General features: G+C 39.9%; 13 protein-coding genes across 23 annotated transcripts in view; 6 read left to right on the top strand and 7 right to left on the bottom strand.

The window, feature by feature from the left end:
* Positions 1-13,664, top strand: part of gphnb (gephyrin b) — a gene marked incomplete at its 5' end in the record, with an annotated part of 111,825 nt that extends 98,161 nt beyond the window's left edge. For all 6 annotated transcript variants that reach the window (XM_083934294.1, XM_083934299.1, XM_083934297.1 and 3 more), the window contains 12 exons: positions 3,057-3,149; positions 5,579-5,634; positions 6,327-6,446; positions 6,758-6,816; positions 7,182-7,335; positions 10,013-10,134; positions 10,288-10,375; positions 10,567-10,640; positions 10,760-10,824; positions 10,948-11,051; positions 12,372-12,468; positions 13,367-13,664. In XM_083934294.1, coding sequence (XP_083790420.1) covers positions 3,057-3,149; positions 5,579-5,634; positions 6,327-6,446; positions 6,758-6,816; positions 7,182-7,335; positions 10,013-10,134; positions 10,288-10,375; positions 10,567-10,640; positions 10,760-10,824; positions 10,948-11,051; positions 12,372-12,468; positions 13,367-13,500 — 1,166 coding nt within the window. In that variant the 3' untranslated portion in view covers positions 13,501-13,664. The remainder of the gene's footprint in view (positions 1-3,056; positions 3,150-5,578; positions 5,635-6,326; positions 6,447-6,757; positions 6,817-7,181; positions 7,336-10,012; positions 10,135-10,287; positions 10,376-10,566; positions 10,641-10,759; positions 10,825-10,947; positions 11,052-12,371; positions 12,469-13,366) is intronic.
* A 6,816-nt stretch (positions 13,665-20,480) lies between these two features.
* pals1b (protein associated with LIN7 1, MAGUK p55 family member b) lies at positions 20,481-33,307 on the top strand (the record flags this gene model as incomplete). The annotated part of the gene is made up of 13 exons (XM_083933867.1): positions 20,481-20,808; positions 22,106-22,314; positions 24,661-24,738; positions 27,783-27,902; positions 28,466-28,627; positions 29,248-29,325; positions 29,417-29,600; positions 30,749-30,817; positions 30,997-31,068; positions 31,663-31,824; positions 32,086-32,288; positions 32,548-32,658; positions 33,131-33,307. 13 exons carry the CDS (start codon positions 20,481-20,483, stop codon positions 33,305-33,307), a joined length of 1,953 nt encoding a protein of 650 aa, XP_083789993.1.
* A 1,595-nt stretch (positions 33,308-34,902) lies between these two features.
* atp6v1d (ATPase H+ transporting V1 subunit D) lies at positions 34,903-37,859 on the bottom strand. Its single transcript, XM_083933586.1, has 9 exons — positions 37,649-37,859; positions 36,695-36,812; positions 36,511-36,590; positions 36,357-36,424; positions 36,238-36,282; positions 36,057-36,160; positions 35,843-35,909; positions 35,675-35,753; positions 34,903-35,580 (listed from the first exon to the last, which is right to left on the bottom strand). Exons 1-9 carry the CDS (start codon positions 37,687-37,689, stop codon positions 35,436-35,438), a joined length of 747 nt encoding a protein of 248 aa, XP_083789712.1. The 5' UTR covers positions 37,690-37,859; the 3' UTR covers positions 34,903-35,435.
* An 88-nt stretch (positions 37,860-37,947) lies between these two features.
* Positions 37,948-44,294, top strand: eif2s1b (eukaryotic translation initiation factor 2, subunit 1 alpha b). Its single transcript, XM_083934507.1, has 8 exons — positions 37,948-38,094; positions 39,432-39,674; positions 41,277-41,356; positions 41,578-41,729; positions 42,412-42,518; positions 42,628-42,725; positions 42,882-43,025; positions 43,623-44,294. Exons 2-8 carry the CDS (start codon positions 39,434-39,436, stop codon positions 43,746-43,748), a joined length of 948 nt encoding a protein of 315 aa, XP_083790633.1. The 5' UTR covers positions 37,948-38,094; positions 39,432-39,433; the 3' UTR covers positions 43,749-44,294.
* A 1,100-nt stretch (positions 44,295-45,394) lies between these two features.
* Positions 45,395-56,863, bottom strand: rbm25b (RNA binding motif protein 25b). 2 transcript variants are annotated; one of them, XM_083934180.1, is made up of 17 exons: positions 56,727-56,863; positions 55,627-55,724; positions 55,179-55,390; positions 54,814-54,871; positions 54,442-54,602; positions 54,070-54,255; positions 53,894-53,977; positions 51,060-51,343; positions 50,735-50,852; positions 50,374-50,463; positions 50,002-50,075; positions 49,495-49,645; positions 48,873-49,284; positions 48,170-48,465; positions 47,172-47,270; positions 47,029-47,076; positions 45,395-46,319 (listed from the first exon to the last, which is right to left on the bottom strand). In XM_083934180.1, the coding sequence occupies exons 2-17, from the start codon at positions 55,700-55,702 to the stop codon at positions 46,227-46,229; spliced, it is 2,442 nt and encodes an 813-aa protein (XP_083790306.1). In that variant the 5' UTR covers positions 55,703-55,724; positions 56,727-56,863; the 3' UTR covers positions 45,395-46,226. The 2 variants fall into 2 exon arrangements, with proteins under 2 accessions (XP_083790306.1, XP_083790307.1); XM_083934181.1 differs by having other exon boundaries at positions 56,731-56,850.
* A 2,785-nt stretch (positions 56,864-59,648) lies between these two features.
* Positions 59,649-66,134, top strand: hsp90ab1 (heat shock protein 90, alpha (cytosolic), class B member 1). Its single transcript, XM_083934705.1, has 12 exons — positions 59,649-59,779; positions 60,949-61,092; positions 61,254-61,460; positions 61,836-61,995; positions 62,363-62,496; positions 62,580-62,885; positions 62,981-63,146; positions 63,269-63,459; positions 63,989-64,136; positions 64,302-64,570; positions 65,165-65,498; positions 65,575-66,134. The coding sequence occupies exons 2-12, from the start codon at positions 60,949-60,951 to the stop codon at positions 65,691-65,693; spliced, it is 2,178 nt and encodes a 725-aa protein (XP_083790831.1). The 5' UTR covers positions 59,649-59,779; the 3' UTR covers positions 65,694-66,134.
* A 4,843-nt stretch (positions 66,135-70,977) lies between these two features.
* slc35b2 (solute carrier family 35 member B2) lies at positions 70,978-78,281 on the bottom strand. Its single transcript, XM_083934627.1, has 4 exons — positions 78,083-78,281; positions 74,843-75,030; positions 74,546-74,706; positions 70,978-73,000 (listed from the first exon to the last, which is right to left on the bottom strand). Exons 1-4 carry the CDS (start codon positions 78,100-78,102, stop codon positions 72,068-72,070), a joined length of 1,302 nt encoding a protein of 433 aa, XP_083790753.1. The 5' UTR covers positions 78,103-78,281; the 3' UTR covers positions 70,978-72,067.
* Positions 78,282-81,958: 3,677 nt separating this feature from the next.
* Positions 81,959-91,970, bottom strand: nfkbie (nuclear factor of kappa light polypeptide gene enhancer in B-cells inhibitor, epsilon). The gene is made up of 6 exons (XM_083934344.1): positions 91,268-91,970; positions 87,340-87,442; positions 85,418-85,628; positions 84,861-84,949; positions 83,675-83,923; positions 81,959-82,865 (listed from the first exon to the last, which is right to left on the bottom strand). Exons 1-6 carry the CDS (start codon positions 91,582-91,584, stop codon positions 82,797-82,799), a joined length of 1,038 nt encoding a protein of 345 aa, XP_083790470.1. The 5' UTR covers positions 91,585-91,970; the 3' UTR covers positions 81,959-82,796.
* Positions 91,971-95,319: 3,349 nt separating this feature from the next.
* On the top strand, positions 95,320-99,871 carry tmem151ba (transmembrane protein 151Ba; the record flags this gene model as incomplete). Its single annotated transcript, XM_083934423.1, has 2 exons — positions 95,320-95,403; positions 98,432-99,871. The coding sequence occupies 2 exons, from the start codon at positions 95,320-95,322 to the stop codon at positions 99,869-99,871; spliced, it is 1,524 nt and encodes a 507-aa protein (XP_083790549.1).
* A 5,845-nt stretch (positions 99,872-105,716) lies between these two features.
* drc5 (dynein regulatory complex subunit 5) lies at positions 105,717-109,136 on the bottom strand (the record flags this gene model as incomplete). The annotated part of the gene is made up of 4 exons (XM_083934595.1): positions 109,024-109,136; positions 108,368-108,936; positions 107,008-107,457; positions 105,717-105,887 (listed from the first exon to the last, which is right to left on the bottom strand). Exons 1-4 carry the CDS (start codon positions 109,118-109,120, stop codon positions 105,717-105,719), a joined length of 1,287 nt encoding a protein of 428 aa, XP_083790721.1. The 5' UTR covers positions 109,121-109,136.
* A 5,970-nt stretch (positions 109,137-115,106) lies between these two features.
* Positions 115,107-121,839, bottom strand: rnf8 (ring finger protein 8, E3 ubiquitin protein ligase). Its single transcript, XM_083933642.1, is given in 14 exon segments — positions 115,107-115,510; positions 117,633-117,837; positions 118,062-118,169; positions 118,262-118,342; positions 118,449-118,511; positions 119,131-119,262; positions 119,264-119,314; positions 119,316-119,340; positions 119,480-119,616; positions 119,618-119,839; positions 119,841-119,930; positions 120,829-120,921; positions 120,923-120,958; positions 121,631-121,839. Coding segments are annotated over 14 exon segments (1,557 nt in total). The 5' UTR covers positions 121,754-121,839; the 3' UTR covers positions 115,107-115,319.
* Positions 121,840-124,058: 2,219 nt separating this feature from the next.
* On the top strand, positions 124,059-132,087 carry aida (axin interactor, dorsalization associated). 2 transcript variants are annotated; one of them, XM_083934624.1, is made up of 10 exons: positions 124,059-124,343; positions 125,764-125,830; positions 125,910-125,963; positions 126,987-127,041; positions 127,118-127,181; positions 127,259-127,329; positions 127,720-127,842; positions 127,980-128,102; positions 129,895-130,012; positions 130,096-132,087. In XM_083934624.1, the coding sequence occupies exons 1-10, from the start codon at positions 124,237-124,239 to the stop codon at positions 130,193-130,195; spliced, it is 882 nt and encodes a 293-aa protein (XP_083790750.1). In that variant the 5' UTR covers positions 124,059-124,236; the 3' UTR covers positions 130,196-132,087. The 2 variants fall into 2 exon arrangements, with proteins under 2 accessions (XP_083790750.1, XP_083790749.1); XM_083934623.1 differs by having other exon boundaries at positions 127,259-127,362.
* A 1,031-nt stretch (positions 132,088-133,118) lies between these two features.
* Positions 133,119-141,360, bottom strand: part of mia3 (MIA SH3 domain ER export factor 3) — a 15,977-nt gene continuing 7,735 nt past the window's right edge. The window contains exons 7-28 of one of the 4 annotated variants that reach the window (XM_083934223.1): positions 139,807-139,938; positions 139,446-139,467; positions 139,270-139,358; positions 139,075-139,152; positions 138,782-138,892; positions 138,624-138,695; positions 138,428-138,532; positions 138,149-138,271; positions 137,956-138,043; positions 137,743-137,807; positions 137,534-137,624; positions 137,295-137,433; positions 136,992-137,154; positions 136,869-136,904; positions 136,663-136,730; positions 136,317-136,402; positions 135,966-136,079; positions 135,232-135,294; positions 135,104-135,150; positions 134,918-134,986; positions 134,019-134,436; positions 133,119-133,882 (exon numbers count right to left, since the gene is read on the bottom strand). In XM_083934223.1, the coding sequence (XP_083790349.1) occupies positions 133,620-133,882; positions 134,019-134,436; positions 134,918-134,986; positions 135,104-135,150; positions 135,232-135,294; positions 135,966-136,079; positions 136,317-136,402; positions 136,663-136,730; positions 136,869-136,904; positions 136,992-137,154; positions 137,295-137,433; positions 137,534-137,624; positions 137,743-137,807; positions 137,956-138,043; positions 138,149-138,271; positions 138,428-138,532; positions 138,624-138,695; positions 138,782-138,892; positions 139,075-139,152; positions 139,270-139,358; positions 139,446-139,467; positions 139,807-139,938 (2,442 nt within the window). In that variant the 3' untranslated portion in view covers positions 133,119-133,619. The remainder of the gene's footprint in view (positions 133,883-134,018; positions 134,437-134,917; positions 134,987-135,103; positions 135,151-135,231; positions 135,295-135,965; positions 136,080-136,316; positions 136,403-136,662; positions 136,731-136,868; positions 136,905-136,991; positions 137,155-137,294; positions 137,434-137,533; positions 137,625-137,742; positions 137,808-137,955; positions 138,044-138,148; positions 138,272-138,427; positions 138,533-138,623; positions 138,696-138,781; positions 138,893-139,074; positions 139,153-139,269; positions 139,359-139,445; positions 139,468-139,806; positions 139,939-141,360) is intronic. The other 3 variants (XM_083934224.1, XM_083934225.1, XM_083934226.1) reach the window with 3 other exon arrangements.

Raw genomic sequence — 141,360 nt, 5'->3', positions numbered from 1 at the left:
TTCACATGACAGCATTTAAGCACTCTCTGTCCACAACTGGACGCCCCGCTGAATCAGCAGTCTGGTTCTGCATGCCACAGTGTCACTCACACAGACACACATACGCACACACACACACACACACACACACACACACACACACACACACACACACATACGCACACACAAAAGTACTTTACTACAAGGGCAAATAACAAACAAACCTTTCCTAATGACCTCTGTGTCATTTACTGCTACCTAAAATAGATTATTTTCAATCCAACACTGGGTCTTTTTCATGTATCTTCTTTGTGTTTTTATGTTGACAAACATTTACGGAACAGAGTGGATGTCACTTCAAAACTGCTTTAATCAACATTTATATAAATTCTTATATATAGATAAACCTCGGTGTGAAAGGTTTCGCACTTAGAAAAGAATTAACACCTGACTGCAGCTTCTTTCAGATCTAAGGAGCATTTTAGTGTCATTGTTTTGGTTTTATGGCCCACCACTGTACTGTTTTGTTCAGTGTCATCAGGTTTAAAAAGTGAAATAGAAATTCACATTTGTTTTTGTTCTTTGTTTTCACATGGTTGCGTTGCAGGTTCCATTTTTTCACAAGGTTACAAGTTCACTTATTTGTCGTTTTACAGCACAGGACTGCACAATAAAATGTGCATTGTAGCCTCTTCACATCACATATATAGGACATGTATACAAATATTGAAATGAAATAGAATAACATTTCTAAACTTAAAAAAGAGGGGCATCCAAAGAGCACTGACCTCTGACAAGGCTAAATGCATTGTTCACCAAAGAGAGAAAAGTTTGTATATCCACCCCATAATTCAGATCTGCACCCTCTAACCAACTTTTGTGAAAATTCATAAGTTCTTCCGTAAGCATGCTGACAAACAAACAAACAAACCAAACTAAAAAATAATTACTTACTTGATGGAGGTTACGATAAACAGTTACTTACAGACAAATTCAGCTTAATATAATTAGATATACTTAATGTTTTAATGCATCTCCATGGTTGAATATTTTTGAACAGACATACAAACACAAACAATACACAGAGAAGTTACTTTAGCACCAGAGGGTGTAGTCAGCCTTCTGGCAGAGTGGCCTGAGTGCCAGCGAAGGGTGACACAGAGCCAGGCTGAGGGCCAGAGGGTAAAACACACACTTTAATTCATCTCTAAGGACGGATAAGGATTGGGGGGCAATAACACCCTGCGGCGCACTTGACGTCTAGATGAATGATGGCAGAAGGAACACTCTTTCTTTTTCCAGGTGTAAAGTGATGTTTCATGTTCTCGGAGAAGGGAGGGATTTGAAGGATTTGCGGAAGCACAGCTGGAAGGAGGACAGTAGGGTAAAGAGGAGAGGAAGATGGGATGTGAGAGATGAAATATTTAGAGAGACAACAGCTGGTGCAGCTCCCCTGCTGGATTTAGAGGTGTGTGTGTGTGTGTGTGTGTGTGTGTGTGTGTGTGTGTGTGTGTGTGTGTGTGTGTGTGTGTGTGTGTGTGTGTGTGTGTGTGTGTGTGTGTGTGTGTGTGTGTGTGTGTGTGTGTGTGTGTGTGTGCGTGTGTGCGTGTGTGTGTGTGTGTGTGTCACTAATGTTTTGATAGGTAAGATATTAAAAAAAATATTAAGCTGTTGACAGTGTAGTGCAAAAAATCATAAAGGTCCCATATTATGATAATTTTTACATGCTCAAGGTTCGAAATCACATTATTTCTCTCATACTGTCTGAATATTATATGTTGTTGCTTTTTGTTTTAAAACATTTTTAAAAAGCTCAGTCTGCTCTGATTGGTCAGCATTCCCAGGTACAGTATATGCATATTTCCCAAAATAATCCCAATTTCCCATCTACCTAGATGCAAGAATATGTACACAGGTACTGTATGTTTAGCAGGAATGTGCAGGACACTTGTACTGGCTGCTAAAATTTCAGATTGTTTCTAGTTGCATATTATTTGGAAAAGTGACCCCCCCCCCCCCCCCCCCCCATGCCCCTTGATTTAATCTAAATTATGTAAGTCTTTTAAAAACCTGGACCTACTGTAAGTGATGTTTCACAAAGCATCAGATGAAACAAATGTTTCAGCTTTCGGCAACAACCTCCATTCTATTTTTATTCGTCTTGAACACATGGTTTTATCAAGCTGTTTGAATAGCTGCTTGGAAGGAGTGGCGGTTGTGAAAATACACCAGAAGATCTCAAGTAAAATGTTGTCGCCTTTAGAAAAGGACACATTGTTCGGACACATCCATTAGTGAAGCATTTCTTCTTCTCTTTCTACGACTGAGATGCATTATTTACAGCAGCTCGTTATAACTGTCTTCTAGTAAGCTGATGTGTGTATGCATGTGTGTGGGTGTGTGTACAAACATGCATATTTTCCCCCTTCAGCTGATATCAAAGCTTAGATCTTCATATTAACACCCACATAATCATAGCATAAAGGCTCTGAGAAATGCTATATATAGCCACACAGCAGCTTAAGGTATTTATAGTGCCAGGATTTTTCTCCTCCACCCACTGCCTCTGTATTTCTATGTCTTTCCTTCCTTCCCTCACTCTCTCTGAGCTGTTGTCTGTGTGCAAAGTCTCTGTTCTTCCTACACAAATGAGTGTTTTTAAGTTGTCTGGCTGGTGGAAGTGGTTAAGAAATGTGGATAGCGACACTTGTAAGCCTCCACTTGTTGTATGTGAAACAGTGAAGCTGAAATAGAAAAGGAGAGTGCGACCGTGTGAATGTGCATGTACGTGTGAATGTGCATGTACGTGAGCGTGTGTGTGCGCTGGTCAGGTTGTGAGTCATGCAGAGAGATCCTGATGCACGGTGTCACACTCTGTCTCTCTTTAAAACACACACATATATTGGCTATACACCTCTGGCGCATATGCCTCTCTGCATCTTCATCTGAATCAGGCGCACTGTCTCTCGCACCCTCCATCTCTCTTTCTCTCTCCAGCTGTCGCTCTCTCCCTCCGGCAACCTTCGCCCAGCTTCTCCTCCTCTCCTCATACCCATGTTCTTCCTCTTCTCCCACAGATGGGATGGGTCGAGTCCTGGCTCAGGACGTTTATGCCAAAGACAACCTGCCACCCTTCCCTGCCTCTGTCAAGGATGGTTATGCTGTGAGAGGTGAGTACCGTACAATTATGGCAGGTACTTTTAAATATGTTCTAGGCATTGGAGACAATAATGTAGATAAGATACACAGTGTAGATGTAAAACCTGCGAAACCGCAGTTGAAATGTTCAAACTAATATTCAGGCCTCAAAAACAAGTCACTGTGAAAGAAATGAGCAGGCTGGTCCAGGTTAACCAGAGAATCTGCCAGGGATGTCCAATTTCACTTTAGTAAATAACACCATAAACACTTTTTATTTACACACATACACAATAATAGGTAGAGCCTGTGTTCTTCTCATTAGATACAATGATTGTTCCCTAAAACTTAATTATGAAAAAACAATATTTTTTTATTGTATTTATTTATGGAAGACATTTGCACCAGCTGTTTGTAAGTTCAAATTTAGCCCTTTTATAAAGTAAGGCTTTACAAAGTGGAGACGTACACATCACTAAAATGGGCTCCAACACCACATAAACTACATCTAACGTAGAGATTAGTTTTCTACTAACTGGCAGAATTAATGTTAGTTTATATGAATTGTTTGGGGGTGTATCTATGTTCCAGGGTCCTTAGTTCTCCAGCTGACTATCCTCTTGATATGACACATTAAGGAGACATTTCAAACCGTTTTATGTTCTCATCAGTGTTTTGTTCCCAGGTGAAATGTTCAATGTATGTTTCCATAGGTCAATATGTTGAAATCATCCCCCTACTTCTTATAGCCTACTGATATTATACTCCTCAATACGCCCATACATTTGCAAGGAAGACTGTTATCCCTAAACCTATGATTTATGAATCACTTGTGCAACACACTATTCATTTTATGAGGAATTGCCGAAGATGGATAAAACTGAAGAACTAACCAGACCAGTGTGTCTTTCCTCCTGTACAAATGACCTGATTGTCCTAGTTAAAGATGAAGAGGACACCGGGGCAGTGAAGGAATGCCTCAGGAGCCATGTTAGGGTTTCTTCTGCCAAACGTGAACTAAGGAAAGATTAAGGCTTTGTATTGTAGGACATGGAGTGGGCTCTCCTCCATAGTGGCAAGAAATTTAGGGTTTTCCTTTTCTTAGAGAGATGGGCTTCATTCATATGGCTACACTCCCTTAGAGCAGCTTTCTAGGTGAAATTCCAGGCAAAGTTGAGTTGTCTTGTTTTGGTCAAGAGTGGCTGGGCATCGTGGAAAACAAAGAGGGCCCTGTTAACCTGGAGAGAAGGGTGGCAGCTTGCTGGCTCCAGGCAGTCCAAAAACTCTTGCATGTAACATCTGCTGTTGGCTGTTGCTGATGGAGTAGGAGGAGCAGAACACCACAGGTCTCTCTGGATTTTATGCATCTGTCCTGAAGGCCTGGCGTCTGCTGAGCCATACATGTGCAGATTTGAGAGATTTTAGTGCCGAGACTGTGGGTGTGGAAGGAGCCAATAACCATAGTGCTTTCTCAAGAGCACGGTGTATTTTTAAAAAAAATTTTTGCTCCTTTACCCAACTGCTGCCCCACAAGACTGGATGAATTTGTCTTGATTGCTAAATGGGTTCAGGGAAGTGCTGAGTTTATAGCAGTAGGCCTGATGGTGCCAAAGAGTGCATAGGTCACAAGTTCCCTTTACTGACAGCATCACTTGAATTGAAGGAATATCATAAGAAGAGAGGACTGTTGTGCTCTGAGCATGGTGCAGTTTGGACCATAAAGTGATGGAACAGGCTTTTCCTAAGAGGTCAGGGAAAGATAGAGTATGGGGACCTGGTGACAAACTGCTTTAGTGCTGACTGGATCTGGGGTTTGAAAATGATGAAAACCTCACATTTTCATTGTGTCAGTTTGTAGAAAAACTACCAGAAAAAATGTTTTCAACTCAACAACAGGTGTTTGTTATCATCCAGTGGGGAAATTTCAAATGTTTCTCAAGGAAATTAGTGTTTTTCATAACCAGGGCAGAATCATTTGATCCTTTAGTTAAGATTACATGTGAAAGCTGGAACTTTAAGTCATAAAGTTTTCCACTCACCAAGGACATTTTTGCAATGTCAAGTATGAAAGTACTGTAAGTGTGAAAAGTGTTTCGAGTGTCTTGTGATGAGCTTCATTCTTGGTCCTGTGTGTTTGGTCTGTGAAAGAGCAGAACAATAAAGGTGTATTATCGGTTTTCAGGCTCAAGTCGGCTGTTTGGCTGTAGCTCAGGGAGGAGGGCATGCTTTTAAATGTAGAAGAAGCCCTGCTAACATTGGAAATACTTTTTTTTATTTTAGATTTCATTTGTAGATGTTTAACTAAAGAACATGAAATGTCAATGTCTCTCTCCTTCCCTTCCTGTTCGTTCATTCTGTAGCCCACTGAAATAAAATGACTCAGCTAAATGACACACTCCTACACGCACACATTTTCAGCTGCACACATGTGTAATGCCATTAAATCTTTCTTTTATTTTAGCGGCCGACGGCCCTGGCGACCGCTTCATCATTGGAGAGTCCCAAGCTGGAGAGCAGGTCTGCGCCCACGTTGACACTTTAGACACAAATGCTTTTTCTAGCTCACAAAAAGACCCTCACACACACACACACACACACACACACACACACACACACACACACACACTCATGCACATACACAAACACAGTCACTGCCACGCGAAACACCCACACAACCTGTATATGAAAATAAAGTACTTCACTTTTGTCCTTCACCTCACGCCTTGTCCAGCTATAATTGCTCACCAGCGTGTCCCCATAGCAGGTGATGAAAAGCCCTTCGCCCCAAAACAGGGCTACAACGTCAAAGTGCTGCCAAACTATAAAACAGATTAGCCCGCTGAGACAAGTGTAGGCTACAGAGATTTATTGACTGCCTCGCCCTCTCATCTTGAACAAAATCAGCACAAATGCAAACGCATACCCTTTTGTCTGCTAGGCCTACACATTTTTTTTACCTGCAGTTTTGTTGTGTTTTCGCTTTAATTCAATCTTTGTTTGGCTCAAAGTTGTGTTTAGATTGTGAGATGTTTTTTGAGAAAGTTATATATCATTTCAAATGACTCTATTTCACTTTAGGACCCAGGTTGAAATTTAGCCACCTGATTGTATAAAAACTTAGCGCAAATGGTTTAAATTTTGATAGGTTAAAATATATGACTGAAGTTAAAGGATGAACCACGACACCATGTTGTTGTGTCTCTGTGCAGCCCACCCACACAGTGATGCCTGGCCAGGTGATGAGGGTGACGACGGGTGCCCCTATCCCATGCGGGGCTGACGCTGTAGTCCAGGTGGAAGACACTGAACTGCTCCGCGAGTCTGAAGACGTAAGTCTGACTTCTGGTCTTTTACCTGATGAAGAGGCAGGGAGATGTCAAAATCAGGGATGTGGTCAACTCAACCCAACCAGAATTTACCCTGTGAAGGGCATCAGTAACTTACAGCAACCTATACAGGTATTACTGAGTCTATACCAACACCATAGCAACTGAAAATTGATTCTGGTTGTTTTTAAATGTCACTGAGAGTAAGTTTAGCCCAGAGATGAGCAGAATACACAATGCATTTTGGTCTAGTACAGTCCAAGGAAAACTGTATCTGTTCACTGGATGGATGTGACGGCTGGTTTGTCTTTCAGGGCACAGAGGAGCTGGAGGTACGAATCCTAGTACAGGCTCGCCCCGGGCAGGACATCAGGTTAGTGTGTTATTGTGTCGGTTGCTATTAAAAAGCCAAAATCAGAATCAGAATTTTGTTTATTAATTACTGAAGATTTGGTAGACAGTTTGAATCACCCACACGCTAGAAGTATCAAGCTGATATAAGTGACAGTGTGAATAGGGTCCTTTTACATGAAAAGGATTATTCAAAGCACATTTGGTTTACACTTCTTAAAATGCATTAAATGTCTCAACCAGAATGATTATCTATGCTACATTCAGGGTCTTTGTTTGGTCTCTGTTGTAACGTTGTACCTTGACAGTAATTACACGGTGCATGTAGTTCAGCATTTTCCTCTCTTCCTTTCCCTCTGGACCATCGTCTTTGCTGTCCTGCCATAGGCCCATCGGTCATGACATTAAGCGTGGGGAGTGTGTTCTTGCAAAGGGCACCCACATGGGCCCGTCAGAGATCGGCCTCCTGGCCACTGTGGGAGTCACAGAGGTGGAAGTCCAGAAATTCCCTGTGGTGGCCGTCATGTCCACAGGAAACGAGGTAAGGGTTTATGAAAAACGTGCATGTTTTTCGTAAAAGAGTTTTGTTTTAATTTGGGAAATGATACTCCCTGTGCACTCAACCCACACTGTATCTGTATTTGCCAAAAAGGTTCGGCCTCAGCTGCTACAGGTAACAACAACGTGCCATCTTCTCTGACAGCATACCTTGTTCATATTTATGCACAATCAACATTGTTTGCTTTGACTGCGGACACCAGAACAATATTCAGAGCTGACTGCGCACTCAGCCGTTTCATGTGTGCTTTCAGTTGTGAAGAATGTGTTTATCTGTGACCAGGTGGTTTCTTTTAAACACTGGGATCATATTTGTGCATTTTCTGTGTGACTGATGTGCAGTTTAAATTTCATGGGGTGTGTAACCTTCACGGAGATCCTTAGCAGACACTAGATATCCATAACACCTTGTTCTTGGCGCTGTGCAGCTATGTCTGAATTGTGTAAATCAGTCACACACTCCATGGCCACATTCCAAACCTATGAAGTGGTAGATTGTCCTCATCTCCCCTCCTTTGAGCAAGTCTAATGAAATGGAGGATTTGTCTTCTCATTTTCACACACACCTGCAGCAATGTTAATTTGACCATTTAGATTTTGAGTACATTCTCTGTACTAATGCTGCAGATAAAGAACTGAAATATCTGGGCAGAGCTGGCGTTTACAACTGAAAGTATGCAGTATGTCTGCCCACAAACCCACTTTGAACCTGCTGAATTAGATGCATGTTCATTTGTGGTGTTGCTTTCCTTTAATACTTTTAGTAATTAGCAGTGCTTGCTGAGGTTTCCTCATCCTGAGGTCATCAAAGAAAAAGAAAGTTCACATTTGTAGTTCTATTATGAAAAGTAGGAAAGGTGTTTTTTGAAAATTGAAAAGCCAGAACCAGAGGGAGAATGGCATTTTTGCTTGATAAATAATTTGAACAATTAATTGTCAACATTTATAGCAACTAATTTTCTGTTAATCGACTAAAGCCTCTTTTACACATAGTTCCTGGTAAAATACTGGGATAACCTTCCAGGCACCGCTATGATTCTCACTATTCACAAATGCAGCTACATTCAGTGCGTTTACATGCACATCAGTAACCCGAAAATGGCCTTACCCCGGTTAAGGGAATAATCAGGTTATAAGTTCCCCTCGTATACATGAGCAGGGGTTGAATGGGAAAATGAAGGCCTCCGGTACAGTAGGTGGTGTTCCGCCAATATACAGCTGGACTGACTACTTCCGGTTCCCCTTCGTAAAAATCACAAACGGCCGACTTTTGGACAGAATAATGACCAAAACGGGTCTCCTCGGAAGTAATGTTACTTGCCGTTGCGAAGTCCTCCCTCAGTTTAATGGTAACTTTCTATTTTTTTTTTTCACATTGTTTTCGGCGTCGTTGCTTCGTGGTTTATTCTATTTCCGGGTCAAAAGCCACCGCCACGGAGTGGGAGCGTGCGCAGTCGAGAAATTTGATAATAACCCGAGAGCACTGTTTACATGCATTAATAATCAGGGAACTGAAGGAGTTCTCTAGGTTCAATTCAATTCAATTCAATTTTATTTATAGTGCCAAATCATAACAAAAGTTATCTCAGGACACTTTACAGAGTAGTTATAGACCACACTCTATGACTTATTTATGATAAACATAGACCCAACAATTCCCCCGTAGAGTACCGTGGCAACGAAAACCTTCCCTATAACAGACAGGAACGTCAGACAGACCCAGCTCTGTGGAGGACGGACATCTGTCTGCACCGGTTGGGGAGGAAGAAAAGGAGATAGAAAGAGAGAAAAGACGGACAGGTGGACAGAGAGAGACAAAGACAGACACAAAGACAGAGACAGACACACTTCCAGTAACTATAATAATATCTATCTAGGTCTGTTAACCGGGGTATGAAAACCCAGATTTTACCCGGGGTATGGTGATTACATGGTGTTTGAGAAACCGGGGTATGCCCTTAACCCGATTATAATCAGATTTTTAAATTGCATGTAGACGCACTGATTAAGAAACATCTCTGCCTTGCGCCTTTTCACACTTGCCATGGCACTGCTGTAAAAGATGGGGGAAGGGACAGTCCAACAGTGCTTACCCCTGCAATGTTCCTGCTTGCATTCACAACACAGCCGTACCGGCATTTTCCCTGGAATGTTACTAGGTTTTGAGGTGGAAAAATTGGCGGTACAGATTTCCCTGAATATCGATCCATGCTCCCATTCACACATGACCCCATGTAGGAAATGTCCCTGCACATTTCAGGGAAAGACTGCATGTGTGAAAGGGGCTTTAATCGATTAACCATTGTACGAAATGATCACTTGAAACTACAGTATCTTCTTTACCTTCACCCTAAAATGTTGTACGTTTTTTAAAGTGAGTAAGATAGTATTATCCTATTTTTTTGGTACCAAGAGCAGGCTAAATATAGTGATGATATGGTATTAATCAAAGGATGTTTGCCAACAGGGGTCTTGTCTTCCAGCTGAATAATTTCTTCTACACCCACCAGACTTGCTTCCACCCAAAGAGATGCTAGGAATATTTCATTGATAACTTTTAAGCCAGATCTGATTTCTCCTTACGCCGACTTAAGAAAAGTATGGCTATTATTAAGTATTAGGAGGGATGTTTAATTTTTTCCCCCCATTTGTCGTGGTAGCTGCTGAACCCAGAAGATGACCTCCATCCTGGCAAGATCAGGGACAGCAATCGCTCCACCTTGCTGGCCACTATCCAGGAGCACGGCTACCCCACCATCAATCTGGGCATCGTGGGAGACAAGTACGCCTTAACGTTTATGCTACACTTGTTACACCTTCAATATAATGTTCATCATCTTTCTCTCCTCCAACGCTAGCTGTTTTCCTTTTCCCCGTCATTATTTCTTTTCCTGTGAGTTGTGGTACAGTTTGTGCGTTTCTCTGTGGCCCACAGCCCCGATGACCTTCTCAACGCTCTGAATGAAGGCATCAGCCGTGCTGATGTCATCATCACCTCAGGAGGAGTGTCCATGGGAGAGAAGGTATGATGGCAGAACACACACAATCATGGCGTTGTCTTTCACTGACACCTTGTGGTGGAGGGGGGAAACAACAGCCTTTATTTTAGAGTAAATGATGATTAAAAACATCACCATGGGTGGTCTGGGTTAACTTATTTATGAGATGTTATAGTAGAAATGCTTTGTGTTTGTTTAATGTTTGTCTTTTTTAGGACTACCTTAAACAGGTGCTGGATATCGATCTTCATGCTCAGATCCATTTTGGTCGTGTTTTCATGAAACCAGGGTGAGAAAATGAATCAACTCTATTCTCGTGCAACTTTTCACAGTGAGGTGAAAAAAAGGAGTGTAGCAGTGTTTACATAAAACAGGCAAATATACTAAAATTATGTTTTTCTTTTTCAGTCTCCCAACAACATTTGCCACCTTGGACATGGACGGTGCTCGCAAACTAATCTTTGCCCTCCCAGGTAGTGTGTGAAGTTGAGAGAAAGAGTGATTCACTCCGCTGTTGCCGAGGAGGTGTTACTCATATATTTCTCTCCCTATTTTCTCTTGTCGCTCTCCTCTCTCTATCCGTCCGTCCGTCCTAGGAAACCCCGTGTCCGCCGTTGTCACCTGTAATCTTTTTGTCATCCCTGCCTTGAGGAAGATGCAGGGCATTTTGGACCCTAGGCCCACCATCATCAAAGCGAGGGTAGGATGCAAAAGGGCAACCAGGGAAGCCTGACTCTCTGGCCGAGACACACAAAGTCAAAGTTCCTCATCTGTTCAGGCACTGGTGGTTACAAGAAGTGGGGATTTTTTTTACTTCTGTTTAATGACACAAAGGCTCCACTGAGGCCGAAAATGGAGGAAAAACATTTAAGTGTAGATGCAACAAACTGCAACAGAGAGGAAACATGGGTACATTACAATCATGTCTGTACTGAAGTTCCAGGGTGAATCGTTGTAGTCCATTGCATCTTAACTCATTATTTAATACTATTTTCATCATCCGCTTGATACATATTTATGACCACCATGTTTTGCTTTGGCTTGGGAGAGGAACCACTCACAGCCTACACTGACCTAAAGGCCTGTTCCCTGGTCATTAATATTCATAACTGTAGAGCAACAGAAATTATAATAATATCACACACACACACACACACACACAGCCGCAGCTCGTGTCCCCAACTAGCATCATCAAGTGACAGGTCTGGTCCTCTGCCATCATGGGTGCTGTCCAGAGAGCTATGTTACATTGTTTGCTGTTATAAAGCAGTTAGAAATCAACTTGAATGCATTACTGCCACTTAGTGGTGGGGCCAACGGTCTGGAAGCACAGATGTAGCCAGATAATTTCCCCTCAGTAGATGGCACCAGACCCAGGTCAAATAGCAATCTGGAAAAACATTTACTTTTGACAATAAGTTGGAAGAGTTTCCACTGCTTACTGTTTTCTTATTAGAAAATATATAAAGTTTAAAAAATGTACAAAAGTACAGAATTTCGATGTGTAGATAGTCTTTTACTCAAGTTAATTATATTTTGGTGATGATCCAGATCTGGAATGTTTGCCAACTATCCGATATCCAGGACTTCTCCACTATGGCAGAAAATCAATCCTTGAGAACACATGCTAAGCAAAAATGAAATGTCATAAAGTCCAAGGCTTAGAAGGGAATTTCTGACACAACGAAAAAAGTCTGAAGATGCCAAAAATCCTGTAAAAGTAGTTGTATGAAGAACGTGTTTCAGCTTGGGTATGTCAGGAGCGTGAGTCCAAAGCTTTACAAGTCTGCAGTCAATGTGTGTGACAGTCTGCACTGGATCAAAAAAAAACGATTGTTACTTTAGACTTTGTAGGCGCCAGACTAGATCAGACAATATAAAGAGCGCCAGGATTCAAAGTCAGTTTAGTATATGTTGCTATACAAATAAAATTTTCTGAAATTCAGACGAATACCCACGGTGAGGAAGAGGACTTGTTGGCATACATTTTTATCATTTACATTGTATGTTTTGTCTCCAGTTGTCATGTGATGTGAAATTGGACCCTCGCCCTGAATACCACCGCTGCATTCTGACATGGCATCACCAGGAGCCTCTGCCGTGGGCACAGAGCACAGGTACCAGAATCAAAGTTGGTCCAGTACCAAAAAAATATATTCATTGTTGACTGATATGATGGCATAATTTCTTAATTTCCAGTTTGCAGTCAAGCCCTTTAACTAAATGAAGTCGTTTTTTAGATATACATCTATACATCACACCAATAAGTCCAGAAAAGAATAAACACAATGACTCACTGAACAGCAGTTACTTCAATTACACATGTGCCTCACATTTGCTTCTTTGCAAATATGTGGTGCATTTTTGGGACATGTAAAGTTAAATGTCTCGTATTGTGAAAAATTAGATTTCCATGTCAACTATTATTATTATTATAAAGGAGGTCAAGGTGCAAAATAAATGCTGAGAAAGTATCAAAACACTCAATCCGCAGAGAAATGCACACAGCAGGTATTCAGAAACTGTGCCTTTTAAATGAGCCAGCAGCCAGGTTGTGATGTCACGGCTGTAATATATACCGTATATAGGAAGAAAGTGCCATTAGAGTGCTGTTACAGTCATTCCCCAGCTGCAGTGACGGTGCAGAGAGCACAGATGCAGAAGAACAGTGACCAACCAGAGCAGACTGGGCTTTTTCGGGAGGGGGGCTTAAAGAGACATGCGCCTAAACGGACGTGTTGAATACAGGTGTATTCAGACAGACAATATGATAAAATAATGTTTTTTGTGATCATTCAAGTATGTAAACATGTTCTAATAGAAACCCAAAATACAAGTATGAACATGAAAATGAGCATGTGTCTGCTTTAATATACAATATAAAACTAAAACGTAGAGGTTAAACCTGTTTAACAGTTTCATTATGGTGGGATGAAACATAAAAACACAAGAAAATTCCCGGTTTCCTTCATAGGTTGGATTCTGATTGAAAGTACTTTGTCCTCTCTGCTGCAGGGAACCAGGTGAGCAGCAGGCTGATGAGCATGCGCAGTGCCAACGGGCTCCTGATGCTACCTCCGAAAACAGAGCAATACGTGGAGCTGCACAAGGGCGAGGTGGTTGATGTCATGGTCATCGGCCGGCTATGATGTCATCACAGAGGGACAGAGCGTCGGCGTCATATAGCGAGGGATGGAATGGGTGGTTCACGGTGCATGTCCACATATCATTGACTATTCTGTAATATGCAACGGCACAGCTAGTTTTTATTGATTTGGATAACGTTGAGGTATAGTCAACATCTTGATCACAACCTAGATACATATAAAAAAAATTAATTTAAAAAGATTATAGTATTTCAAACAAAGAAAATATAACTTTTAATGAAAAAATCTAATTATAAAAAGAGATTTATTCTGTAATATATTATTATGATTATTCTTATTATTATTATCATTATTCTTCTTATTATCATTATTATATTAAGGCAACTTCGTTCCTTTCATTGCAATTGCTTTGTGTGTTCAATGCTAGACCTTATCTATAGCAGTAGCATTTTAATAGACAGCTGTAGGTGCCTGCCAGGACAAAAAAAGAAAATTATTATTTTCTCATCTTTAGTGGAAAAAAATAATCTGTTTTTTGAAAATGAAGAAAACATTGAGGAAGACTCCAGATTTCCCATGGTGCTCAGCTAAAAAGGAAGAGGGGGCACATCAAGACCACTTCCTCTTTTGAGCGCCCATCAAGGTGACACTTCTGTTTTTCTCTCATTAGTATGCATCATAATGGCTTCACAAAGAGCTTTGCTTGTTGTTTATCTTGTGAGTCTTGTTTATGTGCGCAGTGCCAAATGCCTGGGCAGGGATGAGGTGATGCTGGGATGGGGAGGTGGGGGGGATACACCCCAGTCTGCCCAGACCCTGAAGCTTCCCTATATTCACGGTGACCGGGTGTAAACTCTGCCCCAACCCCCCCTCCCCCCTCCCCAACCACCCAGGGGCGAGCTTAACCTGGGAAAAATAATCTTTTATTTGATCAACTATTTAAGAATTTAAAAAAAGAAAGAAAAGAAACAGCTTCTTTAAGTGCTGACAGCCTTTTTAACCAACTTCACAAAAAATGTACAGAAAAAATAAGAACCATATTGTACAGATATATGTGACCAGCACTCCTAAGGAAATTATTAAGCAATGAGGAGACATTGAACAACGCTGTACTATAACATTTTCTGTAATGATATGAAACTGATGAAAGAGACTAAGATAATAAAAATCCTTGATCATTATGTAAAAAAGTTCTTGTTGGGTTTCCTTTTTTTAATAAAATATATCTAAAGAAAAAACAGTGATTTTCTTCTTTGGTGGTAAATGTTTGGTAGGTGGTAGCCTGAAGGTTCGAGAAGTGCATGAATTATGAATGAATGGGTAATAGTTTTACCTTCCTTGTCAAAATGTGGGTGTGTATACTGAGCAAAAATCTTATCAGTAAGTACTTCAAGAACTGTATTAAGTACAATTTTGAAGTACTTAACGTGAATATTTAGACTGGATCCCAGACAAATCTGCTGAGCTCATGTTTTATTTGCTCTGGCAGATATGTCTGGCCCCTCTCCCATTTAGACACATTTCCAGCCAACCTGGCCCTGGGCAAATATGAATCAAGATTATGTAACTGTATAGCCTACTTCTCACCTAAAAATGTTTTCAGAAACACACATTAGTGTTCTGTATAGCTGCTTTTTGAGAAAGTTTGCGTCTGCCATTTTGTCCTGCTTCCAATTGGACAAACTTGTGTGGCTCAGGGCTACGTCATTTCGTTGCTCTGATTGCCCATCTAATTGCGTCCAGAAGCATTTTGGTCTTCACCATTGATAACACCCCTTGGAAATCATAATTGACCTGAAAGGTTTCAGACTAACTTAGTGTCTTGACCGCAGACCTCATGTCAGTGTCGCACTCGCGTGCGATATGCAGCACTGAAGCTTTCTACCATTAATCATCTTATGACCCCTCAGATTTATCTTGTGACCCTTTGGAAGGGACTTGCCCCCTAGGTTGAGAACTACTGTACAAAACTACCTCACAGAAGACAAAGTACTTCAAACTAAACAACACCAGAACAGTAACATGCAATCACAATATTTCAGTCACAGGGGCCCTTTTCCTGCGGAATGACACTTAACCTTTTGCTATTTTGAATATTATTATTATTTTTTACAGATAACACTTTTACTTAAGAATCTGAGTACTTCATTCCCTACTGCTTCTTGGATGAACAAAGAAAAAAACAGCTGCATTTGAATGAAACACCGCAAAGCAAAGGGGATTTGACTGTCTCTTTCTAGGAGGTAAGTATTTAAGAAGTGGGAACTGGCAGGAGAGATCCTAATGAGGAAAAGAGGTTAAGCACAGAGGTGTCAGAAAGGATTAACCTAATAGAAAATACAGCAGGAAAAAGGCAGCTTCAGCCTTTGGTGTAGATATTTCTGAGGCTGCATGAGATTAGTCCGTTTCTGTTCTGCTCTGCAAGGTGAAATGACAGTAGATCCCATTAGTTGGTGATGATTAATAGTGCTGTGACAGGAACTTAGTTAAATTCATCTGTGTGAATGGGTGCCATGTAAGAGGATCAGTCTGAAGATGATTGTTGAAAATAACGGCAAGTTTTTCATACCCTCAAGTGCAATAAGTGTATGTATGTATTTATTAGAGGACACATTGACAGAGTAACGAGATTTGCCAAGCATTTCATCTCTGAGTTGCTCTGTGGGTTTCTAGTTTTACACAACATACTTACACACAACATACTTACACAACAACTTGTTAAGAGAATTGGGAATATATATATATATATACATACATGACAGGAATATTAGTGATCATTTAGGGTCTGCATGAATGGTCCCATTCTGTTTGGTCATGAATAAGGAAATATTTAAAGGTCAAATCAATATTTTTTGGGGGGATACAAATTAAAGGTAGCCTACTGTTTGATTTGATTTGATTATAATTTATTTGAATATGTAAAAGAATACAGAAAAAAATATTACACAAATAGAAAGCATATAGATACATGAATAACAAATACTTGATTCTCCTTTTTGACATTTCCGAAAGGGCGTGAGAAGAAGAATACACTTATTTACCCCCCTCTCCTTCCTCCCCCTTCCCTGGATTATTTTTCAAACTCAACCAAATTTTTAAGTATCTTATAAATTATATTTATTTCTCATATATTCCTATCAAAAAATATATTATATTTTTTGTATATAAAATATTGATTTAATTTACTAGAATTTAAATTATAATAATAATACATAAGTAAATAAATAGAATGAAAAAAAGGAAAATTAAGAAAGAATAAATAACAATCTACATTAATAAATAAACAAACGAATAAACAAAATGATCATCAAACCCCTCCATCCCTGTACCCGTTGATAATAATTTCCTTATATCTCTTTTTTGGAACTGTTTCTAGTTTGGACATTAATTCACTAGTTTAAGGGTTTTACTGTAATCTGCATTTTCTGTTGGGTAATGTGTAATGTAAAGCAATACTCCCTGTCAGCAGTATACATACATAAACATGGACTGGTTGTTATTAGGGAGATGTGGTCATTACGTGCCTGGCAGAAGGGGGGCGCTGTGGAGCCGCAGTGTTGCCAGGGAGACGGACGACTCATAACACCCGGCGCAGCTTCACAGCGATGGCCACAAGTGTCCCGACTGTGCCTGGACAAAACTCACCGCTGCAGCCTCTGAAGGCGGTCCTGTGAAGACCGGGAGAAAGCTCTATGCTTTTCCTCCCCGTCCGTGTGTGAACTAAAACACACTTTTCCGGAAGGTTGGATTATAAAGGAATAACCGCTTGTTACCTACTAAAGCCATTCAGCTTGCTGTCTTTGAAGCGGTGAGTACACGCACTCTGTTACGGGACAGTTACCGTTAAGCTACCGTTACGCAGTTGCTAACCAGGTTGCTAAGCTAAGTTGGTTGCTATTGTTACTACAAGTAGAGTTTTACACAGTTAAATTAACAAAGGTGTTTCTAAATGTAATGTTACGGCTGCTGTTGCTGCTACATCATTGCACGAAGGAGATCATTATTTGTAATTTAAACAATAGGAAACTCCTTCAAATAACGTGCACCTTGATTTAAATGTAACGTTACCTCATGCCAAGCTAGCAGCTGCTGGTTTTTAAACCGCAGGACAATATTTGAGAATATTTTCTGTTTTCACCCTCAGTTTACCCATCATTAGAGTGATCAATTCAATTGTATGCATAGTGCGAATTTCTGCGAAATCATAACAGAAGTTATCTCAAGATACTTCACATATAGAGTAGGTATTTTTATGATTTTACAGAGACTCAACAATTCATCCATAAGCACCAGCAAGTTGCAATATCTATCATAATAATAATAATAAAAACATATATATACAGTATTTATCCAGCAATCTTGTGCAAGTTCTTGCATAACAAATTACTCCTACTATAGGAGCTGTTACCAGTACTTTTATGAACAAATTCTAAAAATCAACAACTCAATTGTGGTCAGAATTAGACTACTGTAATACAGTTGTGCTGTCATGACCAATAAAGATTTTGTTTGTACTGTCTATATCTTTATGTTGCTATATCTGTTAAGTCTTGTGTTATACTGGCTATGAAAACAAATACCCATCTGTGACAATACATCTAAGTAGGAAGGAAAATACTTGTTGAGACAGAAATTAAGAGTGTTACCACATGGAGGGGCATCCACACTTGTAGTTAGAAAGATTTTCAAAATAGTACTTGTATAAGAATGGTTATATTAAGTATTTCAGCGTAGGACATGTCTTGTCACAATTAACTAAAGTAATTGACAAAGATAAACATTATTTGATAAGTAGAGTTGAAACCTACCACTCTTGTGTCTGTGGAAACCAGAATCAAAATGATCTTTATTATTATTATACTCAGGTTGCTATAATGACATTTCTCATGGCTTCTTTCAGTGTAGATGTAAATATAACAAATAAATACATTTTAAAAAAGCATTACCAGAAAATCGAAGTAGCAGCAAAACTAATAATAGCTTATAGCAGCTTAATGTTTAAAAAAGTGACACTCTCTCCTCAGCAAATAAGTACCACTGGAGTTGTTTTTGACGTACATTGATTTAACAGCACTATCTTCACTCATAGATTCTGGCTTTATTGTACTTGAGAGTGAGTAGCGTCAAAGGTAATGCACAGTGAGTTGTAGAAAAACAGGATAGGTCTATATTAAGAGAAGATAGTATTATGTTGGTTTATTTCTGAAAATGTAATAGAGGTCCTAGTTTAGCCAAGTTCAGCTTGAACACTACCAAGATCATTTTCATTGGACTTAGTTTTTGCTTGTATTAGTTTGCCCTCTGTCACCTCTAAGCATCCCTCCCCGTGCTGCTGTGGCCACTGAGCTAGAGTAGGGCATGAGATCCCAGGCTTAATTAAGCCCACAGGAACAGATGGCCTGCTGGCAGTCTCTGCTGTTTGTCAGCCGTACATTGCCACTCTAAACGCAGCTAAATGCTTCCACAGGGGAGGGGTTTGAGAGCTGGGGGAAAGATTTGCCAAGCATAATTAGCTGTGGGAAGTAGGTAGAAGAGGGGGAGGGCTGCCATGAGGTAGAAGGTGACGGGTATATGACTGACTATATGACATAAGGTGGCTTTCAGTTTATCCTTTTGGTACCTGATCTTTCTCCTCTCTAAGGAAGTTGTCTTTAAATGTGGACAAATTGAGGCAAAACAAGCATGTTATTTTCTTTTTCACAGTTCTGGCTGCAGGAAATATGCAAGCAGGTGTGTGTCACACCTGCAGTGTATTTAAGCCATAACAGGTGGGGAGAAAGAGCCCTACGTAAGCCCTTGCATGGTTTAAACTGACTCTAATGTCATTATGTGAAAGATGAAGACATGCTTCATTAGTAAATATCCTTATATCTGACCTGCACCATACACTTTCACTCCTCTCACACACACTCACTATGACTGATTTAACATAAACTGTAAGTGAACAGCTCCCAGTCATACTACCAAATTTGGTAATCCAGATTAATACACAGAATCCTTAAAATAGATTCTAAATCATCTCAATCACAACCAGGGGAAATCAGGGAGTAGTAGTTGTGTGTCAGGCAACACATTCAAATGCAATATCTTTATTTGGGCATCCGTACATAGATGGGATGTCTCAATTTTTAAATTCTAAATTAGAAATGGATCAAAATGATCTTTTAAATTTAAATTACCAAAATCAAAAGCAGTACTGGTGATTTCCCCATTTTAAATAAATGATTTAAATGTGTCTGTGGTACACTCCAAAAATAATATGGCTGTTATATCACACTTCTAATTATTTGGAGAACCGTGACACCTCTAATATAAAGGCTACAGATTTTGTTTAAGCTGATGATGAGGATGGGACAGTTGGGGACAGGTGTACCCAGCAAATGACTGGATGATGCTAACCTGAAGGGATTTCCGGTAACTGAGGCCAGAGAGCTTTATATGTTAGGAGTTAGATTAGTGGTGTGATAGATGAGAGGAGGAAGGAGTAAATGTTGACCTCGGTCAACATTTATTAGTTAGTATGAGTCTGGAGCTATAATGATGATGATGATGATTTTCTCTAAAAGCCTTTTCTAGAAACAAACAATAAAAATATTTTAGAAAAATAAAATTACCCTATTTTCACCCTTCACTAGGTGCGTTTCCATTAGTGTAAAACTGCCTCTAAAGTACCAGAGTTTTCCAGTGTCTTTAGTATTGTCATCTCTCAATCACTCAGTCAGAGAAGCTGTCAAACTTGTGCATATCTTATATGTCAATGACAGCCTTCAACTTCTGTTTATGGCTTTTTGTAAGAATAAAGGGTGTTTATAATGTTTTTTTATCTGTCCTTTTTTAAGCACACTGCTTAAAATAACAAGAAACTCTGTTTGTATTTCAGGATGACAGATCACAGAAAGGACATAAGGGACGGCATCCTCTGCTGGTGTGCTATGGCCTCTGTTATGAGCAGTGCCTAGTATCCCTCAAGCAGATCTCAGTAAACACTGGGGTAGTTTGAGGTATATGCAGCTGCAACAGGGATGATCATGTCCCATATGAACGGTTATGTGCAAGAGGCCACTGTTCAGGCCAACAGCCACAGGGAAAGGGCAGTGGACTGTCCAGGAGAGGAGGGTAGCCTTGTCAAATCTCCACACTGCAGTGCCCACATGGAGAGGATTCAGCACTACCAGGAGGAGCTGAAGAAGAGACGAGAGGAGGACAGCAGGGGGAAGCACAGCATAGACCCCAATGCTTCACTGAGGCTCAAGAAGCTGTCACAGAACCCCAAGCTGGGCATTGACAATCCTACTTTCGAGGGGAAGGAGAAGGCAAACAAAGATGCTTTCTCCCAGGATCCTGTATCGGGTGAGTTGAGAAGAGGAGTGAGGGTTAGAAGGTCTTTACTGGGGTCAAAGAGGGCGGAAGGAGGAAAGAAGTTCACAAAGGAAGGGAGGAATAACCTCAGAGAAGAAAGGGGAGTTGTGAGGTTTTACAAACATTTAGTGAAAACAAAAGGAGTAAAAACAATGACTATTGAAGGCGCAGAGCAGAGGGTGGTAATGGAGGAGGGTGATGTGTTTTCGGGGCTTAGTAATATCTTGGTCCTTACTCTGTACTGAAGAGCCCAGAGCCCATCAGTTACCACAGAAGAAAATAAGTTTCTGATTGATTATATTGACAACACAAATAAAGTGCATGTACAGCACATATGTCCACATTATATTTTTGTACTTTTTTGTGTGCACTATAGAAAATGATTGTCTGGGCTCGTTATTAAATCAGTCAGTCAATCAGTCGCTTTTACACACAACAATTTGTGTACGGGAGAGAGCGGGAGTAAGAGTTTATTTTCATGCAGAAGGCTAATCCATCTTTCAAAGTTTATACAGCAAATTACATTTCATCAGACAGACCCCTGTGATGTGTGACATTTGGAGTCAGTCCACTGACTTGACTTTTTGTGACACTGAACATGCGTCACTGTAGAATAACTGTACATATTATACTTTTATATTATACTACAATACGTATTGGTGTTGGGTCAACCTGGGCCTCTCAACTTTGAATTTGGCTCTTTAATTTAGTACATTATGAACATTACAGTAGAGTGTAAGTTGTTCCAGAAAGTAAATCCTATAAAAATGTATCTATAGTGTGAGTGTGAACAGCACAGCAAGTCAAAGCAAATTCTGACTTGAATAGATTTGAAAACTCAGGTAACTCAGGATCAACATTTTAGACCTACACTGCAGACCCACAGCTTGATTTCTCGCTAGAGGAGAAAAATGTCTCCAAAAATAGACAGCTCCCACATACTGGAAATCAGTTTTGCGGTACATGTATGAAACGCCTGTCATACAAGTATGTGTGTGGACTGCATCACACCTCAGAGAGCAGCAGTGTAACATCTGCGTGTCTCAAGGGCCTAAGTTTAGTCTTCCAAGACTTAACTTCCTAAATATGGATGTCTGCATATTATATGAAGTGACTTTCTCTTAAAGATAACATGGTTCATGGACGACTTGAACCCTAATTTGCAAAATCATAACTCTTAGCACTCTTGGATTGAGGATTACTGAATTACAAGATGGAAGACTGCACCCTGCGTTTTTCTGTATTGCCTCTGTGCTGTTCCCTTCAGCTGTCTCTGCCGCTTTCTCAGAACTGGCGGAACTGCTGCAGGCTCTGAAGTGGACACAGCACTGCCTGACTGATGCGCAGAGCCAGCAGGATGTGGAGCTGATAATGCAGCTCCTCACCAAGGAGGACTTCAGTAATGCCTACACCATCTACAGTGCTGTATCCCAGCAGATGACCAGAGTCAGTCCCAACTCACCCCTCACAGCACAAGCAGAGGATCTCTGCCAGGAGGTACGCATAGTGATCATTTAGAAACAACTTGTTAAGGCTAAAAAACAAACATGGTGTGGAAGCACATTGACTTTGCTGCAGTATGAAAGGCTATAGTTTGGAAATGTAGGGTGGGGTAAAATGACAGGGAGATGCTCTACATTTCAGATGGACAAGGAAGGAAAAGTGTGTGGTTTGGTATTCCACTGATTTGGAAATAGACTGCCTGACTTTCTCATTGACAAAACACAAGTCAGTTGTTTTCTACTGAAGCAAAGCGACAATAATTGACTTGTGTACCTGCAGAGCTGAGCCTCTACAAGTTGAGTGTTCAAATGCAGCCTGTCACACAGAGCAAATTAGGTAGAAGCTCCATACAACAATGACAGGCTACATCCACAATAGGCATTTTAATTAGGATCAGCGTCAACTTTTGATAGGTGAAACATGAAAGTATGTAATACAGACTTTTCAGCGTAGTCAGCCTGGTGCAGTGTGATTTTTAGCTGATGTCTAAGATGTGTTAGAGTCAACCTTGTTTTGATGAAACAGGCTGCGAGAGTTCATGCAGAGGACACCAAGCATTGCTGCTACAGAATTTGTATTCCAGTCTTGACAGAAGTGGTTTGAGGATAGAGATGATCTGTTTTTACACACACACACACACACACACACACACACACACACACACACACACACACACACACACACACACACACACACACACACACACACACACACACACACACACACACACACACACACACACACACACACACACACACACACACACACACACACAGCTCGCCTTCCTGTGTACAGTAAATCAGTGTGTGCACTCACGCACAAGGCACAGCTCCCGAAGCGCTTAACAGCGCGTAATAGTTTGAGCTGCAGTGTGTCTAAACTAAGTGGCTGTGCTGTGTGACACTCAGATTGGCTGTTGGGTAAACTAATCTCCCAGCAGCCTTTGGTGCTGGGTGAGCGGCGCAGCAGACCGCAGGAAGAAGGCCAGGATCTGGGCGGCTAGAAAAAGAAACTCCAGCAGCTTACAGCAGTGTTGGCCGAAGCGCAACGCTGCTGGGGGGGAGGGGAAAGTGCGTCACCTTGTTAACGAGTGCTTCGATGGATGAACTAAACTCCGAGAGATGAGGTTGAAAGACAGAGTAACAGAACATCAAAATGCCTACTGTTACGATTCATTACACATTCCAAGACACAAACAAAAGTGTCTCCCCAATAAATGACAACACAAGAACTAAATGATTAAAATAGAACTATGTAACAGAGGAGGAAAGAAACGAGGGAATAAAAACGGAGTGGAAAGTCTGAGCCACGGAAGAGAAGGGAGATATAGATATTTGTGCAACCTGACTTTGGTGTTGTTGACTTTGTGACCCTGAACATGATGATTATACAGTTAGTTTAGACTGTTATTATACTACTACACTAGATATGGATGTTAGGTTAGTCTGGCATAACACAGCCACAGTCTCTGGGATAGGGGGAATAAATGCTCTGACTTTTGTATTTCTTTAAAGCAATCACAATCGCTAAGCCCAATAATGGAGATGGCAGAAGGGGAGGAGTGCCTGATTTCCAGCCATGTGTACTTTATATCCAGTGAGCAGGACTAGGGTTGGGTCACCCTGACATCTGCTCTTCTAAGTCTAATATACTATGATCATCTCTGTAGAGTGTATGCTGTTTCAGAAAATAAAACAATTGTGTCAGCAAATGCTTAACACAACATCGTAAAAAAAAGGTACCAAGACCAAATGAAAAGATGGTTTGCACCAATTGTCAAACCTCTTATACAATTAGAAAGCAATGCACGCAATGATAAAACACTTTCAGGGTGATGGAGCTGAAGGCATGGTTGAAACATAAACCACTCATGAGGTTTTTTGGATGTTTTGTGTTCGTGCTGGCAAATGGGTCATTGAGTCACCAAAATCCAAAGAATGCATCCTCTGGGGGGAATTAATGTTTTCGGATGTCATATGTGGGGACTTCAGACGTGTGGCTTAAGGCCAGGTAATGCTAAAAAAATAACTAGTTTGTACAATGTGTTGCGTGACCGTGATGGAAATCAGATGTGTTTGTGCCTGTTTTTCAAATGGACAATGACAACTGACAAGCTGGCCAACACAATGTAGCAGCAGTTTTAGGATCTGACTTAAATCACAGTTTAGCTTAGTTCTCTTAATGTTTTGAGAAAAATGTCTTTGAATCTAGTGAAATCAAGAGAGATTTTGATCCTAGTTTTGATTCTATTAAATTATTCCAGTGGAAAGATTGAGGATTCTTTAAGGTTTTAAATTGGTGCTAAACTCACCGTAGTTCTGTGTCTGTGTTTCTGTTCAGGTCCAGAAGATTCTGCAGTCCAACCAACAGAAGGAGGGTTTGGAGCTCAAGGCTCTGCTCACCAGTCCCCATCTCCAGGTCAGTTCTCTTGTTGCCAGTTGTGACTTATAATAATAACCAATGATATTATCATGAGACAACACCAGTGAAGTTGAGCAGAACCCTCTAGATCACCTCATTTATTTAGTTAATATGCTGATAATTTAAAGAGTGGAAATATAATGAATTATTCCAACAGGGTAATTATTTCTCTTGCACCTTTCACTGAGAAGTCAGGAGATAGATGTATAAGGTAAGGTATATAGTAGTCCATTATAAGAGGAAAAACAGCTCAAAGGCAAATGAAGGACAGTAAAAGGCAGAGCTAAAGACGGATTGTGCCATGACAGTATACTAAAACAATGAGAGATAAAGGGCACATTATGAAGAAAGTGATTAGGCTGTGTGATGTTGGTGTCCCTTGAATTGGCAGGAATTTATTGTTTTGCTCAAGGAGTTTTGGGCAGGATACATGCTTTATAGATTTATTTTTTTTTATGACAAATTACTTTATCTATTTATTATTTTCATTTAATGTTTTTTTTTTTAAAGGTCAACCCTTCTGTGTTTTGTCCTCAAGATTAATCTAGTGCGTCTCAAACAAGGCCATTGAGTAAATTAGGTTGCCATGTGGGCCAGCTCTCTTGGTAATGAAAAAAGCATGATTGGTGCATTCTTTACAGCAGACATGCAGCATGACAGTTTCTTTGAAATTAATTAAGGAAAAAAGGCAGTTAGGAACGTAAAAGATCTAGCTGATTTATGTAAGGTGTAGTCTACAACATATCTGCAATAATTTACAGTAGTTTAGTTAGTTGGTAAAAATGGTCCTGCTGAAAAGAAAACAAGAACTGTAAAAGTCAAGAGGTGTAAATGTAAAATAGACATGTACAATTAAAATATTTAAAATATATATATATATATATTAAAATTAAGAGCTGTACAGTGTTTGAAACTAAAAGGGACGGGATGTGCTAAATATTTACTTAAGTGGAAAATGTTCACAGTATAAAGAAAAAAAGGTGTTAATAGAAATATGTGCTCCATCTTAGTGACCTGCTAGACATGGTCGTTCCACAGGTCGACCATGTCTAGCAGGTCATTTCCACAGCTGTGGAGTCACATTATAAAGAGCCTTGCACACTTGATTTTGTCACCTGTGCCTCTCTTCAGCGGGGCATCTGTTTAGCATTTGGTAAGTCAGCATGAAAATAAATCAAACAGATATTAAAATTGCACTGCTTTGAAGTGGTTTGAACTGCTATGCGCCGTGTTTGTCAGTTTGTCAAAAAAAAATGTTGCCACATTAGCAGACATCATCGTCCATTCGTGAGGCAGCAAGGTGAGAAAAGACCTCAGGTGGATGTCGTGATTTTACGGTTGAGGGCTCTGACGGGGGAGCGCCAGGGGTCAGATATTTGACCTACATGACTGTGAACTACCAAATCGCTCATTGCCCTGTTAACACCTCCACTGAGCTGCATCCATGTAGCCAGCGGGGGCAGTGCGATGGGATGTGAGCCTGCCTCATGGCACAAAGTGGAACAGATTATGTTGGTTTCTCTGTGGGGAGCAGAGGATCACATGAGTCACCCTGTAGTCTGTACAGGTAAACAACCTCATACACAAAACGCACCGACAGGTACACGTGTGAGCGGATTGGAATAGGGCCCTCTCAAGTCCACCAATCTCCATTTCACTGTTTTTTAGGGCATAGTTTCCTCACAAGCAGGGAAGCCAAGAGTGCTTGATAATTGATGGTGGTGGATCCTGACTCCAGGTGGAGATTAAGACGGATTGTGTGAACGCCAAAGCTTAGCCCGGCCTCCGCTCTCTTAGGTCCCCTCTGCTTCAGGATAGAGAAACTAATTTGGACCGACGGTTATTAATTGTGGGGTACATAGTGTGTCCCATTAAATGAAGTGAAGGAGCAAACTCTGTATTGTTTCTGACTTATAGGTGGCTTTGCTGACTGGTTTTGTTAAAAAAGAGGTAGGCTTCTGGTAGCAGGTTCATGTTCAAGGAAAGAGTTATGAAATATGTCTTTTTTCCATCTCTGGGTGTCACAATTTCAACTCTGTATTAAAAATTGATTGAAATGAGCTTTCAATTACAATTATCAGAATCAAAAGCAGGATCAGCTATTCCCCTATTTTATATAGATTATTTAAATGTGACCGTTTTAGTGCTGTACATTCCAAAAAAATACGGTGGTTATATCAAACGTAGCCTATCGTTTTAAAGAAGAATTTGAAAATGTGAATGACAGTTGTGAAGTCATAATTACAAATCAAGACTAGTTAGTCTTATAATGGCATGAAAAAGAAATGAAATAAAAAAATGTAATAAAATTGTGATCTTAAAATAGAAACTCTAATCAAATCGTGGATTTCGTGGATCGGGACACCTCCTAGTTTATGCTGCGTTTCATTATGAAATTACCCAAAAGTCTGAGGTCGGAACAGGAAATGACATCACGCCGAAGTTAAACACATTCCACTTACAAGTCGGACGCCATTATATTTAACAGGGTGGGGGGATGGCCAGGTTAGCCATTGTTAGCAATACCAGTTGATAAAAACACATTATGTGATATTTTGAGTCTGAAATCACTGTGGCAACATGTCCACACATAGAAGATGGACAACACTATGTGTACGACTGATTTAAGGAGACACAACTATGACAGAATTGTGTATAAACAGTGTATTCCTTCAGCTTTAACTACTGTTGATGCCATCAAATTCAATTCAAATCAATCTTTTTTTTATATGGCACTTTTCATACTTTTCAAACCTCCCACCCCCAAAAATATACACACAGAGATACACAAGGACATACACACTCACCCACACACATAGCCATACACACATTTTATTTTCATGCTAACCATATTCTTTATAAAGGACAACATCTATACAGACACAATCTAAAGTCATTCATGTATTCATTCTCTTTACCTCACGCTGCCTCCTCCTTTATTTTTCTGTCTGTTACGTGTTTGTCAAATTTCTGTGTGTGTGTTTGTGTGTGTGTGTACTGTTTGTCTATATGTGTGTCTCTGTGGTTGTTTCATGTGGCAGGCACTGATGCAGGTCCATGACAGTGTAGCAGGGCAAGAAATTGCACAGGAAGATGTGACCCAGTACCTTGGAGAGACTGTTAAACTTGTGCGGCTGGAGAAGACCCGCGACACTCCACTGGTGAGACACCTTCTCTTAGTCTTTCTTTGTCACCGCTACTACCTTCTGTTATTGCTGTTTACATATCTTTGTGTATTTTTTCACAGCTTCACAGCCGAATAAAGGGTAGTTGTGTACACATCCAAAAACCTAAGTTGCTACTGTACATCATTACAGTACAATAAAAATTAAAAAATATCCATGCAGCATTCAAATTGAGTTAAAGGAAGGAACAAAGACAGATTTTATTGTTATGTTTTTGTGTACTGTGTGTAAGTCCAGAAAAAAAAAAAAGCCTCTACTCTCAGCCTTCACCATGCTCCACAAGTCACATTTATCATCTGGGCGTGTCAGTGTCAGTGTAACCACAAACCGTTGGGGCAGCAAAATGCCTGTCAGTGTGAGTCCAGAGGGAAATTTGAAAACATTGGCAATGACACAATGATGTTCACTTATGCGACATATTTCTACTCAAACAGTTGCCTCTCCTTCTGTTTTGGACTTGTATCCCTCTGTTCACTGTAATATTAGAGAATATTATGGATTTGAGGTGTTTCATTTGTGTGTGTTTGTGTGGCCATCAGGGTGCGACAGTACGTAACGACATGGACAGTGTGGTGGTGAGTCGGGTGGTGAAAGGTGGAGCGGCAGAGAGGAGCGGCCTTCTCAGTGAGGGAGATGAAATCCTGGAGATCAACGGGATTTCTATTCGTGGAAAACATGTCAATGAAGTCCACGACTTACTGGTGAGGACCGAAATTATTTACAACAATTCATGGGATATTAACTCTGTTAATTTACTCTGTTACAACTTTATTTTAACTTTCTCTGTTATAGTGTTCACACAGTACAGGTGCCTGGAAATGTTTTAAAAACTAAAATTATGAGCTTTTAATGGCATAAAGGGAATTATATGGTGGACAGTCTGTTACTCCACTGATGGAGGTCTGGATGCATATCCACTACTAGATTAATGCAGAATTAGCCTAAAAAGTTTTCATTAGGTGGTTATTGTTGGTAGTGTTTGCTGGGTTTTACCATATCACCATATCACCATATATCATAAGCATCTGGATTTTGAAGAGACATTGCCATAAATTGTGGCGCTGTAGGCGCTGGGAAGAGTTCTTTAAAACAGTCAGAAATTTGTCAGACTCCCTTTTTTTTTTTTAACCTATAATGGCCCTAATACTCTGTTGTAGTTTTTTAATAGATGCACAATCAAAATAGAAAGTTCATCCAACTGCATAGCAATTAAACTCTCCTAGAAATTTGGGGTAAATACAGTTCAGTTAGAATATATTGTTTCATGGAAATTTGATTCCCCTGTCATGTTTAATTCATTGATTCTCATATTTTCCCTCAGCAACAAATGCAAGGCACTCTGACCTTCCTCCTCATCCCGAGCGCTCAGATTAAACCTGCCCCGCACAGACAGACTGTGGTAAGGCTCTAATGATGTGTGCGTGCGTGGGTGACAATGCCTGTCTGCATGCATGAAACGCTAACCTTGACGTTGTAAACCCTGTCCTTAGATGCATGTGCGAGCTTACTTTGACTACGACCCCTCTGATGACCCTTTCGTGCCGTGTCGGGAGCTGGGCCTGTCTTTCCAGAAGGGAGATATCCTCCACGTAATCAGCCAGGACGACCCCAGCTGGTGGCAGGCCTACAGGGACGGAGATGAGGACAACCAGCCTCTGGCTGGACTCATTCCAGGTAGAGATCAGACCAGGGCTGAATATCAATATGTAGTTTTTCATTCACAAGGGCACATAACAACTGCAAAGACATTTTTTTAAAATACACACAATTTTTATATTTTTAAATATATATTCTTATATTATGCATGTGTGTATGTTTTTTTTCACAATAAAAACATTCCAAAATGTGGAAAGCGGAGCAAAACACTTGGAGTTGCATTCAAATGACATTGTGTTGACAATAAACGTTGTCGAACTAAGTCTGTTTTCAGAACAAGGTCACTTGGTTGATGAAGCAGAAATGCGCAAACAATAATGATAATGATATAACCCTAACCCTAACCCACACATTTAGGTCAACATTAAAAATCTAACTGTAATATTACGAGAATATGTCATACAAAATTCTTTGCAGACTTCTTGAGTCAGCAACTACAACCTTGCAACACAGCAGTGTGTCCATGCACCGTCATTCAGTAGTAAAATGTGGCAAAGGGCTGAACTGCCAGAAAAAAACAAGAGACAGTACAAAAACATCATAGTAACATTTAATGAAAAAATAACAAAATTGCTTGTGTCTTAAGATGAAAGTTAATTATACACACATAAAATAAACAATGCTACTGTACTGCACATGACTTCTCATCCATCCCAGGAAGTGCTTAGGAATACAGTCAGAGTAAAGTACTTAGAAGTTGTTGTGACAAACCTGGTGCTACTATCCTGGCAGCAAGCACCACCCACCAGGCACATCAAGCAGATTAAAACAAACGCCTAAGAATTATTTGCGATTACTCTCTGACTCACTATCTGTCTGTTGTGGCTGAAAGAAAATGAGGTCAAGCATTGGAAATGGAAAGCGGGCCCTCTTTTTGCTTCCTTCTCAACACGTCTGTAAAGTCTAGGGAGATTATGAAAAACACTTTTAGGCCTAGAAAAGCTTTGGACTGCAATTTTCAGCTAGAGTGTAATTATCCAGTGTATGCAACTGTGCGTGTTGTCCATAAACTGCAGTGACATATTATTGAACACCAACCAAAATGTTTACACCATACATTTTTAAATGGGTATGGTCTTTTGAAATGGAAAATACACTGAATTTCTGTGTCTGTATTTACATTGTTGGAGATCTGGTCTGCTTATCTTTTCGCTTCCCTTTTTCAGGGAAAAGCTTCCAACAACAGAGAGAGACCTTGAAGAAATCTATAACAGACAGGAATCGAGAGCAACAGGGTAAGCGAAAAACGTTGAAACACACACTACTTGGTGAGAAAATACAAGATGTAATTTGCAAACATTTTGCATCCACCCTGGCTCATAAAAATAGAATTTGTGGTGTCTGGGTGGTTGTGACAAAGTGAAATGAGAATTCCCCTTTTGGAGCAAATATTTTTCACTTTTCATTTCTCCAGGGAAGCTTTGGTATGCAAAGAAAAGCAAGAAACGGAGGAAGAAGAGCACGACTACTGTAAGCAGAACAACTGGTAAGACTTTTTGTGTTTTTCTCGCTGCGTCTCTTCAGAAGCTCAACATTTTGTGAAGTGGGTTGCTGGTTGAAGAATGTGCTCTCTCTGTTAAGAAGCTATACCTCCTCTCTGTCCTGGGCAGCTTCCAAACATTGTCAGTGTTAACCCCTACACGTTAGACGGAGTTGACATGTCTCGCCACCCTTGCAACAGCTTGTCCAGACTCAGTGTGTCACCGGTCAGATTAGTCTCGTCTTCACAGACAGGATCAGAGATGGCACCAACAGGTGCCCAGCAGGTGCCTAAATGGCTTGAAGAGATGTGTGATGTTGTTGGTTAACTCATATGACACTCACGTTGGTTAGTGGCCAACAGTAGCACACTGTGATTTCATGTGTAGCTGAGAGGGTCAAATATGAAGCAGGACATTGTTATGCAAGACAAAACTTTCACACAGAAACAGTAATGATAATATAACCATGTGATATTTTTCACCTCTCCTCCAAAGAGAGGTCAAAGGTCATAGTTACAGAACAGCACACAAGTTAAAAAAGGATTTGGTACGTTGTTAGCCAAAGTTGTTTCATTAATCCCTCCTAACTGTCTCTTCAGACTACGATGACATTCTGACCTATGAGGAGATGTCGCTTTATCACCAGCCTGCCAATCGTAAACGCCCCATCGCTCTGGTCGGTCCTGCAAACAGCGGTCACGATGAGCTGCGTCGGAGGCTTCTGTCCATCGAACCAGAAAAGTTTGCTGTTGCTGTTCCACGTAAGTCCTTGCTTTGTCGAAGCATGGGGGACGATGCAATATGGAATATTAAACAAGAATTCATGATTACAGAGGAAACATAATGTGTGCTTTCTTCAACTGTGAAAAAAGATAAAAATCCGTAATGTTAAAACATTTAGCTTAAAAAATTGTACTATAAATAAGGAGTGAATACTATGCAATATTAATTGTGCCATTGAATATATATAGCAGGAGGGTTTTGCAATACATCAAATGAATCTATGTTTTTTAAATGTTCAGACACAACCAGAAACTTGAGGATACACGAGCGGAATGGGCGCGAGTACCATTTTGTGAGTCGGGCTGCCTTTGAAACGGACTTATCGACGGGGAAGTTCATTGAGTCGGGGGAATATGAGAAGAACTTGTACGGCACCGGCACAGACTCAGTTCGACACGTCATCAACTCAGGACGCATCTGTTTGCTCTGCCTCCACACCAGGGTAGGAGACTAAGTACTTGTTGGACAACATTGCTTCTATCTAACGTCAATTACAAAGCACATTTCATCCCTCCGTCTTGATCTCAACCCTTGTGGCTTGGCCAGCACAAAAGTCATTTTAGTCATTTCAAATCCTGATTATGAATCTTATTACTGCTGATATAGAAACATTTTTGTAATCAGTCTTAGAGACACCATGCTTGGTTTGATCTTTCCTTCCATTTCATATGTCCATATGTCCCTGTTTCTCCTCCTGTCAGTCACTGCAGGTATTGCGGTCCTCCAACCTCAAGCCATATGTCATCTTTATCGCGCCTCCTTCTCAGGAGCGTCTACGCACCCTGCTGGCCACAGAGGGGAAAACACCAAAGGTACCCAGTGTACAGTATATTTCACCTAAAGTTCATATGCACGATGTAAATGTCATAGTTTACACATCATGAATGCAGTAATTTGCATAACAGAGGCGACATGTCCAGCAAAATTAGACATTAAGGATTTATCACAGAGAGGAAAATGCTGTTCACACACTTAGGTAGAACAAGGAAAGAAGTTATATTAAAAGCTTTTCTTTTTAGTCTGGCTTTGACCTTCAGGGTCTATATCACAGCAGAAATAGTCAAAACAGGTATACTCTAAATACACAAGAAACCGGACATAAACAATCTTATACATCATGAAATAACCAACAGAAAGACAGCTTTTACAATAATATCAAAGTATTCATATGATGAAAATAAAAATAAATAATGATCATAGAAGCAATTACATTGTATGTCCAGTACAGATTATTAAGAAGAGTCACCATCATCTAAAAAGTAATGTCTCATTTTCTGTGCACAGCCTGAGGAGCTAAAGGAGGTTATTGAAAAGGCCCGCGAAATGGAGCACAATTTCGGCCACTTCTTTGATGCAACCATTGTGAACATGGATCCAGACCAGGCTTTCCACGAGCTGCGCAGGCTGATAGACAAGCTGGACACTGAGCCACAGTGGGTGCCCACCTCCTGGCTGTGCTAAAGCTCACGGGGTCTCACTGCAGGAAAATCAACAGAAATTTATATTTCTGAAGATTGGAGATGAAGGATGGACAGTGCTGATCGTCACTGGATCTTCGCTTGCACATTCTCCTCGCTTATAAAAGAGGTGATCTTTACCACGTGTTGCAGGGATGGACTCAAGTTTCTTGCGTGTGTGTGCGTGTGCGTGCGTGCGTGCGTGCGTGCGTGTGCGTTGATCTCAGTGTTATGCAAAGTCATTTGTTAATGTTTCTATCCTATTCTTATTAGTTATTTATAATTGTAAATATATATTTTCTAGACAAAGGGATAAAATATTGAATTGTTACATTTTGTGTGTGTGTGAAATGGTACGCTCATCTGGCAGAGTGTTATACAATTATAAAATGTCTTTCTGATAAAGCACTAAAGCAAAAGCTGTTTAGGTACCAAACAGAAGTGGCTGCGGTGCAACGTCTTCCATTCAGAAGAAAAATCTGCTGTAACCTGCACAGTTTTGAGGTACTTCCTCACCACCAGTGTCAGTATTATTTTGTGTTGTTTCATGTCTCAACAGACCTCAAATCTAAGTTATTGGTTCTAGCTGGTTTGGATTAGTATCACTATATCATGCTGCAAGGTACTGCTGAGTTTTGTTTTGTTTTTACCTGTATTGTAAAAACAAAACATCTTATAATTTAGTGTTATTCCAACAAATACAGTATTGCATCAGTGTAGGGTACTTAAATTATAAGCACAAGAAGTCTTAATAAAATCAGATACATATATGAGCAAGTTATGTACATACGGAATGCATTGATTTCACTTGTAATGTTATGTTGGCAAACATAAATTTAAAGATCCCATATTGTAAAAGTGAGATTTACATGTTTTTGTTTTTTGTTTTATTATAAAGGTTCTATATAAATACTGTGTAAGTATCCACAGAGAAATGCACACATCATAAACTGTGTCTTTAAACGAGCCGTCAACACTTCTGTATGTTTTTGATGTCACAACTATACACCATATAGGTAGGAAGTGTTGCTATGGTGCTGTTATGGTCATTCCCTGGCTTAATGATGGTGCAGAGACGCTGGGAGTGCAGATGCGGAAGCATTAGCGTTTCGTAGGGTTACTAAAGACAGTGGCTAAAACAGAGCAATTCAAACAGAGGGTGAATACAGGTGTATTCAGACAGATAGTATGAGAAAAATGTGTTTTTTACATTAAAGCATGTAAACATGTTCTAGTAGAAACCCAAAATACAAGTATGAACCTGAAAATGGGCATAACAGGGGACCTTAAAATCAGTCAGTTATGGTGTTACAACATAAATGTATATTAATTCAAGCCTTGCAAAGTCCTACAGTAACCAAAAATAACTTGTTGAATGTAGCATTCTGGTGCAAGGTGGCTGCCGTTTCTCATCTACTTATGTGACCTTAACACTTGCACAAAATGTTTCCCAGAAATATTATCCAGCAGCGTTTCAGCCCCCTTTTTTCTTTACATATGGAATTGAAAAGCTTCTAAATTAGCATAAAAAGCATAGGACACTGAAAAACTCTTGATCTAATCTTGGCAAGAAATCCAGGCAGTGTTTTGATATCGATAACATCTTTATTCGGATGAAGTGTGGGGCTTTGTTGACTTGCACACCAAACTTAACAGCAGGGTCACTTTAGGGTTTTGTGGTGCAATGGTAAACATCCTCAAAAGTGTTAACAGGGACTCACGCACGCACACACACACACACAAACTTTGAAATCTACAACCACCTAAGCTTTACAGCATGCAATGGCTCTTAATGTTGTGAGGAACCCGAAATAAATACAAGCTTATCAGTCACACCGAATGCTTCTTTAATTTCACTCCTGTGTAAACATACTTATATTCTTATTGTTTCGATTATTTTATGAAAGTGAACCGATTCCCTTGTGGGTGAACAGCCAAGTGTGACGACACTTTGGTTCTGCAGGGACAAAATCTGGAAACGCACAGCACTTTCCAGCACTGAAACAACGACTCATCACAGACAAGTACACAACACTTTCATCACTTGCATGAGGAGACAAAGACGTGGCCTGACAGGCACAGAATAAATAGGATGTGGGTGAAGTTGGTGATTTATCTGCCGTTCGAGCGCTTCACTCGAACAGCAGGTCTTCATCCGTCTCCTCCGTCAGCATGTTGCTGGGCTCTGCTATAGGACCCAGTTTAGCCAGGCGTTCGGCAATCTCCAGTTCTGTCCTTTCCCTCAGCTGCTTCTTCTTCTCTTGGATCTTCTTCAGCCTGGCAGGGGCGGAAATATTTTCAGTGTTATAGCAGAAACCTGAGTTCTATAAATTTAAACGGATATATTAGACTGCTCGAGAAAAAAGTTCACCTGTAAAACTCCTCTCGTTCTCTCTCATCAAGCTCTGTGATGATGTAGGTGAGGGTGCGATCAATGCGGGGAATAATCACTGCGAAGTGGGATAAAGATGAGCTTTAACAACAGTCTTTGTCCTTATGAGAAAAAAAAGCAACGATTGTGTTTCAAGTAGGGATTTACCGTGCTCAATAGCGTTCACACGGCGGTTGGTAATCTTAATGGCTTCATCCAGAGTGACAAAAGACGTCTACAGACAGAATGTCGGCACAATGTGTCACACTATCTCAATAACACAACTACTTTATGTTGTTGAGTAGTTTAATATTTATTCCATTATGTTTGTACTCAAACTAAGCTGTATGAGCCTCAATATATTTGTAACAGCGCCCCCTACCTGTAAGGAGGCCAACTCCACCAGCAGCTCAACAGCCCTGGCATAGTTCCTCTTCAGCCTGGAGAGCTGCTCTCCTCCCCTGGCCAGACCAGTCAGCTCATAACCTGAAAGAAAGCAAGGGTGAGGACTCTCTCTCGCCTGCTAGTCACAAGATTTTTTTTTTTATCTAATCATGACTTACTATCCCCGCCTTCTTGGTAGTGTTCAAAAACTGGAAGGGTGACACCTAAAAGAAAGAAAAAACATATAAGAACTTTTTGAAACGATGAAAAGTAAAAAGATGATATTTTGTATGCTAACCTGCCACGTTGTCTTTCTTAGCTCGGACCTTCACTTGGGCTTTGTTGACATTCTGGATTATAGTTGTGCTGTGGACAGAATTACAGATGTGTGTTACAGTTGCAACTGCACTAAACATAAGGCCACATCACACAGTCTTTTCTCAGATTCTCACCTGAAGTCTCCAGCTGTAAATTTAGCTTCAGCCAAAGAAAAAGCCGCCTCTCTCATCACTTCTCCCATCTTAGTCTTAGTCTACGGAAAAGAGATAAGAACACCACATTTAGAAAACCATTCACGGTTCTTAAAAGAAATAAATGCATGCAGACAAAGTTGGTTATCAATCACTTTTAACTGACTTCAATAATCTTGCGGAGGATCTGACGAAAGCGCATGGACAGGGCGTCAGATTTCTTCTTAAGCAGGTTGCGGCCGGTCTGCGCCCCTTTGAGCCGAGCCTTCATGATGGTCTGCGCCCTGCAAGAGCAAACACAACGTTTTAATATTGTATTTGAATCTCACAAATTACAGTGCAAGTGAGCAGGATTCAACTATTTATGAATACTCACTATTGACACTCATGGGTAAAGAAAAGACTGCATGTTGTTTCAGCTGCCTGGATCTTTTATTGGTGTTTCAGTGTAACCGAATGACATGCAGCCAAATATCAGGATCCATAGTCTTCATCAGTCTCGGTCTCTTTTCGGTCAGGTTCGTAGCAGAAACTCGATGACCATTCATCCATTACTCTTATGGGCTTATATGTGTGTGTTTGTTTTTCTTCATGCACTCTTAATTGTTTCATTTGCTGTCGAGACTCTAATTGTAAAATATTGTTACATTACATTCATTTGACAGGCGCTTTTGTAACAGTCGATATAGGCCCAAATGATCACATATTTGTAATCCTTTTAGTTTCCTCCCACTTCCAAAAATGTATCAAAATCATGATTATATTATTAATCTATTCATTCAAAGTGCCTCAGGTACGTCACAATCTTTCCCCTGGTAACGACACAAGTGCTCCTGGTTATTGTTTCTGTCTGGAGGTCAGTATGTTTCAGACTGACAGCTCACACTGGGATCCTGTTAAAATCACATGATAAAAAAAGATGGACTCTTCCTCTTTTAAACAGCAACCTGGCACTGATATGAACTATATTTAGGCTTAAGCCACACTGCAGAACATTACTGTGATCGGAACTCATCAATATGAGAGACTGGATAGCAAGAAGTCAACAAAAGCAGCATTATGATATCTAACTAAGAGGGCTGTACTGGGATATCAACTAGCTAGCAATCAAGGAGCTTACATTCTGGAGGGGAAAACGTCGATCCTCTCTTTTCCAGACATCTTCTCGTCCTTTGGTCGATTATTTCGGTCTTCTGTTTACTTCCTTTTCCTACGATTAAAACTCTAGCTGTTGCTCTTTTTTATGAAACTACGCACATAACACAGAAAATCGGTTGTTTTCGTGCAGGATTATCAGCCTCAGGTTGAGCTAATGGTCGTGATCTTGTCTCTCCGTGATGATCAGCTGGCCTCTGGTCATGTGACTAAACCGAACTCGTTCTGCGCATGCGTGTGTCGTCGAGCTCCGGCGATCTTTTCCGGGTCGAGACATTAGCACCGCCGTGAATGTGAGCTAGCGGGCCCGAAGTGTTCATTTAAAAAGCACCGGGAGGATATTCAAACGGACATTTAATCACTTCCAGCACAGAACATTCAAGTGTATTGTTCTGTAACCACATGACAGAGGTAATTGTTTTTATTAATAAAGGGGTTTTTGTTATCGGGGAGTGGTGAGCAGATGGATGTGCTAGCTGGCTAGCTAAGTGCTAGCTTCGACAGCAGTACATGTGCCGCATGTGAGTTGTGAACCGGGTTATTAGCTCTGAAGCTAACGGATACTAAAGTAACAGCTATGTCTGTCTGTCTGCTGGTGTCCACCTTCATAACTGTTACTAGCTACATGCGCTGTTAATATGTGGCTTTAAATGCTAAAGCGTGTGTCTGTCTTATTTGTGTTCATGTCAGCTTTAGACTAAAACACTATCCTCTTTTCTCTGCATTGCATCATCCCATTCACTGACTAATGTGAATAAAAGCTGTCCGTGCCGACGCTGCAAGTTCATTTAATACAAATGTGGTTGTTTTGGGAATATTTTCCAAAGTGTAACTCGGTGAATTTGACTTGCCAAAGTGGAAAAAACACACCCAAAAACCTCAGTTAAAGTGTGTCTGTGCTTCGATTTACATTGATTTTAAACATGTAAAACAGAAAATGTCTCACAGAAAATCAAACTACGCAACTTTTTATTTTATGTTTGTTTATTTATTTTGACATGTTTTAAAAGTAGTGGCAATAAGTATACACTTATTTAATACCACCCCTTCGCCATAATTCATTGTTAGCCAACAGCTTTCTCTGTCATACATTTGTTTATATTTCTTTATTACTATTCTGTTATCTTTACTAAAAGAGAATCTTAAAAAATATAGTTTATTTTGCCTATATTCCTTTCGAATATATATTATAATTTCTTACATATGTATTTAATTCAATCAAAGATTATACAATTATTGATATATGTCAGTATCCAAAATATACATTCTTTCAAACTTTTGAAAATAATAATAATAAACAAAAAAAAAAGATTGGAAAAGGGGAAATTAAGAAAGAATAAATAGGAGTCTAAATAAATAAACAAACAATGACAGACCATATGGTTGTGGTCTGCTCAGTAAATAGTTGAGGAGGTTCTGGAGTGTCCACCCCATTAATAGCAATGTGGCAAGACCGAATTTTAGACACATTTCTCAATAAATCCCGATTTCAACATTACCACAAGTTAAATCCTCCAAAGATAAACATAGACATGAATTAACGACTCTCTAAAACCAAAACTTTATAGCCTTCATGCAGGTTTGATTTACAACAGAGTCGCTGTATTAGCCTGAATCGATGATGTAGCAACAAATTTAAGTCTTTCGACAGAATATATTAATATATGGTCCACCAGGGTGAGGATTTGTGACCACGCTGTCTGCTTCAAATAACTAACCCCTGCGTCTCTTTGTTTCTCTTCTCTCAGCGATGCCGGGGCTCAGCTGTCGATTTTACCAGCACCGGTTCCCAGAGGTGGAGGATGTTGTGATGGTGAACGTGAGGTCCATCGCTGAGATGGGCGCCTACGTCAGCCTCTTGGAGTACAACAACATCGAGGGCATGATCCTCCTCAGCGAGCTGTCCCGTCGACGTATCCGTTCCATCAACAAGCTCATCCGCATAGGCCGCAATGAGTGTGTGGTCGTCATCCGAGTAGACAAAGAGAAGGGTAAGTGCAGGCAGGAGGGTAGTAACCACTGGAGGTGGAGGTCATTGGTGGGGTGTTTAGCGTCGTATCTAGGCCTGCATGTAGTGCTGCACAAAGAACAGGAAACGTTTTGGCTGGCAGTGACATAGTGACGGGTGGAATACACATAAAGCCTCAACCTTAATCCAGATAACGACAATATAAATGCAAAACTCTTTTACCTTGGATTGTAACAGCCACTAGAGTAGTAGCATTGTTATGACTTTGATACAGTAACACTTCCATTGGTGTAATATCAGCCACTGGCGATGGTTGTAGTTGTTTGTGTCATTTGTTTTGTTGTGATTGTTGTAACAGTGGAAAGACTTACTAAGATGGTTTGGTGAGTTTTATTGTCCAGTTTGAATTAAGTGTGTTACGATGAGTAAACAGGGCAATAAGATAGCCTTAGCTAGTGTACGGTTGTATTTTTCTGTTTAATGAGGAAAATAAGTGTAGGAATATATATGTATGAGCTTATTTTGTATACAATTCCCCTCCGTGCGAACACATTTCCCAACAGATGTAGGGTGAGGGGGTCGCCAACACACACACACACACACACACACACACACACACACCTGGGTAAATATATCAGCAGTTACTAGTTGCTATGGTGGATGATTGAAAAATGTTCACCCATGGCCCAACCCCAACTATATACTATAAAGTATTATGGGGTTGTTATAGTCTATAATCTAGGGCTGCAAGTATTGACTGGTCAATAATTATCAGTCTATTATAAATGATACATCATTTTTTCTCTAAAATGTCAGTAACAATTGCACATCTTGTTGACAGATCTAGGCCCATCTGTGTGAGTGCATGCATGTGTATATAAGAGTGAGTTGTGATACAGGCGCAGGCATGAACGTATATGTGACCAGGTTTGTATTTTATTTATTGTGCATATTTATATTATTCTGTGTGGAATATATACAGGCTGTGAAAACAACATTATCTTAACATTACTAGAGTGATCAACTACAAAACAGTGTGAGCACATACAAGTGTTTGTAATAATGGAGCCACTGGGAACAAGAGGCAATTTGTGAAGCCGAAAGCCCTATTGTGACAGGATTAGTTTAATGTTGGGTACGGTCATTTTTACCAGAGGTTTTAGGCCTGTCAGAATGTGCCATGTCAGTAATTATTCTGGAGAATGACAGTAAAAAATACTGCCATTTTACCTTCTGTAAAGCAGTCCGGGGAAAATACTTAAAGTAAAACTAATCCCGTCAGAATACGGCCCTCTGTGAAACATATGTTGATATTCCGTCTACCTAGCACGCACATGGCGAGGGGGAGGTGATGTTGTTGCATAATTCAAGTAACCCCTCCCACCTCTGGTAGAATACAGGGATTTCTTAATCCTGTGCGAATTGGACATTTATTTTACAGACATCCTGAGGTAAGACTATTTTGCCTGACGTCCCCACGTAAAACGAATCCTGTCCGAATGGGGCTTTAGTCATAAACTCTTTAGTTAAAGACCATCAAATTTGGAATGTATGACTTTTCACAGTATTATATACACAGTATCAGGTAAACTTATCTAATTTCTTGTCTCTGCTTTGTCTTCAGGATACATTGATTTATCAAAAAGAAGAGTTTCACCAGAGGAGGCCATCAAGTGTGAAGATAAATTCACCAAATCTAAAACTGTAAGTCACATTGTACCCAACTACTTGTTCTGTTTTTATTTCATTATTGAAATGTCTGCCAGCATTGTGATAAAATGATTTGTTCATGCATGTGTACATAACAAACATACATTTCTGGATTATTAGAAGCTACAGTACTCTGGTCTTATGAACTTTCTGATGTTTCTGTGAATCCCAGCTTTGAGGCGGTGTTGAGTGGATGCGGGTTGTTGTGTTTGCAGGTGTACAGCATCCTGCGACATGTGGCAGAGGTGCTAGAATACAGTAAGGACGAGCAGCTAGAGAGCTTGTACCAGCGCACCGCCTGGGTGTTCGATGAGAAATACAAGCGGCCAGGATACGGAGCTTACGATGTCTTCAAACAGGCTGTATCGTAAGTGGTTGTTTTGAGTGCTGTGCGTAAACACCCTTTGCACACCATGTCCATATTTTCATCCAAAATTTTCGCACTTGGGAAAATAAATACGACTTCATGTAAATCACATTTACACACCAACTCTCATTAAAGATTTCAGAACAGGTTAGGTTTTCTATGTTTTCTGGATCTGTCAAAAGCTTTTTGACCATTCACAATCACCGCACGTTCCCTACATGCAAACTTCAAATCATCTGATAAACTGATTGATTCACTTTGTCATCCAGCACAAAGCACTGTACATGTAAGAGATGCAGAATTAAAGCAACATTTCATAACTTAGATTATTTTAGCCTGCTTTAAATAGGTCAATATTCTGATGATGGGAATGAAGTGGAGAGTGAGGACTGCACACAGAGACAGAGGGAGAACAGCTCAGCCTCTTCAGGTAGCCATGGTGCTAAATGCAAGACTCAGGAGGGTGTCTGCAGTGGAGAGAGGAAATGAGAGAGAGAGAGAGAGAGCAGCAAAGACATAGTAACAGCAATTATTTGCAACAGATATAACAATGAAATGCACAGGACTCTTTGTGCAAGGTTTCTGAGCGTTACATGTGGGGTTTTTTTGTCTGATGACGGATTTAAAAAAAAAAAACGCATATGAAAAACACAGGCTCAGGTGAATATTTTCCCTCTGCCAGAGACCCTAACATTCTGGACGGGCTGGAGTTAACAGAAGAAGAGAGGGCTGTGCTGATCGATAACATCAACAGGCGACTCACTCCACAGGCTGTCAAAATCCGAGCAGGTAACAATAGTTCTAATATACCAGCGTTTATTATAGTCTCTCAGTTGGGAACATGGTGAAGATGTGATCACCAACAATGTTTATCTTCATCTTTCTCCCCCAACTGCAGACATTGAAGTGGCATGCTACGGGTATGAAGGTATCGATGCCGTGAAGGAAGCTCTGAGGGCCGGGCTTGGCTGCTCCACAGAGGCCATGCCCATCAAGGTAATATTGTCGCTCAGCCACATGTTTGTACAATGATGCACTCTGTTTATATGCTGTTTACACTAAAATGAATGACCACTTGTAAGAGCTGTTGGTGTTAATACCTGCGATACGATGCTGTGTTAATGACCCAAACATGGCATTTGTTCTCGGCAGATCAACCTGATCGCTCCCCCTCGCTACGTGATGACGACGACTACTCTGGAGCGCACAGAGGGCCTGTCTGTCCTCAACCAAGCCATGGCTGCGATCAAGGAGAAGATAGAGGAGAAGAGAGGCGTCTTTAACATCCAGATGGAGGTGAGTGACTTCCCTTTCTTTGTGCCACTCCCTGTCTTTGTGTGTTTCTTTTTTATTTATTCACAGGTTCCTGAAGAGAAACATTTTCACTCAGGTACTGTAGTTAAGTATACCTCTGGGGTAGTATTAATATAATTAATTATTGTGTTATTTTATGCAACTTATACTTCAACTTGTACATATGTTGTACTTTTCCTTTACTTCATTTGTCCAACTTTTTTGGTGCATATATCACCGTAAACAATTTTTTTTTTAAAGGACACATTGGTAATTTATTTATTACAGAATATTAGTACTGCTGTTTGGAAAGACAAAATACTTAAAGAATGTTTTATCTCAAAAAATATTGCACTTTTCTAACTCATATTATTGTATTCCTGAAATATAGAAGACATTTCAACTTTTATTGTGATGTTCTAACCTTTTGACTTTTTCTCATATGTTAGAACTCTCTCACTTTCTCCTTAACACTGCCCGCTTTTCCTCAAAATATTACTTCACATCTCGATCTCAGATTTTATTTTTCCCCATCGAGAGTGGCCAAAATCCAGAATTTCTCCGTTTTGACACGCTCCTACTTTTTAAATAATTTTCCAGCCCAAGGTGGTGACCGACACGGATGAGACGGAGCTCGCCCGGCAGCTGGAGAGGCTAGAGCGGGAGAATGCGGAGGTGGACGGAGACGACGATGCAGAGGAGATGGAGGCCAAAGCGGAGGACTAGAGTCCTCGCAGGAAGGTTGTTGGGGGGAGGGAGGGGGGGACATCAAAGGAGAAATGTGGACAGATCCGACCACAGTCACTCAGTCAAACAGTTAACTTTGACATTGCAAACATTAAGTGACGCTAATATTACATTGGGAAACATCCCAATTTGTCCTTTAGCAAAGTGTGTTTCAGAAGATGGTAACATAAAAAGCTGTTTTCTTATGCAGACATGAAAGGAAGGTTAAATTACAACTTAAACATCAATATAGTTTCTATTTTTAAGTACACTGATTTGAATAAATAACTCTTTAACAACAAGCAGTGGCCTTCACTTACCTCTTACTTAAGAGCCCAGTGTCTTCAGTAACCGTGGCGCTTCATCTCCGGCTGCTCACTGGAAGTGATTGATTTAAAGGGGAAACGCATTGGCTCGTCTGTCTCACCTCTGCTCAGTGGTAACTTTATGTGCTGTTTCTCTTCCACTTAAAGGGTTCTTACTGGCAGGACCTGCTCTTGTTAAGCTCACATGGCATCAATAAAGTTCTGGAAGTTTTGATCTCAATGTGTCTCTCTCGGCTGCAGTGAGTGGATTGAATGGAATATGCACCAGACCGAACCTTTTCATTTAAGGATTGTTTTAGCATGTTTTTCTGCACGACACATTAGAACAGTCTATGAATGTTATTGCAACCTGCTGTGACTCTCAAACCGATTGTTCGCTGGATTAAAGAACAAAAGATCGAACCAAAGATCTTTCTACAAACTCTCATATTTTTTCCAGACAATGGCTCAAGGTTTATAAGTGAGTGCCAGCACTATACGGACTTTTTCTGACATATAATACTATGATTTCTTTTCACTTTTTCAACATAAACCATGATTTCTTTTCATTTTTTTAAAAATTCTTAACTGACGTTTCACTTTTATACCATGTGTTTAAGTGTTCCTGAATTTTTTTGAGCAGTGTAGTTGTAGCTCTTGGTGTTCGACATAATATGCAGTACTATATAGCATTTTTTGGACATTAGGTTTTGACTTTTTGTTACTTTTTCAACATACTTTTTTTTGGACGCCCTTTTCTATGACTTTCTTGACTGTCCTATGAACATGACTATCATGTTGAAAAAAATGTAAAAGTCATATGTTTAAAAAAAATAGGATGTTAAAAAAGTTAGTCTGTTGGAAAAAGTGATGTCTTTGAATAGTATGTTGTAAAAAAGTAAGTTTGTCAAAAAATGTCACTGTATAGAATGTGAAAAAATGAGAAAAGTGAGTATTTGCATAGTATGTCGAAAAAAGTCAACGTATGTCAAAAAGTTAGTCTGAAAAATTACCGTACGACAAAAAGTCATAGTTTAGTATGCTGTAAAATGTCAAAAAAAAAAGTGTAATAGTGTGAAAACACGTGAAAAGGTCAGTATATTGACAGTGTAGCATGTTGGAAAAGTGAAAAGGTCATTGTATAGTACATTGAAAAAAGTCAGTTTAATATGTCAAAAAAGGTAAGGTATGCCTAAAAAGTCGTAGTAAAATTCAAATATACAGGAGATGAAGTTGTGGTATGAACACTAAATATCCACGGCTGTTCACTGGAGCAGTGATTTGTTAAATTACTTGAGAAAATCAATTGGTGGTTAACAAACTGATATAAAAAAAATCAATTTTATTCAAACGTTCACCAATACAAAAACAAATGGAGAGCATCTTCACAACTTCAAATTAATTGTTTTCCCGTGCTTAGCTCGTTTTCCTATAGTGGTTATGACGTGAGTGCGTGTGTGCAGCTGCAGGGTTGTCACCATCCTAGATATGTTCTGAAGGTCCTGTCAATAGACGCGTTTCAAATGACAAGATGTTTTTGAGCTCGTCTGATGACTTGAACATGCAAACATATTTACCAGGAACGCGATAAGGAAAAATGAAGAGGAAAAATCTGTCCACTTGATAGAAACAAATTGGAGTTGTCTCCAAAGCCCTGAATAAATAACCATGTAAAAAAAGGTTGCAACCGTGTGGGAGTTATGCATTCTCTAATGAACTAGCAATGAACTAACCCACATTCAACTGCAAGCCAGATTTCACACTTAAGAGACTTCAAAAAAGGTCGGATTGCTTGTTACAATCAAGCAGATGACTCTTTCCACAAAGTGTGTTGACGTGTACAAATGAAAAAAAGGACCAATAGACCTTATCTGCCAGGTCATGGACACCTGTCAACAGTTTCTTCTCAAAATTATTGAATCATAGTCTAATAACAACGTACTGTATTTACACAAAAGCACACCGACACAGTCAGCACCTGCAAACAGAGAGGGAAGGGAAAATATCCAATATGACCTGAACAACAGATGCAGATGTGAGATTGTGCAGAATATGCAGTTACAGTCTGTACTGGCAATGACAAATCACTTCGTTTTGGGTGACATAATTGCGCTACACTTATTATACACGATGTATGAAAAGAAAAACAGTTGATCTTCAGTGGGTGTTTTGCTTATTTCACCAGTCCAATCTTCTTAGCTTCGGTTTCATAAATGAGTAACCTCCACATCTTCACTATGAAGACTTCAGCTTCTTCATCAAGAACCTAAAGCAGGACACAAAAGTTACACATGACTGAGTTACACATGAAGAAGAAGGGTGGGACATTTGTCTCATCTCTCTCTCTCTCTCTCTCTCTCAGTCTCTGTCATTTCTTCACTACTGCCAAACCACGAGAGTAAATAGGCCTGTGAATGTTCTCATTTGTCCAGGTCATCGTTATCCCCAAAGCAATTTCAGTCAAAAGCAACTGGACTTGGTTATTTGTCTAGGAAGACGTTTCACCTCTCATCCAAGAGGCTTTCATCAGTTCATGGACGCATCTGACCAGGCTGGGACTGGTCCAACTAACTGGTGTGGAGATCCAGGTATAGGAGCAGTAACCCTGACTTTGGACATCCCTTTTCTTCAATTTGATGCATTTTTGATGCAATTTTTCACTTTGATTTTTGAATCCAGCTCTAATGATTCGGGTTTCTATTGACCACTTTTAAAGCATTTTGTTCTCAACAAATTATACAATGTACATCAGATTTTCAACTTTAATAATTTGTTCATCAAGATTTGAAGTGCGATTTAAGTGTTCCCTTAATATTTTTGAGCACTGTAGTTATAGCTCTTGGTGTGGACGGTCCTTTAGAAGGTTAACACCCACATACTTTTCATCATGAAAAAAAAAAAAAGAACATTTCAATGTTGGAACTTCCTGACATTTACGTCATCAACATGAATATAAAGGATGTTACATTACTCACCATAGCAACATCATCCAAGATACTCTGTGGCATACTGTGAGCCATCACCTGGGAAAGACAAAACCATCAGGATCATTTCATGTTTCACTCCCCCTCCCAGAGTGTGAATGAAATCAACTGTTCAGACGTCACATGATCAATACCTTGGAGCAGACAAAGTCCACTAACGTTGCTTCTTCCTCTCCAATGTACTCAATAATCTTCTTATTGATCCAGGGCCGAACACGTCGTTCCATTAACGTCTAAACAAGACAAGAGATGAAGGCACAGGTTTGTTAAGTGGTTTAAACATCCGCTTCCAGTTCCAAATGACTTACAGTATGTAAATAAGAACATTTAGAGGCAGAAGTGAATAAATCCCTCTACTGACTTCTCCTGCAACAGGTTTTGTAAAGCATGCATGGTTACAGTGCCAAGTCCTCGAACACAGCAATGGAAACAAAGAAGGGTCTGCACAGTGCACACTGTAGCTTAAGTAAGTCACCATGAAACATCTACAAGTTACACACAGTTCTTCTTCAGACTAGATTGAAACATAACTCGTGAATGTGCCTATAAATTGCACTTAAGAGAGCTACAGCGAGCAGAGCTTTCTTTACTTTCAAGACATTGTTGTCTTCTATTGTTCCAGCACCTGCATTCAATGGTATTTGGATGTGCAGGACTACTGTGCAAAGTCTGTATATCACTCATTATGGTCTCTATTAAACCATCACTGTGCAGATTCTTCTAAAGGCCAGACGTGGCGCTTAGTTAAGGGGACCACTGAAATTAGGAATTCTAAAATGTTATTTCCATGGGCTAGGAAAGTTAAACCAATTTGTAGATTACTGCATCTACGAGATCTCAAAGCCAGAAATCAGAAGTAAGTAGGCTCAAACTTGTAATCTCATCAAGTATAAAGTCTGGAGCTGCTCCATAGTCAATGAAAGTAAATTAGCTCTATTATATTGCAGTGTTCACAGTTTTACAGAAAATGTACCTATATACTCAGAACATTCCCCTGGGTGCTCTCAGTGTCATCTACAACATCTTGAATTTAGTAAATAGGTGTCGTTCTGCTTTAACTTGTCTGATAAAAATCATTAAAAAAAAAAAACAAGGTCAATGAAATACTACACATTCTTTCTTCTCTGCTCACCGTATCAACCATAGACCAGTCCAGCGGGTAGGAGAACAGCTCAGGCTTTGCTGTGGGAATCTTTTCGATCAGGCTCTTGATGTGTTTACGTTTCTCCTCGGTGTTGGCCCCCTTGATGCTGGAGAGCCCGGCCCCGTCCACCCCGAGGCTCTTGTCATCGTCGTAATCCAGTGGTACAAGCTTCCTTTTGCGTGGCTGTTCGTCAGTCTCTTCGTCATCAAATTTGTCGAAGACGCTGTCCACGGGCAGCTTCTTCCTCTTGCTTGCGTTGGGTTGACTGGGGCTTCCTGAGGCACCTGGAGGGAGCAAGAATTTAAACACAATGACTACGTGTTTTGGAGGGAAATCTGGCAATATTATGGTAGTTTAACTTCACATTTCCCTTTAGCAGTGGCGTGCTTGGTTATGGCAGCATACAATTTTGTATACAAAGTAACAATTGACATGAATTCTGACACGAGTAGGCCTGCAACAGACGATTACCAATTAATCTGCCACTTATTTTTTAATTTACTCAATTAACCATCTGGTCTATAAAATGCTGGGGAAAAGTGACAAATGCCCAATCCAACTACTTCAAACTGCTCATTTTGCCAACCACATAAAACTGAGAAAATCCACTATTCACATTAAAGAAAAAAAATTGTTGCAGATTGAATTTCTCTTTATTGACTAACTGAGGACACATTTCTTTTAGACTCACCCAGTTTGAGACTGAGGCCGAACTTTGGTCGGTTTTCCTCCTGTGGTAGGGCCTCAGGGGGCGAGTTCTCGTGGGGGATGATGATGCCGCAGGGAGACTCGTCACCGGGTGTGTTGGGGGTCGCATCGCCACTGGCCGACGACACTGAGGGGGCTGCTGTAATGGGCCGCATTGTGGGCTTCAAGCACGGTTTTACGTCTGGGTTATCTTCATCATTGTCAACATCCTCTTCCTCCCCATCCTCCACCTCGTCGTCTGAGTGGGTGGGACGTACGTGAGGTTCTACTCTCTCTGGTTCCTGTCGGCGTTCCCGGTGGTCTCGTGAACTCCTGTGGCGTTCGCGTTCCACCTCGGGCTCTGGCTCTGGGATGATGGGAGGCTGTCTCAGACGCTCCTCCTCTTCCTCCTCCATCTGGACCAATACGAGGCAGATGTGCAGGAGATTAACACACAGTCAGTGTTTTACAGGAAAGAAGGTCAAAATACAATGAAAGCTGACCACCACAGATATGCAGAGAGACTCAGAAGATAAAGTGACCTTCAAAAAGACAACAGACAGCATGCCCACTCACTACAGATATCCAAACACACACACACACATTATTATGATAGATAAACATACCCTGCGTAGCTCTGCGTCTGGGTTTGGATGTCCCTCGTCTAACAGCCTCTGTCTGATCTCCTCCAGCTCCTCCTTCTCTCTCTTCCTGTCACGCTCGTCTGCCTCCATCTCCTTCTCTCGGTCTCTGAGACGCTTCTGCAGCGCACTGCCCCTAGAGGTCACACCAAATATAACAGCATTCAGAACAATAGCCATAGCTGCAGTATTGCATGTGCTACTACAAGTCAGATCTGGGTCATACAGCATCTGCTGCGACTTTTATACAAGTTAAGGGGCCACATGGACCCGTCAAGCTGAGCAATGGTATTATTTCCTACAGGAATGACCTTCATATTTTCAGCTAAAATTCACAACATGAAAATCACAGATCTGCAAATTCCAGATATTTAAAGGGCTGCATATCAGTTGCAACTCCGATTTACAGAGGCACATGTGCTTTTATTTTGGATTGACAATCTATTTGTGCCAGGTAAACACAGCACTGCAGCATTTTTTTATGTTGCTCACCTGTAGTACTTGGGGTCATCTCGGTCGTCATCATAGTCTTCAAGAAACTCTTTCAACCGTTTGCCCTCTTTCACCTTAAGACATACAAGATCATGCTCTTTCTTCAGGATAATAAATCTATTTCTGCTCACAAAATTTACCGGTGATTTATCCAGTGACATATATGAACACAAATAAACACAAAAGGCTCCATCTTGGCAACACTTACATATGCATTTTTTTTTAAATGCAGTTATTGTTTTATCTTTAAGATCAACATCTGCCAAGTTTCATTGAAAATATAATATTCTGTATATACAATGTGTACATCAAGTATTCAAAGTAAAGTATGGCACCTCCATGAACATCAGAAGTCATTCATTGTGCTCTCACCATTTCTCGTCGGCGCTCATCTTCTCTCTCGTTCTCTTTGGCGTAATCCCGTGCCTTCTTCCTCTCCCTGAGCTCCCAGTTTTTTAGTCGCTGCCGTCACAACAGTATCAGGTAAGCCACAATCAAATACAATCATGTTCCATCACACCAAGCTCATAAGGTAGAACACATGTTACTAGAAGTGCTCCTGTGATAAAGAGGGCCAGAAATGGGATGTTGGAAGATTTCAGGGTTGTCTCATTTGGACATAAGTGCAATTAATCTCCATTTTAATTTTTTATTTTCTGTATAACCAAAGTTCGACATTTAAAAACTGCAGTGATTTGGGACACAGCCCATGTAACCTTCGAGCCCTCCCTACCTCCTGATAGGCTGCCTCCTTGTCTCTGAGTTTCCTCTCCAGCTTCCTGCGTTCATACGCCTCCTCTTCATCCTCTTGGTCTCGTTTCTTTTCTCTGTCTCGGTCTCGACTCACCTCCCTGCGAAAACAAAAAGGTAAGAATACTTAATCGATTTGTTTCAGTCAATTTCAATCTAAATCACTTTAAACTTGTTGCAGGTAGCTAATCCGTCACAATCAAAACTGAGCCAGCTGTTCGTGACGATATATATTATCTGTTAATCAGTTTATCTCCAATCTCTCATGTGTTTGATTGAAATCTAGGACATGGTGTGTTTTCCTTCACCTGGAATGGCTGCGTTCGGGGCTCTTGTCACGGCTTCTGTCCCTCTCCCTCTCCCAGTCTCTGTCTCGCTCTCTGTCTCTGGTCCTGCGGTCGCGGTCTTTGTCGCGGTCTCTGTCTCTCTCCCGTTCTCGCTCTCTTTCCTTCTCCCGTTCCCTCTCTCGTTCTTTCTCCCTCTCGCGGTCCCGGCGCTCTCTTTCACGCTCTCGCTCTTTTTCCCGGTCCCTCCGGTCCCGCTCAAACTCCAGCCGCTCCTTCTCCCTCTTGTCCTTCTCTTCTTCTAGTTTCTGCAGAGCAAAACACAGACAGGTTCAGTCGAGGCCACACAAGATCCAGTGAGTCTTTGCAGTCATTTTTCTACTGTGCACAGATCAAGTGGTTTCCAGATTTTGAAAGGTTTCATACAGGAACATGCCCTATACTAATCAGTGCAAACCTTGTAAGAGAAGCTGAAAACCTAACTGGGAAAACCTGGAAGAATCAAAACGCTCTCCCTCACAGAGAGACAGCTTCCTCTTTCATCTAAAGCAATAAGGTGTACTTTGCTGCTTCAATATAAACTACAGTTTAGCAAAAATGTAACTGGAAACCACTTTAATGGTCAAAAAAATCTGTGGACTTGAGGCATTCATAACAAGAAAAAGGTGTTGCAAAAGACAATGCCGTTTCTCTCCTTAAGAGTTCTCCTCTCAGAACAAGGAAAACAAAAACAGAAAACAGGCGTCAGTTGTTTGTTGAACTAGTTGTTTGTGACTTACAGGTGTAGAACTATGGATTCAGCTCTTCGCTGCCCCTACAAGCCTTTTAAGTTAGGCCTGGGAGGAAAGCAGGTCACACGGTATACAAGGGAAAACGTTATGGGATTTTGTCTTGCTTAAACATCATCATCATCATCATCATCTCAAACAACCTTTACTTCAATGGGTAACATGGCACTCGGTAATCAAGAAATGAACATAATGAACATCAGTTATTTCTGAAGAGATAAATGAAATTGTAGAAGCGGTCTTACCCCTGCAGGAGTCTTCAGCAGCTCTTCATGACTCATTACAAACAAACACACACGCAAACACACATATCCCAATTCTGTCTTTCAGGGCATTACACACAAGGCTTTGTGTATAATGTGTTTATAGTTAAAAGGGAATCTGACACAGAAGAGTACTGCATACAAAGAAAGAAAAGAGTACGCTTGAATTATTTCCACTACTGTTAGGGCACTTGTTATACAGAGTAGTGTACATTTAAGTGCAGTGAGAAAGTTAACTCAATGTTTATTATGTATTATAAAGTATATACAACCGAGGCATGTGGAGCCAATGGCAGTCAGCTGGTTTACAGCAAGAAACAGATTGATTTAAAAGCCTTGGGTGTAATGTAACTCAAGAGAAGGAAATGAAGGTGGAAGACCTAAACAATCATTTTAGAAATCTACTAGCTTGGGTAATGTATTATAACATAGGAGTTATTCGCCTTGACTCAAGCCCAAATCATGTCACATGTTCAATTTTGCATCCGTTTTGAGTGTTTTTACTTACCTCTACAGAGTATCTACCAGGGTTTGCAAAATAAATACTGATTTTATATATTTCACTGTTTTCTATAGTACTGTTTTTAAAGCGGCCATTTCAGCAGACTTGTTTTTTTTATTGTAATTCTTAAATGCCCGAAATATGATTTGGAAAACAAAAACAAAAGTACTGGTATTTGTTTCGGTACTTTAAAACATGTTTGTTCTGATACAACACTATCAAATCCTCTAACTGTGCAGTTCTGCACTTTCCTAATTATGGCAAAAAAGTTTGATCTGGTTGCATGACTTGGTTTTGGTAAAATCTCTGCTTTTTCTTGGACTAAGTAAACCACATGGACTGTGTACAGTTTTAAAGTTAGATACTGACTTATCTTGCAAAAGAAAAAAATAAGGGAGAGAGAGTAATAGAAGTAATAGAGAGGATAGAAGTCACACAATAACACATACAGAGTGCACGTACCTTGTCAGTCTCCAGATCAGCGTGCTGCTGTGGAGAGGGCGCCCCCCACACTAGCATAATAAAAGCTACAGCCAAAGTCACTGCAGGGGTTATTGACAAGAGTCCTTGTGCTTCAACATGAACACCATTAAGACAGACCATCATTTAAAGAGGACTCGCACAGGTTCACCGACTCAAGCTTTCGGGGAACCACCAATAACGTCACAAAATGGTTGGGGAAAACTTTTGTATTGTGAAGTGGTTGGCTAAATAAAGAGCATCGTGAGCTCTGACCAACACACACAAAAGTGCAGTGCAGTTGCCCCTATGCAAGTCCTCAAGTAGGGGACGCCCAGTATATGTATATAGTAAATAAAAGCTGATACTTACATCCTATCCTCGCAACTTTTTCCAAAGCTCTGAGATTCATCTTGCTTTAGTCACCATATGATCACTATCATAATGGTGGGGTTTAATGAATAGATTAGCTTTTAAGTAACTTTACATTGTCTCCATGCATTTTTGTGTGATGAATGAAGAATGGATCTAGAATAGTCACACCTATAGTTTCACTATGTTGGTCAAATCAGACCTGAGAAAGGTGACAGAAATACTAGCTGTCTACCTGCTTGTGGTGTTTGAACATTGAACATGAAACATTTCATATAATATGGGGCAAATTAAGATGTTTGATGGTAGAAATTTTAAGGACTGCCAATTTGTAGCGTAGTATGCATGTTACTGAGATCAAGAAAAGCTTGGTAAATGTGTCGACTAAATGTGCAAGCTCTAGGAGTGAACTATGTGAGCAGCTGCTGTCCAAAACCTGGAATGTCAACTACAAGATCAAAGGGGCCACTTTACCTTGTGAGTGTCTCGAAATTTACTAATTTCTCTTGAAATCAGATCTCTCTTGTCGTCCTCCATATCAATAGCATTGATGTCGTCCTAAAGAGAGAGAAACATCGATGAAAAGTCAATCAAACCTTTCATTTTGAGAACAGCACATGTCAGAAAGGGATAAACAAAAGTTGGTATACCTCTTCTTTTTTCTCCTTTTTTCTCTTTCGTCGCTGGGAGTCCTCATCAGGTGAAGGCGCGTTGAGTTCGGCAGCATATTCCCGCATCAATCCATCGATAGCACCTTTGACGATCTGATCCTTCTTCTTTGTCTCCTCGTCTAGTACCTCTTCCTCATCTTCTCCTCCATCTTCAGGCTTCTTATTCTGTCAGTTCAGAATAACATCCTAGTTGAGTTTAATTGCTCACTAAGTACTTTTTTGAATCGCTTCACAACTCTGAGATGTGACCAGCGATTCAGAGATCTGGAATGAAGCTAAATGGATTCTCGAGGCAATTAATACAGACACACTGATCAATTGCATCAGTAATTTACTGAAAAATAATTATACCCCATTTGCGGCCTTTTTCTTGGCTTTCCACTCGTCCAGCTGAGCTTTAGTCTTGGCATCCACCTTCACCAACAGATTTTTGTCTCCAATCGGCAGGTCATGAAGCAGCCGCAGTGATCGCAATGTGGACTCTGGCTCCTTGTACTCACAAAACCCAAAGGCTGCAAGAGATATTGAAATGGAAATAGACATGACGGCAGGTTCGTTTATGGTCATGTATTGTTTGATAGGACAACTAATAAAAATTAATTTAGTAATGTCTGTTTTTTTAATGTTAAATCATCCAGTAAGTTTGGAGCAGATTGCCCAATTTATGAATGGATGAAAGTAAGTTTTGACCAAATGAAGCTTGTTGTGTGTATTTTGAATTACCTTGAAGCTTTCCAGAGGCTCCTTGAACTCTCTTCCAGCTCAGAACAATCCCACATTTCTGTAACATGAGGACAAAGGGAAGAGGAGTTCATGACTCGGGTAGAGGTGAATTAAGAAAAAAAAACGAAAGTACAATTTGATAATCAAATTACATGATATAAATATGCTGATTTGTGTTGTGATCTGTAAGATAACTACAGCTATTAAAAACTAACCATGGCGTTGGTACGACTGATTAAGATTTTACAGAATCAGACAAATCTTGACTGCAGTTTCCCAGAAGACAGTTTTTGGATGACACAAATATTCGATAACTGTGTGAGCTGAGTACATGTAAAATTTGTACATCTTTTCCTGTTCCTTACCGCAAGCAGCTGTCTGATCAGCATGTCGGAAGCTTTCTCTGATATGTTCCCCACAAACACTGTGGTGGTGGGGCCGCTGTTCTCATTGATGTCTTTGATTCGCAGTATTTCCTTTTTATGGATTGGAGGCTTACTGATCACTTGCATAGAAGGCATCATTACTGTAGAAGTGGGGGTCATGATGCCCACATGAACTGGGATCATTGGAGTCCCTGCAACAGCCAAAGGAAATGTACATCAACTAGAGACAAAGCAGTCTATAATGAAATACTTTGTTTGAAAGTAGCTGCTTAATATCTGGAGATTATTGTTACTTCCAACACTGAAGATTTCTCTATAATCTGAGAGGCAAAAGGCTACTTTCTAAAAATGGTATGCTTACAACACTGTGTACAGTGGATAAAAGAGGGTGTCATATACATTTAAGGTGGGACAGGTGGTTTCTTACCTGAGGGGAAACCAAACTGAGGGGGCATCCCAGGAGGGGGCAACAGCGGCCGGTTTAAATGAGGGGGGAAGGACATCTTGTGTTTGAATTGTACCACTCTGATGAGGAAAAACAGCGATGCCAATTAGCAGTCTATAATTACCCAGTCAGTCATTACGAAGATGTGTCAAACTCACACCTGGATTAAGTCCTCAAAACAATGTAAATTCAGCTTCCTTAACACAGTTCAACCATTTGCAAGTGTTCACTTCTTTTTACAGGGTTCCTATACCTTTTCCAAACTCAAATTCAAGCATATTTTAAGCATTTCAAGGTGCATTTTCATGATTTCCAGCCACTTACAGCTGTGGCAAACTACACATTTGTATACAGTACAAGAGACAGCTTCCTGCAGTACGACAACAAATGAAAGGAAAACTAATCCAGCTTAATAAATAGACAGAAACATAATAACCAACTATTTTGAAAATCTGTCAATCACCAAATGTAATTTTTCATGCAAAAATGTCAGAAAATGCACTTTTCTGTCTCAAGCATAAAGCTCTACTTTTATCTGTGTTCTGACATGGATGCCATCCCATACAACATAACATTTCAAGCAGTTTCAAGCACTTTTCAAACCCTGAAAATACCACACCAAAATTCAAGTGTTTTCTAGCATGTCCAGCACCGTGCGAGCCCTGTTTTTAAAAAAGAACACTCAGCAAAACACTGCCATGTTGTGTAAGTAGTTTGGCATACAAATAAGACATGGAGTTATGACTTTAACTGTTTATCTGTAACGCTCACGTTACTCGGAGTTAGCTTTGCTCAGTAGAGTAACGCTTGCTTAGTTAATACCATTAACGTTGATGCAAGTTTATTATTACTTTGTCTTTAAGGCGGCACATTGTGCTGTAGCGAAATAACACAACCCCCAATTTAAGTTAACAACAACAGTTTAGCTAGTTAGCTCGAACTAGCATTAAGCACGCTACCCGTACCCGGCACAAATAAACTAGGCTAAGCTAATATTAGCGAGGGCTGAGTGTTACCTAACAAGCAAAAGTCACTTTAAAAACGTAAATAAATGACAAATATAAATCTCCGCTCATACATACCCACAATTAGAAGGCGTGGATAGGGATAACACGGGTTTCAGGTGGCTATTATTTATGAGAGTCTTGGTAACGTCTTAAATGTTGGATTAGCACGCTGGCTAAGAGGCTCCTCACGGGCCTCCAAAATCATTCGCACATGCGCACTACGGATCAGACTGCACGCGCTTGTTTTGTTCTTCGGGACGTGGCCGTTGGACGGAGCTTAAAGATGTTTCTATGGTGATACTAATGTTAGTAATGTGCATATTTAAATTACCACTGCTGCTGATTACTCTACAGGGACATTGTACATCATTAAAATACTTTTTTTTTTTTTTAAATCTCAGCCAACCTTTAATCCCTGGAAAATTTAATTTCGATATTATTTTGATTCTACTCAAATTATTAATAAAAAAAACAAAAGTATTTATACAGCTGATACACTACACGATTTTATTCAAGGAAATGTGATTATAAAGCCTACCTTTCAATTATTATTTTTTTGTTTTTATTGTTTTATTTTTTACTTCCTGTTTTATTGTTTATTTAAGTACTCTTTCTTCTTAAATGTATTTATGTTATGTCGTCAAAATGTAAGATTGTATTGTTCAATTAAAGGAAAAATGATTGCCATATATAAAAATATATTCTGCTGTTACTACTACTACTAATAATAATAATAATAATAATAATAATAATAATAACAATGATGACAATATTAATCATAATTACAAGAGCCCATGAAAAATGTGTTGCAGTGTATTTTCATCATTATAGACCTTTTCAACGGAATTCCATTAAAAGGCAACCTCCTCGGTCCTAGTTAACTTCCTGTCAGCTGGTGTCATTCACATTCACTGCAACAGGAATCAAACTAGGACACATTTAGAGTGTTTATGTTTACATCTTTGACAAGGCCTAAAGGTGCAGAAAGAGGCGTCGGTAATAGCTAATAAACTCCACCTCCTGACCTTATTTATGCATAAAAATATATAGAACAATTGTTATCTTTACACAGTGTATATAAATGGGAAATATTTGATCAGATACCATGACAATAAAGTATTAAAAACTAAATTAAATAAACTCTGAACAGCCTCTAAGTACCAAGTGTGTCATCTGAAGTTTTATTTCAGAAAATATATTTGTTTTTATTTGTTTATTTGCTTGTTTTTTTTGTAATTCTTTTATCCGGGTTTTATTCTATATCTAAATGTAATTTTATGTTTCTTTCTAATGCTTTTAATGTTTTATGTAAAGCACTTTAAATGACCTTGTTGTTGAGATGCGCTGTACACATTAACGTGCTCAGGTGCATCTTTTACCTCATTGTTTAACTTCAAAGGAGGAGTTCGGTGTCACCTTTTACCTTTAAAACATCCGTGAAGCATTTTCCTTCTGTAGGAATAATCACATAACCACGCCACCGGCTCTTTAAAGTGTTAAACCGTAAACTATCACACTACATTACGCTGGAGCCGTTGGTTACCATGGCGCTTCTGTTGGCGAGACAGCTGTGTCGCGAGGGCTGCGTCTGACAAGCCGTGACGTCACTTCAGGCGGGTTTTTCATGGAAAGTGCTAGAAGGATCGGAGCACACCCCTCCCGGTTTTAAAGATTCCTCCGACAGATTAAAAAGACCCCCCCTCATTGCTGTAAAATAAACAATGTCGATATGGTTTTGAGTAAATATATTATTAATATACATAAACCGGGTCGGTACCGACATCCCGGCCTCGATGGTTTTACGGTGGGAGCTGAGGAGTCCAGTTTAGTATTTATCTAGTACGACCCATTGGTATAAACTACCACAGGGAGGCAGCAATGGGAGCTACTTTGTGCAGTACTTTCACAAAAGGTTTACCTATACATCAGTCATTTGTTTCTTCCTTCTTTTAGATTCTTTAGAAAACTTAAAGCTGCTTGTGTTTTGCTTGTGTAGTGTGTTTTAGTAGTTTCTGTTGTCCCACCTGTGCATTTATGTATGTACGTGTTTATTTCTGTGTTATTTTAATCTTGGTTATTTTGCACAAATAAATAGAGGAATGACTTTGGGTGCACTATGCTGACATTTGTCTTGTACAGTATGTTATTTAATACCACTGTAATTACTATGATTTAACACTTAATACATTACATTGCAATTCAAGTCTTTCAAGGTTATACAATTGCCTAATTACGTCAATAATTGTATTTCATATAATAATATATCATATATAATTGAGTATTCATAGCCTCTATATGTTCATGTCAACACTCCCTTTGAATTGAATAAAAAATTAAAATAATCATAATAAGTTGATTTGGTATAGCACCTCTATTCTCCTTTCAGTAAACACATTAAATGATAATTAATTACATATGAATACTTAAATACTGAAGATACAAAGGCATAGAGAAAAAAGACAATAAATAAGGCAAAAATAAATACATGTAAAGAACTTAAATAAAGACGTGGGCTACACTGTTATACATCTTTAAAAAAAAGTCATTTAACTTATCTGTGGTGCAATTACATTCATTATTATTAATAATTTGGACAGACTCAAAATAGTTACGGAATTCAATTTTGAAGGGATTAAAGTTTGGTGGAGATTTGGAGGATTTAGCTTTATGAAGAACTAGTAAATTGACATTAATCCACTGTATTGTTTTGTTTTCATAGCAGGTAATGGCGTCCTTTGCTTCCAATTTAATTAAGTGTTTGTGCTGAATGCTAAAAAACTTTTTTCCAGAACTCCAATGTTAACTGACACTCCCAGAATAAATGCAGAATAGTTTCATCTCCAATCTTACAAAATTCACAATTGTTATATATATATATAATATACACATATTAGATATAAAGACAGCGTGTTCGCGCGTGTTCACAGCCTCCTCTAAACGGTTCTGGTGTGTTCTAGAACATGGTCGATGGTGCACCGCGGAGGGATACGGCCGCACACTGAAACGGTTGTGTATAAAGATTCCGGTCTATTAAAAGGAAGTCCCTTTCCACTTTCCTGCGTCAGAGAGCAGAAGGGACAATACATTGGTTGCATTTTATTCAAGATAAGTCAACGGAATAAAACAAGGTATGTTCACCAGTATTTTGCTTACACATGGGACACATAATAATCCTTCTAAAACGCGTGTTTGTGTGCTAACCCATCACTGTGGCTGGGTGTAACGACCACGATGCGTGAGCTCCTGAGTCACGACGATAACCTTTAGCTTCAGAGCTGTCTCATGGGCTAACCGTTAAGCATGGTAATATTAAACCTGTCTGTTCGCATAAAACGTTATATTACATAAAGTTTATCCTTTTACACATGATTTCTCCTGTCGTGTAAAAGTAAGGATGCTGAGAAGTGTTATATAAAATGCCGCACTGTTAGGCCAGAGCAGGTGTGGTGGTGATGTTAACGTCTATCTGACCGTTACGTAACTAAGGTAACGATAAAACAACGGATTAGTTGTTGATGGCACACACTGCTTCTGATCTATGCTGCACTATCGGATACTACTAGGTATAATCATCTCTTAATGGCTTTTTTCGGTTCACGGGATAAGGCCGCTGTGTAGTCACGTGCGCGCCCGATTGAACGTTACACTTTAACGTTTTCATTCCAATTGAACATGAAGCGCAGCATTATCCTTTATTATGTCTTATTTTCGTCTATAGCTGTTCGTCAGCACGTGTTTGCAGGAGCCCATTGTCTATCAGTCGACGCCATGTTGGTTAGTGGCTACTTCCGCCGATTTGTAGCAACACTATGGCACACGTCCAATTTCGAAACCGGTTTATTGACCTGATCAGACGGAATCTTTTTTTTAATCAATTATAAATGCAACAAATCATACCAGAGCATTTGCTGCATTTTACATGTACACTCAGCACAAAACAAATCGCCGACCAAAAGAGAAGGGGGGGGGGGGCGGCTCATCTGCTACAATAAATGAAGATTAATCAGAATCAGAAATACTTAAATAATCCCAGGGGAAAATGATTTAATTTAACAAGCATATTACAACTATTTGGCTCTTACGCAGCTTATTGTTGGCCATTCACCAATCTTTTACAAACTAATCTAAGCATCCTTGCAGTACATTAGATAGCCTCTTATAAGGAAGGATTGATAATGTATCATACAAAATTGATAATCAATCCATTTTATGGCCTTTGAAACTGAATTAATTAAAAAATGTGTCCATGGTTTGCCATTTGTACCTTTTTTCTAAAGCATTGTTTCCTTTTGTGCAGATGCCTGAAGAAATGCACCAAGAGGAGGAGGCTGAGACCTTTGCCTTCCAGGCAGAGATCGCTCAGCTGATGTCCCTGATTATCAACACCTTCTATTCCAACAAAGAGATCTTCCTTAGGGAGTTGATCTCCAATGCCTCTGATGTAAGTCTGCTTACTTTAACATGTGGATGTTATGACTGGACATTTAATGATGCATGTAGTGATGATTATAATGCTTCAGAGCTTATTTTAGGACCTTGCATGCTTTCAAAACAGCACTGACTTGGATGTTTTTTTTGTTTTTTTTGTCAATGTGTTTACAGGCTTTGGACAAAATCCGCTATGAAAGCCTGACTGACCCCACCAAGATGGACAGCGGCAAGGAACTGAAAATTGACATCATCCCCAACAAAGAGGAACGCACCCTGACCCTCATTGACACCGGAATCGGCATGACCAAAGCCGACCTGATCAACAACCTGGGAACCATCGCCAAGTCTGGCACCAAGGCCTTCATGGAGGCCCTGCAGGTACTACAGTGGAACATGGTCTAGACTGCAGCATGTTAAAATTGGTGTAAATGGCACAAGAACATTTCCATCTAACCCTGTCCTTGGTTAGTCTTAAATTGCAACACAAGGAACTGTGATAATAGTGGGGATCTTCAGTTGTTTTTCTTCTGTTGATACAATCTTATACTTGTATTTAGCTACATGTTGAGTTTTTTATTTTTTAAATATGCATCTGTTATATTTAAATAACAGCCGTAGCCTTCTGTATTTGGCACACCTTATCTTTTAGCTACTTCATCCTAACACTGGAAGTCCTGCTTCTAAACTTCTACTTTGATAAGATGACTGTTTTGATTGCTATATCCTGAAGTCATAAATCCTTGTTCTCTCTAGGCTGGAGCTGACATTTCCATGATCGGTCAGTTTGGTGTGGGTTTCTACTCTGCCTACCTTACTGCCGAGAAGGTGGTTGTCATCACCAAACACAATGATGATGAGCAGTACGCCTGGGAGTCCTCTGCTGGAGGTTCTTTCACAGTCAAGGTCGACACCGGTATGTCTCCTGTCAGTTACAGAATCAATGAAGTCGAGATTGGCCACATTTGACCTATTTTCAGTAGCTTTGCTTTTGCAGTTTACATAGGATTATGACATGACAATGCTATAATCAAACCTGGCACATTATTGGCATCATTCAGCTAGTTGCTGAACATCGACCCTTTGCAAATTTATTTTAAGATGTTAACGGCAGACTGGTCTGACTTTGTTACCTGATTCCTTAGGACAACTATTGACATTTAGTAATGGCAGCAAAAGGGTTATTAATGGTGCTTGTAGTTTTGTATTTTAAAGTGGTGGGTCTCATCCCCCAACACTACATTGTCTTTTGCGTGCTCATGGCTGTACAATTCTGTTCACAGGTGAGCCCATTGGCCGTGGCACAAAAATCATCCTGCACCTGAAGGAGGACCAGACTGAGTACATCGAGGAGAAGAGGATCAAGGAAATTGTCAAGAAGCACTCTCAGTTCATTGGCTACCCCATCACCCTGTTTGTAAGTGTTGAATTTGACTTATTTTTTCCTTTATTTATATAATATTGTTGAATATCAGTGAAGTTAAAAAAAAATATTTGCAGGTTGAGAAGGAGCGCGACAAGGAGATCAGTGACGACGAGGCAGAGGAGGAGAAGGCAGAGAAGGAGGAAAAAGAGGAGGGTGAGGACAAGCCAAAGATCGAGGATGTGGGCTCAGACGACGAGGAGGACTCCAAAGACAAGGACAAGAAGAAGAAAAAGAAGATCAAGGAGAAGTACATCGATGAGGAAGAGCTGAACAAGACCAAGCCCATCTGGACAAGGAACCCTGATGACATCACAAACGAGGAGTATGGCGAGTTCTACAAGAGTCTGACCAATGACTGGGAGGATCACCTGGCTGTCAAGGTAAATGGCGTAAAGCAAAATCAGCTGTTCACTGGTTTATATGTGCACAGCGGCTGAAGATTAAGTGAAACTGAGGTGAATTCTCTTTTTTACAGCACTTCTCAGTGGAGGGCCAGCTCGAGTTCCGGGCCCTGCTCTTTGTTCCCCGTCGTGCACCTTTTGACCTCTTTGAGAACAAGAAAAAGAAGAATAACATCAAGCTGTACGTCAGGCGAGTCTTCATCATGGACAACTGTGAAGAGCTCATCCCAGAGTACCTGAGTAAGTTTTTCCCTTAAGTGTTCTTAATTATTGACTGTTACCTAACCTACACAAAGCTGTTGGAAGGAAACGAAAGCTGCATGAAATGTTTCCAAAACGCCGTGTTCTGTGTTAATCCCCAGACTTTGTCCGTGGTGTGGTCGACTCCGAGGACCTGCCCCTCAACATCTCCAGAGAAATGCTGCAGCAGAGCAAGATCCTCAAGGTCATTCGCAAGAACATCGTCAAGAAGTGTCTGGAGCTCTTTGCCGAACTGGCTGAGGACAAGGAGAACTACAAGAAGTTCTATGAAGGTTTCTCCAAGAACATCAAGGTATCTAAAATGGACATGTTAGAGAATTAAAAAAAAAAAAATATATATATATATATATATATATATATATATATATATAGCAAGTTTTTAATGATGCACTCCTTATGTCTTCAGTGCATCTCCATGGAGTCATAAGGTTTTCCTTCTATTCTTTAATCTAGCTGTAGGCAGTCTAGTCATTGTCTTGTTATTGGCCAGACATTTTAAAGTCGCTGCATAGCTGACTGATAGTTGTAGTATTTTCTCAACCATGTACATAATCTCATGCAGTTGTGCATCGCTTTGCTAGGTGTATAGTCACTTAGTGCTGTAGAGCATTTACTTTAGTACTGCTACATGATTAGTACTTCATAACCGAATCAGAGTGTCATAGTCATACTATCTGTAAGTGTATTCCTTTTGTAAGAGATGTATTTGTCAGACAATGCAACATGAACACTTCAGTTGCATCGAAAATGTAGCTGGGTAATTTACTAGTTCTTGCATTGTGATCATCTACTGATGTAATTATCTTTTTGTCCATTTGTAGCTGGGTATCCATGAAGACTCTCAAAACCGCAAGAAGCTGTCCGAGCTGCTGCGCTACCAAAGCTCCCAGTCTGGAGACGAGTCAACCTCCCTCACAGAGTACCTGACCCGTATGAAGGAGAACCAGAAGTCCATCTACTACATTACTGGTGAGTTTGTCTTCTAGAACGGCTGATATTGTGATTTAAAACTTGTTTAGTAGCATATAAACTGCACACAGGAACATAAGTAAAAAATAAAAAAAGAATTTACTTAGAAGGAGATATTAAAACTTTCAAAATGACACTGATCATTTACTAACTGGACTTCTTCAGGTGAAAGCAAGGATCAGGTTGCCAACTCTGCATTCGTCGAGCGCGTCCGCAAGCGTGGCTTCGAGGTCCTGTACATGACAGAGCCCATTGACGAGTACTGCGTCCAGCAGTTGAAGGAGTTCGATGGCAAGAGTCTGGTCTCTGTTACAAAGGAGGGTCTGGAGCTGCCAGAGGATGAGGAGGAGAAGAAAAAGATGGAGGAGGATAAGGCTAAGTTCGAGAGCCTCTGCAAGCTCATGAAAGAAATTCTTGACAAGAAAGTGGAGAAGGTCAGTAATCCTAATGGGACAGTATTCAAGTTGACCTACACATCCCTTCATACCATAGAATTTAGGTTCTTATGAATTCAAAACTACTGTTGACAGTGTTTTGTTTGGCAACAGGATCCATAACTGGTCCTCACTTGTATTATGGTGAGTTACATACAGCTGTAAGGAGGCCCCTCAAGTCTTGTTTGTCCTGAATGAGTTTTGGATTGACAAATGTGTGTTTTTGACTAGTGACGGTTCCACATTATTGTGCTGATGAAAGTCCAGACTTTATTTTTTTGAAAATGTAACGCCTGAGTGTGATCTAACAGATGCCTGTGGGTTTTGATATTTTTCCCGTTTGGTTTAACAGAATGAGAATTTTGACATGAGCTCAAGTTTAACAAGTTGGTCTGAATTTTCTGGCAAGGCTGTGTATGAATTGTTCTACATAGACTTTACATGGTGGAAATGACCATGCTGGTGTGTTGAGCGTTTTATTTCTAACATGACTGTTATGCATGCTTTATTAACTTGAATTTTAGATTAGGTCGACCTTCTGTTGAGACTGAGCATGCCAAGTCTTAATGTCTTCTGTTCGGCTGTCTCTAACAGGTGACAGTGTCCAACAGACTGGTGTCTTCACCCTGTTGTATTGTGACAAGCACTTACGGCTGGACGGCCAACATGGAGAGGATCATGAAGGCCCAGGCACTCAGGGACAACTCCACCATGGGCTACATGATGGCCAAGAAACACCTGGAGATCAACCCTGACCACCCCATCGTGGAGACTCTCAGGCAGAAGGCAGATGCCGACAAGAACGACAAGGCTGTGAAGGACCTTGTCATCCTGCTGTTCGAAACCGCCCTGCTGTCCTCAGGCTTCTCCCTGGACGACCCACAGACCCACTCCAACCGCATCTACAGAATGATCAAACTCGGACTGGGTAAGGAAACGCAGCAAATGAATGTTTGGTAGTTGCCTTTGTAGACACTTGTCACTAACAAATATATTACCTGTAGGTATCGATGACGACGAAGTTCCCACAGAGGAGGCTACCGCTACAGCCGTCCCAGATGAGATTCCTCCCCTAGAAGGTGAAGGTGAAGACGACGCTTCACGCATGGAAGAAGTTGATTAAACCAGCCCTCCATCACAGATTTCTAACACTTTAGCCTCACTTTTCAATTGTTCATCCTTAAAAGCTGCAGAAACTGCAAAACAAATAGTCATTCATGTTGTGTGGTGGACCAGTGTTGCTCTTGCGTCCAGAGCGTTACTGTGCAAGACCTTTTTTTTTAAGGGAAGCGGTTTTGGTTTTTGCTGTAAGTTCATGGTGACAACACATATGTTTTAACAAGTACCCTGTTGCACTGAGTTTTAAATGTTGGCGCGGTAAACATGTGAACACGGGAATGGTACATTCCATTATCTGATCAGGTCAGGAGGGTTTGGGGAGGTTCTGCTCATGTGCAACACTGCACGCTGCATGGAGAGAGGACTGTACGATTCCTTTGCCTGAGTCCAGGCTTGTCTGTATTCCAAGTCTTGTTTTGCAAAAAATTAAAGATGTAATACCTTATGTCTTGTCTTGGTTATATTTATGCATTATGACATTAATTATTTCCACACAGTATTAAATCAGTAGACTCTATGTACACTTGCGATTTTAAAAGGGTCTTAAGCATTTGATGTTTTGTCTTGGACAGTCCCTCCAGGTGACCACTAGGTGGAGACATGCTCCATAAGTTACAGTTGAGGGCGGGTCCTAAGGCACATTTGTACTATAAACTAAATCTAAGCAGTTTAGAAAGTATTGTTCACACAAAAAATATTGAGTAACCAGTTTATCAAGACACCTAGACAAGTACAAACAACTAGTCTGGAAGTGGGTCATGGCAGAAGAGAATGAAAATTGACAATGCATGTGTTAAAATTTAAAAATGTCCATACCGGCCCGGTCACATCTGAAATTTTCCACACGTTCTTCTAGAAAATGACAGTAAATGCAATCCCTTAACAAAGCTACCTGAGCAAAATGGAAGTCTAACATAACCTAGCATTATAAATCTACTTCAAAGGACTTTACAAATTGGTCGGTGTATGGGAAAAGCTCAAAATATAATCTTTAAAATGGTCATAATTCCTATGGTAGGCTAGTACTAGTGTTTTTTTTTTTTAGTAAAAAAAGGTGACACTATAATCCACTGCTGACCTACCACACATTAAAATTCTTTGAAACCTTCTCTTGCCCAAAAAAAGAGAAGATACTTGCCTGCTTAACCACACCTTATACTGTGGTGTGTGTGTGTCCCACTGGCAGTTGGACCTGAAATAAAAATTCAAATTTCAGACATTTGATGTGATGCAAATGTTACACAAATATCACATCTGTCAGGAACTGTAGAAATGCTCATTCACAAATCAAGTGTTACCAGCAATGACGGTCATTTGTCAGTCAGCATGGCCTTACAAAGGCACGTGCAGAATCACATTAAATACAACCATAAACTGAGTCGGTGAGTTTCTTGAATCATCGCTCTTTGAGGGAAATGTGAAGTACATTTCCTGGAAGTCGTGTATTATTTGAGGGGGCGGTGGCAGCTTTTCGGCTCATCAGTAAAAGCGCTGAAGTGTGGGTGTCTGTCCCTCCTGAACACACACGCACACACACTCCAGTCAAAATGATAGTGGGGAACTTCAGCTGTGTCATTCAGAAACACGCTAAAACATGTGTTTTTGACACCTAACGCCTCCTTAACTTGACCACCATTTGATTTTCTGCATCTACAAATAATCTCTATATGGAATAGAATTTAACAAATATCCAGTACTCACGACTATGTTGTGAATGTAAAAAATAATGTATTTTACATGTAACATTGTAAATCTCTTTTACACTATGTTGAGTTTCAAGGTTCATTCTTGACCTTAGAAACCAAATTTATCTTGAGTGTGATTTGAAAAAATAAAAAACAAAACCATTGGTCTGTAAGTCCGTAAAGGACAGGACAGGATGTTGAACATGAACATTTTGACATTTTTATTTCCATGAGAACTGGACGGACACCAGCTCCCAATTAAGATGTGATTTGACTGTAAGATTTACGGCTACTTAATTCTACATAATCATATTTATTGTGGACACTATAAAGACTGTGTCCAGACAAAGTTTAAAGTAAGTGAATTACAGTTTAAAACACACAAAATTGTGCTTTTTTAAGAATGATGCACTAAAACAATAATTGGTAGTTTCGTAGAAATGTTGGTTGGATGCAGGAGTCTAATGTCCGTAACCAAAAAGTGTTACAGTATACGAGTCTGAATATCATGATCCGTCTAAAACCAGATCTGTTAAATGTAACAGACCCTTAACCTCTTATTATGTAAAAGATTGTTGTTCAATAAAACATGTTGATGCATATTTCGGCTCTTCCGGATATTGAAATTGACATCTGCAGCATATTAAAAGTTGGGACCGCGGAGAAGATTGATGTTCTCTTTAGAATCCCCCCAAAAAATCAAATAAATATCCTGATTTGGGACTTTAAAGAGCTGCCTGAGTCTGAACTTAGGTCATTTCCTGGTTGCGTTCATTGAGAGTCAGCGCAGGTTTCCCTCGTGAAGTTGAAAGGTGCATGTGGTCTGGCTTTCAACAAAAGATTTCCTGTGGAAACATTTCACTCCAGTGTGTAAATCTGCTTTGAACCCACATTTGCTGAGTGCTTTAATTGAGGAGGGGGTTCCTGGTGTTTCAGTGGGCGTGTAACATTTGCTGGCATTGTCACAATTCTTGTGACCTTTGTATGCTGTCATCTCTTCTGTCTGTACTGTGTTACAGAAATGCCAAGAAAACGGCTCAAAATGTGTTGCTTGGAAGACCGCACGCCCTACTTAAAAAGAGTTGTTATTCAGTCCCACATACTTGACTCTGTGTGTGTGTGTGTGTGTGTGTGTGTGTGTGTGTGTGTGTATATCTCATGATGACTTCGGTGAATATGCACCTTAGCGTGCCTTCGCAATAACAGTTTTTGTATCAGTGAGATCTGCAGATAACATGAAATAAAAAGGTGTAGCTTGGGCTTACTGTATATGCTGCAACCGCTCCATCCTGTGGCGCAATTACGTTTCCATGACATTTACAGTGCAGAAAAAAACACTATTACTACTCATGATCTGAAACAACTTTGTTTCACACATCAGACATAGTGTTAGTTCTCAGAATTTGGCAGTACAAGACACAGGAGCAGGATTAACACCCACACTGAGTAGGAAGGAAGCGAATCGAGAGAAAAAAAAACTTCTATTATGAATTATAAAACAACCCACAAAAATAACCTTTATGACACAAAGTCACACATGGTCACACTGTTTGTGTTCCACACGTACAGTAAAGGAGTGCGTGGAGGTGGGCTAAAGGTTAGAAATGCGGCCTCATGGTTCGACATTTGTGGAAATAGGCTTTAGTTTCCTGATGATGATAAGATGAGCGGTTTGATACCAATCATGTTTGTACAGAAAATATGAACCTGAAGTTAGCAGCAGGCTAACTTAGCTTAGCACAAAGACTGTAGGGAAACAGCTAGCCTGGCTCTTTGCAAAGGCAACCTACCTACTAGCACATCTAAAGCTCACTAATTGTTTAAAAAAATGTAAAAAATAAAGTGTTCTACAAAGGGTTATGTACCGGGCTATTTCTTCGTAGGGGCATGTTGACTGGCACTGTTCAGGTCCTATCCCCTGAACAATGGGCTATCCAAAACATAACAGTTTGAGATCAATGCCTAACCAAAAGCATCTTTGCACATGCATGGAACAAATGGGGTTAAGGTATTATTGGGCAGCGACAGGCATCCAGTGAGAGACTTTAAGTTACTGGTCTGGGCCAAGAAGTAGTCTGGCACATAACTCCTGTAACCCCAAGTGGATTTTGTCAATTTAGGGCAGAACCAGGCTTGCTTTTTTCCTGTCTCCAGTGTTTTAGCTAAGCTAAGTTAGCCAGCAGTAGGTTCATGTTTAGCGTCAAAACATTTACGTTGTCTCGATCTCACCAAGAAAGCTAATACGGTATCAATCAGAAAACAGTCAACAATCTCCCTCCAGTTCAACTGCTCTGTGAGGTATGAACAGAATACAGAGATAGTTTCCGCAAGCTCCCGAGTCATGCCGGGCATTGACAAAACAGTCAGATCCACGTGCTGGCTAAAGAAGTTACACTAAAATCACTCATCCCTGCAGTCAGAGCGAGACCCCAGAGTGACTGGTTGTTCTCTCAAACCCATCCATATCTCTTGTTCGTAATTTGCATTATTGAAAGGAGGACTGGAGAAGCTGACGCTGTGACTCCAAACCAGATGGGGTGTAGGACGTCGTGAAATGAGAGATGCGGGGAAATTCCCCCATCGAGCAGCTGTGAGATTGATTAACCAGGGGGAAATGTTTTCTCACATTTCACAGTCAAACACGATCTTCAGTTTGATGTTCAGTGAATCATAATAGTGGTCTGGTTTATGAATCAGTGATGAATGCAAAGAGCAGCTTTGTTTCGAAAATAACATGCTGTCTTGATAAGACAGGAGGGAGTGGAAGGAACATCGAGAGACGCAGAGAACTATTAAAACCTGTATGCAGATGACAGCCAACTCTTTATAGCCGTTCATCTTGTTGAGCAGACACCCAACAAGCCCTGGAAATATGCTCCCAAGCAGACATCAAATAAGTGTAGTAGTTCTGTTTATACCAATTCTGGAGCCCACCTGAAGGGCAGTAGTTTGGCGTTTTATTGTTTTTGTTTTACATTTGTCATTGTATAGGTTTCAAAGATTATTTGTTGAGATGCAGGTATTGATGGATCTCTTCGTACAGTCATATAGAGCAACCAGTTTTAGTTTTCCAGTGCAGCGCAGTAGCTTCGTGACAAAGTCGGAGGCACGCGCATGTCCACACAGAGCCTACAGGTGTCCGCAGCTGTCCATGTGCTCGTCCACTTGGGAGTATAATCAGGGCTTTAGCCTAGTTTTTAAAAGGAGCTTTACTCAACGTTCAGAGGATTAATATACTGTAGCAGCAAACTAATAATTGCTATGTAAATATAGCAATGTATTAAGTCACTCTCCTTCTGTGTGTTTTGATAACCGGCCCAGCCTGCTGTTAGTAAAAAAAGTCTGTATTTTACTGTCTGAGAGTGCCGTGTGGAGGCAATTCCAGCCCACTTTAAATGGTCTGCTCTTTTATTTACCTTGTTTACAGTCATGAGTTGTAGTTTCCTGTATGAAATAAATAAGGTTAATGCATTACCTGCAAAGCAAACAGCACTGACCATGAAGCAAATCATGTAGCACAAGCAAAGTGAAACAGTAAAATGAAACCTCTTCACTTCTTGTTGATTTAATATGTTTTATTATTAATCCAGTTACCAGAGGAAATAGTAGAATGATAAAAACAAGGTACCAGTTAACATTGCATTTCCCTTGTATGCATTCTGTTATGCAAACACCCCCCATGGCCTACATTATCTTCACATCCATATGACAGCAAAGAGCATCATCATCCATTCATTTTTTTTTTTTTCAAACATTCACACTTAACGGTGAAAACACATGAAGCAGTCCTTTTACAAAAGCACACAACAGACACGTTGGAAATAAACAATGTCTAAGAGATATATTTACAAGTCTTTTTAGCCCGAAGTTAAAACATTAAGTAAAATAGTTTTTTTTTTAAATAATGGCGTGCAAAAACTACCGACAGCAGCATCTGGTTCGCTGATGTCTAGGTAAAATTATACAATTTGTGAGAAGTGCGCTCATTATTACGCAAACCGTTGTTCATCACCTTTTAACACAGACTGGAACATGTTAATAAACCTTAAATTAAATAGTAATGTGTGAATCATGTTTCTAGGCCGTGTTTAGAGCTTTACAAGATAAAATCCCACATTCAGACCCATAAAGGCCCCTAACCTCCAACATGGAGGACTGTGAGATAACCGTCTGGCTCTGGTGACTGAAAGATAACTCAATAGATAGAAAGCGTTGTCGTTAAAGAAGTTGACAGTGTTCGAATATTTGGGACAAAAGTTAAGTAAGGGGCAATGTCATCAATGCCTGAAAATGAATGCTTAGCCACACAGCTCACATTCATTATTCAGGGTCACAATAACCTGCAATTGGCTGCACAAGCCACGTACGGTGGTTTAGAAACAATATTCTCCTGTTGAACTGTGAAAGAGATGAAGACGGAGTTTCTAACGTTTATGGTTTGGGACTTGTGTATAAGACAATCTTACAGGCACTCAAAACTTCTGTGACTGCTGACCTGACAAATCACATGGACCCCCTGGGGGGCATCTTGGTGTAAGAGTCAAAACTGCAAAATCCCTTTCTGTACCATTGCTAAGAATAAATGAATGAATGAAAAACAGTAAAAAGAAACAATAGATACACACAAATAGACCCAAAAAAAGCACCACAGAAAACGTGGTCTGAGTTCCCAGTTTTGAGCGACTTAGGAGTGCTACACCTTCTGTGGGAGCGGCTGCGCTAACCGCCGGCCAGACTTCATGCGGCTACGTGCGTACACCCGTAAGAAAAGTGCCAAGAAAACGACCGCAACACCAAATGCACCGACTATGGTGACGGCGTGACCGTAGAGGAAACAAGAGAGGAGAATGGCGATGGCCTGTCGCAGGGTCATAATGATGGTGAAGACTGCGGCACCAAACTGGTTGATGGTGTAGAAGATGAAGAGCTGGCCGCATGCCGAGCACACTGACAGCAACACAGCGTGAAAGGCAAACTCGGAGTGGCGTGTCATGAAGGCCAGCGAGTCGAAGAAGGCACCCTGCTCCAGCAGCGAGCCGACAGTGAAGAGGCAGGAGAACAGGTTTACCCCGAACATCATCTGCACCGACGACATCTTGTACTTGAACAGGTTGTCCTGCCAGTTGGAGGTGAAGCTGTCGAAGACAATGTAGCCGATGAGGATGACGATTCCGCTGAAGGTGGTGACGTTGGATGGGTGCTTGGTGGGCGTGCTGGACAGCAGGAACATGCTCACGCCCACGGAGATCAGGACAGCGGTAAAGTACTCCCAGTATTCGTAGCTCTTGTGGGAGACAATCTTACCCATGAGCATGACAGGAATGACCTTGGAGGCCTTGGCCAGGACTTGAGTGGGGAAGCTGATGTACTTGAGGGCCTCGTACTGGAACCAGCTGCTCATGATGTTGGAGAGCGAGGCGAAGGAGTACTTGTACATGGGTGCTCCGTGGCGAGGCTGCTTGAACAGGATGCACCACAGGCCCGACACGGTCAGAGCCAGGATACGGTTCATGAACACCAAGAACTGAGAGTCCTTGAATTTCTCACCCTCTTCTTCTGGAGTTGTGGCTCCGTACGAACGTGTCATCACCCTCTCCTGCAGGACTCCCCATGTTAGGTACGATGCCTGAGAATAAGAAAACTGACTTTACCTTTTCAAGAGGAGACTGCATGTTAGACTTGATTTTAAAATTTTGTAACATATAACTTGTTGCATTGGGTGGTTCAGCTTTCTTTCGGCTATTTCTACATCACTATGTATTTGAAGCATACATTTATTTAAGTTTGTCCTAATACAGCCATTGTACCAGGAAAGAGGGTGACTGATCGCCAGAATCATTCCTCCTCTCCATCCTGACTGTGATGCGATCCCTTCCTAGTGCGACTAATCTTCATAGTAAAGGGGACAAAATCTGCACTCTAATATTCTGCTGTTTAAGTTATGTGGCAATCCTGGTTAATTTAGCGACAACCTATTAACTGGTAGTAACAGCACATGCCGTTTTAACATGTCCCAGAATACTGTGGGCAGCAAAACAAACTATTGTCGTTTAAATAAAGGAGTCAGGCAATAATTGGCCCTTTTCCATTGCTTTGTGAGCAACCATGAAAGTGAAAGTACAAGAAGTTACAGGTGTGCGGCCTGTAGCTCTTCATCTAACTCTCTGTGGCTGCTCCCGACTGTTCCATTACCCTCTGCAATATTTCAAACTGATCCACTGTCAAAACAAATGCAGAAAATGACCGTCTTGTTTTGTGGACAGACTTTTGGAAAAACGATTGCGATCATTGTCAAGCTCACTGACAAACACATTGCATTTCCTGTGACTACTTCAAAATAAAAGCAAACTTGTGTTTAACCAGTTAAATGCTTTTAATGTAAAGCTGCAGCAGTAGGAAATTATTGTTCATCACTTTCATCAGAGGGCCATAGGCTCAATCACCATTGTGTTACCTTATTCAGCAATATATAGTGAGTTATGGGGAATGTAGGATTGTCACCAGGACACGACACATAAACCAACATGCGACTACCAGGATGACGATATATTGTTGCTCACAGTGTTACTGCGTTAGGTAGGGATCACTTCATGGCCACTATGAAGAGGAGGAATGATTGCGAGGACAAATAACTCTTTGATGTGGCATGTGAAGTCATGTGTAGTTCTGGTGAGCATGTAAGCAAACAGTTTTCCTAATTATACAGCCAACCGCAATATTATCACTCATTTGGAATTGTGTTTCACTTGAAGCTGGTTTTGGTTTCCACCAACTTAACGTTGTCTGCTGTTTGGTGCTGGGCAGCTGGTGCACAGTGGGGTAGGTAGTGCACACTCCCTTTAACATTATATGTAGTCATTTGGTCCATTATTAACATAAAAAGACTGATAAGTGCAGCTTTAAGAAAGGCCTATATTTTACTGTAGAGCTCAATTCCATAGGTGGTGGTTATTGACCTGCACCAGTGTCTCTTCACCAGCACCTCCCTTTATGCAAACTTAATTTAAGCATTGTTAAGCTAGTGAGAGGAGAGTAGAGCCAGCTCTAAAACAAACATAAAATAACCCTCCCACAGTAGCACACACAGAGAAAACATAGTAAGGTGTTATAAGCATTAGACCAAATATAGCTGTATGTATTCAATGACTCTATTTTCTAGCAGGATACCCACCTGAAGTCCGGCAGCACAAAAGATTAATTTGACGATTTGTCTGACCGATGAGCCTGAATCGCCCTCGTTCCTGGGTGCAACTGACACGTCATCCAACAGACCTGTTTTGGCCTCACTGCCAAACACGCAGGTCTTTATGAAAGGGAAGCAAGTCCCACTACCTGAAAGAACAGAAAAGAATATATTAAAAAATTATGAATTACCTTAATATCAAGGGGGTTAGGGAACAACAAAAACAAGTTTGTGTTTGTTAACTGGCATCTCCAAATTACTTGTCACTATCTCACAGTCCCAAACCTGTTTCTAAGTAATTGGTGCGCTTGAAGTAGCTAATGAGGAAGTAGCCAGGGATGATGATGGTGGAGTATCCCAGCACGTTGACAAGGAAACGCAAGAACCAGACATCGTGCCAGCCTTCCAGTAGTGAGGACTCATCGGCCGAAGCAGTGGAAGCGAAGAGATGCAGCACAAGTGCAGGCCAAGCCCTACAGGGTAACATGGTAGATCAGGCCACATGTGAACTACATAACAGACAAAATGATTCAATGTTATCTCTGTAATAGAGCTAATACTACCAAGACATCATTACATTACTACCCTTCATAACAATGCTGATGATCGTGGGTAAAGATAGGAAAAGTCTATTTTTATGTCTGTTGACATAGCTTATAAGAAAAGCACATCACCAAAGTGGTCAATACAGAGGTTTAAAAGTTAATTGGTTAGCATTTCAGCTTTCATCCTCGTCACGCTGGATGGATACAATCTAATGAATCCATTTGGAGTCTCTTTATTGTGGAATTGAAATCTATTTCACAATCAATAATAGAGACAATAAGGCAAGAAACTATAGCCTATACCATCAAGGAAGGCAATTACTCAAATACCACAGCTGAAAACAATAGAACACAATCACACAACATGAAAAATTCAAAGCAGGTGTAGGCTGAAGCTACAGTTTATTATGCATAAACTTTACAATACACATTGCATTTGACATCAAGAGCTAACATCAAACGGAAACTGGATTCTGTACCCTGTAACACTAATTTCTATCATGCATTTCTTATATTTTTTTCAACTCTTTTGAACATAAGTGACCTACATGTTTTGGATTCCTCACTACAGCTTTATGATTTTTCACATTCGTCCTCACAATTTGTTTAAATCATATTGACTTTTTCTCGTGTTATCTTGCTTCTAAACAGAGGTCTTGAAGCAGAAGCAACTGTAATGTAAGGTGCTGCCCTGCAAAGGGATCAGTGATGACAGCAAGAGCGAAACTGCTTCTCCAGCTATTTAGTATTGCATTTATAAAGTTAAGAATCTCTGTAGCAGACGACAAGATATTTCTGTCCCACGGTTGAATCAACCTTTAAAATCCCTGGATCCTACACCTCCAATAATGCAATAACATCTTTCATGAGACTGTAGCCGACATAACCCTGATGACATCACTAGGGTTATTTTCTCCATATTTTAACTCCCTCCGGTGCTAAAAAGTAAGCCACATAATTAGACGTATGAAAATGGATGTATTTGATACCACATTCAAAGATGCCCCCCCATTCAAGCCTCTGTGAGCCAAGGATTGTGTACGAAGTCAGTGTGCATCACGCAACGAACAAGATTGTTGCAATACTCTGTGCAGTCTCAATGTGTAAATCACTTCACAGCTTTGCTCCGTGCCTGGGGGCTTGGTACTCGCATGCAAATAAGCACTAACCGTACTGACCGGTCTTCATGCACAATTTAGGCTAGCAAGAGGGTAGGTAGGTAGGTATGGAATCTCAGAAAACAACCCTAACCTGTTAAACTGTTAAAAAGATGAGCTTCATTATCACCCACCCCCACAAGCATCTTAAGTAACACTGATAACTCAAGCACACCTGTGATGAAAACCTAGCTTCCTATGAAAAAGGTGTGCTCCTTGCTGTCGTGGCACTGAGTGTGTATCCTATTGAAAGTGAGGCCGGGCCTCCTCCCAGGGGGGCTGTGAGGCTGACTCACACAGAGCCTCTTTGTGTGGGACTCTGCTGTGGCCTGGTCAGTCAGTAGCCTACTGCAGAGAGACCTGGGCTCTGAACAAGCAATTTATTACATGGAGGAATGCACTGCACTGACTGGACGGCAAACCCACAGGCTGCTGAACCACAGGCACAAAGAGAGAGAGACGCCAAAAATGTACCTGAGGCGAGAGTCAGTGCTTGTGTCTTCTATGAATAAATGACAACAGATAATATGGAGAGAAAACGCAATATTTCCATGTTAAAAAAAAGAGAATGAGATGATCCAATCCCTCATAAGTATGCTATCATTACTACCTAGCTGCTGGCAGGTGTGGTCTGGATACATTAATATAATCACTGTAAACACATTCAGACCGGTGCAGCGCCAAATTCTGTGACCCATCAGATTCTGTGACCTGTCCAGGACTTTCAGCCAGATTGCCACTGCAATGATTTTACTCACATGCAGTATTTTGATGAGTGTTAATGAATATGGTCCCTCTAATGGTACTTAGAGCGTTAACTCCAGCTTCAGTTTTAAAAGCATTTTTGTACATTCACACTATTTGCCTACTGCTGCCTACTGTCTATGTGTTTCTGTTACTACTTTAATTTTATTTGTTGTTTGGATATGTGTAAGGGAGGAAGCAAATTAATTAAGTACAATGCGAATTAAGATGATTCATCTGCTTCTAACCATTTTTGAATAACAGCGATGGCCTTTTTGACACCACGGGGACACCGTTTCTTTGACATTTTATAAAAAACATTGTAAGCAACAAAGTAATGATGCACCGGTTTATGAACACAAACTGAACATTTATACAAACCTACAATCTGCGGCAAGATATTATTATACATTTATTTTGTACAATATTACCTGTAACTGAACTATTACTGGAAATGTACTATTTTGGCTTTATCAGATATGATACTATAAAAGAGCATAATCAAATTATATCATATTGATATCATCAATCTCATAATATTCTTTGCAAACTTTTACACTGACAATTGTAAATTCGCCAAAGTAAGACCTACCTTTAATGTATTCAAAAAAGATAAATAAGTGTTAAATAAGACAATCACTTCATCAAAACTGTAAGCTTGTACTCCCTATTTAATGTTTACAATTTATTTATTCTAAATTCTCTAATTACCCCTGACATATTCTATGTTATTCATTTGTTTATTCATTTGTTGCTTTTCTGCTTGTTTGTTTTTGAGCATATATTTTTAAATATTTGTTTATTTTAAGATATACTTAAAAATAAGTGATGTATTTTTCCCCACTCATATTTGTAGGTAAATTACAACCAAGTTTAAATGAAATGTTTAACTAAATGTACACAAACCGTTCAGTTTCACTTCAGGTTGTTTGCAGACATCCAAAACACAGTCAGTGCAATACAATGTATATATAAATACGTCAGTAAACATTCGGCCGAGCTTGTCTACACCTAAAATCTCTTTTAACATGACATGTTTTTCCAGTTAGCTAACGTTACTCTCTGGTCTCCAGCGTTACCTCCATGATAAAGATGTCATTTTCCCTCTTTCCGTGGCCCGACACCTGGCGCAGCACACCCGCCGACACACTCAGACGTCCCGGCTGTGACGGAGCATGAAGGTGTGATCCGGCAGGTGATTGTGTTTCAATAAGAAGGGGTTGTCTTCTCTTAGGACTAGCCGCCTTTAGCTCTGCTGTCTTCAACTTATCCTCAATGGTCGATGTGTTCACTTGAGAAGGAAAGGCCCCCTCCTCTTTCGCTCACTGCCGGGGACCGAGAGCAGCGCCCCGCCCCGCAGGCTCTGCCCCTGTCGGTGTGGAGGAGTAACTGCAGGCTGAGCACATTTCATTTCCCACACAAACGTATTTAAAAGTTCTGTGTAAATTCTGGCAATGATGGAAGAAGGACTCAGAGCTTTTACTTCAGTAAAGGTAGTAATACCACACTGTAGAAATACTCTGTTACACGTAAAAGTCCTGCATTCAAAATTTTACTTAAAGGTTGAATATGTAGAATCTTTATTAAAAGAAAAAAAGACGTTTTGAGGGGTACAGAATGAAAGTATTGGTTTTCCATTAAAAAATATTATTATTATATTATATATTCTGAATTATTATTTTTAAAGGGAACTATGGGTTTCACAATGACTTCCTGTCACGTTCTGTTTTCATCGTACCAGCCAATAGCAGCCGGCAGTGCTGGTTGCCAGGTTTGTCTGTTGTTGGGTGCAGCTACTGTAGGCTGGCAATGGGTTAAATGGAGTTTGCCGATCCTGCAGCTGCTTTTTTGTCCCAGCAGCTGAGTGACCGGAGACGGGCAAAAACCAGAGTCAATATAGGCCAAGCATTCACTCGCTGGACTGAGAGAAAGGAGTTCAACGGCATTAAAACGCACGCCCAAATGGCTACGTTTCTCCTCGACCGGTAAGCTAACTTTCATGTTTACTTAGCTGTAACGGCAAACGCTAACCGTCAGTCAAACTCCTCTGCAATACTTGTTTTTTATGGTGTGATTTGCCGGAGAGGATGGGTTCAAACAGGCTCAAACAGACTACGCTGGGCTACTGGGACGGGTCTGACCAACCTGGCAACGGGACTGCTTTTAATTATGTATTAAGTATTAGCATAAAAAATGTACTTATAGTACAAAAAGTAAAAGTTGTCATCATTCAGAATGGCCCATTCTATAATATTATGTTATTAGATGATAATTATTGATTGATTCATGTAAATATCACTTTAATGTTCCAGCTGATAAAGGTGGGTCTAATTTTATTACTTTATAAACTGCTTAATCTCAAACAATATTTGCTATTTTTTTTGTTGATGATATTTTGTATTAATAATCTGAATCTGTAAAGTAATTAGTAACTAAAGTTCCCAAATAAATGTAGTGGAGTAGAAGTGTAAAGTAGCATAAAATGGAACTTATCAATTAAAGTACAAGTATTTGAGTAAAGGTACTACGTTACTTCCCACCACTGCATTCTGGGGACTTTTTTCATTCATAAGCAAATGTTCTTAGTTTCTCAACCCCTGTTCCCTAATAGATAATTGTAAAAATTGACTGAATGTATTTGATGAACTTCCTTGAAGTCAATCAGTTAGTTAAAATAGAGGATAAAGTAAATTGTGTATGCTATAAGCTGTCAATGTGTGTTGTATGTATGTATGTCTTGTGTATATATACTTTGTGATTGATTCTGCTCTCTGAAATTGTATTGTGTGTTTGTATGTCCGACTATAGTTAAAAAATGTGGGGGGAAAAATAGTAAAAAATGTGCTGTACATTAAATTAAAAAGGAAATACAGAATAAAGCCATGTAAACGGATTTAAACAAATTCAAAAAGTGTTTTTTTTTTGTCAATCAGAGGAATAAATACCATAAAGGTAAAGTTTGAATGGTAAATACAAGGTGGATAATGATGTGTGCTTTAGGTTCAGTCGAGGGCAAAATGGTTAACTTTGCACTGCTGCACCCCTTTGCTACTGAGAAGCTGAAAATGCAAGCTTTTAATCAATGTCTAAACTCCAGGAACACTTTTATCGTGTAAAGGTTTTCTGCCTCAAGGACCAACATGTCCTCTCCATGCACTGGAATGGAAGTAGTTGAAGTCGTGCCATAAACCGTAAGTAGTCGTTCCACCTCAAGGAGCTAAGCTACAACATTCAAATACACGCATTAAGGCAAGATAAATATAATGATAATGATAATAATATAAAAGCATCCGTTCTGCATAACCAGTATTATTCATTTTGATACTTAGCTGACAACATTAGAGTATGTACATAAGTAACATTTTAAATACACCTTTTTTTTTTCTCAAAGCAGGCAGCAGGGAAAGCGCGGGCGGAGCTAATTCTGCTGATGATGGCTTTGTTCCATTAAAGTGAGCAAAGCCAGTGAGTGAGCGTGAACAATAACCGACATCTAAATGGAAATGCATCATTATTATTAATTACACCTGTGTCTTTTTCTGCCGTGATGTGTAATGTCTTATGTGGAAAAGGCTCATGCAGGACTTTTACTTATAGGGTGAATTTTACAGTGTAGTTTTTCAACTTTAATTTCTCAAATAAAGGGTATTTTTTTAAATGTAATAACTAGTCTATAATTTGTCTTGCCCTTAAGTGCTTGTGATCAGAATTATTTACCAAACGTTGGTGGAAACATGTCAGCTAGGATTGCATGTTGAAGCGGTAATATTATATTACAGGATGTCAAAGAATAACATGACTGGGCAATTATGTAAATTCTGATATTGTAGTCTAATTATGTTATTTCCAATGTTACTAAAAGCCCCATTTCATCTGCAACATTGTGTTTTAAAATGAGGAAATGATTAAATGTTGTGTACTTTGCTAGAAATAGATTGTATTACTAATGACATACTGAAATGCAAAAGATACAACTTTTACAACCAGTGTTGGACATTATTTAAAGGATACCTTTCAGATTTAGAGAACGGATATATGAGGTAGAACACTTAATGATAAGTAAACAGGCTCCACCACCTTTCTGTTTTTAACCCAGCTCATGGCAACGCCCCCACAGCCTGCAGTGCATTGTATAGAACACAAACTGCAGCCCATAGGCTCAATGGGGAAGTAGGTATAGTTTCATAACTCCATGTTCTAGCTGTTTACCACAGAGGCTTGTCTGCTTAAAAGCTGTCACCATAATAAGTTGTTTGTGCACATACATCTGTCCCAGCACTAACCGGACCAGAGGGAAAGAAACATTACAGGCTCTGTTAAAGTTTAGTGTCAATAGTGTCGCCATGACATTTTTCCAGCTTATTATTTAACCTGCTTTTCTGTTGGTGTGTGCCAAAGAGATGCAGCTGAGTGGAATTTCCAGCCGCTCCACACACAGTCATTGTATTATAGGAGCCATGAGGAAGAAGCCACTTACAGGAAAACAAAAGATACACCTGACAGGAAACAAAGAAAAGAACTTGGGTGTTTCATGAAAGAGCTATGTCATGAAGTGCCCTCATTTTACAGTTTAAATACAAATATAAAATTCAAGTAGCTTCTTCCGTCTCCGTACGCACATCTGAAATCTTTTTTATGAAGCTTTTTGATCAACCTGGAGCTACCAATGCAGAGCACATATTGGATGTGCATTACCTTGAGTTTAAGTGTGAACAGATATCAGAAACCATAGAGAAGACATTAACATATTTGTGCTGAATCAAAGGAATGCAATAGAAAAAACAAATAGATCTGCACACCAAGTAGCTGGAACACCACTGGAAGGTTGTTTTGTTTCCTTGTGTTCAGATACCAGGCATATCACTGACGCTCTTAAACACAGGTTCAAATGTCCCAAAAACTCCCTCTACGTAGAAAAGAGTACAATATGCAATTAGCTTTTTTCTTCCATTTTATTACAAAATAAACAAACTGCTAATATACACTGGACTGGGCAGTATAATTGCACGCCAAAGTACAGGAACAGTTTCTGCAGATTAAGGATAAGATGAGATAAATAGAGAAAACTGCTTCACAACATGAAGTAGCAAACCAAAAAAAATCTAATAGATGAAGCTGCATTTTGTGTTATATGTTACATTTTTATATGGGCTACCAGTTTTCAAACAAATAGCATGGAAGTTAGTTTGTCTTTATAGGATTGTAGGTCTAACACAATTAGTTTTACATATCGTAAATGGGACATTCATTTTGTTCTGCCTCTGATCGCATTCCTCCAAAAGTCTTTCTGTGGCTACAATTAAAGGCCACTAAATAAAACTTGCAATCATCGCACTGATGAAGTATGACAAATTGTGACACAAAGAAATTTGAGCGTTCAATTTCTAGTCATTAAAACTAGATTAATGATGTAAAGAGGTAGAATTTTTTAATGGACATTGAACATGTGGATAGAAAGCTTGGCACTCACTTTGAGGGGGCATTTGTTGCAACCCCTCAAGAGGCACGTGAAAAGAAGCAGAATAATTGAACCAATGACTAAGAAACTGAATGTTTTTTTATCAGTTTGCAATTAAGCAGAATACCCTTTTCTCAGAGTGAAGTAAGATTTATATGGTGTGCGTATTTGTCTAGATAATGGATAAATACAGATCAAGTCAGAATCTTCTACAAATAGAGGCACTATCTAATGAAAACGTCAGCTCAAATGCAGCTCTCTTTTTTTTTTAAATCAAAAGTTTCCAGCCGCAGTGAAGCTACAGACAATTTCAAGATTGTCGTTAAGCCTACGATTCAAAACTTCACACTGACCACGGACCTCCCGGAGATCTGGATGTCATCAAAAGGAAATAGAGCCAGAATCTGAAAAACAAGGATACAAAAAGTAATATTTGACTGATGCTTTCTATAACTGTCCATTGCTGTCCTCTCCGGATGACAGAAAAAAAAAAAAAAACTGAGACCCGGTATATGTATGCAAGTATATTGGAGTTGCAGTCAAGGAAGTAAAGCTGACTTGAAAACAAATGCTATTCAGCACTTATCCTTATAGCTCACAATACTTTTGATGTGTTTCCACTGCATAGTCTGCCACTGCTGACAGAACCCCCTCAGGTTGAGTAGAGACGTACCATGCACCGGTAACAGGAGTTGAAATTACCAGGATAGGGCTGGTGTTATTCTATGTTTTTCTTGTTGTCAACAAATCCCATGAAAAGACCAAAACAATGATTTAGTCCAACAAATGTGTTGGTCCATCTTTGACACTTTCAGACTTCTCTGCCCTGTCTGGGGCACTCAGTCATGGGCCTACTTCCTTTTCCTAAAGAGACGCAGTAGATTCCTGAAACAGCTGGGCACTGTAGTTTTTAGCAAATGCTATTTAAACAGGAGTAAATATTGCATTTAATGGGGATTACTTTTACCTGCATATTGATACACATTTGATGTAAGTTTTAAAGGAAAGCAGAATGGTGTAGGACGGACTCAAGAAAAGTGTCAAAGTTCATCGTAATTAAGGAACAGCTCACCCAGTACAACAGTGTGGCCCACTTTTTGGTTTTTTATAGTCTTTGTAAAACAATGGAGCTCCATGGCACAGAGGAATGACTTAAAATATGAAAGATGGTCCATATCATATGTACCTGTAGCTGTGGATAACAATAACTTACATCATCGTTGCCATCTGCCAGATCCAGCGCCGTTTCGTCCTCCATGTTTCGCAGCATTGTGTCAGCGCCAGACTGGCAGAGGAGGTTGGCGATGGCGGCGTCCTGTCTCCCCACTGCAAGATGCAAGGGCGTGCAGCCGTTAAACATGGCAGCATCTACATTGGCTCCCCTGCTGAGTAGCAGCTTCACTGATATGATGTCATGCAGCTCAGCAGCGAGGTGAAGAGCTGTTTTTCCACTGGTTCCTTCCTGCGAAGAATGTAGATGGAAAATATGAATGAGAAATTCCAGAGATGCAGAAATGGGATAATACCACCAATTTAATTTGAATCATGTTCTTAGTTTGATATTTTTCTGTTTGTAATTATGCACATATTTTGATTATTATGGGTTATTATTATTATTATTATTATTATGTGACTTATTGTGTCCTTTTCTTCCAAGCTTGAGGAATACAAAATAAGTATTCTTCAAGCTTGGAAGAAAAGGACACAACAAGTCATATAATAATAATAATAATAATAATAAGAGGCAGAGTGATAAGTTTGGCCAGTGATTTACACTGAGAGGAATGTCTGGGGTAGTTTCGGGACTGACTGCCATGTCCCCATCCATCAATAGAAAGTTAAGAGTGGCTGGCCAGCCCAGCCTAATCATATCTCAAATCTAATTATGTCTCCATGAATCCTGCAGGAAGCCCTGAGCTCAGCTCATATCACTATCAGTATTGCACAGGTGCAGCAGATTTATTGACAAGAACACAGCATAAGGCCCAGCGCAGTAAACACAGTTTGACAGGGATAAGTGTGCCTCTAAATACTGGCACATTGCTGGACTATAGAATACTACAGGGAAACCAAACCCAGAGACTAATTACACAAACTCATGATTTTCATCTGCTCCTTCAATTTTTCTTCAAAACATGTTGAGAGACACAATATTCAGTGTGTAGAGGCGTTTCACGACCTTTAATCCAGCTGTGTATCATAGCGATGTGGCCAGTTTATGCAGATGAACAGCGATTGGCTGTTTGCATGTTCATCACCACACACTGCCTGCATTGCCATTTATAGAGGTGGTTTAAAACTGTGAAAAATATCCCTTTAAGTAGAGCATTTTTATTAAAAAAACAAAAAACTATAATAATCCATATGATGCAGAGTAAGAAGTCATTTCACAGACTAACCTGGACATTCAGGTCTCCTCCCTTTTTCACCAGGAGCTTCATAATCTGATGTTGCCTGTTCAGTGCAGCCAAGTGAAGACAGGCAAGACCTGCAAGTACACACCTTGTTTGAAATATGGAACATGGAGCTCATTTTGAGTTCAAAAGAGATTGAAAGATACATTTAAAAAAGTGTGTTTTTCCAAATAATAAAATCAAACTGAGACCATGAAGAGGTACTGCAGATCCACTACAAATCAATTTTGCAAACTTGACACCTGTGCTACCCTTGCAACTGTTTCTCCTCACACCCCCATTTACTTTGTCCTAAACTGCTGAAACTAGACTGTCAAAAAACTGAATTTGGCATTTCATATGTGATGTTTCCTTTAATGCTATATTGGTTGAGCAAAGGCAACCAAATAAAGTATGCCCTTCAAAGGGCCGACAACATTAAAGTCAGACACACAAAAAAAATTCTGAGTTGCATAATCTGGGAAGTACGAATTCAGCTACCACAGACAATAACACAGATGATGCTGCTGGTGAGTCCCTGCGGCAATTTGTCTATTCTTCACCTCTCCAGTTCTGGGTTTCGAGGACCGGCGCCAGCTTGCTGGGGGAAACCTCTCTGGTCATCTCGGTGGCGCACTCTATCTGACCATGCTGACAGGCCACGTGGAGCGCTGTGTTCCCCTCCTGGTCCTGCAGCTCCAGACTGGCTCCTTTCTCCACCAGGCTCTTCACTACAGCTGTCAGGTTCAGGTAGGTGGCCAGGTGCAAAGGGCTCTGAGGATCACCAAAGACAACAGATGTGTGATGAAATCAAGACTGCATGTCTGCACTTCAATTAAATACCCTTTATTCTTCATAACCAATGCATGCCAGGATTTAGTTCTAGTTTCTTATATTTGAAGGTTTGCGGTTTTATTCTGATATACAATGTTGTACATTTAATATGTTGGTTGGACAAAGCAAAACAACTTTCACTATTTTATGACATTTGAGCCACAAAGCAATTCATGGAAGATGTACATGAATTATTCTCTAATGTGAATAACAGGTAGCTGCAGTCCTAATTAAGTAAGATTTCTTTAATCCGAACGGGGTTTATTGCCAAGTAGGTTTTCACATACAAGGGATTTGCGTTGGTGCTGATAACCACATGGAGGCAACTTTTGTTCAACAGTAGAGTAGGGCATCTTTAAGACAAAATAAAAATATAAAGTACTACAACAATCAAGAACATAAATAAAGAATACAAAAATGAACATAAAATCATGAAAATACTTTTACAAATACTATGACCACATACGTAAAATATATATATATAAATTGGTCATTTCATTCACTACATTTCCCAGAAAGCCTTTGAACAACCCAGGGAGAACAGGCTGGTTTTTCCTTTTCTTTTTTTGTCCCTTTTGCCTTAGATTGTTAATGATATATTCGTTTTAAATTATGATGTAATGTTTGCTTGTGTGGACGAAGAGTATTTGCTACCTTAGTAGTGGCTAATGGGGATCCAAATAAACAGGCTTGTACCTGTTGCATTCAGCTGTTGGTTATTATACGTATGAATAAAGAGACCAACAGAGAACTATTCCAGATGAGAAGGTGAGAGTTGCACCTTCTGTCCAAAACAAACAAGTGGTCGTGGTCACACTGCAGTCTGACTTACTGAGGTAGTTCACCGGATGTACAGTGCTGGGATATACGCATCTGTTCTGTAAGGGCACCATCCGCTTAGCTCTGCCCAAGACGACTGTCATTTGTTTAAAGAAACATATTTAACCAGAGTACTTTACCCACTTATCCAAAAACGCATCATCATTGCTTGTTTTTGTTTTTTTTAAGTCAGTATGCAAATGTGTAAGGGGGGGATTTTCTTATAAAAACCTGAAGGGGTAAAGAATTCTTCTTGGTGATGTTTCCTAATGTGAGGTCTTAGAATGACTACTGAGAGGAAATTAGGCAACCAAGGCTAACTGAGTCACTGCGTGAAGTGCTGAGTCTTGACTTCAGATGTTTCCTTTTGACAGTTCTGTCAGTTTGTCTGCATTTTGCTTTCTACACGAACAAGACTCTGGTCTGATATCTTGAAGGTTTGGACCCAGTCCTCCACCCACATCCACACAAGGATACACTCCACAGCTCCCTGTGGTTCCATTTCTACAGGAGGTAGAGGAGGGGAGTTTCCATTCAAAGTCCCTTATGAGCCAACACTGGAACCACCCACAGTGACGTCCCAGAGAGAGGACGGACTGCAAATAAAGAGGAACAAAAGCTCTCTAGAAGTACTGAGATATAAATAATGCCAATGTTTCCACAATCAACACACTGACTATGAGGAAGTCACTTTGGATTCAAAAATTCCAGTAGAAGCTGCTTGTTTCCTGGGTCCAAACCGGAGACTCTACCCTCTCTGAGTGTAACAAGTTGATCATTCTGTGAGTGTGCAAGTGTGCTGGAGTAGTGGAAAGAGTCACGTTGCACTTACCTGGTATAAATTGTTTTGAATGTCCAGGACTTCTTTTGGGAATAGCTGTATCAACTGTTGGGCAATGAATTCGTCTTCATGGATGATTGCTAAGTGCAGGATTCTACAGGAGTGGCAAAGAAAAATAAAATTATCCATCATGCTTGCAAAAACTTGCGTGCTTACTTTCTTTCTTCTTTTCTTTTTTTTTTACATTGAGCAATCAACCCACAAAAGCAGTTGTAGAGCAGTAGTGAAAAAAGTCTTCGCTTCAAGAGACAGAAAATGTTGCCTCACAATTTTCCTCAGTATTCATCTCAAAAGACTACCTAGAAATGTAACACCTAGTGGGCTGAATGGCAAGAGTTAGTTGTTGGTGTATGGAACAATACACAATTTTTTTTAGAATACAAAGCATAGCGCGCTGTTAAAGTAAAGGGGCATGTTAAAACCACCGTTTAGTAGGTGCATCCTTGTAGGCTTTATTTGCCAAAACAAAAACACCAACTTCAAAACTTGAGTGGGAAGTTGGAGCAAACAAATGTATGCAAAAAGCAGGAAGTGGCACCGAGCATTAGTGCTTAATTTAGACTAAACTAGAACAACCCAAAGAGGGCCTCATGTGTGAAAGGATTTTAACGGACTGAAATCAAAGTTTAGCTTCGAGTTGCTTTCAGTTTCTGAAACGTCAGGCTATATATGGAAACGGATTTCTACAAAGCAGCGTGAGGATGTTCATATATCGGCATATCAAAGAATAGTGTGTCCTGTAAAATGTATGTTACTCCAGATACTGTGCCTTCTTAAAGATCAGCAATGAGTTAAAATGACATTTAACTATTCAGACAGACATGTGGGATCAAACGTTGCCACATATTCTCACTGCACAGACATCAGTCAGTTAAATATTCCACACAGTTTTACGTGTTTTAACTCAAATTACTTTAGTGGTTAATTGTGATAATTTCATTTATGAAGTCTGCAATCTAGAAGAGCAACTATAGAATTCAATTAATTATCACCAAACTAATAATAAAGGAATGATGGTGTATTGATTTAAAACATACGTGTTATTGCAGCACAATGGGTGATTACTGTATATTACTGGTGCATTTTATGGTTGATCAATAAAATCTACTTGTATTATTTTGCATAATGTTTTGTTTGCATCTTTTACACACCCAGAACCAATTCTGTGATGTTGTTTATCAAAAAAAAAAAATAATATTAAAAAAAAAACTAGTGGAAAGATGAATTAAATGGAAAATTATTAAGATTCAGATTTATAATGTAAATCTTCACAAAATTTAACTTTCTGAAAAAAGAGAAATGCAAATATCCTTGTTCAAACTTTTAAGGTTAATTTATATATGTATGTGGAATAAAGTAAATGAATGTTAATTATTTAAAATGTGGTTGAGAAGATTTCATTATGTTATCAAGACAAATATTATTTTTGTATTTATTTTGTCCTCTGACATCTCAGCACCATGTTGGAAATAAGTGTTTTCGTTTCAACATTGTTAAATTTTGTCTTCAAACAATGAAACTATTTACTTGCGAGTAAACCAGAACATCACCAATTCTGTAAAACTGGTTAGGAAACGTTTCTACAAAATAGGGAACTGGTCATGAACAGTACCTGTGTGGTGTGTTAAGAAATAGTGCTCGAACCAAACAGAAAATGTATTACCAACTATTTTGATGATGAATTGTTTTCAATCAGTTGGTAGCTCTATGTTTTCGTAAATTAAATTGAACATCTTTGAGTTTTTCCAGACAAAACAAGCAATCTGAATTTGACTTTGGCCTTTGGGAAAATGCGATGAGCTCTTTTTAGTATTATCTGATGTTTTATAGACCAAACGGTTGATCAGTTAATAAAATAAAATGTTTAAATCCGTAGTTGCAGGCAGCCTTAAATCTAACTGAAGCAGTGTGTGGTGTACAAAAATATCTACTTCTTTTTTAAAATATAAACACACACACACAACAATGTATAGAAATGTATCACCATATATGTTAGAAATGCTCCAATCCAACTCTTTTCAGTCCCAATACAGATACCTGAGGCTTTGGGTATCGGCCAATACCAAGAACCAATCCGATACCGGTGTTTAGTCTATAAGCTGTATGCCCCACTTTGTGGAGAAGACTGTTTAAGGAAACACCACCAAAATTGCTTTCCTAACTTTGCAAAACGAAATGTAACAAATAAACAGGATATATACATATACATCTACAAGCAATAAAGAATGAATTTGAATAGATCTGTCCCATTGTTCGATACCCGATTCAGCTATTTGAGTCAATGTCTGATAACATGCATCCCTCATTTTTATTTTAAAACATAAACTTATAAAAACTGAACTGAAGGAAAGCCGAACCATTTCAGCGATTAAAATATTTGTTAAATAGAGACGAAGCCGTCGATAAATCATCCCAACATTGGTATAAGTGTCCTGATATTGTGTTTCATGGTACAGCACCAGGACATGTACCCCTAAGTGTTTGCACACTGGTGCATACCAACGAGTCAACCCTGTGAGCAAACCTCTTGGTGTAAAAGGGACTTCCTTGTTTGAGTAAGACTTGAATGAATAAGAACTAAAAAATCCCACGTGGGGGAAAAAGTAATGTTCGCATGATCCTCTCTCATTCTAAGCAGAACAGTGTGGTGTTTCAGGTGTATTTCCCCCCCTCCCAGGTATCTATAGTTAGGGTGTGAGCCGTGGGAATGAAACCATGTGGCACTATCAACCAGAGAGCGGAAATGAAAAGAGGTCAGAGACACAACAACATTTCTACATCAAATGCTGGATTACACTAGAGGCTGCAGGAGTCGTTAGCGTGCCTGCTTTTACGTCAGATCAGACTGATGACTTGTCAACACAAGAGGAGTGGGTAAAACAAGAGACGGGCTGATAAGGCTGTGTTTGTGGAGTAGTCTGCATTGACTCAAAGTGAGAAGTGAAGAGCAGCAAAACAGCCACAGTGACAGGCAACAGGCTGACATTCATTATAGGTGTCTGGCAGAAAAGAAAAGAGAAAGAGCATGTAGTGAATTGTGGGATCCACCAATAAAAACATGCACACTGACTGTCCTATCCTGATCAGCAAGTTTCTTGGATCCAAAGCCATCCACACTGCCGCCTCACAGCATGTGCTTTGTCTGTGCTACATGGGGAAGTCCAGGCCTATCTGTTTCACTTCTGTTTCAGACTCATAGGAGGCTGTCCACATTCATGACAAGGACAAAGTTCATTAAAAAAAAGAGGCTGCTGTATCACGCCGCTATAAAATCCCCTTTAAAACCAGTATCACACAGACTCCATTAACTTCCATTTACTGTTGATTTGAATCATCTCCAGTGGGATAAAAACCTGGAGCTGCAACAACAGAAAATGAACCAGCAACCAATCTTCATAATTAATTAGGGTAAATGCCAAATATTTTCCTCCACCTTCTCAAATGTGACGATCTGCTGCTCTTCTTTGTTTTGTATCATTGTAAACTTCACATACTGGGGTTTGGGACAGTTGGTCAGACATTTGAAGGTGTCCTCTTTTTTCCCCACTATTTTCTGAAAATGTTATAGACAAATCAGATTATGTGATGATAAATATAATTATTAATCGCATCCCTAACAACTAGAGCTACTGATGTAAGAAGAAAGAAACACCGGGAATTAAATACAACATAATGACGCTCAGAGAAAATGGGTGGACATTTTAAAATATGAGAGCTAATAACATAGAAAACTATCTTTCTGCTGACTACATGAGAGACCTTATTGGTGGAAAAGTTCATTCTGAGAGAAGTAAATTAAAATGCAAGGCACCATGTTTTAAAACATTTACCAATCAGCAGCGGGGCCTTTTTCAGCGAAGAGCAAGCTCAGAAAACATTTGCTTTTAAATAATAATTTAAAAAAAAACACCAAACATACGTGTCTCCATCTTCAGTGATAGTTGTGAGCAAGTTCTCCTCCTGCTCCGACAGTTCAGAGCTCTGTGCCTGCTCCTCCGTGGAAAGCGTGCAGCCCTCCACCACCTCTGACAGACTCTCCACCGTGATGGACGAGGAGCCGTAGGCTGAGTCCAGGCGCTCCTCCCCGCCGGTGGAAAACTTGTCCCTCGGCCCGCTGAAGTCGGCGCTCGCCTCCCGGGGCTCCTCCGACTTCAATATGGAGCGATACGAGTCAATGCCCGAGTCTGTGCGGTTATCCTCCAGCAAGTCATCTTTTCTACAGTCGTCGCTCGCCATGGTGGTGGTGGTGGTGGACTCGCGCTGGGTTTCCCCTTCCTCCCTCCTTCCCCGAGGATTTGAAGGCTACTAGCGGGTGTTGTCGCCGCTCGGTGCTCGGTGCTGTGCCCGGACTCCCGAGGATAACAGCCTGCTGACACCTGAGGAAACCGCCGCCGCTCCTTTGTGAAACCAGAGGAATGAGCCGCTTCGTTTCATGCCACTCACCGATAAAAGAAAACACGTTACCTCACGAGCAACAGGTTTTCACTTCGGGAAGAAAACGACGGTGCGGTCATTATTAAAGTTCGCGAAATGGGTTTAAAAAGAACAGCGAAAAAAGAGGCGAAACGGCCGCCCCGTCGCTCAGATATCCGGTAACGACATGAGCTCCGGGCGGAGAGCATATGAGCAATGAAAGGCGATAAGCTGACATGTGAAAGAGAAGCTGTTTTTGTCCGGGGGAATCCCCAGTGCGCGTGAGCACACACACACACACACACACACACACACACACACACACGGAAACATACACGCGCGCGCACACACACACACACAAAGATACATACACGCACGCGCGCTGGAAGAGCGTCAAGGTCCAACAGTCAAAGTAAAAGCAGAAGCGATGCGATTTTCAAAATAAAACTATTAAATACAATTAATGACATTTCTAGTCCATCATAAGCAGCTTTTTTGTCTGTGTGTTTATGGTACTCTTTTATTTTTACTTTGTTACTTTACTGCTTTTTTTTTGTTTGATTGTGTTTACCTTTAATAATTAATAACATTAACCTGCCTAAGGGACTAAAGATGGAAATTAGCTACAGGATATGATCTTGCATATTTGCATGTAAATGTTTATCAATATGCACTTTCCTTGCTCTTAAATACATCTGAAATATGAACCATACCAGTAAATAAAATAGTTATACTTTAAATCACAACGAACCGATCTGGAATCAGAAACGTTGTGCGTTTTTTAGTTATATGATTTGATTCAGACTACAACTTTTGTTTGTGTTTGTTGTGTTTTAACTGTTACTGCTGCCTATCTTAGTCAGGTCTCCCTTGAAAAAGAGACTCTTAATCTCAACGGGACTAAACCTGGTTAAATAAAGGTAAATAAAACAAAAAGACCGCAAATATAGAATATCAATAAGGTGCAAACACAAATGATACACAATACCAAAAATATAAAAAGGTTAAAGGTCAAAGTTGCATTATTGTTATGAGGTCTCGCAATGCACACTTTCCAAATCAGCCTGTGCTGAAACTAAATGAAATCATGCAACAGTAATATCACATTGACACAAATCACTCAACTAACTGATGGTCCATAGGAGCCAATCAAATCAAGTCTTGGATGAATGGTAAATTAATAAGTCGTGTGTTGACCATTGTTGACCAATTTTCCTTTTTTATTGTTTTTTTTTAAATAGCTTAGACAAAGTTGTTTTTAATGCTTAAGCTCAATTATTGAATGCTCAACCTGTGCGACCAGCCATGCAATTTAAGTAGCCCAATTATCAAGTCTATTAACTTTTTCACCAAAATGAAAGTCATAACCAGAAGTCCTAATCTTTAGAAGGTGTGTCACTGGTTGTAGTATGAAACCACAAACATTTTATCATTCAAGGGACTTTTTGAGAAGCTGCAAAACCTGAACAGGTTTACATATCTCTTCCTATTTAATTCAACAGCAACACTGAATGATCATTAGTGTTGCAATGTGTGCTATCGAGTATGTGCAATGTCAATGTGCACTTTGAATTTCAGTATTACACAACTTCACAATATGCTGGTTGTTTTGCATACTTGTGCAGGAACTTAAGTATCTTTCCATTGATACAGTCAAACAATAATGTAATTTTTCTTAGTCAAGAAGGGACAAAATGCTCCTATTTGTCCCATATTTTCCGTCTTGGGCCCCAGGCATATACAGGAAAAGAAAATACATGTAAGCAGAGTTAAAAGCTGCAGTTTTTGACCTCCCAAAAGTTCGGGAATAACCCAGTTGTCATTTCTTGTTTCCTCTTCTGTCATGAAAATACTTGTTGTGGTTTGGCCGTTAGAGGGCTCACTTCAGAGCCACTGCTGAGGGCTAGAATCATCATAAATATAGTCTATAAAACAATACTGACCCTCAGAGAAACATTTTAATGCTGCCAAGAGACACCATCTGTTTTCATGTCATACTGTTATGTTTACTTATTCCATTTTATGCCAGCAGTCCAGTCCAATGTCCATACTGCGGGCTATGATAAACAAGGACTCGTGTGCCAGGGCTGTAAGGTAATGGGTTCCTATATTGTGCTGTTTACAAAGGTGAAACAGACATGGCAGGAATGTAGATTATTCTTTTCAAGAATTATGTCTATGACAAAATGTTTAACTATTGAATATAGTTAGGATTAGACTGATTTGACAGAAAAACAGCTTTTTTCCAAAAAGCTGTGGCACTACTAAAATCAGACATCTCCTCCAGACTGAATTTACTTACATTGCACTCAAGCCACTAACTATTCCTACACCAACCACGCCTCATTCAGTACCCTAATACACACATATATATATATATCACTCCATATCCATCATTCGTTAGTGTATTATACCTCGTATTGCTCTTATGTTGTACTTGTTATTGCTGCATTATCTCATTTATGCCTTATTTTATTCTCTGTAAATATGTGAAGTCCTTAATTAGATTTAGCATTTGAGGCTAACACAATTGCAATAAATGACAATAAAGTTCTTCAATCTTGAATTAATTGGTGTTTATGTAATTAAACTGCAGAACAAAGTGCTCTACAAACACAGTTTGTGAATGATAAAGATTCAATCATACAATTAACAATATCACTACAAGAAAAACACATTAACCAGCATAATATATTGCACATATTGTGCTTATAATTATGTATTAATAATATATCTTGAATGAACTTTACAAATGGTCGCAGGCCTAATGTACTAAATGCATTCTATTGTTTTACCTGAAGGATATATGGTGCTCAGTGTGTGAGTTTACTGTGGGGGCTGAATGTTATGTTTAAATATAAAATACTAAACATAAGCTGATATGGTTGTATAACTCTGCCAACTTCTTTTTTTATTATGTATAGGCTACAGTCATATTTTTAAAGAGGTTATTATTATGTTAATTGGCCCATAAAGAGAAGGTCATGGGATGCTGGGGGTGGGCGCCTCTCTGCACCGCCTTTGTGTTGTGATTTATTTGTGTGTGTGTGTGTGTGTGTGTGTGTGTGTGTGTGTGTGTGTGTGTGTGTGTGTGTGTGTGTGTGTGTGTGTGTGTGTGTGTGCGTGTTATTTACATTCGGAGTGGCTGCTCGCACGTGCCGCTGCCAGTCGTCTTTGTCCGGCTCCACAGCTTCACTGGCTGCCATGGGCACTGCCCACAGGGACCGGAGCTCACTGCCGCCTTTGCCGTAACATTGCATCCCTTGCAGCGGTCTTCATCAGCACCTAGTCGTTGCATCGCGAGAGGCGTCTCAGTCTATTTTGCGCGGCTTCCGAGGCACAATGACCGGTTTCCCGTAGACGATACTCAGCCACGTCTGCCCACCTGGAAGATGCTGGGATGGTGCATGTTTTGAGCGTTTCCATTTGGGCTCCGGCCGGACGGGGCTCTTTTGGATGATGCGCAGAGGTCCTCTCGGTGTCTTTATGTTTCACCCTGTTTTGGAAAACCCCATCCCATAAGGAGATCCATGACCCGGTTTTCGTACCGTTGTCATCATGTCCCCTGCATCGGCTGCAACGGGCAGTGAAAGCAGCACCACCACCGTCCCCGAAGAGGAGTCGGACAGCCCCCGCGAGGAGGTGAGCACACATTGTTTACGATGTGGAGGCCACTTTTCATACCCCAAATCGTGGATTGGCAAATTAAGCCTTTAATTAGTGTGACATGTTTCACTGATGTCACAGTGGAATCCCAATAATCTACTATTAACATGAGTTTTTGGAGATTAGGGTTTAATGTGGGCCAGTGCGCTTGGGAATTAGTTGTAATACCGTAATACAGTTCTATACATAATAATATAACCTGTGCGTCCAAGCGCGCACCCGAGAGTGTGAACGTGCATGAATGTACTGCTTTTTAGTCTCTCCTCCAGACAAGTTTCCAAAATGGGGTTCAGGGACCTCTTGTGGGTCCTGGAAAGGGTCCAAACGGGCCCTCGGGAAACTGAATCAGTGTAATATCACTGTACAATATAAGAATGGCTATTTCTTTTTTTTTTTCTTCTAATGTTTCCACACTTTCCCATAATAAAACTCCCAGCAGGAACTGAATATGTGTGGGTTTGGTACTTTAAACACACAGAAGTCTTGCTCTAGACGGTGAAGTAAACTATGCATGGACAGATTTGACATGTTATGATATCATAATCTGTTGCAGGCAACATCCCAAGATTGTTTAAACAGACGCACACCAAAATATTTCATGCATGGGGAAATAGGGATTCAAGTCTTTAGGGATCTTTTGCCTGAGTAAGAAATGTAATAGGATACATACTAGCCCATAATGATACAGGGGTTAAGATTCAATATATTGTGATGTTTCGCGATACTTTAATTAAGGTTCTATATTACGATTTTTGCAAAAAATCTAATTTTAGGAAAACTGTCAAAGTGTAAAGAACAGACCACCATATGCATACATTGTTACGTTGGATAGACTATTAATAAAATATAAACTATTAATCAAATATCAAGTGTTTTGGAGAATTGAAACAGTATCACAAAACATAACATTGTGTATCTGTATTTTCTTACAGCTCTTTACCCTTCAAACACACATTGGATAAGTTACATATCCATTACACAAGAGGGTTTTTATATAACCCACACTGGTCTTATTATGTCAAGAGAAAGTGTCCATGAGTATGAGAGGCACTTATTTAAAGACACCGCAATGGTTTCATAAATTGTGAAGCTTCTCCAGTCCTGAAGGTTCTGACTGAAACATTTGTTTTCTAAAATATTGATTACATTTCATAACAGCTTGTTCTATGAACTGTATCCTTATAGAAACAGCGACTCTCATTTTATTCTTAGGCTATTTTATAAAAATAAGCTCAATTTCCAGGCCAACGTCTAGATTGTTTTGCTTGACATTTCTGCTTCATTAATTCCATGTTGGGAGTCAAAAACACCGGTGGGTTTTACCTTCCGATCTACTTTGGGAGTCCCTGCATGACAAACGTGTGAGGTATTTTTCCCTCTGTATGCTTAAGACGTGGTCTTTCATGCTATTTAACCAGGCCACAGGAATGTCTTTGTCTAATGTATCAAAAATGTCAACACCACTGTTCATGTGGTGAGTCACTTCCTTCCTTTTCTGCCATCCATTGGCCTAATGAACAGCGCGGTTATGATCTCAAGCAGGGAGTTTTTATGTTTTTTTAACATTATTAATTCAGTAAGCTTCTACTCATCTCTGGTATAATTCTTTAAATCAATGGTAAAACTACAGTGTAAATGAATTTTGTGAGCTATTCTTTAATTTCCATATCAGCAAATTTCTATATATGAACGCTATTTCAAGATTATATTTGCTTCTTATCATATATTTTTAACCAAATATTGCCACATACAGGTATATTTTCTGTCCGTGACAACGTTTCCTTCTACACAACTGTTTGTAATTATTCCTGCTGCTTAAACAGATGGTTGGATGGAGGTTGTAAAGTGTAACATGAGCCACAAAGTATGTCATGTTGTATTGATTACAGTTGTCAAGCGTGTACAGGATGCTAGTGAGTAAATACACCTTCTGCAGTAGGTTAATGTCAATGGGGAATTTCAATGTTAATCCCCTTTACCCTGTGGGGTGTAGCCTTGGGTTGGTAAGGGGATTTGGGGACCGTGTGGCCAAGGTGGGGAAGATAATTACGGAGGAAAAGCATCTATTATTTATGCTTCTCTGTCACTCGAAGAGCACAGAGCTGACATATTGAATTCAATACATCAATGCAGTGATGCTGGTTGTTGTGGTCACACGTATATGCAGCAGACGGAGAGGATAACCTTCGTTTTTCATATGAATCAGTGCTGCTACAGTACAAGTGTTTTATGTGTATATTCTGTAGGCTCTGCCCAAGTGTAATGTCTGTTATGCAAATTCTATGAATGAATTTACGTATAATTCATTCTTCCTGGGGCTTTTGAATCTCTGTTGGGTTTGTGTGGCAGCTTTCCCAAAAGGCGTGACTAGCTCTGATGCAGGCACTGGGGCTTGTTGTGCCCCGCGGTGATAAAGGATGGCACCAGCTTAATGCTGCCAGAGTCAAACGACTGCTTTTTTCTGGCTGGCTTGACATTAAATGTGGAATTTACCCCTCAGAATATTCTCTTTTACTTCTTCCCTATTCTCAAATATCATGTTTATATAGACACACACACCATGGCCATGAACACCCACACTGCAGTCAAACAGAAGCTCACAGTTCTCCTTACTGACATCAAGGTACTTAACATTGCACTTTTGCATTAATCAGACATTTTTCTTGAATTTAATTATAAGAGTGGGTGTCTTTTGATTACAACAAGCACAGACCAAGGCATGAGAAATTGCCTCACGGCTCATGCATAAACTATGCAAAAGCACTTACCACGCAGAATATTTCCATAAATATTTTATACGAATGAGCCTAACTTTTTAACTGCTTTAACTTTATAAAGATATTTAGGTCATATTTATGTTCATTATTTAAATAACAACTTTATATTCAAGTGAAATGGCTTTGATTGTTTTTTACAGTTATATTTTTTTAAATTGATATTACAATACACCTATATGTGCCATTTGCTTCCAGTGACTTACTGCTGTTTTCCACCTTCTTTGTAGCAGCGGCCCCAGAAACAGTCCCTGGCTAAATCCTTGTGTCAGGAAACTCACTGGAAATGTCTGCTGCTGTCCCTGCTGATGTACGGCTGTGTCGGGGTGATGGTCTGGTGCCAGGTGACCAAGGTCACGCGCCTCTCCTTTGACAGCGCCTACAAGGGGTCGATGATGTATCACGACAGTCCCTGCTCCAACGGGTACATCTACATCCCTTTGGCCTTCCTGGTCATGTTGTACGTGGTATACCTGGTGGAGTGTTGGCACTGCTACACCAGAAATGAGCTGCAGTACAAGGTGGATGTGGACAATGTGGCAGAGCGCATCCAGCGAATGCAGCAGGCTACGCCCTGCATCTGGTGGAAGGCCATTAGCTACCATTATATCAGGAGGACGCGGCAGGTGACACGCTACCGTAACGGAGATGCCTACACCACCACACAGGTCTACCATGAGCGAGTCAACACCCACGTGGCTGAGGCGGAGTTTGACTATGGGAACTGTGGAGTTAAGGACATTGCAAAGCACCTGCTGGGCCTGGCTGACTTCCCCATCACTAGGCTGAGGTTCACTAAGTGCTTTAGCTTTGCCAATGTGGAGTCAGAGAACTCCTACCTGACCCAGCGGGCCAGGTTCTTCACAGAGAATGAGGGCCTGGATGACTACATGGAGGCCCGTGAGGGGATGCACCTGAAGAATGTAGACTTTAAGGAGTATATGATTGCCTTTTCTGACCCTAATCACCTTCCCTGGTACGCAGCCAACTCCACTTTCTGGGTGGCAGCCGCTTTCACCCTCTCCTGGCCTCTGAGGGTGCTGACAGAGTACCGCACTGCATGTGTACACTACCATGTAGAGAAGCTGTTTGGCTTTGACTATGTTCCAGCAACACCATCTGAGGAGCGGCCACAATGCAGACACATCCCACGAGTTAACACAATTGACAGCACCGAGCTGGAGTGGCACATCCGCTCCAACCAGCAGCTGGTGCCCAGCTACTCAGAGGCAGTGCTCATGGACTTGGCCCAGCTCTCAGGGAGCTGTAACAACTACTCCGTATGTGGAGGCTATGGTAGCTACAGGCAGAACTGTGAACGCTGCCACCGTGCTATCAGCAGCTCCTCCATCTTCTCTCGCAGTGCCCTCAGCATCTGCAACACGGGGAGTCCCCGCATCCCCTTCAGCGCCAGCCGCTTTTCGCTGGGTCGGTTGTACGGCTCCAGGCGGAGCTGCCTATGGAGGAGCAGTGGGAGCCTGAATGAGCGGCCCTGCCCTACAGAGAGCACAAGCTGTCTGTCAGGCCAGCAGACCAGTGAGGAGAACCCTCCAGCCTACCAGGATGCTCTGTGCTTCCCAGTGCTCATTGTACATCGCAACGAAGGCTGCCTCAATCACGACCACCGCTCCCTGCACAGAAACGGCTCCTGTGTGGAGACTTCTCTATGACCCACAGCTGCCAGACCGATCTGACAAAGGAGTGTAATGATACAGGAACAGAGTGAGAAACCTCTTTACACCAGTGTTGGGCTAACATTGACTTCCATTTCCCCCTGGAAAAACAGAGGTAACTCAGTCACCTGCAAGTTACCACAAACAAGGATTAGTTCAAGTTTTTACAAATACTGTAACCTCAAACAAACAGGAAACAGAATATCTGGGAAAGTCCCGTACAGTACAGTCAATAAGTCAGGGAGAAAAAAGACGTTATGCTGTTGATGAGACTGTTACTTAAAATACAATGCGGCTTTAGAGGACCAAATTGCCAAAGTGTCACGTACTGTCCTACGGTGTCTATAAGGACAAGAGTCAAATAACCAAGGAATACCAAGGGGGGATCACATCCTACTGTAAATGCCATATTTGTAAGACTTAGTCACAGACAAGGACATGAGTAACACTTTCTAGTATTTCAAGACTAGGACTAGTTGTGACTCAGCTGTGGTTTAAATATTGCCAAGAAATAATTGAGATACGACAATTCACGGACGCATGAATGAGAAATAAAGAAATAGAGAAAATCACTGCCTCACATCATGTGAGTGATGATATAATGTGAGTCAATTGGGTGAATTATGAGGGAAAATGAAAAGATATCTGCCTCCTTGTCAAAGCATAATTAACCAGACTAAATATTTTTGCTGAAACAAAATGTCTTATGGATCTTATAAAAGTTAATTTAGGCCCGAATCTAAAATCTTAACCTCTGCATGTGTAACTTTTTGATACTGGCTGATTTAAATCTGTTCATTCAAAGTCAATGCTCATGGAAATCCATTTTAAAAGGAATACATTTCCATAATATAAAAGTAAATGTCTGATGCAGATGGTGAAATATCAAGTTTAGCTGAAATCACTGTGGTAGCGATGACATTATACTTCCTGGCTTGCTAAATATAGCAACACAGTTCATGAATAATTTAGCACAGGAGGGCTAAAGGACACGAGAACTTCAAACTGAATCAACAACACATCTTCAAACTGTTACTTACTATAAACTTTACATTTTCTATAGAAACCAACTACATCGTAATAAACCCCACCATAATATTAGCAGATCGTTGTCAACTCAGCTAGTTTAAAATCTCAAAGATGCATTTAATTTCATATTTGGCAATATTTTTTATTCAGCCTACCTCCTTATTTAAGTGCCTAGCTTTTAACTGTTACTGACAAGCTTAAGCTATCATAAATAGTAATTTCATCATCTTCCTATTCAAACAAGTTGAATTTATACTTATAAAAGCATGTACACACATGATATCATTATTGTTTAAAATACACAATATTTTAAGAACAGGGCCCTAACTGTTTTCAGAGGATTTTCCTCATAATATAACACAGCTCTTGAGTACTTCTACTGCTGCTGCTGCTGCTGCTGCTGCTGATGCTGATCAGAGAGACAGCCAGAGAGCTAGCCATCAAAGACGCTAGAAATAGGCAGAGGCCTGGATTCACTACAGATAGTGTCGGATTTAATAATATGACTGGAATACTTTACAGAACTAAAAAAAAAACAAGACTTCCTCTCAAATGAGCGCACGCTAGTCATCCTGAATTATATTTGACAGCCATGCAAGGCACAACAAAAAATGATTTAAAGGAAACAGTGATCAAAATCAGGCACGATAGAACTTTTGAAACAAATATTATGTAGGAATTAGTATCAATTCAACAGTTCAGAGTTTTTTTTTATGTACAATCCAACCTTCATCTCATGAGACCTGCAGTGAAAGATAAACTGGCATAGGCAGATCATTATCCACCATTAGGAACATGAGAAACATTCAAATTTGGGATGCACAGTGGATCTTTTTCAGCTGACAACCAAGAATGACCTGCTTTTCCTGGCCGATAACAATAAGATAACCGATAATTTCACATTTTTGTATTTTAAAGAGAGGTTCATATAAGTGTTCAGTATTTTTTTCCTAGTAAAATACATCAAAAGACTAAACAAACATTATTTGGCTTTTACAGAGCAATTTGCCAAATAATTGAGATGAAATACTTCAAAATAATCTGTCAAATCAGGCATGTAAATATACACTCAATATGCATTTATTGGCAGATAATGAACCAAAGATAAAAGGGCATACCACCTACTGTATCGTGTGTAAAGATGATGCGCTTGTTAAGTCAATTAAAGCCATTTGGATTTATATTATCAGACAACAATTTAACGGCTAGAACTTTATAATCTGGATATAACATAACAAATTTCCCATTATCGGTACTGATATATACTGTGCATCCTTAATTCAAATGTCTAAACAATATTAAATACCCAAATCTCGCCTTTGGTCAGACATTTTGTGTTACTTCCTGTTTCAAGTTGTCGTCACAATAATGAGCATGTACTGTACATTGTGAACATTTAGCCATACTCATTACGTTCCATGTTAAGTTTGGAGACTAGCTTTATAGCAATAATAGAGAATACAGTAAACAAAATCAAATGGAGTCAGGCATGATAGAAACACTGATTCTATCAAACCTCTCATTTCATTCAACAACAGACAGTGTAGCATGAAAACATTTGGTAAAAAGTTTTACACCGTTTTCACAACTCACATCATCATCTATGCAAGCCCCTAGAACTCAGGAAAGTATTGTGGGCAAAAATTTTGCTTTCCAACAACATCGTAAAACCTGCTCATCAGTCCTTTCTCTAAACTGTAGGTTTATGCAGACATTTTCTTTTTGCTTTTCAAAGGCTTCAACAAGGATCAGCTGTGTAATAACTGGATCGTTTTTTAAATAAGCGGTGTGCAAACCCAGGATGTTGAACCAAACTGACAAACAAATGTCTACAAATGTTCCGACTCCTAGCAAAGGTAGAGAGGCAGGTCGGATACAACAGAGAAACATGTTGGATATCTGATCCTGCTCAGGATTTAAGTTGCACCAACTATTCAGAAATCGATTTCTGAGTCCTTCCTAAATTCTAATTAACAGTAAGTATGAAACTAGGGATTAATTGAGTTTCACCATTGGAACTTCATAAATGTGTACATTTGTTAACATTGGTAACATAACTCCAAATGTTACACAACCTTATAGTTATTGTGTCATTTAGAGATTGACATTGAGGTTTACTGACTGCTTTTTTGTGGAAAATAATTACACATTATAAATTAAACAACATTTAAATTAAGTGTCAGGTCATATACGGTATGTTGACCAAAATAAATATTACCCGATACTCTTCAATATAAATAGATCATGTATTATCAAATTAGTTAAGTCCAGTTACAGTTAAAATATAAAGTAGCAACTTATCTCTACTTAAGAACTAGTTTGTGTGGTGCAACACATTTTAATTTAGTGATGTGTAAAACTCCACACAGGCAAGTTTGTACTTACGAACAGCTGGGGAAACCGACTCCATGTCCTGATGTGGGTGACACTTATGTATTTAGATCTCTCTTAAATTTTAAAGAAATAGTTTCTATAGAGACATGGAGATGTGCCCATTTGCCTTCTTGCAGAGAGTTAGATGAGGACATAAACACCAATCTGATGTCTGTACAATAAATACAGTATAAAGCTCCCGCCAGCACTGGGCTAGCTTAGCTTAGCACAAAGACTGGAAACAGAGGGAAAGAGCTAGCATGTCCAAACAAAATGAACCTTAGAGGCTCACTATTTAAAATGTTTTATCTTGTTTGTTTATTTTGTACAAGGGTTAAAATCTAAGCTACGCCTCCAGTTTAAGCCAAGCAATGCTAACGGGCTGTAGTTCTGTATTAGTCTTATATTTACTGGAAGTACATGAGATTGATATTGATCTTCTCATCTTATTCTCAGCAAGAAAACAAACAAGCATATATCCGTAAATGTGAAATGATCTCTTTAATGGTTATTGGGTGGTGTGGTTTTTGAGCAACATGAAAAGCATCTTGGCAGGAAACCAAATGAGATGTACAGCAGGTATTGGAAGTCATTTACTAATTAATTCACTTGGTCATGAAGGGCTGAAACACATCACCAGCATGCATTGGTCAGAAATCATGTACTGTTCATGTACTGTGGGGTTAAGTGAAGAAGCATAAGGAAACCACACGGAAGAGCATGCAAATTCCACAGGGCATTAAAAATGTAAAAAGTATCTAGTATATGATTTTAGTCACCGTTTTATACTGAAGTCATCACATTCTCTCCTTCATAAGCCAACAAGCCTGTGAGATGGCTTCACTGTGATCCATACAGTCATGTGTGAGAATAGAAAAATCTGTTTACCAGTGCAATGTTTACATAACAAATGACAAAAAAGCAGTTATAAATTTGACTGGAAGGTTCACAACTAGACATTTTTCCTTCATAGACAAGTGTTAGCATAAAAGTTCTTGTCATCAGCACTGAACCCTTTATCGTGTGTATTCAGTAGATTAGGTTGTCATGATATTAACTCTTTCACTCAAGAATGCTCTGGAGGTTTTTCTTTTTATATTAAAATGATTTTGTGCATTTTCAAGACAGTAGGGCAGAGAGGATTTGTACTGTAAATAAAATAGAGACGAGAGGTTAGAATGACTGTCGATGTGGATCTTGTACTTAGCTGAATGTGTTGCGTATACTCGAAGGTAACTGAAGCAGGGGCATTTTTAACGTGCAGATGCTTAATGGTAAGTTTGTTGAGTCATGGCAATGGCAATGCAATTCGCTGTAAATTGTTTGAGGCTACACAGCCAACAGCATCTTTGTGCTGCTTCCCATGTGCTATTCTGAATGATGGTTATTTCCCTTTAAACCCATTTTTTACATTTTTAAAATTTGATACACCTTTATTTAACTCTAAATGATATGAATAAAGAATGATATGACTGATTTAGGCTCGGGGGCACACACATGTACACAAACACATCTCTTTAAGGGAAATGGTCGGATAATTATTGATAGTGATTAGTGATCTAAAGAATATCAGCATTCGATCGTTGTAGATTGCTCTACGTGCTTGTCCACCATCAACTTACAGATCTTACAGAATAAGCTTTGTATCTTTTCATATGATTCTAGTCAACGATGTAATTTTGCAACATTAATAATTACAGTAAAGATGTTTTTTTGCTGCCTAGAAAATTGTCATTACTATAGTATTAGTCAGTAGATATAGGTTTTAAAACAAAACAACAACGCAAGTCTGTATGTATTCCAACACCACCACAACGTTGCCTTGATGTTACATAAGGACTGAATACCAAATCTGTGTATCAAAATGGAAAAAAAGGCTCCTCAATAAATGGAAATGCTCACTAAAATATGTGTCAAACTTTACTTTATGACAACTGTGGCCAAATCCCCAAAAAGTTGAGATTGTGATGCGTATCGTAGACTAGATATATGGTCTTAATACTGTACGTGCTATTGAGACGTTGAATCACAGTTTTGTGCTTGTAGTTTTTATACATGTTGTGTGAAGTTGTGTAATTACTGCATGTGCTGCAACAAGTGCTGAGATAATAGAGACATCCTGGTGTAAAATCAAATATTTTACACTGTGCCAAGTATCTGTGGACATCAGAAATATACACAATCAAATTTCACAATGGTTAAAAAAAATGTAAAGTTAACAAAATGGCATTCATCTAAGGGTAGATGGCGCTTTAAAGTTACTATGAACAATCATGTAAGTGTTTCTTTTGTGTGATGTAATTTGGTTAAATCACCCACTTTAGTTTGAGCTGCAAAGTTGGCATACCATGGTCATGACCTGTGGCTAAATTAATGCAAGAAAGCAGAAATAAATGACTAATAATGATGAGTTTGTATTTCAAAAAGAAGCTGCTGACGTTTACTTGGTTTTACTCTCTCGAGCGTGTCTCTTTAGCTCTAAACTCTGGTTGGTCCAAACCACCTGGTTGATGAAGGAAGTTGTCTGTTCGTCGACCTCCGTCAGACGGATATCACATTCTGTTACGCTGGTGTTGTGAGACATCGCCTCCACCAGAGCTTTCCCTCCATCCTGCACACACACAGATGTAGAGAGAAACACATCACAGGATGATGTTCTTGATAACCTTGAAGAATAACCTTGGGTAACTCTTGCTGTCTGAAATAGCCCACACTTGATAAACTGAATGTCATCTGTGTTTGATTGTGAGGTCTGAAACAGGCCTTTCTATTTTTGTGAACAGTAGACCAAGGTCACAGATATTGATGGTACCACACATTGGATTTCTGCTATGTGGGTGATTTTTAATCCTCTGCAGTGTATTCCGGTCAGACATATACTGAATGGTGAAATTATGAAGAGAAGAGAGCATGAGAAGGAGAAAATCTGACCTACCTCTCACAGAGAAACGACACTTACGTACTCAGCTTTCCAGTATTGCATGTTTTACACACATATCTCTAAATTATTGAAAAGCCGTATACTTTCAAGCTTGATACCCTCACTGCACTGTGTCTGTACAGGTACTAGCATGCATTGGGAAAGAAATACAGTGTTGAACACATTTTTATCCTAAAAGAAACAAAATTTGAATGATAACTAGAGATGTTTTCGTTAAATTTTTTTCCTTTTGTCCCATCTTCTTTTATAGGAAAAATGGACATTTATTTATCCATGCCATATCTGGCCAACTAATGGATATAGGAATCGTTTCATTGTTGAGCAATCTGCCGGGAACTTTCTCAATTATACTGGTCTTTAAAATGTCCCCCATCCCCACAAAAACATTACATTTATCATAATAAAAGACAAATAAATAAGCCAAAAATTCCACATTTTAGTTTAGAAATGACTTAAACAATGAATAGATTGTCAAAACAGTTGGCAATAAATTTTCTTTTGACCAACAAATTCTTTAGAGTAATCATTTTTATGCAGTTGGCAAACATGATCTCCGGAGCATAAAGTGAAGTGCAGCTGAAGTAAAACAAAATACAGGTTTGACTAATGAAATTTGTGCCAAATGAAGCTTGACAAGCCAAGTCAAAAATGTCCTAAAATTGTCCCTGTACAGAGTTTGAACCCTTCTGATGTAGATGACAACACTCTATTGACTCTGACACCACCCTCAAGTAAACTTATAACTATTGCAACACTGGATCTAAGGATCAAAGAACAGAAATTGACTTACCACGCCCAGTTTGTTGCAGGAGAGATTGATGCTCTTCATAGTGTTACTCTGAACTAGAACTTTAGACAGTGCAATGGCAGTAGGCTCTGTAACCTCATTGCCTCCCAGGTGCAGGTGACGCAGGGTGTTGTTGTTCAACAAGGCCTTGCCAATAGCCAGCCCGCCCTCATCTCTCAAACGGTTGAGGCGCAGGTTGAGTGACAAAAGGGTGGAATTCTTGGACAAGGCATGAGCTATAGCTTTGGCTCCCGGGCCTCCAATATTGTTGTCACACATGTTCAGGATCTCCAGTTTACTCCTGGTGAGCAGCTTTCCGATGGCTCTAGCTCCTCTGTCTCCGATCACGTTGTGAGAGAAGTCGAGTTCCCTCAGGGATGGGTGGTCCAAAAGGTATTTCATCAGCAGTCGGCACTTTTTATCCTCAATGTGGCTTTGATGGAGCTTTAGAAGCTGTAGAAACAAGATATTATGAAGATAAGTAAGACTATATGCTGAGTAGCACAAAAAACCTGAATCACTAAGAGCACAGATAATGTCATAGAGCACAGAACATGAAAATAACTGCCCTTTTCTTTGACAGTATGAATTTACCACATGATTAAAAGCTCTTGACATGCCAGCAACACATAACAATGAGGGACTGTGCTTAATTTAAAGTAAAATAAAGTGAGTATATCAAAGAAATATGAAAACATTTTATCAATTGGTCGATTGAAAAAGTAAATTGCCAACCATTTCTACTATAATCATGAAGTCACACACAAAATTTGTGATAAACTGCTCAATTCTGGGGATTTGCTGCATTTTTCTGTGTTATCATAGTAACTCAAATATCTTTGGGTTTAAGACTGTTGGCTCAGACACAACAATCAGTCAGAATCATCACCTGTGAAATTGAAATGGGCATTTTTCTTTATTTTCTGATATATTATAGACTAAACAATTATAACCAATAGTCGAATCAGTGATTAGTTGCAGCCTTAAAAAGAATAATATTTTGTACAGTTCCTATATCAAACACAGAAATCAGTAGCTGATATGTCCCATGTTCCCATGCAGAAATAAATTGTGACAAAACTTCTTTGTCTAACAGTGACTTATTTAGGTTGCAGCCAGAGGCCCTGCTGTCTTTTCTTTGACATAAATAGAGCATGAATTTAATGCTTGGATAGTGCCAACAACAATTGTCCTGTTTCATGACATCGGGGACTGTAAAATGTCTGTAAATAATGCTTTTGTAACTGGCAAAACAGTCGGAAGTGCTGAATTACAACACACGAACAGGCTCCACATGATCAGGCTTGGTATTTTGCAACAAGCGACAAAAGGCAGCAAGACATAAACAAGTGAAGATATTCACCTTCAAAGTCTTACAGGACTTAAGGGCCTTGGCGAGGGACTCACAATCTCTGTCAGTCATCTCAAACATCTTCCACTCAAAGTTCATACCACATTGTTTGACCCTGTACACTAAATGGAGCTCTTCCAGTTTTGTCAGCTTGTTGAGCAGGATGTTAAAGTCAAAGTGGTCCATAGACGGTCCATCATACTCATTTTCACTCGCCAACTCTGAGCCATATTCCTCCTCCTCCTTCTCGGGCTCCTTGATAGGTGGCAGGAGTTGTGAGATGTCCAGCCTCTTGACGTAGTTCTTACAAAGAGGTACCACCTCTAAAACTGTCTTTGGCTCTGTTACATCTGGGATAAAAAGCTCAATAATGTTCTCCACGTGCCTCTCAAAGAACATTCGTTTCCAGCTGTGGCCATAATTAGATACATCACAAAGGTGCCACCTCTGCTCGCAGCAATGCTTCCAGTAGACACCGTCGCTGATCAAGTTGGCTGTCAAATGCAGGGGCAGGGAAGTAGACAGTCTCTCCTGCACGTAGTCTTTCTGGTCAGGTGTAAGGACGTCAAATATTGGCTTTTCTGGAACAGGTAAGTTTGCATAAAGTTAAATTTATATAAGCGTGTGTATAAAAATGGTACTTGAATGGTACTTAAACAAGAGCACACCTTCAAAGTTTCTCACGATGCCTTGCAGACAGAGGTTTGATAAAGAAGGCACTATAATCAGGGTCCAGTCTGGATCTTCAGCAATAATCCTCCTCATCTTTTCTTAAGTCTTCAGCTGGGTCGAGGTTGGCTCTAGGATAAGGGGACCTGAGTATTTTTTTAGGATTTTGTAGACTATCCTCTGCATAAAACTGAAGAAAATTATAAATTAAAAGTTGCACATACCATTAAATGCAGATAGAGCATTGCATATTTTCTGGTGTTTTTTATGTGAGAATAGTTTGTTTAATGACACATAAGGCCCGAACAAATTGTTATATATAATATATAATTATATATGGGGATCAGCTAGCGTCAACATGCTGCCAAAGCTATAGCTAAAACCGTCTCTATGGTAACATAAAGGCTACCGCTAATGTTAGCTAAACTGCGACTAGCTTACTACTGCTATCTAGTAAATAATTGAAAAACCTGGTAAAAGTGGTAAACTTGTTCTTTTTTTACACAATTTAAATTAGTTAATTACTTACACACAACTCAATGTAACACGACGCCGCTCAAATGTTAAAGTTTATCTGCAGTGCGCTGCTCTGCGCTTCAACTGTCTCCTAGGTAACAGGACGCTGTTGGTCTACTTCAAGAACTCGCTGTAACTCCGGAAATTTGAAGGCCAGAGCGATTTACTTCGAAGCATGCTGTAACTAGCTAAAGCATTAAGCATTTAACATTTGCAGTGTTTGTTGCTACGTTTAGAGGGCACCAGATAACGGATTTTTGAAAACACAGGATTCCTTGTCGGAATTGTAAGTGAGCAGTATCTTTGTATCTATTTTATTGTTAGAATTCCGGAATTTCCGACTTTCGGGGAATGCAACACGAGGCCATTATATTTCTATGGTATTTATTATTTTATGCTATACACAACAGTGCATATGTAAGATATAATGTTATATATATATATATATATATATATATGAAAGTAATACTAAGTTGCAATTGTCTGGAATAGCCACATTAAGAAACCATATGGTGTTTTATTTGAATACTGCATAGCTTCACCTCAGGCACTATAAACACAAAAAAGAAGAAAGACACAAAAAGAGAAATGTTTTTTCCATATTTTTCAAATACCAATTCATTCTGTTAATCAGTAATCCAAAATTGCCTTAAAGGCATTGTAATCTATTAATACTGTAATTCAGGGATAAAAATGAGCTGCATGGGGAAGATCACATAATTAAAATTAGATTGTTTAATAAGTTTAATTACAGTAATATTTATAAAAAGAGGACAATGCTACGAGTGTTGAGTGAGTGTGTTTTAGGTCTCTGTGGCATCAGTGTTGCAGGAGGCTGTGTGCTGCTGGAGCTGCTGCAGTGTTCAGCCTGATCATGCTGTGAGGAACATTTGGATTCTACAAAGCTGGCAGATGGACCACGGATATGGACCACAGGCCTTTTGGATAAGAGTATACTGGAGCGAATCCATCTTTCTTACAAAAAACAACACAGGTTCGCAGCTACAGTAAATCAGTAAATACCACCTTAAGACAATGCTGACTGTAAAAAATAACATAGAAAAGAAGTGAAAAGCACAGTTTAATGGTTTTCCACACACCCCAACTAAATCTGTGAAGTCAAGACTGGTCCATACGATGTGCATGTACCTTACTGTATATTAAAATATCTATTCTCTATATATAGTAGCTCCATAACATAAATTTGTATACTGCTTTAGTGCAAGATGCACAGGAAATTGTATAAAAGTGTGTGTGTGGGGGGGGGGGGGGGCGCACTTAAATGATCTTGTTAAGACTTTAATACTTTATTAGATCTGTAATTAATGCAAATGTATATAATCAATTAATCTGCCAATGATATTCCCATTTGAACTTCCCAGAACCCAAGTATGAAGTATTTAAAAAGCTTGTTTTGTCTGACTAACAGTCCAAACGCAAACATATCTGTTTTACTATAACAAAGAAAGGCATTAAATCTGCACATTTGAGACATGTTTGCTTGTAAACATGACGGAAACAATAGTTGTTGAATGTTTTTCTGTCTGTAAACCAATTCTTTTGGAGCTTGAGCTACTTTAATCAATTCTGTAATTATCTGGGAGACATTTTCACCCGAGGAACATGACGCAGCAAAAACTGACTCTCTCTGCCCTCAAGAGAGAGAGAGAGAGAGAGAGAGAGAGAGAGAGAGAGAGAGAGAGAGAGAGAGAGAGAGAGAGAGAGAGAGAGAGAGAGAGAGAGAGAGAGAGAGAGAGAGGGAGTGAGAGAGAGAGAGGGGGGGGGTGTTACTGACTTCATAAGGTTGCTCCAAGAGTCGCATGGAGGGTTGGACGGAGAGGCTCCAAACTGTAGCCCCGAGGCAGTCCATCACTGTCGTCCTCGTGTAATACGGTCTGACAGACACACGCTTCCCTCGTACTCTGGCTTTAATGGACTGGCATGACATCAGCCATCCACAGGACGTAAACTTCCTCTGTGCACTCGGGATAGAGTCTCTGTGGGATGAATCACGGTGCTGGGTGTCCCTGAATCTGCACCAAACAAGAAGTGTACAGGTTCACTGACATGCTTGCTTATCCATTGTCTTGGCGTGAGGCAGCATGATTCAGCTGTCAAATATTGTTTTGATTAAAAGGAACCTGGAATAATTCCTGAAACTTCCTAAAAAGGTAGCTACTACTTGGATGTAAAAGGATAAATGAACAGGAAGCTTCCCCGAGAAGACAATACTAATTGTATTGTTACACACAGGGCCATGGCCTGTATTATGTGAATACTGAGGTCATGAGTGCAAGTCACTGTTCCAGAAATTTGGACCAAAAAAAAAGGATAGCTACCTTTATTTTCTGTACATTTGATTTGATTTGTGCTGGGTTAACACTTTATTTATTTAGCTGGCCTAAAATGAGTCCAATTTAAATATATTGGGCTTAAAATAGTGAAATCAGTCTAAAAAATACCCGCCATGTAGTAATTTTATAATTATTAAAAAAAAATCTCCAGATCCTCAAAATACCGAAGACATGACCCTTGTGTCTTCAGTAGCTACAGCCCTGATTACATGGTTTTAGCCTGTGCAGATCAGTTCAACTAACAAAGCAAGCAAGCATTTAATTCTACATAAATGGAGATTTAAGTTTCCAATTATAATGCATAAGGAATGAATGATAATTTAGTTAATTTCTAAAAACGTATCTACAGTTAACTTGTCTACAGTGTCTCTTAAAGATCAAGGCCTCTTGTACTAAGAAGAAAAACACTCAGTCACATCACAGTCATCGCACACACACTTATTAAAACATTCACAAGTATTATTAACAATATCAACATTTAGAACTTTAAAGTCCCTTTATATTATTACTATTATTATTATTTATTTATGACTTTAAAGGACTTAACTTCTGCTTATTTTGCAGTTCATTCTAGTAAAAGCAACAGAAGTGAAAACCAGTCCTCTCTGGTTCTGGTTAACCCAGTTAAGGTAGTTTATTTCACAGCTGACATTTTGACTTGTTACAGCAGGAAAAGCACAGGTGTAATAACATTAATAATAGCTTAATTATATTACCATTAAGCCACGACAGTGTGACAGCATACCAGGGCCCTGAAACTGAAGCGGAAAAATGGATTTCAGCCATCATTCATTTGAATATATTTGATCTGCTCTTCTTCTACGGTGACATTTTGTCATTTCTACCAATAGAAAGTCTCATTCCTTCAGATATCAGCAGCTGCTTATAAACACAAGTACTCTCACTGTCTCAGAACGCTGACTGTGTTTCTCCCATACTACTTAATTACATAACTCTTGAAAGAAACTCTCTATGAACTCTATGAAATTATAAGAAAATTAAATGGTTTGAATTTTAAAATGCTCAGGAATTCAGAGCACTTCTTAATAGAATGCCATTACACAACCTGACAGCATATTGGCTCATACATCTTCGTGAGTGCAGGGTGTTTCATGTGGATATTGGAGTATTGAATACATGCATTGATTTTTTATGACACAATTAAAGCCCGTAGTCATCTGGTGCAGAAGGACAAGCACCGACACTATCATCCATCTACAATATGAAGACACACTCCCATTTGCTTTCAGAGCCCAAGGAGCTGTTGCATTAGTTGCTAGGCAACACAGCTTGTGTGTAGTTAGCAAAAGATGGAAGGATTTTGCAAAATGTAGTTTCTTTCCAAGATGTAAAACCTATTTTTAAACGTGACACCCACTCCAGTAGTGACCACTGACATGCAGATCTTATGTGTAATATTATTCTTTACAGGTATGATATATAGCATCAAATCAGTGTTAGGAATGTCAAACTTTTACATGGTTTTGGTACCCTTAAAAAGCCAAAGAAAACTGCCCTATATATATAAAAATTAAAGTTAAACAATCTTAAAACTCAGATTTTACTTACTACTTAATATCTCACATCTCATGAGGTGAAAGCATTCAGTTGTTTTTGTAAGTCAGGACTAGCGAGATACGAGGTAAAGTCTGGAGTGTTGCCATGGGAGTGATGAAAGCTCAGCCCAGGAGCCCTTCAGCAAAGCACTACAGCTTGCGTGCCAGGCGAGAAGGCTCCCAGATGGACATGTGGATGAATAAATAAGCAGGATATCGCTAAATGAAGCAAAAGAACAGTGGGTCAGTGAGTTTGGCCGTGTTTCTGGATTTACAGTACTGTTCATTTTTCCTACACGTTTGGTCTAATTTAAACACAAACTCTAACATGTGGCTTGAGAGGTTGTTCTGAGATGCAGGAAAAACAAGCTCCAGAACTGCCGAAAAATGGTTTTAAGGACCCCGCCAATATTTTTGCATATTTTAGTTACTTAAACCTGGGGTAGGCGGTTTATTTGTAACTTTCCAACAATAATCTCTCATTATATTCTAATTCAAATGTTCCGAGAGAAAACTCTGGGCTCCCTTTTCAGGCTTAAGGGAGCCCATTGGCACTGCAGGAAGGCCTACCTCAAATCCTGGTGTTGCTTTTTTGCTTTATACCGACTGCCGCTTTTATTTACTACCAATTATGCAAATGAGTCACTTTTTTTCAGTATAGGCCATCTGTAACTTTTTTTGCCTGAAAAGAAAGAAAAAGAAATGTTGAAAATGTCTGATATCCCTATTTACAGATACTTTGACTTATTAATGTGTGCTTTAGTTGTTTTCAAAGCTACATACAGTAAATGTTGTGTGGCAACAGTTGCAAGTGAAGATGCATTTAAGAAGTAAACACATTACGATGAACAATACAATAGCTTACAGTTGACGGGGTGTTCACTGAGATGGATTATAATTTTTATTAAAAATGGAATGATACCAACCACCGACTAACACGCAGAATAAACATTAAAGCTATGGAAAATGTTCTTCTAAGAGTCTACAGCCATACCACAGTGGTGCGTTGAGCTAAATGCCAGTTCAGTGCGTTAGCATGAAAACCGCAAATGATAATTCCCACTAAATATAAAGTACAGCTGAGGCTGATGGGAATGTCATTAGTTATGCAGGTATTTGGGCATAAACCCACAAGTACTGGACACATTAAAAATAACTTTTCATCTGGTGGTTTTTTGAAATAGTTCACAGGATGAGAGAAAACGGCGACCTTATGGTGACACTATACCAAAAGTCAGAGGCTCCAATGTGTAACATGAATGCTTGTGCAACATGTCCTCTTAATTTCATGCGTCCTGAGAGATCTCAGTCTGGACTAAAGTAGTGGACACTTCCATTCATAGTCACAAAACATTGGTATAATCCTTTCACTTCCTGTGCAGCTGTACATTTTTAAGGCTATTATCTGCTGTACTTACATGTGAGTGCCGAGGACTTGATTAGCCAGTCGGATAATCCCTTCTTTCCCAGCAGAGGTTTGTTTTGCGCCTGGCCTTCTCTCTGTCTCTCTGACAAAAGGTCACATTTTCAGCTGCCACATCTTATGAATTCAGGCATCACCAAAGACCACTCTTACTATTTGATAGGACCTTCATAAGGTTTACTAGTTCCTTAGAACCATAAACACAATGAATCGATTCTTGGACAAAATTCATATGAAGAAACTTTATTCCTTTTGTTGAAAATAAAGACAAAAAAACAACTGATCATTTTACAAAAAAGACAAAACAAACATAACCCTTGGCTTAATCTGGTTAATGGACTCATGATGAGACCAAACTTTGAGTATTATCTGGGAAATATCCAAGAAAATGCAAACATCAAAACTCAGAAAGTCCATTTCGCATCGCAGCCCACTGCAGAAAAGAGCTAATCCTCAAAGTCATCAACACTTTCATCAGAGTAACCACTGTAGGGCGAACTTGAGTCCAAATGAATGCTACTGTCTGTGTCCAGCGAGACCACAGAGCTCAGCCTACTATCTATGGACACCATACTGCCGTCACTGTTGCTGCTTCTGCTGCTGTCGTCGTGAATCACCATCACCTGAGCAGCGTCAGCTGTTGGAAAACACACACAAAAGAAAACAGTGAGTTTCACTTTACAGACATTTGAAAAAGCAGCATCTCTTCGTACTCTTCGACTTAACCAGCATGGCGCTCTCATTTTGATCCCACTGAAGACATGAATCCTTAAAAACAGGTCAAGAACTTTTTAAAGGCTTGTCACTGTACTTTTCAGCAAATGTTACTCACAGAGGAGTAAAAAGTGTATTTGTTGAGGACTATTTTCAGTTGCGGATGAATACACGTGGTGCTCTAGTCTACTGAGAATTTACTGCATCACTGTGTATGTGGGATCTGTTCAATATAATCCAGGCTTTGACAGCACAGGCAGTTAATTGTTGCCAGAACCAATGCATGTTTGGTTTCGGTCTCATGGGATTTGGTGACATTAAGAAAAATAGACTTTTGGGGAGAACATGTGTGATGTCCTGAACCCTCAAAGACTTTGTGATTTTTGTGGTATAACAAACATTAAATCAATATTTTTCTGTGATTATTTTTGAGTCAGGAACGACCAACATGTACAACATGACCGAGATCCATCAGACCGCATTGCTTGCTGTTTTTGATTAAAAGTCATATTGTATTATTGAGAAATTAAAATGTGTTTTCCCCTTTCCAAAAAATAGCACAGACCTGACAAGTTTGGCAACCAAATCCTGTTTCCACATGCACATTAAAGTCTCAGTTTAGTTGAAATAATGTAGAAACAAAATCCCCCTTCTTTATCATCAGCTTAATCAGTGCCATTGTGCCATCAGGGACCTTTAGTTTGCTGTTTGGATTTCATTTTGTTTTGATTCTCGATGTGTAACCCTTTCCTTGTATTGTATTATTAATAATACGTCATTGTACTTTGATGTATATTGGTGAAGCATTTTTAACTGTGGTGATGAAAAGTTCACTGGAAACAAAGTTTACTTACACAATGTTTGAATTTTAAGTAATAAGGTATCTGTGCGCTGCTCATTAACTTTGAATATATTCGCTAAGTGTGACGGATACATTTCATCTTCCCGCCTTTGTTTATCAGGAGAATGCAGGCTCAGCACCATCACAACTTATATTCATCTTAGCAGTATTTCAATACGACATACATTTTATTTCAGCTGTCATTTCATGTTTCTAAAATAACAGAAAGAGGACATGAATCGGCCTCATTGTACTGCCACCTTGTGTTTGAAATGTTCACTGTGCTCCACACTCCAGACCACCCACCCCTACGCCTTCTCCCCTCACGCCACCAAAAAGCATATTTCAAAAAAGTCTATTAAGGCGAGACAGGCTGATGCTGAGAGTGTAAATACTCTCTGAACACCTTGAAAATCCCATTTCTTTTAGAGCCTCTGAGCAGCTTCGCCGCACTAGCCAAGGGTCGAGCACCTCAGTGGCGACTGCTGAAGGTGAGAGGAACATTTGTCACTGAGATCACCCAGACATGTCAAGGCCATCCAGCCATTTGAGCTGATGAATGTGACACTGCAAACCATTACTAGTAAGTCAGATATTAATGCTAAATGGGTCATCCACGTGGCTCTTCTGGTTGGTTGGTTGGTTGGTTGGTTGGTTGAACGATATGCTTTCGTCCAACTAAATTTGTGTTGGTAGAACAATAGCCGGTTACAGCTGTGGCCGTGTGTCCACAAAAGGATCTTATCCCAGCTGAAAATGCTGCACACACTTCTGAAAACGCACAGCAGAGACCGCCAGAGCACTTGGGTGGCGCAGTGTTTCTTTCCAGCTGAGATCCCTTGATCCTGCGTGATATCGCAAGAGTCCTGCAGCAATGCTGTGGAACAACTGCGGATTTAAAAATCTCAGCGTTCAGCAAAGACTTAATGCTCAGCACCTCGCCATGCTGATGATGTTTGTAACAGAGTGTAATTACACGCCACTCACATTGCAAAGAATTGTTTTTTTTGTCCTGTTCATATTTAAAAAACTACTTCTCTAACTGTATTAGAGGTGTCTGAGTTAAACATTGTTCAACTTTGAGAATGCAGTAGCGCCCGACTGATGTGCCTCAAGTTTCCCAGGCAGGAAAAGACGCAGCATGTGTACAGCCCCAAAACTGTTGGATACTAACGCCACTGTTTAATGGTAACGCACCTCTTACCTTTCCTCTCAGTGATGAGGGTCTGCCGCCTCGACTTCATGTCCAGGCTCAGGTTGTCCACCATGCTGTCTATGCAGTTGTCCAGGGCCAGACAACGGGTCTGGGACTGGATGGCCTGTCGACAGATGGGACACTCGTCTTTCTTTTTACGCCACTGCTTGATGCAATGACTGCAGAAGCTATGAGCACAGTTCAGGATGACTGCCTGTTGACCATAGATAGAAAGATAGAAAAGTTAATTTATTGTATAAGTATTCAGGTTTTTTTGCCTATCTTCTAAGCACCTCAATAAGAAAACAGAAGTTGTAAAGTTACTGACTTTTAGCTTAGTATTTAAATCACTGTGTTTAACAGTTTCATTACTGTGTAACAATTTTGTACCTGTGGTACTGATTTTCAACACCACGCTTAACTGACTCTTGAAACTACCTCAATAAAGAGCTCGGAGCAGATGATGCACTGAAGCTCGTTTTCCAAAACCTCAGTCACTTGTGTAACTACTTCCTCCTTTTGGGCCCTCGCCTTTTCTTTCTCCTCCTGCAAAAACAAATAAATACATGAATAAAGCTTTGCTGATGCCATGCCAAACTACGCAAATAGCATGCTTAAATGACTGAATATTGTCATACCTTTGTCACTTCCAGCTCTTTGTTTTTGGCCAAGAGAATCTCTTCAAAGGAAAGGGCCAGTTCGTCTATTACTTTCTTTTGCTAAAGATGTTGAAAACAGTTTGACAAATTAAAAAAAAAATCTATTTTAAGCATACGAGGATGAGCATAAGAGCAAATTTTACGCTTCCAGTTTTATGCTACATACCTCTTGCAAGGCCTCTTCCAACTGTTTCTTCAAAAGCTCCTCTTGTTGCTGTGTTTTCTTTGCCTAAATAAATAAAATGTTAAACATTAAAGAAAATATTTTGTCTCTTCAAGTCATTCAAACAAAAATTGTAAAAAAAACAAACTAAAAAAAACCTGGATCCAAACCATCGCCCACTCCACAGAGTTGACTGATTCGTCTGCCACTGTGACATGACACAAAAATACAGCACCATGGGCATGACTAAAGCCTCTGTCAAGCTGCTATTACCATGGTGTTTACATTGACAGCACTCATTGGCCAATCACATCCAAGTTGGTTAAACATGCTTACATCATAGTCTTTGGTCGTAAAACGGTGGATAAATTCTTTTGAGTGACGCAACCTCCGCAAAATGACTCGTTTCACTGTCAGAAAGTGAAGAAGAGCTGCACATTTAATCATTTTATCCCCCATTCAAGCTAAACAGGAAGTTGGCTCTGACTGGAAGTCTCCTGTGATTGTTTTGGGAAAATCGAATGCCCCTCCCTCATGGAAATCAGTTCGAGTGCAGGCGATGTCAGATAGTTCTGTCGGATATCAGGCTACGAACGTGAACAGAGCAATACTTTCAATTCTATGGAGCTCAGTTGTTGGTGATGCATATTTCATGCATGAAAGGAGTTACTGAAAAACCTCTCACCTCTAGCTGCCTCTTGGTTTCACTGAAGGACTTCTCTAAAGACTCCATCCGGTACATCTTGGCTCTGAGCGCCCCCAGCTGACCCTGCAGCTCCCTGACATGCTCCTCTCTGAGCGGGTCAGCCTGCTGGGGCACTCCCCCCCAGCGAAGCTACCTGCCTTTGAGTGTCATCCACCTGCTCTCGTCAGCATCAGGATGTTCTGGCTGTACCTGCAACATAAGTACATGTAGAAAATACAGTTAAGTGAGATAACAACTTTCTATGAACCTTTTGGGTCTTGAGTGATTGATGTACTTTTCAGAAAAAAACTGATGCAAATGTCATTATAATACACAAACTGGGGCTTACATCTGCAAGTTGTCCAGGTCACACTGACTGCTGGAGCCATCTGAGGGTCTGTCTACTTCCTGGACTTGTCTGCTGGGTCCAGTTTCCTCTGGCTGGCTGTGACTGAGCCTCTGCTGACACTTCACTGGTAAGAGAGGGGCAGGGCTTCGCAAATGACCTTCCTGCAGAGAAGCAGCGGTAGAGCTTTGGCTTTGAGGTAGATGGCTCAACTTCTTCCACAGTCAACTTCCTCTTGGACTTCTTGGGAACGTGAGCTGCTTTAGCGCCCTCTCTTTGCTCCTTTGTCAGGTAGAGTTCAATGTCTTTGAGGGCGCGCTGGATGAGCATGTAGTCAAACTCCACTTCAGGTCCGATTACAGGAAACCCCGAGTTGTATGGAGTCTCCAAGCCTCAGCTGATGGGGTTCTTCAGAGGGTATGCGGTTTCCATTCACCCACACACCGTTGAGACTCTGATTTTTTTTAAAAGCAAGACCCTTCTTTATCAGCTACAGTTCAAAATAATATTCACATAGAACATACACTCAGTCACCACTTTATCAGGAACACCTGTTAAAATATAATGCAACCCAGTACAGCAGCTCAGTCATAAATTCTACCTGCACAAAAAGATAATAATGTTCAGTTTTTGTCTTTGTTTATCTTTGAGGTTGCAGTTGTTGCAGTGGTGTTCAACTGGACAGTAGTTTTTATTTTAATGATCCTCTGTGGCTGACAAATACTACTAATTAAATCCTATATTGACACAGTGCAGTCATTTATTTTTGGTGATTGGTTTGTATATTTTTGTATACATGCTGACAGTGCTTCTATGTGGGACAACATGCAAAACAAAGGCTCTTTCGCATATAATTATTAGTCTCTGTTGTTTTTTTAACAGTTAAAACACCATCACTTTGATCTACATTGTTTGATATGAACTCTCTCTCTCTCTCTCTCTCTCTCTCTCTCTCATCTCTCTCTCTCTCCTCTCTCTCTCTCATCTTCTCTCTCTCTCTCTCTCTCTCTCTCTCTCTCTCTCTCTCTCTCTCTCTCTCTCTCTCTCTCTCTCTCTCTCTCTCTCTCTCTCTCTCTCTCTCTCTCCTCTCTCTCTCTCTCTCTCTCTCTCTCTCTCTCTCTCTCTCTCTCTCTATATATATATATATATATAAACGGTATATACATAATATATATTTCCTTTTAAAGCTCATTTTCCCCTTTGGTCTTTTATCATTTTTATCATGTCAAACACTTGTGACTTTGTCTTTAGATGGTGCATCACATAAACATATTAGTATTATTATTATTTGTTTACACAGAAGTACAGAAGTCCCAATAAAACATAACATCACAATAGATAATGTAATATACCTTCTTGTCTGTCACTGTCCACTGGCCGTCTTCCCTCTGCTTGAGAGTACAGTGCAGTCTGGAGATCATCAGAGGACAACTTGGAGACAGCAAGCTGGTGGGTCACATCCACACCACGTCCTATGGTGATCTGGACAAGGCAAGTTTATTTGTACAGTGCCTTTCAACAACAAAGTAATTTAAAGTGCTTTACAAAAAAAACATTAAAGCATTGGAAATAAACACAAAATGACATTTAGATATAAAATGACATTCAGATAAAATAATTACAAAAACAATAAAAATACAAAGACGCAAAAAATATTATTTTAAGTCAAATAAAAACCAAGATTATAAAAAGAATAGAAGTCATAGTGCAGCATACTTCCCTACAGAGCCTGAGTGCACTAAGTAAGTAAGTAAGTAAATAATGGCTCCAAGTTTGTTTACTGTCGCAACAAAGTAATATTTGTCACATTGATGATGGATTATAGTTTAATTGTTTGCCATTTATTAATTCGTATCCAAATAAATCCTAACCTCCACACTTTCTGGCCAAAAACTGTGCAGAAATCATGTTATCAGTGATGTAGGGCAGTATAAGCAGTTGATAAATTGTTTTTACAGTCAAAAACAAACACGTCCTCTTCTGTACAGCTTTTAGCACATTTAAACATGTACATACACTTCAATAATGACAAGTTAGAGAAAACAGAAAATTAACCATAAACGAGGAATACATGTTATGTGAAAAATTGTGAACTTGAGCAAGTTTTAGGGTTGAAGACAGATTTAGCTGGCTAGTTAGCATTAGCATTAGCACCTCGGTGTTTTGGACCAGGTGAAGCCAGTCTGAATGTTTCCCGACCCTCATCAAACATGAGACCTCTGGGCCCGAACAGTCCTGCGCCTCCGCCGCAGACGAGTCCGCCGTTACTTTTTCCATCTTATCTCATTCTGTCGGCGGCTAAAACGACCTAAAAACACACCATTATCTGTGAGGCTGCTGCTCCATAGCTAACGTTAAACACCTTCCGTTGTCAGGCTGGAGAGTGACAGCCACACCGGAACACCTCAGGGTTGTTTTCAAAATAAAAGCGTTAAAAGGAGGTGGACTGATTTTTCACTCTGTTGCCATTAAATTGAAAAAATGTTGATACTTGTACTTAAGTCATGGACAGTTAACGGTTGGGTATTTTACAGACCTAAGAATAGACAAATGACACTGTTCCACAACCCTATTGCAATAATAAAAACAATAATAATAATAATAATAATAATAATAATAATAATAATAATAATAATAATAATAATGATAATAGTAATAATATCATTATAATAATATTATACAGTATATAATATAATGTAATGGGGCATATAGTGTATAATAGATGTATATACAATATATGTGAATACATAAAATTAGAAAATATGTTCCTTTTTTTATTCGATAAATTGTACAGATCAGTAAGTGCCCTTTTATAGTTCAAGAAGCAATATTTTAAGCATAAAACACACCACTAACATGCACAAACTGTTAATTTATTTCTGAATATCCACTAAATCTGATGTTATCACTTGCCACCCATTTCCATTTACAGTTGCTTTAAAAATGAGGACGCAGAACTTTACTTCCCTGTGTTGGTAATTAAATATTTAACAGAATGTATTGGGCTATTTTAACCTGAAACTCTCAAAATGTTTTATATATTAAAATAATTGTATTTTTTTATTATTTATTTTATTATTTGTATTTATTTATGACTCCTATTTATTTATTTTGACATATATTACTGTTGCATTATTGACTGCAGTATTACCTCTCATTTTATAAGCATCTGTATATTGTCCTACAGTGATGGTGCAATTAATCCCTCAGTACAGTATTTCCCTTGAACACATACTCTCTTATGCACGTCTTATATATATATATATATATATATATATATACTTTTTACATTTTTTATATTTACTGTATATTGTGCTTTTCTCAGTTTTATTACATAATCTCAGGTTTGCTCCGGACAAATTATCAGAATAAGACTTCAATTAAAATTCAATTTTTAATAAAATCACCTTGGTAACTAGCTGGTCAAAAATGGACAAGCTGGAAAAAAAGACAAACCTACATATGAATTAAAAAAAATAATAATTCAAACACTTATAAATAATTATAAAAGCATATCTGAAACATAAATAATATAAATAATAGAAACAAAAAGACCCAAAATAAACCCCAATTATTGTGTAATGTTATTACATTTGAAATGAATCCATGTATTACTTTTCTAAAATATCACATTTGCAATTAAATCTTACACATTGATGGAAAGTAAAAGAAGCAACTGAATGCTTGTGTAATTCCATTTGATCCTACTTTTTACTTCTACTGCATTACATTTTCGAGGATAACATTGTACTTTTTTACTCTACTACATTTATTGAACAGCTATTGATAAAATGTTTCTTCCATGAATACAACTGTAGAAAAACACGATATTACTGATATATGTTAATTAGTAGTTATTTCTTGTTTCTTAGTAATTAGTTATTTTCTTCCTTTACATTGGCTTCCTGCTTGGCTGGGAACCGTAGGGTCGCTGGTTCAAGTCCCTGTGTGGACCATGTATGGGGCGTGGACTGGTGGCTGGAGAGGTGCCAGTTCATCTCCTGGGCAGTGCCGAGGTGCTGTTGAGCAAGGCACAGAACCCCCAACTGCTCGGGGCGCCGCTCACTGGCAGCCCCCTCACTCTAACATCTCTCCAGGTCCTGTCTGTGCATGTGTGTATTTCGGGCCTGTGTGTGTAACATGATTAATATTAAATGTGAAAAAATTCAATCCCCGTTACGGGATAAATAAAGTAATTCTTCTTCTTCTACATTTTGCATCTGTTATTGATGCTCTTGTTATTTGCACTGTCGCCTTTTGCTGCTGCAACATCGAAAACATAATTAATACTAATGAACGACGATCTTATCTTTTCTTATCTTAGCAGTCATTTCATTTTAACTTCCACCTGTAGTACAGTACGAGCACGGTGGGACTTCTCCTGCTCTCTCTTACATAATGTAGCGAATTTACTAATAAAAATAAATGGTGATGTCACACTGAAGAGGATTTTGCTCTGCAGCAGCCTGTCGCTCCCATCCTGACGTCACGTCGCCGTCCACTCGAGCGACCCCGTGCACTAAAACGCGCGCACCCTCGAGCTCCGGGCGGGACTTCCTTTCTTTTTGCGGATGCGATATTAGGGTGAGCAGGCAGAAAGGGCTTGGTCGGGGTGTCACTGGTGATTGTATCTGTGCGGCTCTGGACAGCGGAGAACCGGGCTGACGACGCCGCTCCTCCTGCTGCCGAAGCCCCGTAGATGAACCTTCCTCCGGCTATGCTGCTGCCCTGAGAGCGCCGCGAGCACCCGCCCTGCCGACATGTCTGATGTCAACAAGACTGTTCAGAAATGGCACGCCAGTTTTAAGAAAGGCACAGACTTTGACTCGTGGGGACAATTAGTGGAGGCTATAGATGAGTACCAAATGTAAGTTGCATTCAACATGTGTGTCCTGCCTCTCCACACAGCTGTTTTCTCCTCCATGCTTCTTCTTCTTCTTCTTCTTTGCTTTTATTGAACCACCCATCTGTGCAGGGAGGTGACATCATGGGGGAGACAGAGGAGGAGAAGTTATAGCATCTGAGCTGTCAGTCAGTCAGTAAACAAACCCTACCCAACCGTGTGTGTGTGTGTGTGTGTGTGCGTGTGCGTGTGCGTGTGCGTGTGCGTGTGCGTGTGTGTGTGCGTGTGTGTGTGTGTGTGTGTGTGTGTGTGTGCAGATTCATTCACCACCAGTTTGAGTGGAGGGAGAGTTTCTTTCATAGAAAGCCTGTCATGGAAAAAAGTAATCGAGAGCTGCGTGTAGTTTCATTATGTGTCATGGAGTACAGAAAAATTGACAAATCTGTTCCTCAAGAGTATTGGGAAACAGTCAGCCCCACCCTCTGTTGTTATGGGTGGGGTTTCATGTGTTTGGAGGGGATTGTTTCCTGTTTTCAGACAATATTTAGTCTTTACACGTTTTTAAAGATGTGATCTGCTTTGTCAGCTGATCCATTATCTGTATCTGAAATTGCATTCATGTAAAAAAAAAAAAATCTAAACCCTGGCACTAAAAAAGAAGCCATTTATGTAAAAGTGGAGAAACCATCGCTAAACAGAGGAGGTCTGAGACACCACTTATCTCCAATTTACAATGCTGCCCTTTCAGCCCTTCCCAGGAGATTCAACAATCTAACCTCCAAGGACAACTGTTCACACATGGCCCCGTGTGACCCCAACGACTGTCGTTCAGACTCAATGGAGCACTAACGAAGTCCTGACACTTACTCTTCTCTTACACTTTATTCTTGTGTTAGGTTAAAATGTTTTTGTATAGTTGCACTGTCGTTATTTGCTGCTCTGTGTGCCCTGAATTGCCCCCCCGGGGACAAATAAAGTTTTTTGAATTTGAATTGAATTGAATTGAAACCAACTGCCCACCAACGACTGTCACTCTAACGACGGGCGTGGGCATTTGGAGCACAAAGGGTTTCAGTGACATCATCGGCCTTGTGAGAGGTTAAATACCTGGATCTCACACCAGTTAGTGAGACCAGTCCCAGCCTGGTTGTGGTCCTGGTCTTGGACCAGTCCCAGCCTGGTCAGATGCGTACATGAACTGATGAAGCCTCTTGGATGAGAGGTGAAACGTCTTCCTAGACAAATAACCAGTCCAGTTGTTTTTAAATGTAATTGCTTTGGGGATAACGATGACCTGGACGAATGAGAACATTCACAGGCTAAACCCTGACACCTTTATTTTTGACCTGAGGGGGGCGCAAACGCACATCATTTAGCCACCTTACATTACAACAACAATCCGAGTTTTACTGGAAAAGCATTAACCCACTTCTGTGTCATTTAGTTTAGCGAGACAACTGCAAAAAGAGGTCCAGTCAACAAATCCATCAGACTTCACAGAGGAGCAGAAGGTAATTATTGCATTTATATTTCACCTCTTGACAGAAAATATCTGCTTAAACTAAATAAAACTTTTTTTTTTCTTTTAAGAAAACTTTGGGAAAGATTGCAACATGCCTGGAGATGAGAAGTGGCAGTTTGCAGGTGGGTGTCATTGTTTTTGAGTGGGTATGAAATATATGTAATTCTAGAAAGTCGATTTATTTATAGCGCACATCTTTAAAACAACAGAGAGATTGAAATTATAATCAAGTAAAAACGCTGACATAACTAAGAGGATCAGTAATAAGTCCCTCAAATCCTTTAGAAATGTTTAACCAGACACCAAAAGAGTGTGTCAAATTGTTATTGTTTTGAAATGTTCACGTCACACAGCTCTTCTTCATGCAGTACACCAGACTTCATTAGAGTTTTTGGCTATTTAGCCTTTATCTGATAGGTTAAAAATGTTTTTGTATAGTTGCACTGTCGTTATTTGCTGCTCTGTGTGCCCTGAATTGCCCCCCGGGGACAAATAAAGTTTTTTTTTTTTAATTGAATTGAATTGAATTATCTGACAAAAGCCAAATAGGTGAAAAACTGTGTCCTTCACTTAAATACACATGGCTGCTGTTAATTCAGCGCTCTCAACGTTTCAATCTTTTATTTAGTTACATTTCCTGTAAATTTCCATCTCTCTGCGTGTTTTTATAAATGCTGATTCACAGACTCAACAGTCTCCACACTGCCAGGAATATAAGTCTGGTTAAGAAAAAGTAAACCCCTCTATTTGTATTGAAATCCAAAAAAGGGCTCGAAGATATGGCCAAAAAAGGTGATTTCATATGTTCTCTGGCAATTCAATGAATAAATAATCTAGATGAAATAACCATAACTCAAACATATTTTTGTTTACTCCTATGTGAAATAAATTCTTCATTCAAGGATCAGAACGTTGAAATGGCGTACAAATGGCGTAAATATTGCTGTTACGCAGATTGTTAGCTGTTTTTTCGACATAGCAGTACAGAAAGGAATATAGTTTTGACTTTATTTATCATCATATCGCCCAAAAAATAATATCAGAAAGACTCCATCATGTGCAAGTCCTGCGTACTCCTCTTGCGGTCATTAAAGCTCATAGAAAAATCAATATGCAAAGTGTGTAACGTGTCCGCTCTTCTGCAGTGCACACAGTCAAAGGAGGACTTCAAGTTAGAAGAGCTGAAGAAACTGGAAATCAGTAAGTGCAGCGGCTGGGAGTTTGTTGATCGTCCTGTCGTGACTCTGTAGTCTGATCTTCCTCCTTTTGTCAACAGTCATCCAAACTATTCTGACCTACAACAAAGAATTTCCCTTTGACGTGCAGCCGGTGCCCTTACGGTAAATATCCCGCACGAGCACTGAAGTGAATTAATCTGTCGATGAAGTGATTAAACCTGCCGTTCCTCTCCCGTCAGGAAAATTCTTGCTCCAGGTGAAGAGGAGAACCTGGAGCTGGAGGAGGAGGAGGACGCTGCGGCAGGAGCAGGTGCTACAGAAGCTTTCCCCCCGCGAGCCCCCGGTACTGTGCACCCGCCTTTAACGGTTAATCAAACACACCCGCTGTTTGAGGGACGTTTGATTTGTTGTGTCCTGTTTTGGAGGGCTGTTTGACCGTGTGTCTCTTTGTTTCTTTCTGTCGGGGCTGTGCATGGCTTCATCGCTCATTCCTGCCTGCTTCATTTGCAGCTTCGCAAGGTACGGCTTTAAATCAATGAACATCTGAATCTGTTCTCTTCTGCATGTGTTGTGTTTCCATCACAGCCTGTCAGTGGAAATACAGTGTTTCTGTCTGTTAGTGGCTAATCTTTGGTCCCAAGTCACCACTCAGATTATAGTTATAGCAACTGTGAATGTTTTGAACCTTTGTCCTTCACAGGTACCTTGTTGCCACGGTTACCCTCAGAGCCTGGAATGACACTACTTACACTAAAGATCGAAAAAATTGGGTTGAAGGATGCCGGGCAGTGCATTGATCCGTACATGACTATTAGTATCAAAGGTAATGATCGACTCAAGTGCTTTGTATCGTTCTCCTTCCTGCGAAAACGCTGCTGAAGTGCATCACCTTGAAATCTGAATATAATATGTCTGTTCTGCCGAACACCAAGAGCAAATTCCCTGTTTGTCTGCCTGCAGATTTAAACGGCGTAGATGTGAACCCAATGCAGGACACCCCTGTGGCCTCCAGGAAGGAAGATACCTACATTCACTTCAGTGTGGACGTGGAGATCCAGAGACATGTGGAGAAGTTACCAAAAGGTAATAACTCACTGCTTATACTAAGTCAAAATATATTTAATTCCTACATTGCCAAAATCACAAAATTCCTGACACAATTTAAAAGATAACTCTGGTTGAAGTCCAAGGTTTTCTTATAGAAAAGAATAAAAAAAATGACTCGAATAGCTTCTGAAACCACACAGCTGTGACGACTATCGTAGTTCACCATCCCCATGTATGTCACTGTGATTGGATGGAACCTGGACTCTGTAAAGCGCATTGAGTACCAAGAAAGGCGCTATATAAATCCAATCCATTATTAATCCGTGTCTGAAAATAGTCCCCAACAAATACACGGTGTAGCTTGTCGGGGGTAGCATGCAGCTAAAGATACAGGGTAACGTTAGCTTACCAGTAGACTGCAGCTGCACTTTTCCACACACCATGGCCACGGCACGAGGCAGAGATGAAGAACTGGCACCAACGGGACTCCATGGTGCAATCAGGGGTACCTCTTAAACTCTATGGTGCATTCAGGGGCACCTCGTAAACTCTGAGAAACTCAAACAGTCTTGTAAAGTACTATCTCACCAGAGATGTATTAAGAGAACTGGATAGAGCGTTCGAGGCAGTTCAAGTTCAACTTCCGGATACCTGGATGATCTGCACTACTTCCGAGATACTTAGGCACTGTTGGAGCAAGCGCGCAAGAGATTTCTCCATGAAAAACTGGCTAATTCCAGTTTAGCGCTCCGCTAACTTGAATGGCGATTAAATTATTTAATTGTGTGGTTTTTCTAGACTTTTGAAATGACCGGATCTAATCATGACAGTGAAACGAGTCATTTTGCGGGGGTTGTGACTCTCGGAAAAATGTATCCACGGACGTCTCTTTCACCATAAAAGTCAATGGGGAAACGTCTTCAGTACATCATGGGACAGAAGTTGTAATTCCACCGTTTAGTCACAATGCTCCCTAGGGAGGTGTTCCAGGCACGTCCAGCTGGGAGGAGGCCTCGGAGAAGACCCAGGACCAGGTGGAGAGATTATATCTCCACACTGGCCTGGGAACGCCTCGGGATCCCCAGTTAGAGCTGGTTAATGTGGCCCGGGAAATGGAAGTTTGGGGTCCCCTGCTAAAGCTGCTGCCACGACCCGACCCCAGATAAGTGGTTGAAGATGAGATGAGTCACAATGCTTCAAAGTCTCGCGCACTTCCTGGGGGCAGCCCTTCTTTGTGGCAATCAGAGCAAAAACAAAAAAAAGTTTAAATTGAATTGAAACATATCTTTCAGTCGAAATTGGGATACGTCTTCTTATAATAGAAAAATTTAAATATGTATCTATGATATGGTCTTGGGGCTGATGCCACAGACAACGGAGGGCAGTCGAAAAGTATTGCGTAACACATTTTCTCTTTTGATCTTTTGACGAAGAAAAAGATAGTATAAGGCCAATCCTACCCTTTGATGCCACTGGGATCTTAGTTTTGCATAGACTCCACCATGCTGTGTCCGCTCTGGAGTATTGTTTGGCTACACTGGCTAATCATTTATCATTCAGTGATAGAGGGGGAAAAACGCTCTGGCTTGTTTATGAGTTTTTTTTAAAACCAATCGCAATAATCTTGGGCGGAGCTATGCAGATGGTGCCTTTGCCTTTGCACAGAGAAAGGGGCCCGGATATCAGACTTTATCCCAGCTCTGTACGCCCCGTGAGCCACTCTCTTGTGATCCAGACATTGTGTCAGTGTGCAGAAAGTTTAGAGGTAATTATTCAGGATGTTAACCCTTCTATTGAGTTTTGTTAAACCTGTTACGCATTCTTGCAGGAGCAGCTATCTTCTTTGAATTCAAACACTACAAGCCTAAAAAGAGGTTCACCAGCACTAAATGTTTTGCCTTCTTGGAAATGGACGAGATCAAACCGGGCCCCATCGTCATCGAACTGTGAGTCAGCCAGCATGCGTTTCCATTTGAAATGATCCTGTGTGTGAAACATGAAGTATAGACTGAACCTTCTTGTATTTCAGGTACAAGAAGCCCACAGACTTCAAGAGGAAGAAACTGCAGCTTCTAACAAAGAAACAACTCTATCTCCATCTTCACCAGACGATACACAAGGACAGCTAAGTGGCCTTGAACTCTGAGGCTCCTCTTTTTAATCTGTCTCACTCCCACACCCAGCAGAACGTGGTGCTCCGCCTCATCACATCCAGCAATATACTAAATCAAGGTTGTCATGTTTTTTTTTCCTCCAATAAAGTAAAGGGAGTTCAATCTTAGCAACATCAGCTCAGACTTTTCTATCTCTTTTGCAGGAGAACCTTCTCCAAAAATTTAGAAAGTTCATTTTGACTCGTTGGAGAACCGGGGCGTTTATTTTCAGCAGAGTTATGTTAAATCTCCAATTCAACAAAACATTAAGAGCCGCTTTTGTTGCAAAGCCACTGCCTGAATAAATGAAACTCTAACAGCTTCATTGTTTGATCCATCCCGCCGCAAAAAGTCCCAGAATGGTTTCAGTGTGCCATAAAGACTTGTTAATTATTACCAATTAAAAGACTGAAATAAAAAAGCTATTAAAACCTGGTTAATTAACTTTGCCTCATTAAAGTCCAAGTGAAAGTGACAAATTAACTGTTTTATCTATTGTTGCCTAGATGATTATTGATTATTGAATTTAATCACAAAATGAATATTACTTTGTTAATCCATACTAATGTGTCTGCTGATCATACTCCTCACCATCTCACAGTTTGTCTGCTTTAGTTTCCCTTTTGTGATTCCTTTAAAATTAACTGACCTTTCACGTTACATGTCGTCATTTATTATTACTACAAAAGTATTGATAAGCTTAGTTTTAATTTAAAGCAGCTAGCATTATGTCGAGCCAATCAGAGAACTTTCTTCTGTTCTGTGGGTTGGAGACCTTTCAACTTTTAGGTGGCACACTAACATATCTTTAAATGAATGAGTAGTCTTTACACTAAAGCTATCATACAATGGAAACCATACATTTATTGTAATTATATACACTAAAAAAAGTCCCAAATTCTCTGGTGGCACACTCTGTAATGTTTTGTTTAGTCACAGACACTATTGAATTCAGCAGAGGCATTTATAATGTTACATTGAGCAATTCTAGGATAAATATACAGCAGGTGTCAATTCATGATGCACTGAAATGCTCTGACTATTTAAAGAGGAGTCCTTTTTAAAGGTTGTGTTGGTTTTTGTCAGAATACATCACCACTTTGATTTCTATCTAAATATTTGTTTCTGCCCAGAATTAATGAGATTACGACTGTAGCAATTAAATGTCCCCATCATTTCTACAGTCGCCACATTTCCGTTCAGTGTTTATGCTTCAGTACGTACTGGATTTAGGTTGTTACAATACAATGTTATGAATGCATAAAGTGTTGGATGCAGCTTGGTTTGCATGATTCTGTATTCGGTGTAAACATCTGGTTGCCTTGTTCTAAACAAGCAGAGATGCAGTGTTCAGGTTGGATGTTCATCACCTGCCAGGAACTTTTTGTGTTTTTTTTTTAAATATAGTGTTATTTTGCAGATCGGATGTTTTGTGTATTCCGTTATATTTGGCCTTTCTAGAGGATGCATCTTTATTGGCAGTCACAGGACTGTTGTGCTCTTGGACTGACTTTAAGTATTGTCTTTCTCTACAGCCAACTACTTTTATTTTGAAATATCACGCAACCCTGTTACAAAGGGCTTTCAAATAAATAAATAAATGAAGTTGCATGTAACTTTTGTTTCCATAAAGACTTTGCAGATGTTTGTCTTCACTAAAACATCCACATTGTAATATTTGATTTTAGATTTTATTTTTGTAATGTCACAATATTCAGGACTGTAAATTAACTGTAAGATACACTAATTGATGAATATACAGTAACTGTGTGTATGTATGAAGGACTGAGATCTGTGTAGTGTTTTACTTTTGTTGACAGACTGAGGGGAATTGTATCAAACATTTACATTGCTTTTAATTTCTAATAAACTACAAATAAAGCAGGTTTGGTGGATCATTTCATCCAGAGGGGAGAACAGTGAACAGACTGTGTTTTAACTTTTTGATGTTGATGTAAAAACTTATGTTGCTTTTTTGAGGATCATATTAAAGAGACAGTTCAGATTTTTAATAGTGAGGTTGTATGAGGTTCTTATCCATAGTTGGTGTATTATCTACAGTAGATGGGTGCCAGGAGGAGTACCGGCACGGAAGCTAAGTAATGCAGCATCAGATATCACTGTTTTGCGAGCAGACCTGAAGCAGTTCTATGCCCTCGTCAAAGCCATCAGACTCCATTGGCAAAAACAACAATGTAACTTTACAGAGCATGGGAAGTGTTGGTCTACTGCGGTGTAGTTTGTTAGTTCCTTGGATTAGGAACTAAAATCACCAACTAACCTATCTCACTGTCCCTCTCACTTTTAAGAATGCATTAAATACTTCGGCCAATCGCCTTCAAAAAGAGCTTCCAGGTTAATTTAAAAGCAAAATAGATGTGAAAGAACTGTTGGACAAACGTCTCCACCCATTATTGAGATATCCCCAAAGCAATTTCAGTCAAAAGCAACTTGGTTATTTGTCTAGGAAGATGTTTCACCTCTCATCCAAGAGGCTTCATCAGTTCATGTACACATCTGACCAGGCAGGGACTGGACCAACTAACTGGTGTAGAGATCCAGATATTTAACCTCTCACCTTCTGGAAGTCCAGTTGCTTTCGACTGAAATTGCTGTTGGGATAATGAAGACCTGGATAAACCAGAATATTCACAGGCCCATTAATGAGATACTACCAGTATCACTCGATACACTAAGCTAAATATGGAACATGCTGTTTTCTACTTTAGTTAATGTTAAGTCAATGTTTCCGTCTAAACAGCAGCACAGATGTATGCCTTATTTTTTTCTAAATGAAGCAAACATATTGAGACACATGTTGAAAAGTATAAGTCTGTAAAATGCATCCACTGTAAGGGAACTGTAACCGGTTAGTAACATAACACTGACAGCTTTTACATTCTTTATTATTAAAAGTTCTACCAACATAGTAAAATAAGTTATACATCTGGCCATCAAATTACACATTTGTTTTACAGTTGGCTCTAAAGCAACAGCTTTGGGAAATTATGGTTTTCCTGAAATGCTAGAAGCTAAACTCCCTCCTTTTTTCAAATTAATTTCCACAGGAAATGACATTTAAAAAAATTGCCCCTTAAAAATCATTGCTATATATATTTTTAAAAGAACAAATGAAAAATCATCTGGCATATAATGAATTATTATTGCACAATAAGCAGTTTAAAAAAGTGGTAACCCTCTCAACTCATTGATTTCAGACACATAATTATTGATGCTTTAATTTAACGACCGAGTTTTCTTTTTTAATAAACATAATTGCAGCTTTTATTTTATAACCAAAATATGAAAATAATCATGACCTATGTTTGGACTGGATCTGCGTTGTTAACATTATGGGTTCTGGGTAAATTCAAGTTCTCTGCCACAGCTGGTGGCATCTTTAAGGCTTGACCATCGCTGGCCTCGCTGAGTCCTGAGGTGCCTCCTGCTTCGCATGCAGGTCCTGTCTGGGGCCGGTGTGTGCGTTGTGGAGGGCATCGGGTGGAGTGTGACCATATGCATCACCATGTGCAGGATGGGGAGGGACGCCTGGAGGCAGGTTCATTGGTAGACTGTTGTGGTCACGGGGTCCTGTGTAGCGCATGTCTGGAGGCATCGGTGGACGCGGTCCCAAAGGTCCACGGACTCCTGGACAGAACAAAACTTAATATTTTGGAAAGATGAGGCGTTAAAAACTTTTTCTTCCACTGCATTCTTGTGGGCTACTACTCAATGAACCTGAAAACACAAAAGTTCAATACACTTATTTACCAGCAGAACACTTCAGGGCACAACGTACCGTGCGGTGGAGGCATCGGCCCAAAGTGAGGAGGTGGAGGGGGACGGAAGTGTGGTGGTGGTGGACCTCGAGGGTCAATGACATGTCCAGGGCCTGGCCTGGGGTGGAAAGCGTGTCCGTTGGCGGGTCGAGGTCCAAACTCTCCTCCCATTGGTCCAGGCAGTGGCATACCTGGGTGCCCATTGGCTGGTAGTGGAGGTCTGTGAAGATGAGGAGGTACATTTGGTGGAGGAGGACCATGAGGACCTGGCGGGAGGTGGTAGAGGCCAGGGCGTGGAGGTCTGTAGGGTCCAGGAGGTGGCAGACGGCCGTGGGGTCCAGGGGGGAGGAGCTGCTCATGGGGTCCAGGGCCGGGGGGAGGTCCTTGAACCATGGGTCCTGGGTCCCTGATCGGAGACACTGCGAAGGATCCAGGTCCCTGAAAAAAAAGAGTAGTGTGCTGCGTTTTTTTAATGCAGTCCCTCAAATTTTAGTGGGTCCTGGAAGTGAGTTTATATGAATTATAATTTTAGTCATGCAGTGAAAAGATCCACAAACCACACAATTTGCAAAAAGTGCATTTAGCCAAACCTCAAATCACATGACCAGTAACCTCACACCGTGATTATTTAGATAAAAATCAAACCATTTTCCCAAAAACTCAACCTCTGACACACCTTCGCAGACCCAAATATTTTCCAAGACATGTTTTAGTTGAATTTTAGACGATGAAAAGAATCCCTGCTTCTCTCAGTGCTGTGCGGACAGGCGAAGCCACACACTCAGCCCAAAAAGTTTGAGTCAGCCCCAGTGAAGCAAAATGCCTTCAATCTCTTCCCAAATCCAAATCCAGCTTTAGGGAAGAGGCTGGCGTCCTTGCATACGCCTTCACACCTGGACTGGCCAGCCTCTATACTCACTGGCTCTGGACTGTCTGTGGAGGCCTCAGCCTGTGCTTCTGCTTGTATCTGTGGATCTACTGCCTCTGTCTGTTTTAGATCAAGGACATACACAACGAACATGTAGGTAGGAGCTCTAGGCCTGCAGATGCAATGAGGGAAGGAAACGTATCGAAATGACTCTGACTTTATTAGGAAAAGACTTACGGATACATCCATGTTGGCAGGTGATGAGCTCCGGGGGCCCATCATGTCTGAAAGAGGAGAAACCGCAGTGTTGGAGGAACGTTATAAGCCAAGGTGAACTCTTTGAACAGAGACTGCAGGAGACATACCCATCCCAGAGATGTGTTTGTTTTCAGGGTAACGACCATGTGGGTCTGAAGGAGGCCGTGGACCTGAGGGGAGGAGAAAAGAAGATGCAGTGATGAATGAAATCACTCAAGACTCTGCCTGTGGCACTTTTCCAGGGAAGACACAGTTGTAAGAAACAAAAAGGAAACAAATGAATTACAAGAGCAAAGATTGGTCATCTTTAATCCATGAGGACAGTCAGAGGAACAAAGCATTATGAGCGACTTTAAAGCCCCTGAAAACATGATTTCAAATTGAATTATCTGTAATTCATGACTAATAAAGCAACAATCACAGATAAACACACCCTTCTGTATCATTTATTAAGAGTTTAATTCTTGAAAATCCATTTCATCTGCTTCATCAGGATTGTTTAGGTTGTGGGGCCCATTACTAAGAAGCTGATTGAGGAAAGTTTAGGGCCTTTAAAAGAACAAAAGGATGAAGCACATTTCAACTGCAACAAAAATAAAATACTCCACAGAAGGAAATTGGTGAATGACTCAACTAAAAGAAACAAAACAAGAGCAGGAGGGGGGATGTAATACACAGTGGCAAAAAATAGAAAGGAAGACCTCAAGAAGGTGAAAGAACTGAAAAGGATGAAGTCAGGTGTGCAGGAGGAGAAGGACTTAAAGACAAAAGGTTGTAGCGGAGGGATGATGTCCAACTGTGGCGAGGATTAAAGAAGGTGAAGTAATCCACTGGGACTCACCATACGGGTCAATTCTTCGCCCCACTGGGGCAGAAGGAGGGCGCCTGGGTCCCTCTATCATTATTGGAGGGGATGGTGCACCCCCACTCACAGGAGAGGGCCCATATGAATCACCTGTTATAATCAAACCGTCCGTTTACCAAAGGAAAAGAAACAGCTCACAATACACTTCAATACATGCAAAGACGAGGTCCTCGTTCAAGGCTCTCTGAGGAAAGGACGTTGAAATGAAAAATTCCCTCATTTACATGCAGGTTTTATTAGAAAACAGCATCCTCTTCTCAAAGCTCTGGAGGAGGAGAACTGACGTAGTGGGGAAAAACAGCAGGAAAGGTTGTGTGGCCTGTTTACCTTGGCGAGGGCCTGCAGGTTGTCCGGAGTTTGGTCTGAAGAGGGGAGCGCGGCGCTCATTAAGTTGGGAGGTAAGTACAGCGAGTCTGTTAAATGGTAAAACAATAACAACAAACCTCTGATTAGATGCAAAATAGCTCCATTAGTAGACTGACATCATCAAACTGCTCCTTTTGTCCAAACAACAGACCAGAACTAAACAATATCCAATTTATTAGGAGGAGGAGGGAGAGCTGGAACCAGTGAATGTTGCTTTGAGAAATAATTAAATCAATTATAAATAGTTGCCAATTCATTTTCTGTTGATTCATTGAATTGTTTATACTATAATACTGCCAACACTTACTTTTCGCGGAGCTTTGATGATTCAAGCTTCTCTTGATTCAGAGCTCGCTCTGCATTACGAGCATTTACCTGGAAACATAATAGAGATTGAGTGTGAAACAAGGATCTTAATGCCTCATCTTAATATCAATCTATGGACTTCAATATTCCATTTATATCATGATGGCACATATCAATAATAAATTGTGCTACTTTTGTTCAGCATACCCAGTTTGAGTGAGTTTTGTTTTCCTGCTCTTTTATCTAAAAAATAAAGAGAAGAAAAGATATTCAGCCAGGGTTCAGTCGCATTTCTCTCTATACTTGCTCATTTAAAAAATAAAAACCTACCTGATCTTTATAGACTTCCTCCGTCTTCTTCATCTGATCCTCCATTTCATTAATGCGGTGCCGTAAGACTTTAACCTGCTCCTCCGCCTCGACAGCTTTTCCTCCCACCTCAGACAACTGACTCTCTTTGCTTCGTCGCTCCAACTCTTCCTTTGTTAATTTCCTGTGAAGCCACAGAAACACCCGGTTCCTGCACATCTTTTCCACTTCAAACACATGTTTTTATCAATGAGATGTCTGGATTTCTACAGTGTGTAACTGCAGGTACTGAAAACATTGACCGACTGTTACGGCATCACTTACTGCTGCAAAGCATTTTCCTTCTGCTGGTACATTTCGACCATGATTTCGTTTTTCTGCTCGAGGACCTTGAACTGGCTCTCAACATGGCTCTTCTCGCTTTTTAGGGTTGCAATTGCATGCTCCAGCTCCTGGTGTTGTTCTGTTGTCAAATACAACAGCATGTTTAGAGAGAGAGGCAGGAAGAAAGTCATATCTAGACACGTTTATGATTTTTTTCCCCAAAAACACGACCAACTTACCTTCCAGTGACTTTCTAGTCTTTTCTTCATTCAGCAGTTTGGTCATGAAGCGATCGCGCTCTTCTTCGACCACAGTGAGAGTGGTCTGGACCTGTTCACAGATAAGGTAAATTACAACATATTAAAGCAGGTTAACACTTTACCATTATTAACAGTTACTCTTCCTTTCATAACTACGGTGAGCTCTAATTAGTATTTTGACATCTTACTCGAGAAACATCCATCATCTGTTTGATCCTGTTCTTAATGGCTGTCTTCTTGTCTGAGAAAGACACTGAAAGATAATGAACCACTTAGTATGCAGCTGAACACAACATCATTTATACTGTGATAGATGACAAATATGTGCTGGTTTAAAAACCACAGAATCTTTTAGAAACGTAGTATAACTTTTACTTAAATAGTAACTGGCTTGAACTAACCGGGTGCTACTTCACCATTGGGTAAAACTTTGGGGTCACCTTTTTGTGAATCACAAGCGTCTAGGTCTGCCAGAAGTTCGGACAGCACCTGTCAGAAAACGTGTTTTTGTGTGGGGTAAGTTGATAAGTACAGCTGATAACAGAGAAAATTAACAGTTAATTGTTTGACAATTAAACAAAAAAGATTCCTGACCTCCACGTTGTGATCTTTGAGCACCACAGAGTCCTCCAGCTCTTTCTGAGACTTCTGATAGACTTTAATCTGCTCGCTCAGCTCCTTGTGTTTTTCCTCCCAGCTCTTAATGGTAACCTTGAGCTGAAAGAATAAAAGAGCTTCTCAGGAAAACATTATCTATCTAAAATGATCCTGCTTCAATTAACTCAGATACAAAATCCGGTTAAAGATTTAGACTTCTGTCGAGAGCCCTCAGAGATCAACAAAATAGCCAAACAAGTCTGCATATTTTCCTACCGTTTTATTTTCTTCTTTTTGAGCTGAATATTCTTTCTGAAGACATTTGTGCTGAACGTTTCGTGCGTCTTCACGTATCTTGGCCTCGTCCAGGAGAACAGCAGTCTGTGGCAAAATACATGTAGGTGAGAAGTTAAGCCACAAGTTTTGTAATTTATAATTTTGCATGTGCAGAAGATTACGCAAGGACTTGTACCTTAGTGAGAGCTTCCTGAACCTTTTTCCTGCTGAGCTGTAGCTTCTCGTTTGATTTCTCTAATTTCTCAATCTGTTAAAGAAAGCATTATGAGTCATGAATCTGAGACGACACTTAAAGAACAGGAACAAAAAGAAATATGATTATTATACAATTACCCTGGTGCTATTCTGCAGAGATTTCTCTCTCTCGTCTTTGAGTAGTTTTTCATATTTGTTCTTTTCCTCAGCGATGTGTTCATTCTGTGTTTCTGCCTCCAAAACTATACTCTGCAAAAAGGCAATAAGAGAAAATTCATTCCTTATCAAAGATGGAGGCCATTTTACTTGCTGTCCAAATGACACACAACACACACAAGTCATTTACAGTTAGAGCACTTAGGTACACTTCCCCTATCCCTCGACACAGTACGAGTAAATACATAAAGACAAAAAGAATCCTTAGCGCTTACCTCCAGGTCTTGCATCCTTTTCATTGTAGAACTAACTGCTTCCTTGGACTGTTTCTGAGTTTCTTTCAGATGTTCAGTCTTAAAAAAAAAAACAGAAGGAAAAACAATTTAGAAAGTTTCAGAAATAAAATAAAAAAAGTATAATTTTTCAGAAGTAGATCATAGATATGTGATCACATTGAATTTGTAGCTTACCTGTTTCTGTAGTTCAGACATTTTGGTGAGAGCCTCATTCTTCTCTTTTTTGAGCACCAGAATTTGCTCTGCCAGCTTTTTTTCATCCACTGTGTCCACAAACAAACAGTATGCTACCTGTTAGATTTTACACTTCTGCATTTTGCAATGTGATGTATAAAAAAAGTAAAACATACCTAGATATTCTCTCTTCTTTACCTAAAATGTTTAGAAAATCAATAAATAAAGATTAGTTTAATGTGTAAACAACACAGTTTGGAAAAATTGTCACATCAGGATCATCATGTGTATGTAGTAATGTAACTTTATAAGGTCAGAAATAATGTATAAATGACCAGCAATGATCCAGATAAGATAAATATTATATTTTGCAGATCTCAATATGGAGATCATGGATAGCTAAGCCAACATTTAAAGACATTTCGATGCAGTGTGCATCTTCAGAGTAAAAACCTCATTTAATCAAAGCACATTCAATTACAGTATTTATTCATTTTTTGTTGGCAGAGGTGAAAGCAGCAATATTACAACACTTACTGCCAACACGGTCCTCCAGAAGAAGAGGGTGAAGGTCACCACTCCAACCAGAGCCGTGATGACAACACCTTGCCAAGGACAACCGAACAAGGTGTCGCCTGGCTTCCACTCTTCTGGCAGTAATGAAATCACCTGATGGCACACAAACACACCCACAATATAAAGGAATGATCAGGGACACGATCAGGGATGATGCAATAAAGCAGGTTAAACATAGTTCCTAAAGATGGGAGGTATATGTCTCAATAAACCAACTGGGAAGTACTCTTGTTAACCTTCTTACTGTGTTCCAAATGTGAATCATATTATGAAAAGACTAAAAATAGAGACATACGGCAAGTCGATATTTAGCAAAGCACAGCAAGACAACAGCAAATTTATTGCAGGTTAAGGCTCAAAGCAACTTCCATTATTTACACATACCCCTACACTGAGATACTGTGTATTCATTAACCCAAATCTGATGAAGAAATGAGTGATGTGTTTCTCTATACACAGCACTAAGAAAGCTTATCAAGATATCAGCACATTACCATACAATAATAATACAAACCAAGTTGTGTCCTAATGCCAAAACAACAAAGATTTCATGGACCAATAAAGAATTCTTAAATATTAAACTGTGATTTATTTTACAGTTAAATCAATCATTATACAATAGGTGTTCCCTGCCGAAAGGCCGACATATTTATGAATTGTATCTGGGAGTGGGAATTGAGAACAAGTTACAGTTGAGAACCGGTAACAGAGAACCGTAACCATATGCCCAAATCTTCTCTCAATTGATCTACACTGTGTTCAGACTTGTATAATAAAACAGTTGTGTTGACACTGACAAAAGAAAATTGATCAGAAATCAATAACAGAATGAGATAGATAGCAGAGCTGATAATGGCCTCGATATAAATAGATTCGTATCTGTTCCAATCCCTTATTGTATCAGTAGCCAAAATAGACCATGATTTAATTTACAACTTAATTATCATGCAGTGTACCAGGAAGAACTCCGCACTGCATATTACTGCAAAGAAAACTTTGACCTCAGCGAGTGGCGGTTCAGACAGGAACAAACACACTCTCTATGGTTGAAATGAAATGCAGGGATTACAAATAAATTAACACACCACATTGCCTGGAAGGATTAACATTAGCACTGCTCAGCCAACTGCATTTCAAAAGTCTACTTTTACAATATAGCAATGGACAAAGGCAGGACTGCAACTATACTATGTTTCAGAGCATTTAATGTCTTATTCTACACAGAAAAACAAGATGTGAAAGACCAATATGGAAGTTAAAGATCTGCTGTCAACATCCAGGAGGCAAAAATCAACTGAATCGGGTTTGGTGAGTGAATTAAATTCACGTTAACATTCAAGACAATGTGCATCATCAGCCATATGCTCATTAACACGTCAGCAAGCCATGATAGCATAATAAACACACACAAATGTCCACTTACATGCTGCAGAAAAAACATGTAAACATGATCCGGCTCCATGACAGGTCTGGGTAATGCGTCACTCTCCATGTTAACGTTAGTCTTGGAAACAA

Source organism: Echiichthys vipera (assembly GCF_963691815.1).
Source record: "Echiichthys vipera genome assembly, chromosome: 19".
Classification (NCBI taxonomy): domain Eukaryota; kingdom Metazoa; phylum Chordata; class Actinopteri; order Perciformes; family Trachinidae; genus Echiichthys; species Echiichthys vipera.
This window is presented reverse-complemented; position numbering and strand designations above follow the sequence as displayed.

Coding starts and splice junctions, on each gene's coding strand:
- rbm25b (XM_083934180.1), bottom strand. CDS start 55,702: ATGTCCTTCCCCCCTCATTTAAACCGGCCGCTGTTGCCCCCTCCTGGG. Junction 53,978..54,069: donor AAAAGGAGAAAAAAGAAGAG/GTATACCAACTT, acceptor CTCTCTCTTTAG/GACGACATCAATGCTATTGA. Junction 50,464..50,734: donor AGGAGGCAGCCTATCAGGAG/GTAGGGAGGGCT, acceptor TTGTGACGGCAG/CGACTAAAAAACTGGGAGCT.
- atp6v1d (XM_083933586.1), bottom strand. CDS start 37,689: ATGTCTGGAAAAGAGAGGATCGACGTTTTCCCCTCCAGAAT. Junction 36,813..37,648: donor GACGTTTTCCCCTCCAGAAT/GTAAGCTCCTTG, acceptor TTGCTCTTGCAG/GGCGCAGACCATCATGAAGG. Junction 35,910..36,056: donor TGGAGTTGGCCTCCTTACAG/GTAGGGGGCGCT, acceptor TTCTGTCTGTAG/ACGTCTTTTGTCACTCTGGA.
- hsp90ab1 (XM_083934705.1), top strand. CDS start 60,949: ATGCCTGAAGAAATGCACCAAGAGGAGGAGGCTGAGACCTTTGCCTTC. Junction 62,886..62,980: donor AGGATCACCTGGCTGTCAAG/GTAAATGGCGTA, acceptor TCTTTTTTACAG/CACTTCTCAGTGGAGGGCCA. Junction 64,137..64,301: donor GTCCATCTACTACATTACTG/GTGAGTTTGTCT, acceptor GGACTTCTTCAG/GTGAAAGCAAGGATCAGGTT.
- slc35b2 (XM_083934627.1), bottom strand. CDS start 78,102: ATGACATCTTTATCATGGAG. Junction 75,031..78,082: donor ATGACATCTTTATCATGGAG/GTAACGCTGGAG, acceptor GTTACCCTGTAG/GGCTTGGCCTGCACTTGTGC. Junction 74,707..74,842: donor CACCAATTACTTAGAAACAG/GTTTGGGACTGT, acceptor CTGTTCTTTCAG/GTAGTGGGACTTGCTTCCCT.
- nfkbie (XM_083934344.1), bottom strand. CDS start 91,584: ATGGCGAGCGACGACTGTAGAAAAGATGACTTGCTGGAGGATAACCGC. Junction 85,629..87,339: donor TTCAAAACAATTTATACCAG/GTAAGTGCAACG, acceptor GGTGATCCTCAG/AGCCCTTTGCACCTGGCCAC. Junction 83,924..84,860: donor GAGGAGACCTGAATGTCCAG/GTTAGTCTGTGA, acceptor CATTCTTCGCAG/GAAGGAACCAGTGGAAAAAC.
- aida (XM_083934623.1), top strand. CDS start 124,237: ATGTCTGATGTCAACAAGACTGTTCAGAAATGGCACGCCAGTTTTAAG. Junction 127,042..127,117: donor GCTGAAGAAACTGGAAATCA/GTAAGTGCAGCG, acceptor TTTTGTCAACAG/TCATCCAAACTATTCTGACC. Junction 127,843..127,979: donor CATGACTATTAGTATCAAAG/GTAATGATCGAC, acceptor GTCTGCCTGCAG/ATTTAAACGGCGTAGATGTG.
- eif2s1b (XM_083934507.1), top strand. CDS start 39,434: ATGCCGGGGCTCAGCTGTCGATTTTACCAGCACCGGTTCCCAGAGGTG. Junction 39,675..41,276: donor CCGAGTAGACAAAGAGAAGG/GTAAGTGCAGGC, acceptor CTTTGTCTTCAG/GATACATTGATTTATCAAAA. Junction 41,730..42,411: donor GTCTTCAAACAGGCTGTATC/GTAAGTGGTTGT, acceptor TCCCTCTGCCAG/AGACCCTAACATTCTGGACG.